This window comes from Nicotiana tabacum, chromosome 16 (genome assembly GCF_000715075.1).
Source record: "Nicotiana tabacum cultivar K326 chromosome 16, ASM71507v2, whole genome shotgun sequence".
Taxonomy (NCBI): Eukaryota; Viridiplantae; Streptophyta; class Magnoliopsida; order Solanales; family Solanaceae; genus Nicotiana; species Nicotiana tabacum.
The window spans coordinates 38647637-38791815 of NC_134095.1; the positions used below are offsets into that span (position 1 = coordinate 38647637).

General features: G+C 41.7%; 1 pseudogene; it reads left to right on the forward strand.

Moving 5' to 3' along the window:
* The first annotated feature begins 6059 nt into the window (after positions 1-6059).
* On the forward strand, positions 6060-109100 carry LOC107765792 (7-deoxyloganetin glucosyltransferase-like; annotated as a pseudogene).
* Positions 109101-144179: the final 35079 nt, after the last annotated feature.

Consider the following 144179-nt stretch of genomic DNA (forward strand, 5'->3'; position numbering starts at 1 on the left):
GGGATGATTTGTGACTTAGGAGCGTGATCGGGAGTGGTTTTGGAGGTTCGGTGTAGAAATTAGCTTGTTTTGGCGAAGTTAGTATTTCGGCAATTTCCGGTTGGTAGGTGAGGTTTCGATCCGAGGGTCGGAATGGAATTCCAAGAGTTGCAGTATCTTCGTTAGGTGATTTGGGATGTGTGTGAAAAGTTTCAGGTCATTCGGAGGCGATTTGGTTGGGTTTTTGATCGAAAGCGTATTTCGGAAGTTTTTAGAAAACTTAGGCTTGAATTCGATGAGAATTGATGGTTTTGGTGTTGTTTGAGTTGTTTTGATAATTGGAACAAGTTTAAATGAGGTTTTAGGACGTGTTGGTGCTCTTGGTTGAGGTCTCGGGGGCCTCGAATGAGTTTCGGGTGGTCAATCAGACCATTTTCTAATTTGAAAAGTTGCAGATTTTGGGAGTTTAGGTGTTGCAGAAAATAACCCTTCGCGTTCGCGAGGGGTATGTCGCGTTCGCGTAGAAGGATTTGAGGAAGATCAGAATTAAGCCTTCGCGTTCGCGAGAGGCGCCTCGCATTCGCGAAAGGATGGGAAGCAGTGCATCGCGTTCTCGAGAAGGCACTCGCGATCATGTAGAGCAAATTGGGGTCCAAGGCATTTTGTTCATCGCGTTCGCGTAAGGTTGTCGCGTTCGCGAAGGTGTAGGAGGCAGAAGCATCACGTTCGTGATTGGTGTGACGCATTCGCGTATGGCAAAAATTGGTCAACGTAAGTTTGTGCTTCGCGAACACGAGACGTTGACCGCGTTCGCGAAGAAGGAATATCAGAACTAGGCAGAAAGCCTATAAGACATTTCCTCCGCGATTTTGAGCCATTTTCCACCATAGTTGATTATTTTGAGAGCTCTTTGAGGGAGATTGAAGAGGGATTTAAGGAGAATTGATTGGAGGTAAGTTTATGAACCAAAAACGTGATTCTATTGTGAAATTAACCTAGAAATTCATGAAATTTAAGCAAAAAAAGGAGAAGAACTAGGGCTTGGAAATTGGAAATTTTAAATTGGGATTTGATGGGCCATTTGAGCTCGGATTTTAGAGTTCTTGATATGTATAGACTCGGGGCGAGATAAGAAACCCATTGATGTGAAAATTTCTGAGTTTCGAGAAGTAGGCCCGGGGCTCGGGTTTTCCCAATTTCGGGATTTTTGATATTTTTCGATTGTTTTCGATTGGGTATTGTTCCCTTAGCCTATTGTGATGTATTCGTTGTGGTTTTGGTTAGATTCAACATGCGAGGAGGCCAATTTGAGAGGCAAGGGCATAGCGAGCTAGAGTTTTGGCCGGCTTGAGGTGAGTAATGATTGTAAATGATGCCCTGAGGGTTTGAAACCCCGGATTGCACATCGTAGTGCTATATTGAGGCAAGATATGCGCTGGATGATGAGCGTGGGGTCTTTTACTACTGGGGATTGTGACTTGGTCCGTCCCAATTGATGATTTTACCGCGTATTTGACTGAAATTCATTTGTTATCATCATGATTTGGGCTGATTGCCATATTTGGGCTTCGTGCCAACTATTTGAACTCTTCGGGGATTTTTATCACTGTTTCCTCACTGCTTGACTTATTATTTGAACTCAGTCCTGTTGATATCTACTATTTTACAAACTCAACCACTTTTACTCATATTTGAAACTTAACTGATATTTCTACATCATGTTTTGGGTTGAGAACTACTGTTTTACTAATGCCCAAGGGGCTTGTGATAGTTTTTGGATTGAGTGAGGCCGAGGGCCATATGTGAGGATATGCTGAGTGATATGAGGCTGAGGGCCTAAGATACTTTATATGCCACGAGGTGGCTTGAGTGATGTGAGGCCGAGTGCCGAGTGATGATGCCACGAGGTGGCTTGATATAGCGCTTGGGCCGTAAGGGGCCCCTCCAGAGTCTGCACACCCACAGTGAGAGGGGGTACCCATCATGATTTGGGAGTGAGCCCGAGGGGCTGATACTATACTGAGAGTGAGGCCGAGGGGCTGATACTGTTCTGAGTGATTGATATTGTGCCCGAGGGGCAGATTTCTACTTGTTATTTACCTGTTAAATTACCTGTTTTACTTATTTTTAAAAAGGAATATCATTTTATTTCTTCACTAATTTACTGCTTTAAGTGATTTTACTACTTGATATAGAATTGCTTTGTGCCTTTACGTGATTTCATACTTTCAGCCATTATTTATAATTATTACTCACTGAGTCGGAGTACTTACATTACTCCCTGCACCATGTGTGCTGATTCAGGCATCGCAAAGTCCGCTCCTGAGTGTTGATTCTCCCAGTTCAGGCAGTGATTCGGAGACTACGAGGTAGCTATTGGCGTTCGTAGCCCCGTGCCTCCCTTATCTTGTCATTTTCATGTTTGTAGAACTATTGTATCGGATTTAGTGTTCAGTAGATTTGTATCTGGATTTCTTAGTTGCTCATGACTTGTGACACCCCGGTTTGGCTGTGTCTGGATGGTTTCTACTGTTGTTATCGTTAATTCCACAATTTATGGATATTATATCATGCTTTAGAACTATTTATGATATTTAACTGTTTAAAGAGGTGTTCTGTTTGGTCTGGCTGGCCTTGTCTTTACGAGAGGCGCCATCACGATCGGGTTCGGGAATTGGGTCGTGACAGATTCTTACTTTGTTTTAGCTAAATTCCATGATTATGCCTTTAATTTCATCATCTAATTTGTGATTTGAGGTGGAAAATTGAGGGAAAAAAGGAAGAGTTCTTGAGTTAGATTATTGAGATTTTGAATAGGATTTTGTTATCGGATTTGGATAAATTTAGTATGGTTAGACTCGCGAGTGAATGGGCTTTCGGGTTTTGTAACCTTTATTGGATTTCGAGACGTGGGCCCGGAGGGGCGGTTTTGAGCCGATTTCGGATTTTTGGCTATAATTTAATTTTTTTCTTGTGGAGTTGATCACTTTAGCCTATATTAATTGTATTGCCCCGCTTGTGGCTAGATTCGGGATGTTTGGAGACCGATTTGAGAGTCAAAGTAGAATTTTACCCGGATTGAGGTAAGTAACACTTTCAAACTTGGTTCTGAGAGTTCGAAACCCCAAATTATGTGTTATGTGATTGGTAATGGAGTGAGGCACATGCCAAGTGACGGGCATGCAGGCGTGCACCGTGAAAATTGTGACCGGTTGATTCTATGGTATTGTACAGTGATTCTATCTTGTTGATATCTGTATTTTCATCATGTGATAAAGTAATTGAGTTGTCAATCATGCTAGATATCATGTTTGGGCTTTATGCCAGTATAATTGGGACCCATAGTAGTCGTTTTCTTGTTGTCACCTTAATGATTTCATTGATATTTCGTACTTAGTCACATTTATTCATTTCATATTATATCTCAGTCTCAGTTATTTTTGATTAATACATTATATCATTGTTTCGGACTAGTTTTATGACATTCTGAGCCTTTGAGTGAGATTGGAGAGATTGATTACTGAGTGAGGTTGAGAGCCTGATTATGAGTGACAGTTATGGGATTGGGCTGCACGCGCAGTGGTTATACTGATTTTATGATAGTGCTTGGGCTGTAGGAGCCCCTCTGGAGTCTGTACACATCCCCAGGTTGATATTATTAAGGGATGGATCTTCCCTAGACCTGGTCAGTGTCCGAACCACTTGATACTTGGAGATAAATCTTCTCCATGGGGTTGGATTAGCCTTCCTCAGCACTGGGTGACTGATGGTCAGTGATGTATGTATTCCGGAATTGATCTTCCATGGGTCGTATGTGACATATACAGTGCCGAGTGGTTGAGTAATTGAGAGTGTGAGCACATGAGGTTGTCAGCATGGTGCATTACATACAACATGTGCATTGGAATGTAGAGATACAAGAGTTATATTCTTCACATTGTTCAGATCTGATGTATTTCACTATTTTGAATTATCTATTTAACTTGAGAGCATGCCTACGCTTCTGCACTATTATTTCTATTTTAACTATACCGGTTGAGTTCGTCACTAACTTTCAGTCCAAAGGTTGGACCTATTACTTGTTGAGTTGGTTGTACTCACGTTACTATCTGCACCTCGTGAGTAGATCCAGGCGCTTCTGGTCACTACGGCTGCTGATTGAGGAGTTAGATCTCAAAGACTATCGAGGTAGCTGTATGGGGTTTGCAGGCCTTGACTCTCCTTCACTATCTCTATCTGTATTTCAGTTATATTCCCTAGACTCTATAGTAGACTGTTCTGGTATAAATGCTCATGTACTCTGTGACAACTAGGTTTTGGGATGGATTGTATCATATTTTGGATTATTTCTGTTTTCAAAAAGGCTTTTTCTTAAATATTAATTGCTTCCGTCTTTATGTTCAAAGTTTTTAATGTATTGAGATGTTGAGTTGTGGCTGGCCTAGTTCCACGATAGGCGCCATCATGACGGTTTATTTTGGGTCGTGACATTAGGCTCGACACTTACGGAGTATATTGGGTCGGTTATACTCATACTACACTGTGCACTTCTTGTGCAGATTTTGGTACTGGTCCCAACTACATTAAGTGCGCTAGCTAGGACTATCATTCGGAGACTTGATGTAGATCTGCTGACGTCCGCAGACCTTGAAGAGCCCTTCCTCTTTCCTTTATTACTGTTCATTTCATTCGAGATAATTATATTTATTTCAGACACAAATTGTAGAACTTCTAGTAGCTCGTGTACTTGTAACACCAGATGCAGGGCTGTATGAGATATTTCAGTCGTTATGGTTTTTCGCACTTTACTTCAGATTTCAGCTATTTCAGTTTCTTCATAATTTTTTTATTTGAGCTATAAAAAATGGATAAACTATTTTAACGTTAGCTTGTATGGCAAGTGAAATGTTAGGCGTCATCGTGGTCCCGAGGGTGAAATTTCCAGGTCGTGACATTAATATCCGCTGGAAATAAAAATATATATTAATAAGACAAATAATATTTGGATATTCCGATGACAGAATTATTATCTTATTTTGGATCTCATCAACTCTTTAAATTCTTTCATTTTTCAAAGAGTTAATATTTTTAGATAACAGAAACCAATGACATTTTCAAACTCGGTTCATCAACCTTTAATCTCTGCATGGTTCAAACTCTCTCAATAACAGAAAAAACATAAAAGGAATAGAAAGGAAATAACATGATTACAAGAAGGTATTGCTACCAATATTGACAATCTAAGTTCTTCAATATTGATTTTGTTCTTCAATCATTTTACAACACTCAGAAGTAGGGTGTGCATTCAAGAACTAGTTGCCATAGAAATAAATTATTTTAGGAAGACAGAATAGGAGCTATATACTTTTTACTGTTGTTATTAATAAGAAAATATGCCTTTTGAGGTAAAGGCAATAACGTTTAAATTCACATACAAAAAGTTCGTTACTATTTTAAAGGAACACAACCTTTAAGAGAAGATACTTTAATTAATTTTTTTGTTTGTTTGCTTAAAAGAAATCCAAAAGTAGAAGAAAATGCATAAAATTGGATGTGATTTAAAAGTGGGCAAAACTACGCCCCTATATCATGACACGTAACAACTGTTGTGATTTTACTTGGCTAATATGCGGCATTGAAATGTGTCGTGCCTGCTCTATAATATTCAAGAAATCTAGTCACTAATTTAGGCCATATGTTTGTCAATATGCTAGCGTATCTGAAAAATAGACGCATACCTAGCAGATTGAGCTTAGCTGCTATGTCTATCATTTTGGAAGGAATGGCCAAAATTTTGCAACACGGTAGACAATTTAATTCCTTCCAAGTAGTTTGCAACACGGGGTTGTACTTGTTGCATGCCGTTAGTAATATGTTATTATGATGTTGTGGCAAAATGTTATTGCATATGTGGACAATATCAAAAGTAAGGCCATTATGTAAAGTACCATAAGGCTATATGTAAATTAGGAAGGAGTATAAAGATGTTGCCTCTTTTTATATCGTCTATAAATATATGCATCCTCATCCACTTGCCAAAGTCATACCAATCTTTCGTATTTCTGTTTGAAAGAAAGATAACTCAATAAGGAAACTAAAGAATGTGTTCCATTAGTGCTAATGATTTAGACAAGCCTCATGCAGTTTGCATACCATATCCTGCCCAAACCCACATTAGCCCTATTTTAAAATTAGCCAAAATCCTCCACCACAAAGGCTTTCATATTACCTTTGCAAAAACTGAACACAATCATAGGCATCTTCTTAAGTCCAGAGGCCCCGATACGCTAAAGGGAAATGACTCCGAAATGGAGTTTTGATGGTTCCGCAAGCTCCGTCGGGTGATTTTGGACTTAGGCGCGTGTCCGAATAGTGATTTGGAGGTCTGTAGTGGAATTAGGCTTGAAATGACGGAAGTTGAAAATTTAAACATTTGACCAAGAGTGGACTTTGTGGATGTCGGGCTCGGATTGGGGTTTCGGGAGTTTAAGCAGGTCCGTGGTGTGGTTTGTGACATGTGTGCAAAATTTGAGGTCAATCGAACATGATTTGATAGGTTTCGGCATCGTTTGAAGCAGTTGGATTTCCTTAGTTTCAATAGGCTTGAATTGGGGTGCAATTCGGGTTTTTGATATTGTTTGATGTGATTTAAAGGCTAGACTAAGTCCATATCGTGTTTTAAGACTGGTTGGTATAATTGGTTGAGGTCCCTGGGGCCACAGGTGGAGTTTGGTTGGTTAACAGATCGAATTAGGAGTTTGAAAGACTGCTGAAGCTGGGAGTCTTCTAGTGCAATTGCACCTGCGAAGATTTGGTCGTAGGTGCGAGCTGAGGAGCGCAGATGTGGCTAGGAGTAGGGAAGATTGTGGTCGCAGGTGTGGAGGATTTTCCAGACCTGCGTGATCGTAGATGCGGTGTGATGGGCACAGAAGCGGAGTTGGCCAGTGGGGGAGTTTGCGCAGGTGCGATGGGAATTCCGCACCTGCGATTGCGCAGATGAGAGGGTAGGATCGCAGAAGCGGAGGCCCAGCTCCAGTGGTTCACCACAGAAGCGAGAGGATTTTCGCTTCAACGATGCAGATGCGGTTAAGTTTTTGCAGAAGAGAAAAGGTTGGATAGAACCTTAAATGCAAGGGTTTCCGATTTTTTCTTCATTTTGAATATTTCAAGCTCGGGATTGGGCGACTTTTGAGAGGATTGTGGAGGGGTTTCTTGAGGTAAGTCAATTGTGCTCATTTTTGTTTGATAATCTTGTTTCTCCATTGAATTTCCTACCTAGTTTGTATGTATTTAAGGTGGAATTTGGGAGTTTGAGGCTAGGGATTTGGAGAGCTTAATTTGGGATTTGGGTGACGATTTAGTGTCAGAATTTGGAAAATTTTCTATGGTTAGACTCGTGGATGAATGGGCTTTTGGATTTTGTGACTTTTATCGAATTCCGAGATGTAAAATGGGGGCGGCTTTGGAGTCGACTTTTGACTTTGATTAATAACTTAGTACTTTCTTTTGGAATTGATTCTTTTAGCTCGTGTTGATTGTACCGAATTGTCTGTGGCTAGATTCGGGGCATTGGAGGCTGATTTGTAAGGCAAGGGTATGTTGGAGTAGAGATTTGCACGAGTTGAGGTAAGTAACAATTCTAAATTTGGTTCTGAGGGCATGAAACCCCGTATTACGTATCATGTGATTGGTGTTGAGGTAACGCACATGCTAGGTGACGGGCATGTGGGCGTGCACAGTAGGAATTGTGACTTGGTCAATTCCATGGAATTGTATAGTTGAATACTCTATTGTTATTCGTATATTCTTCATGTGTTATAGAAATTGAACTGCAAATCATGTTTAGGAAATGTTTTGGTACTGTAGGGGCCCATAAAGGTCATGTCACATGTTGAATTATTTGATAAATTGTTGTTTTATATTCAATCGCTGTTTTACTTGCATATTATATTTCAGTTTCTATTGTTCTTTATTGATACATTATATCATCGATGTTTGGGCTTATTATCATGATTATTGAGAGCCCGAGAGGCTAGAGAGATTGATGACTGAGTGAGACCGAGGGCCTTATTGTGAGGATATTTATGAGAGTGGTGCGCACGCATCATGTTTTATCGATTTATACCATGATTGGCATGTTATAGCTACTTGGGCTGAAGGAGCCCCTCCAGAGTTTGTACACACCCCTAGTGAGCGCAGGTACCTACTGAGTACGAGTACCATGTGCCAAGCGACTGAGAAGAATGAGAGATTGTGAGGAATGAGTGACTGTGAGGTTTGTGTGCATGGGAGGACTGAGTCACTATTGCTTTGAGATTTTGCACTTGATTTCATTACTATTGTACTTCAGCTGTCATATATCACTATCATATAATTTCTGAAAAATATTATATCCTGTTTCAAGTGAACTTGACGTGAATTAACTCTTTTGGCCTTAATTGTCGAACTCGAAAGCATGCCTATTTTCCCATGTTGTAATTTCTGTAATTGAACTATATTCGTGAAGCTCGTCACTACTTTCAGTCTATTATTTTTTCTTGTTACATACTGAGTTGGTTGTACTCACGCTACACCCTGCACTTCGTGTGCAGATCCAGGTGTGTCTGGACACGGTGGGTTTCGAATTCTCTTTGTAGCTTGATCTTTTGGAGATTCCAAGGTAGCTGCCCGGCATTTGCAGACCTTGTCTCTCCTTTCCTATCTTTCAACCTTAAGTATTTAGTTTTAGTCTTTCATGGACAGTATTTGCAGACTTGTGTTGTATACACGCTCATGTACTTAGTGATACCCTGATGTTGGGAATTTCCGTATTGGGTCTTGACTTTCTATCCAGTCTTTGAGAGTTTTGATGATTTAAACCTGTGTTATTTTATTTTTCATTTAAAAGTGTTTGGAAAAGTTTTGAGGTGTCGGCTTGCCTAATACCACATTAGGCGCCATCACGACAAGCTAAGTTTTGGGTTGTGACATGTTGGTATCAGAGCCTAGATTACATAACCTTAGGAAACTTAACCTTAGATTTGGGTTGTGGCTGCCGAACCCTTAGGAAACTTCAAATTCTTGTATTCTTATCATGTAGATTTGTTGATTCCGGTAACTAAACTTCTGTATTCTACTCTCTTAGATGGTGAGGACACATTCTACCGGACAGGACGGACAACCACCAGTGCCACCATCTAGGGCCCTGAGAGGCCGAGGCCGTGGTAGGGGTAGAGGTGCAGCTCGTTCAACAGCTAGAGCAGCACCTGCAGATCCACTAGTCGCTCTAGCTCAGGAGCAGGTACCAAATACGGTGGAGCTAGTGGGACAAGATCAGGCACCAGCTGTGCCCATTGTGATTCCAGGCCGTCAGGAAGTTTTGGCTCAGATTTTGACGGTGTGCACCAGCCTTGCTCAAGCGGTCTCTGTTCCAGCCCTAGAAGCCACTTCTCAGGACGGGGGAGGTACTAAAACTCCCGCCGCCCGTACTCTAGAGCAGGTGATTGTCACAACCCAAAATCTAACTAGTCGTAATGACACCTAACCCAACCCGCTAGGTAAGCCAATTAACAACCAACCAAATCTATGAGATTTTTCGAGAAAGAAATGATAATAAAATTGCTTTTATACAAGAATTCCCGAGGACTAGTAGTACAAATCATGAGCTTCTAAGAATTAGAATTTACAAAGCTAGTGTAAAAATAAACAAATCATTTGTCTGAATTATACATAAATAGATTTTCATAAGTCTAGAGCTACCATGAACAAGAGCCAGCTATAACCGGAACGCATGTACAATTTCAATGCTAGCTCTCATCACACTATCACGACCCTAAACCCGAACCCGTTCGTGATGATGCCTCTCATGAAGACAACGCCAGCCAATTATTCCCAATTCGATGTTAAACAGTTAAACAACAAGAAAACAGTCTAAAATATGATTTAATAGTATTAAGTAGCAGATAATATCATAAATATACGGAAGGATAACCCAACATAGCCCGATACTGGGGTGTCACTAGTCATGAGCATCTATAAGTCATAATACAAGTCTGCTAAGTCTATAAGCTAGTACAAATGTCCGAAAAGAGATAGAAATGATAAAGGAGGAGAAACACGGGACTGCAGACGTCAAGCAGCTAGCTCGTGGACTCCGATATCAGCCGGGAACTCTCAACTCGCACTAGCAGGATTCGCAATGCCCGAATCTGCACACAGGGGTGCAGGGAGTAAAGTGAGTACTCCAACTCAGTGAGTAACAAATATAAATAAAGAATGAAAGCAAGAAATCACGTAAGGCACAAAGTATTCTATAATGAAGCAGTAAAACAATTAAAAACAGTAAACCAGTGAAAGATAGGTAAAATTCTTTAACTCAAACATAGTTTCATGAAAAGCCTTTTTTTCAATAATTAAGCAGGTAATTGACAGTCAATTATGAAAAGTAAACATATAAAGGTTCGCCCCTCAGGCACAGTATCAATAAATCCGCCGCTCGGGCAACATCCCAGAACGGTACCAGCCCCTCGGGCAATCACATAGAACAATACCAGCCCCTCGGGCTCAATGTCACATCACAATGGATACCCGCGCTCACGGGGGTATACAGACTCTTGGAGGGGCCCCTTACGGCCCAAGCGCAATATCAAGCCACCTCGTAGCATCATCACTAGGCCCTCATCCTCATATCAATCAAGCCACCTCGTGGCATACATATCTTAGGCCCCCGGCCTCATAATCAGTATCAAATATTTCCTCACAACATAGGCCCTCAGCCTTACTCAGTCAAAATCCTCACAAGCCACTCAGGCAATAGTAAATCATGATTCAAAGCCCAAAAATATCATTTAAAAGATCATGTAAGTGTTAAAATAGAGTAAACATGGCTGAGTACGAAAACAGTAAAATATAACATGACTGAGTTCAAGTATAAATCCCCGAATGGTTCAAATAGTTGGCACAAGACCCAAATATGACATTCAGTCCAAATCATGATGATAGCAAATAGATTTCAATCAAATACGCGGTAAAATAGTCATTTGGGATGGACTAAGTCACAATCCCCAATAGTGCACGACCCCATGCTCGTCATCAAGCGTGTGTGTCACCTCAATATAGCGTAACGATGTGCAAGTCCGGGGTTTCATACCCTCAGAACATCATTTACAATCATTACTCACCTCGAATCGGTCAAATCTCTAGCTCGCGATGCCTTTGCCCCTCGAATCGGCCTCCACTCGCGTCGAATATATCCAAAATCTGAACGAGGATGTCAAAATATGCTAAGGGAACGAAGCCCAAGCGAAAATAATCAAAATACGACACAAATCCCGAAATTACCAAAACCCGACCCCGGGTCCACATCTCGAAATTCGATAATTTTTACATCAATAGATTCCTTATCTCTCCACGAGTTCATACATATCAAAAGTTCTGAAATCCGATCTCAAATAGTCCTTCAAATCCTCAATCAAATGTCTAAATTTCCAAGCCCTAGTTCTTCAATTGTTGGCTTAATTTCCATGATTATTTAGCTGGAATTCACATTAGAATCGAGTTTTAAGTCCAAAATTTTTACCTCCAATTGTTCCCCCTTGAATCCCTCTTCAATCTCCTTCAAAAAGATCCAAAAACGACCAACTATGGAGGAAATAAACCCCACAGTCGCGCACAAGACGACCTTAAAAACTTTCTGCCCAGGCATTTAGTTCCTTCTTCGCAAACACGGTCAATGCCTCGCGTTCGCGAAACACAAACATGACTTTGACCAAAATCCTCTTACGCGAACGCGACAAGGCCATCGCGAATGTGATGGTTCCTAAGACTTACTCTTCGCGAACGCACTCCCTCTCTCGCGAACGCGATGAACAACTCGACCACAAACCCAGCTGATCCAATTCCTCTACGGGAACGTGCTACCCTTCTCGCGAACGCGATGCATCACTTCCCAGCCCTTCGTGAACATGAAACCTTTCTTGCGAACGCGAAGGCCAAAATCCAGCCTTGACCATCTAACCCTTCGTGATCACGGCTCCCCTTTTGCGAATGCGAAGGTCTCTATTGTCTGCAACACTGAACATCAGATTTCTGCAATTCCAAACTTCACGAAATGGTCCGATTGACCACTCGAGGCCCCTGGGACCTCAACCAAAGGCACCAACATATCCCAAAACCTTACTCAAACTTGTACCAATCTTCAAAACACCTTAAACAACATCAAATCAACCAAAACACCTCGGATTCAAGCCTAAGTTTCCAAAATCTTCCAAATTCTGCTTTTGATCAAAAACCCAACCAAACTACGTTCGAATGACCTGAAATTTTGCACACACATCCCAAATGACACAACAGAACTACTGCAACTCTCGGAATTCCATTCTGATCCCTATATCAAAATCTCGCCTACCAACCGAAAATCGCCAAAATATCAACTTCGCCAATTCAAGCCTAAATCTACTCTGAACCTATAAAACTCATTCTGATCCCGCTCCTAAGTCCCAAATCACCTCCCGAAGCTAACTGAACCATCATAACTCGCATCCGAGCCCTCTAACACATAAGTGAACGTCCGATTGACTTTTCCAACTTAAGCTTCCTTAAAAGAGACTAAGTGTCTCAAACCTTACCAAAATCATTTTGAATTCGATCCATCCAACCCGATACCACATAACACGGATACACAAAGCATAAAGAAGCAGAAATGGGGAAAACAAAGCGGTAACTCATGAGATGAATGGCCCAGTCGGCACACATACACAACAACGTCAGCATCCAAATCTATACACAAGGTGCAGAAGTGTAGTATGAGTACAACCGACCCCATGTACTCAATAAGTAATAAACCTAAACTTAGGTTGAAAGTAGTGATGAGTTGGAACATAGGTCGGTGTCCAACTCCAATATCCAACAATAGTTCATAACAACATAATGCAAGTAGTAAAAGAATTAACTCAGATATAAAATGTTCAGCTCGATCACAATTCCAGAAAATAGGCATGCTTTTCAAGTATAACAGTAAAAACCCAAATCTCTTACCAAAATTGCCAGAAATATGAGTAAGTTTGAAAACTGTGAATTTTTCCCAAAAAAAAAATTCAAAAATAAATAAGATATTTCAACTTCAGATAGCATGAGGAAAGTACCTCTCTATGCCTACATGTAAATATATAGGTGAAATTATGAGTGTCACCTAAACCGGATAGTAGAATGAAATGAATCTCTATGTATGTATCTCAAGTACGCATGTCAAATGCAATGCATCTCAATGATGAATTCATGTAGTCACACTCTCAGAGTACTCAATCTCACTGTCTCGCATTCTTTCTCACCATGCTCAATACCCAGCACACTCAGTCACTCAGCATTGTACACTACTTGCTGCGGCATGCAACCCGATTCACATATAGTCATAATGCCCGTTGTGGCGTTCAACTTGATTCACATATATATAGCCATAAGTCTCGTTGCGGTGTGCAACCCAATTAACATATATATAGCCATAAAGCTCGTTGCGACATGCAACCCAATCCATATATATTATTACGGCGTGCAACCCGATCCACATATATCGTTGCGGCGTGCAACCTGATCCCCCCTCCCCCTCCCCATCCCCACTCGCACTCGCACTCAATAGGTACCTACGCTCACGGGGTGTGTGTGCAGACTCCAGAGGGGCTCCTTCAGCCCAAGCACTATAATCCGCACTGATAACTCACATGCTGCATGAACAACTCACATGTTGTAGTGTCAATATCCTCACAATCAGACCCTCAACCTTACTCAGTCATCAATCTCTTCAGTCTCTCAACTCACAACACTCATGATGGGCAGTCCAAAATAATGATATGAGATGTGACAATAAACAATAACAGAGACTTAGATATGATATATAATGATGAATGCAACTGAGTACATAACTGAAATAAAGAAAATAACTCAACAACAAAGAACGACCACTATGGGTCCCACTAGTAACGGCGTATAGCCTAAACATGATTTCTAGCATCAATTACAGCGCAGGTGCTCTAACACATAGAGTACAGTAGAAATGTTCAGATAAGATAGCTGCATAGTTCCATGAGATCGACTAAATCACAATCTACACGGTGCACGCCCACACGCCCGTCACCTAGCATGCGCGTCACCTCAACACTAATCACATAACACGTAATTCAGGGGTTCATACCCTCAACACCAAGTTTAGAAGTGTTACTTACCTCGAACAAGCCAAATCCAATACCGAGCAAGACAAACGATGCTCCAAAATGCCATTCGTGCATACTGGCCACTGAACGGCTCGAAACCAATTCATATGGTGAAAATCGCCTCAAACATTGCCCACATCCGAGCTCCCCAACTCAAAATATGACCAAATGAACAAACCCTTGGTATTAAATATTTTTGCTCAGTTTTTCTTCCTTGTTTTATGTGCCAAACAATCTCAAAACTCATTCTCGATGCCTCAAATGGCTTCCTTGTGAAAGTTCAGTCAAGTTAGACTTTTGAATCACCCAATTTGACCTAAAAATGAAGGAGATATGATGTTTTAAAGTTTTAAATGAAGTCTAAAAATTTAAGGTATAAAAATTGATATTTTCGTAATTATTTTATATCAGAAAATCAGAAACGAAAGAATGTTCATTTTAGCATCCAAAAATCATTTGGAACCGCCCGGACACAAACCATATATGCGTTTCAATCATTGTGACGACTCGGCGGTCGTCTTAAGAATTTACGCCTCGATCCCCTCTTAACTACTTTCCCCGTGGTTATCTCTGCTATTTTTATTTGTTGGGATGCTCGGTTTTGAGTTTCGGAGGGTTTGGGGACACTTAGTCCCTAAATGAGAGCATAAGTATTGGAAAGTTGACCAAAGTCAGAACATTATGAAGACGGCCTCGGAATGGAATTTTGATGGCTTCGTTAACTCCATTGGGTGATTTCGGGCTTAGGGGCGTGATCAGATTGTGTTTTGGAGGTCCGTAGCTAATTTAGGCTTGAAATGCCGAAAGTCGAATTTTGAAGTTTCCTGTTCGATAGTGAGATTTTGATCCAAGGTTCTGAATAGAATTCTGGAAGTTGGAGTAGCTTTGTAGTGTTGAATGTGATGTGTGTGCAAAATTTCAGGTCATTCGGACGAGGCTTGATGGACTTTTTTATCTAAAGCGTATTTTTAGAAATTTGGAATTTTTAGCCTTGAATCCGTGATTGATTCGTCGTTTCGATGTTGTTTTAGGTGTTTTAAGGATTGGTATAAGTTTGGACAGTTGTATTAAACTTGTTGGTGCCTTTGGTTAAGGTCCCGGGGGCCTCAGGATGATTTCAGATGGTTGATGGAAGGATTTTGGAGTTTGGATTTGCAACTTCAGCTGCTAGTTTTCTGTCATAACTGCACCTACGAGTGTGGGACCATAGGTGCGGCGCTGCAGAAGCAAGATTGGCCCAGAGCTCCTGGATCCGCAGGTGCGGCTAGATTTTCGCAAATGCGGTACCGCATATGCGGTCAAGCGACCGCAGATGCAGACCCATCCCGTTAAGTGACTTTTCGCACCTGCGATGCATTCTTCTGCAGGTGCGGGATCGCAGGTGCGCTCCCTTGACCGCAAATGTGGTAATCGCTGGGCAGAAACATATAAATACTTGCCTTCGCGAAATTTAGTCATTTTTCATCTCTTTTCAAACGGGAAGAAGCTTGGGGAGCATTTTTCAAGAGGAATTTTCAGAGGAGTTCATTGGGGTAAGGTCTTTGGTCCCTAAGTCGTTATTGGAATAATTTTTATCAATTTAAGCATAAAAAATTAAGGAAAATCAGTGGTAAATTAGGGGTTAGGACTTGACTAATTAGAGACTTTTGAGTGATGATTTGAGGGACCCTTTGAGGTCCGATTTTGGTACTTTTGGTATGACTGAACTCGTGAGAATGTGGGAATTCTAGAAATGTAAAGTTTACCCGATTCCGAGATGTGGGCCCGAGGGGCGTTTTGATCATTTTACCTAATTTCGCGTATTAACTTAGAATTTCTTTGTAGAATCAGTTACTTGAAGTGTTATTTACATTATGAAATTGAATTGAATAGATTTGGGCCATTTGGAGTCGAATACTCGTGGCAAGAGCGTGGTTTCGGATTTGAGCTGGTTCGAGGTAAGTGGCTTGCCTAACCTTGTGTGGGGGACCTTCCCCTTAGGATTTGGTATATTGATAATTGAAATGCCCTGTACGTGAGGTGAGGAGTGCGTACTTGAGCTAATTATTGAAAATCCGATTTTTCTTTAAGTAATTTCAATTGTATTCCATTTTCCTGTTTCATTTTACTTGCAATTTAAACCTGCTGTTAGCTTAGAAAAAGCATGTCTAATTGACTTGAATGTTTATTTTCTTAAACTTCCTTAATTGAATTATGTGATGCATGTAAATTAGAATTACCTATTTTACTTGGTACGAAATTGAGCTTAATTGAGTATTCTTGTGTTGCTGCTATGTGTTTTACCTACGGGACGACATCCCGGGAGATTCCCTGTACGTATTTATGATTTGAACTGAGGTGCGGGATACCAAGAGATCCCTGGAACGTATATTGAGGATACCAAGAGATCCCTAGCATATATTGAGAATACCAAGAGATCCTCGGGATACCAAGAGATCCCTTGTATATATTGAGGATACCAAGAGATCCCAGACATATATATTGAGGATATTGAGAGATCCCCGGTTATCATCCTTGTTATGAGTGGTATTTCCTTGTGATTGTCTCTATCTCTGTTTCAGTTATTGTATTCCTTATTATCCTGTATTAAATTCTTACTGTAGATTCTCAATTGTACTGCCTATCTTATTCTGCCATCTCTATATTTATTTAATCTCAGTAGGGCCCTGACCTTCGTTGTCACTACCCGACCGAGATTAGACTTGGCACTTACTGAGTACCGCTGTGATGTACTCATTCCCTTTCTGCGCATGTTTTTCATGTGCAAATCTAGGTACTTCGACTCAGTCCTATAACTCTTGAGGCGAGGAAACTGCTCTAGAGACTTCGAGGTGCATCTGCCGCATCCGCCCTTTCCATTCTATCTTGTAGTGATAGCCCTTCTATCTTTTCCGTTGATGTAGACATTCTGGAGTTAGAGCATTTTTATTATATTCGTAGCTTGTGATTCATGGGATTTCGAGTTTTGGGAAAATGTATTAGTTTATGAAAGTTGGTACTGTGTATGCCGAGTGGCACTTTCAAATGCTGTTTTATTACACTATTTATGTTTTAAATTGTGTTTCCTTTTTTTCTGCAAATTTGGTTTATCTTCCGCATTTTAGGCTTACCTAGTCGTAGAGACTAGATGCCATCACGATGGTTCATGGAGGGCGAACCAGGGTTGTGACAATCATAAAATATGCTACGAACCTGCTCGCGCACTCAAAATACCGAAAAGATGTCATCTTGACCCTATATTGACCATAGTCAAACTCCAAATCCTTAACTAGTTTCTCAACCAATGATCCAAAACACACCCGAACCTCTCGAGACCCCATTCAATCATATCAACAAGTCTTAAATCACACGATACGAACTTATTCGAAGCTTCAAATCACATCAAACAACATAAAAATTACAAATCACACCTCAAATCAAAAATCATTGAACTTTGAACTTTTAACTTCCAAAACGCGCAGTAACATACCAAATCAACCCGGAATGAACCTAAATTTTGTACACAAGTCCCAATTGACATAAGGAAGCTATTCCAATTCCCAAAACCACAGTCCAAATCCGATATCCTCAAAGTCAACTCTCAATCAACTTATGAACTTTCTAAACCTTCAAATTTTCAACTTTCGCCAATTTATGCCGAAATCTTCTAGAAACATCCAAATGCAAATCCGGGTATACGTCCGAGTTTGAAATAACCATCCGGACCTAACAGAATCATCAAAACTCCATTCCGAGATCAAATTAACAAAAGTCAAACCTGGTCAACTCTTCTAACTTAAAGCTTCCTAGTTGAGAATCGTTCTTCTAAATCAATTTCGAATAACCTGAAAACCAAAACCGATGATTCACACAAGTTATAATACAATATACGGAGCTACTCATGCCCTCAAACTACCGAGTGAAGTGCTTGGACTTCAGACACCATGGGTACTACCAGCCCAGCCGGTTGTAGCTGCTCAGGCCCAAGTGAGTCCCGTTATGATTGATGATGAGCAGAGGAGGATAGAGAGATTTGGGAGGCTTCAGCTTCCATCATTTAGCGGCGCAGAGTCTGAAAATGCTCAGGGCTTTGGATAAGTGCCAGCGGATTCTTCGCAAGGCCGGTATTCTGGAGACCTGTGGGGTCTCCTTCACTACTTTTCACTTTACGAGATGAGTTTTTAGAGTTGGTTCGTCATGAAGTTTGGTTGGTTCCCACTTATAGGGAGAGGATTAGGAGGTTCATTGATGGCCTCACATATCAGCTGCGGTTGCTTATGACTCGGGAAAGGATATATGGTGCTATTTTTGACGATGTGGTTGATATTTCTCAGCAGATAAAAATGGTCCGTAGTCAGCATCATGAGAAGAGGGAGGCCAAGAGGCCTCGAGGTTCGGGTGGTTTCAGTGGTGTTCTTTATGGGGAAATCTTACCATAGTAGGGGTCGCCCTTATAGGCCTGCACAGATGGCTCGTCCAGTTCACCTTTGTGCATCATCAAGTTTTGGTTCATACAGTGCTCGCCATGGTCAACGATCTCTCAGTGCCCTTCCATATCAGAGTTCGTCCCATGCTCTATCGGTTCAGAGTTCATCTATGCCAGATCCTTCTAGCAGTTACCCAAGTGCTCAGGGGCCCCTTCGGTCCCCACCACCATCACCGGGTTGTTGCTTCGAGTGCGGGGAGTTTGGTCACATTTGGAGGCAGTGTCCTCGTAGCCTAGGAGGTCCAGTACAACAGAGGAGTTAGGATGCAACTTCCGCACAAGTTACTTCACCACCCGCCCAGCCAGCTCGGGGTAGGGCCCAGATAGCTAAGGGTCACCCTAGAGGGGAAGGCCGACCAGGTGGCGGTCAGGCCCGATTCCATGTTATCCCTGCCAAACCAGATGATGTTGTTTCAGATGCAGTGATCAGAGGTATTGTCTCAGTATGCCACATGGATGCTTCTGTATTATTTGACCCTGGTTCCACTTATTCGTATGTATCATCGTACTTTCCTCATTATCTGGATATGCCCCGTGGGTCTTTAGTTTCATCTGTTCATGTAGCTACGCTGGTGGGTGACACTATTGTTGTGGACCGTGTATATCAGTCATGTGTAGTGACTATTGGGGGATTGGAGACCAGGGTTGATCCCTTACTGCTCAGTATGGTTGATTTCGACGTGATCTTGGAGATGGATTGGTTTTCTCCATGTCATGCTGTTCTAGATTGTCACGCTAAGACCGTGATGTTGGCGATGCTGGGTTTACCATGGATCGAGTGCAGAAAAGATAGTTTCTTCTGTCAACTTCTTCCACTTCAATGCATTTTCTTTCATCTTTATATCTTTTTCTCCAATCATCAGCTCTTTAACAAGTTCTTCTGTCACTTCCCTCTCCACATTGCTATCAATTTCCATCCCTACACCCAAACGATTACAAACAAACCAACAGTTTGTTTGTTGATCCGCAAAGAAAGGCCAACACAACTTTGGCACACCAAATGATATACTTTCAAATGTCTAATTCCATTCAGAGTGTTAAAAATCCTCCAATTGACGGGTGACTTAAAACTTGTTGTTGAGGACACCAGCCACCTAATAAACCTCTTTCCTTAGTCTTCACGAGAAATTCATATGGCAAAATGACAGAATCACCCTTGACTATATCCAATCTAATAATCCACAAGAAATTCAATTTGGTATTAGCAAGTTCCCATGCAAATTCAACTAGCTGCTCGGGGGTCAATACAGTAATACTTCCAAAATTCACATATACAACTGAATTTGGTTTTTCAGTGTTGAGCTATTTGAGACAGTGAGTATCTTCTTTCCGTAGATTTGATCCAATTGATTTCAAATCTTCGTATTGAGTTAGATTATTCAAGAAAGAGTGAAAGGGTCCAATAGTATAAACCGTTGGGAACAGGGTTGAAATTGGCTTCAGAACATCAGCGCATCGAAAGTATTTAAACTGAGTGCTGAAGCTTTGGGAATTTTGTCCAAGATTTCTTCCATTATAAATTTGATTACCATATAGCTAGGTTCATTGACTGCGTATCCGATGAAGCTTGGCAGATTTTTAAGACAGATTCCTTCCATGCCTGATATCCAATCTATAATGGTGTCTAAATGGCCGTTCGTCAAATAACTATGATCTGAAATTAAACCAATAAAAAGAACTGTAACTAATTTCCAGATTGAAAAAAAAAAACTACAATTATCTTCCAGATATTTATAGCTGGACAGCTAAGGAATAAAGTTCCCTTTCAAAAAAAAAAAAAAAACTGGAAAAGACTATTAGACTAACGTAATTTAGTAAGTACAAAAAGTTCAAGTGCTGTGACTAATTGCCATTGAATTGTACTCCAATTAAGCTCGTATTTCCACAAATTATTGAAAATATGATACATAGCCCTCGTAAACAAAAGGAAGATATCCATATGGGTTCTCCAAATCCCTCGTAAACAAAAGGAAGATATCCATATGGGTTCTCCAAATCCCTCGTAAACAAAAGGAAGATATCCATATGGGTTCTCCAAATTGTTGAAGAAATTAGAACGGAAAAAAAATAAAAGAAACAGAAGTTGTACAAGGGATGATATGAAGTACTAATATTTCAGAGTAGTTAGCTTTTATGCACTGGTCAGTAGAAAAATATTCTATCCTATTAGATAAGGGTGTACATAGGTTGGGTTGATTCAGATTTTTTAATTACCAAACTAAACTAATAGTGTCAGAGTTTTAAATCTATTAACCAACCAAACCAACAAAGTCGGACTTTTCATTCTCAGATTTTTCAATTTTTTCGGATTTTCGGGTTTGACTCGAATTATAGGTTTGGTGCAATTTATTAATTTTCTTTGTACGGGGTACTATCACATATCTAAAAGAAAATTACATGTAAATATCCATAAAAAATTGAAACCAGGTAAAGCATTCTAATTTTGCTTAAGAACTACAAATTTTGCTTAAGGGATCTTCCAGATTTCATAAGAACTACAGAAGCAGATGACTGCATGATTAAGTTTGTCCTACAATAAACAGAGAGATCAAAAAATGCTTCAGCTATTATTATCAATACATTTGAGCCTTAATAGAAGGAAGTTTTTGAATCACTTCAAACACTTCTTCCTCCAGTAGATGCCACTTGACCATTGCATGCGTTTGCTTGTGAAACGTGTTGACGACAAGAATTTGGAGGACTTGGGGTGTGTTTGGTACAAAGGAAAATGTTTTTCATAAAAAATGTTTTCCTGAAAAATGAGTGGTTTTATCACTTATTTTTCTTGTATGGTTGGTGAGTGAAAAACTTTATCCGAAAAATATTTTCTAATATTTGAATAGAGAGTACAATTTTTTTTTTAGGAAAATAAATTTTTATTCTGTTCTCCTCATCCCCTTCTCTAAAATCTTCATGTTTCTGTGCTCTCCTCCCCTCCCCACCCCCCCTCCCCCAAATACCAAATATTTTCAAGATTTTATTTTCTTCAAGAATTGTGATGACCTGATAGGTCATCTAGAGTCTTAAACCTAGACTTGGGAGTAGCTTCTTTGAGCCTTCCTCGATTTGCAAGAATAGTCCAGGTATTTTTCCAGAAGGTTTTTATGTTAAAAATTGATAAAATATGAAATTTTGCCTTAAATCTAAGTTAACTTCGGTCAACGTTTTGAGCAAACGGACCCGGATCCGTATTTTGACAGTCCCGATGGGTCGGTATCGTGATTTGAGACTTGAGCGTATGCCCGGAATCGAATTCGGAGGTCCTTAGCTCGAGTTATCGCTTTTTGTCAAAATTTGAAAGTTTAAAGGTTTAATGACTTTAAAGGTTTGACTAATATTTGACGATATTGATATCGGGTTCGTATTTTGGTTCCGGAACCCGGTATAGACCCATTACTATATTTATGACTTGTCTATCAAAATTGATGATCAACTGAGCAAGTTTGACGTGATTCGGATGTCTGGTTGTTAAAATAGCATTTGATGTTTTTGGACTTATGTGCATGTTTGGTTTTGAGCCCCCAGGGCTCGAGTGAGTTTCAGATAGGCTACGAAGTGAGTTTGGACTTAGAAAAAATGCTGGTGTGCTTCAGTTCTAGTGCAGGTCTCTGACCTCGTAATTGCGAGATTAGTGTTCACAATTGCGAGGAACTCAGGTTCCTGTCTTGGTCGCAATTGCGAAGATGGCTGGCTCAGCAAGGGATCGCAATTGCGATCAAAATGTCGAATTTGCGGATGGACCAGAGTTCGCATTTGCGAACATTTCATCACAAATTCGATGGCAGCAGAGATGCGAAGGCTTCACAATTGCGATGTATTTTTTGCATTTGCGGGGTTCGCAATTCGCAATTGCGACATCTGGAACTGGTCAAAAGCAGAGTTAGACAGGATTTCTCTTATTCTTTCAAATTTTCAAACCTAGAGAACCCTAGAGGTGATTCTCCCAAGAGCCTTCTTCCCTAATTCATTGGTAAATGATTCTAATGTATTTTCTTTCAATCTTCCATAACATTTCACAAGATTTCAACCTAAAATCTAGGATTTTCATGGTAGAAATTGGAGGTTTGGGTAGAATTAGGAACTTTTGTAAAATTAAAATTTAGACCTCAAATTAAGGTCGAACTTCAAAACAAATTGCATAACCGGGCTCGGGGGTGAATGGGCAATCGGGTTTTGGTCCGAATTTTGGGTTTGGACCAAGCGGGCCCGGGAGCTGACTTTTGTTGACTTTTTCAATAATGACCTAAATTGAACTTCTTTCATTCGTGGATAGTTTCTAAGGCTTATTTTGAATTGTTTGATTGGTAATTTGCTATATTTTGTTGTTTCCAAGGCTTTTTTGAAAGACAAAGCCGTGGTTGAGCTTTGAGTTGATCTTTGGAGTGAGGTAAGTGTCGTGGTTAACCTTGACTTGAGGGATTAGGACTTGTTTGCCTATTTGCTACTTGTTTAAATATTGGGTACAACGTATTTGTGAGGTGAGGAGTACTTATGCCTTGATGTTGGGCTAAAGCATGCGGTTAGGGCTTGGTCCTTGTAGTTTATTGCTTTCTTTGATCATGTATCCATGTTTAGACTAGTTAATTATTAAATTGATCGTTCTTTCCGTGTTTTATGGTCTATCTGTGATAATTGAGTATTTTTTCCGAAGTTGAGGTTGGTATTGTGGAACCATTATTGACGTAAGGCTTATTCTTGTTTGTTCTATCTCCCTATTGTTATATGTCATTGTTATATCGTAAGAGAGAGTGTTAATGCACGAAGGGTGATGCCATGCCATATTTGAGTGTTAATACACGAAGGGTGATGTCGTGCCATATTTGAGTGTTAATGCAAGAAGAGTGATGTCGTGCCGTATTTGAGAGTTAATGCACGAAGGGTTATTTCGTGTCGTATCTAGTGATTCATGATGAAATTTAGAGTAAAAGCACGAAGGGTGATGTCATGCCGTTATTACTGTTTCATAGTGAGGTTGAGAGTAAATGCACGAAGGGTGATGCCGTGCAGCTTTATTCATTATGTATATTCGTTTTACTGGTTAAGGGCTTATTGACTGTTTCTTATTATCATTCCCTATTATAGTTATCGTATCTTGTACCCCTTTCGCATGCCCCCTCCCCAATAGTACATGTTTACCCTTTATCTGTTGTTATGTTGTATGTGTATTGTTATCTGCACAGGTTTATTTACATGGGTGTCCTGTCATAGCCTCGTCAGTACCTCATCGAGGTTAGGCTGGACACTTACGGAGTACATTGGGTCGGTTGAAGTCATACTACACTCTGCACTTCTTATACAGATTTTAGTACTGGTCCAAGCTGTTCGTAAGATGATTCAGCTCATATTAGCTTTTTGAGAGTCGAGGTAGATCTGCTAGCGTCCGCAGACCTTGAAGTCCCCTTCCACTTTCCTCCTACTTATTGTTCTTTTCATTCGAGACAGCTGTACTTATTTCAGACTCTATTTGTAAAAATCTAGAAGCTCGTGAACTCGTGACACCATATTTGGGTTGTACTTAGATATTATCGGTTTTTATGTTATTCCGCATTTCGTATTGGTTTCATTTTAGTTTAATTGGTTTTACTTATTTTAATTGTTTAAAATTAGCTTAAAGATTCTCTAACATCTGCTTGCCTAGCAAGTGCAATGTTAGGTGACATCACAGTCCCGAAGGTGGAAATTTCGGATCGTGACAAGTTGGTATCAGAGCACTAGGTTGCCTAGGTCTCACAAGTGACGAGCAGATGGCGAGAACACGTACTACATCTTCAGCTGGACAGCAGTCGGAGCCCCCAGTGGTAGAACTTGCTAGGCACAAAGGACGAGGACGAGGCCGAGGTCGCGCCAAAGGCCGAGGTTGAGGCAGAGTTCAGCCTAGAGCTTGAGCAGCACCACCAGCACTCGAGCCTCAAGTGGATTTTGATGAGGAGGTTCCAGCTCAGACTATACCTGTTGGACCAGCTCAGGTCCCGGAGGGGTTCATTGCTACCCTAGTGTTTCAGGACGCTCTAGTCTGTTTGGTGAGACTTATGGAAATTTTGGCCCATATCGGTACCTTCCCGGTGGCACAAGCCATCTCTCAGGCTGGGGGAGGAGCACAGACTTCCGCTACTCACACTCCGCAGCAGATGGCTCCCCAGTATCAGACTCTAGTAACCCTACTAGTTGGGGTAGTTCAACTGGTTATTGCGGCATAGGCCGGTGACAGGCCCGCCATGTCTTCTGAGGGCTTATTGAGATTGGACAAGTTCACCAAGCTCTTCCCAATTCACTTCCGTGGTGCACCTTCTGAGGACCCACAAGATTATCTTGACCGCTGCCATGAGGTACTGCGTAACATGGGGATAGTTGAGACCAATGGGGTCGATTTTGCTGTGTTTCAGATGACAAGTTCTGCCAAGAGATGGTGGAAGGATTTTGTATCGGCCAGACCAGCTGGATCGCCTGCTCTTACTTGGGACTAGTTCTTTCAGCTATTCTTAGAGAAGTTCCTGCCTATCACACTGAGAGAGAATTACCGCAAGCAGTTCGAGCGTCTCCAGTAGGACACTATGATTGTGACTAAGTATGAGACCCGTTTTATGGATCTAGCCCTTCATGCTCTTCTTTTGCTTCCTACTGTGAGGGAGAGGATGACGAGGTTTATTGATGGACTCGCTCACTCTACCAGGATTCAGATGGCCAAGGAGACCGGGGGTGAGCTTTCTTTTCAAGCAGTTGCTAACGTCGCCAAGTGGATCGATGTGGTTCTTGCACAGGAGAGAGGGCAAGGTTCTGATAAGAGGCCACATCATTTCAGTGGGTTCAGTGGTGCCTCGTATGGAGGCAGGGTTACTTTTGGTAGAGGCCATCCTCCCAAGCTATTTCATTCAGCGCTTGCGGCATTCCACAATGCTCCAGGTGCTCGCGACCCTCATATGTCTCATTCCGACCAATAAGCCTATAGTGTACCATCAACTCCTATTAGTGCACCTCCGCTCCAGAGTTTTTAGAGTGGTTACTCAGGTCAACATGGTTAGTTTCAGGGTCAGCAGTCACAACAGTCGAGGTCCAGTTATACTTGTAGTGATTTGAGGCACATTGCTAGATTTTGCCCTCGGGCACCGAGCAGCTCACAACATTAGGGTTCTTGTGTCATGGTCCCCGCACCGGGTGCTTCACTGCTCGCTCAGCTAGCTAGAGGTAGGAGTGAGGCAGCTAGAGGTGAGGTCAGGCCATTAGAGGTGGAGGTCAGACTACTAAAGATAGAGGCCAACCAGCTAGGGCCCGTCCTAGAGATGTAGTTCAGAGTAGTGGGGCCCAGCCCCGATGTTATGCTTTCCCAGTCAGGCCTGAGGCTGAGTCATCTGACGTTGTTATCACAGGTATTGTTCTAGTTTTCCATAGAGATGCTTCAGTTCTATTTGATCTGGGCTCTACTTATTCCTACGCATCATCCTATTTTGCTACATATCTGGTTGTGCTCGTGATTCTTTGAGTGCTCATGTGTTTGTGTTCACACCTATGGGAGATTCTATTATTGTAGATCATGTATATCATTCGTGTGTGGTTACTATCGGGAGCCTTGAGACTAGAGTAGATCTTCTACTTCTTGATATGGTAGATTTTGATGTTATCTAGAGTATGGATTGGCTGTCACCTTATCATGCTATATTGGATTGTCACACCAAGATGGTAACCTTAGCCTTGTCGGGGTTGCCTCGATTAGAGTGAAGAGGGACCCTTGGCCATTCTACAAGCAGGGTTATCTCTTGTATGAAGGCTCAGCATATGGTTGAGAAGGGGTGTCTAGCTTATTTGGCCTATGTCCGCTATTCTAGTGCGGAAGTTCCTTCCATGGATTCAGTACCAGTTGTTCGTGAGTTTCCAGAGGTGTTTCCTGTAGATCTGCCGGGGATGCCACCCAATAGAGATATTAACTTCTCCATTGATTTGGCTTCGGGCACTCAGCCCATTTATATTCGGCCATACCGTATGGCCCCGCCAAAGTTGAAAGATTTGAAGGAGCAGCTGCAAGATTTACTTGATAAGGGCTTCATAAGACCTAGTGTCTCGCCCTGGGGTGCGCCTGTGTTGTTTGTGAAGAAGAATGATGGATTGATGAGGATATGCATAGATTACCGGCAGTTGAATAAAGTCACCATCAAGAACAAGTATCGATTGCCGAAGATTAATGATTTATTTGATCAGCTTCAGGGTGCCAAGGTGTTTTCAAAGATTGACCTGAGGTCTGGCTACCATCAGTTGAGGATTAGGGCATCCAATGTCCCTAAGACGGCTTTTCGGGCTTGGTATGGCATTATGAGTTTCTAATGATGTCATTTGGGCTGACAAATGCCCCAACGGCATTTATGGATTTGATTAACCGGGTGTTCAAGCCCTATTTGGATTCCTTTATGATTGTGTTTATTGATGATATCTTGATCTTCTCCCTTAGCCAAGGGGAGCATGAGCAACATCTTCGGATTGTACTTCAGACTCTGAGAATAGCCAATTATATGCCAAGTTTTTAAAGTGCGAGTTTTGGTTGGACTCGGTCGCTTTGTTGGGGCACGTAGTATCGGTAGAGGGCATTTAGGTGGATTCTAAGAATATTGAGGTAGTTTAGAACTGGCCTAGACCCACCTCAGCTACGAAAATCTGGAGTTTCTTGGGTTTGGCAGGATATTACCATCAATTTGTGGAGGGGTTTTCATCTATAGTAGCCCCATTGACCAGGTTGACCTATAAGGGTTCCCTGTTCAAATGGTCAGACGAGTGTGAGGCGAGCTTTTAGAAGCTCAAGATTGCTTTGACTACGGCACCGGTATTAGTGTTGCCTACAGGTTCAGGATCTTACACGATGTATTATGATGCATCTGGTATTGGGATTGGTGCAGTATTGATGCAGAATGGCAGGATGACTGCATATGCATCGCGAAAGTTGAAGGTTCATGAGAAGAATTACCCTATTCATGACTTAGAGTTGGCAGCCATTGTTCATGCGCTAGAGATTTGGAGGCACTACCTTTACAATGTGTCATGTGAGGTATTCACGGATCATCGGAGCTTGCAGTATTTATTCAAACGGAAGGATCTTAATTTGAGGCAGAGGAGGTGGTTGGAGCTGTTGAAAGACTATGATATCACCATCTTATATCATCCCAGAAAGGCCAATATGGTGGGCGATGCCTTGAGTAGAAAGGCAGTGAGTATGGGAGGCCTTGCATACATTCTAGTCGGTGAGAGACCGCTTGCATTAGATGTTCAGGCTTTGGCCAATCAGTTCGTAAAGTTGGATGTTTTAGAGCCCAGTCGTATTCTAGCTTGTATAGTCGCACGGTCTTCCTTGTTTGAGGGCATCAGGGAGCGGCAGAATGATGACCCTCATTTGCTTGTCCTTAGGGACACAGTGCATCACGGTGGTGCCAAGGAGGTTACTGTTGGAGATGACAGAGTTTTGAGGATGCAGGGTTGTATTTGTGTGCCTAATGTAGATGGACTTCGTGAGTTGATTCTTGAGGAGGTCCACAGTTCTAGGTATTCTATTTATCCGAGTGCTGCCAAGATATATCAGGACTTGCGACAACATTATTGGTAGAGGAAGATGAAGTAGGATAAAGTTACATATGTAGCTCGGTGTCTAAATTGTCAGCGCGTAAAGTTTGAGCATCAGAGACCTGATGGTTTGCTTCAGAAGTTAGAGATTCCTGAGTGGAAGTGGGAGCGTATCACTATGGATTTTGTTGTTGGACTCCCGTGGACTCAAAAGAAGTTTGACGTAGTTTGGGTCATTGTGGACAGGCTGACCAAGTCAGCGCATTTCATTCATGTGGCAGTTAGCTATTATTCAGAGCGGTTAGCTGAGATTTACATCTGCGAGATCGTTCGTCTTCACGGTGTACCCTAATCAGCTCCGACCCTACACCACTACAGAGTGGCAAGAGCGGTCGATGCAGCTTTTACCCGAGAAGGTCGGGATCGAATCCATAGGGAGCTAGATGAATTTGGAGTTGGATTCCTATCTAAGCTAGTAGTGCGTGGTGCTTTTAATTGCACTTCCAATCATGCTTATTGGTTTGCTACTTCTAATTTTATACTAATGATGTGCGAAATTAAGCTAAGTGTATATGTTTGTAGGGTTTTCTAAATGGGTAAAAAGGCACTAGGGAAGTGACTTTACCCTAGGTGACTACTTGACGGGTTCTAAAGCCTAAGGCAAAGTTGTTATGTTTGGGATTGCGATATAGTCAATGCACGAAACTACTCATAGACCTCTCGGTAGCTTGAGTGACTTTGCTCTAATTGGCTTTCTCAAGACCAATTGAGTGTCAAAATTGTGCAAGCAATATAGGCTCAAGTCGGGTATTACTATCTCTAAGTTTAACCATTTAATTGGGGCTATCAATATCTTGAATATGCCCCAATTCCTTGTTGACCAAATTTTTCTAGACTCAAGCTCTCTTTCTCAAGAAGAGCCCAAGTCAAAAAGGCACAAATTAGTGTTTGCAACCACTAGTTCAATATGGAAAACACAAATCAGGTCAAATATCAACCACTCATAAACATCTAAGCCCTAAAAGAGACCCATCAAATACCCACACTAGGGTTGAGCCACAACCCTAGCTAATAGGTCTAGCTACTCATAATAATGGAAGAAATCGGATATTGAGATGAAGAATAACCCATTTTACAAGCTAAGATTTGAAGATTCAATGTTAAGCTAGCTACAAAGTTACTCAAAATAGACTAAAAATGTCGTTAGCGTGCTTTGCTAAGACCAGATGACCTAAAAAATATGAAAAAGAAGTATTTATACAAGGCCAAATTTTCTAGACAAAAATGCCGCTGATGGAGGTATCGTGAACCGCAGTAAATGAACCGCTGCAGCTGTCAGGCTACCGCGGACCGCGGTCTTCAGCTTTTGGTAAAACTTCAGGCTCTCTAAACTCTTCCACCGCGGACCGTAGTAAACTGACCGCTGTCGTAGTGGAGGCACCGCAGTAGCATAAAATCGCGGACCGCGGTAGCTTGAATTCCCAAAATGCCAACTCTCTGAATCCTTGCCACCGCGGACCGCAATAAAAGGACCGCGGTCGCGGTGAGTATTGTGCGGCCGCGGTGGATTTTATGCTGCAGCACTGCTTTGATGTGGTTTTGAACTTGTGCAGGTTTCACTCAACTCATCAAGTATCAATTGGGACTAACAATTACCCTCAACTCAAATGCATTATCAACAATAGTGCGACACAAAAACATCAAGGGTTGACTCAACTCATCAAGGAAACTCTTTTTGTTACATTGGTCGCTGTAGAACCCAAACTCATACTCCTCAACCCTCCATAAGCAAACCTCACTTTTAGATTGTAGCACTCAGAATGAGGATTGTGGGAAACACACTCATCTCTCTCAAAGGAAAGTCACAAGTCTAGCTCTAAGTACCATAAGCTTGCCCCTTATGTGAGTCACCTCTAATGTAAGCTCACTCAACTCAAGATCATATAGGGCTTTTGTGGGAATGTAATGAAGGTTTTTGGTTCAGGATAGGATATATTGGTCTAAGAAAGTTTCATCATCCATTAAGCACTTCATTTGCTTCATTTTGGCACACATTTTCTTGACTCTTTGAGTCATTTACTTCTTCTTTAGGGGCTAGAGAGACACACTGTCACTCTTTCTTGTTCATTTCAATTCATTTTCTCCTTTCTAATCTTTCCATTCCTTTCATCTTTTACTTTCGTTGAATCCCTTCATTTTTTTCTACTTTGTTCATTTTCTTTTTGAACCTTTGGATTTTCTTTATTTTTCATTTGCCTTTCCTTTTCTTCATTTTGTACCTTTTATCACTTTTGCATTCCTCGTCTCTCCCTCCAAACTTATGCTTTTGCCTTGTGCTAAGGAAAGATAGGGTGCCAAGAGAGGATCATTTTAGAACTGATAAAGGTTTGTATCATGGTTATTGAAAGAATAAGGGCTAAGGCTCAATGAGGCTGACTAACGATAGGCTATGGATGTTTTCAAGTTTCAAGTGGGATCAAAGAGAGCCTATAATCACTTCTCAAGCTGAGCTACACTTAGGATTTCGCCTAGACAAACATTCAGGGCAAGTTCTAGACTCATTGGCACGGGACTTGGACTTGCAAGTCAATACCTCACCACACAAGCTATAGGATTGCTAAAGAAACAGAGTCGGGGGCCCATAACAACCTTAGCTAGGATTTTAGCAACACATACATGGTTTCGAGAAACCACTCGATGATTGTTTAGCCAACACAAGAGTCTCAAGGTCACAACTATCACCATCCTATACACAACAATTTGTTTTTAACCATAAGGTCAAAGGTAAATATGTTAGGCCCAAGTGAAGCTTTGCATAAGGCACCATTGTTTACTAATTACTATTTACACCAAAACAAAAACAAAAACAGACTCAAACCCTTAAGAAGGTTGTCATGCCATCCATCATCCGGGATGAGCCACCCGATTCACACAAACTTTACCTTTGGAAAGAACCGTGACATTAATAAAACCAAAGGCTTATTGATCACGCAAAATTGTAAAATAAGAAGCTACGAACCGAAAAAGCTATTAAATGAAATAAGAAGCTAATACTATTAAGGAAAGTGCAAAAGAAGCTAAGAAGTAAAATATGGAAAGTAAATTGAATATGTACAAAGGGGGGGAGGGGGGTTTAGATGAATATCCATAAGAAGGGATGAATATATACATGAGAGTAACTTTATATACAAACCAAGATTGCAAAATACGAAGAGTGAAATAAATTGGTAAAATTATATACATACCAAAAGTGAAAAAGCATAACAAAAAAAATAAAATAGTATCATAATTACAGTCCAATATCATCCAAATAGGGCTACCCCCTCTAATGAAAGCTAGCTAGCCAAAAATAAGCTCAAAACGAAGATAGAGAGTAAAGAAAACTCCCTATGGATCCTCCGTCTGCATGGGGTCCTGTGGTAGCATGGGCTCCTGCAATTGAGTGGGGTCCTGCAACTGCTCGGGAACCTGTGGCTAGATCCCTATAACCTATGCCTGCTCTGGGACCTGAGGCTAGCTAGAGGAACCTCCCTGCAGGTCCTCCAACTCAATCATTGCATCATCTGCCTGGGGGATCACTCTCCTCCTCTTTGGGGCCCTCTCCAACTCCGGCTCCTGCTCCGGCTCAGTCTGAGCTGCTCGAGGCTGGTCATGCAACAATAGCTCCAATGGTAGATGATCAACAACCTTCATCTTCTCCACTTCTCCCCTCAACTCCTTCACAGACTCATTTGAGGCCTGAGTATGCTTCAGCTTCTTTGTCTGCTTGGTCAGCTCATTCAGTGACTTTCCATGAGCATCTATAGCATCCATAATCAACTTATGGTTCTCCAGGAGCTTCTTCTGGTTGTCCAGAAGATCCTTGAGGGTCTCCTCCACTGACGCTGGAACTTGTGGCTGTGGGGGTACGAACTGGGTTGCCACCGAGCTAGAAAGTACAGACAACTTAGAAGTTGATAGAGCATTAATTGTTGATACTGCAGAGTATTCGGTTCAAACCTTGGGTCAATGTGTAGGCTGGGGATGATGAAATATCTGGAGTGGAGGTAGATGGTCCAGAGGCAATATCTGGTGTGGCTGTGGGAGGCTGAGAAGAAAGGACTACTACTACTGGCTCTTCAGACTGACTAGTAGAAGTACTGGCTTTGCCTTTAGGTTCTTTGCCTTTGGGGTTGTCATCGGCCTTGAGGTTGTATCACGAAAAAGACATCTTGGGCTTTACCTTCACGTCAAAGTTCCTTTTCTCCACCTCCTGGTCTTCCAAATACATTGTAAGGAAGTGCGGAAAGGGGTATGATCTGTCACCCCCATTGACCATCCTAGTGATCACCCTAAACATAACATTCCCGACATTGATCAGGTACCCCGCCATAATAGATGCCACCAATATCACACGGGAGACCGGCATAGAGTTTTCATGGATAGTAGGGTCCAACCTGCTGCATACAAAGGTCTCCCACCCATTCGCCACAAAATTCAGAGTTTTCCTCAAGATTGCAACTCTTGATGTCAACCATGTTGAGTTGGTGCCCGGAAGAGCCAAATATGATGTTAGCCATGGACGGGCTGCATCATCAAGTGCTAATTTCTCCAAGTACAATGATTCATCTTCCTCAGGAAAGCCCAGGTACTCATTGATTGTCTTTCCATCGAATTTCACCTTTAAGTTCCGCACTTTAGTCACTTTGGTATTCTTCTTGATGTGGGAAGCATTGGCGTAAAACTCTAACACCCCGCTAGTGAAGTAATCCACCCCACTTGTTCATTGAATTGCTATTTCACATTGGGGTTATGCGGCAAGAGATCCCTTACTATGAACTGGCACTCAGGAATAAGCGACCTTAGAGGCCACCACTCCCAGAACTTGTGATAAGCCAGCTCACTGACGAGCCACTTTTGCCACACCTCGGGGTTTCTAGTTCTTTCCACACCCCCAGTTTGAGGCACACCCCCTCCCTCTTCATCAGGTACCCCAGCATTTACATCTTGCCCAGGTGACGGAGGTGTAGGTGAGGATGAAGCTGCACTATCACTGCTCTCAGATGAGCCCTCAGACGACTCATAAGAAATCTGAACTAAAGAGCAGTAGGAGAGACTGAAGGTGTGGGTAAATCTCTCAAGCGAAACCTCTCTGGGAAATTAGGCACATACTCCGGCACTGAATTAGACTCAGATGCCTCCTAGGAGAGTAAGTACTCACTTCCCTTAGAATGGGAAGCAACTCTATCTGCAACTTTGATTTTCTTTCTGGTTTCCCCAATTGCTTTCCGAACCTGTGGGGTCAATTTTACCATTCCTCGTCCCCTACTCCGGGAGGACTCCCCTCTTCCTTTCTTTTTGTCACCACCTCCTCTTTGTTTAACCATTGTTTGCAAGAAGAATTCAGTTAATGTTTGTTAGTATCAATACCAGAAGAAGTAGTGAAGATTATGATTGGAAACAGTTGACAGTGTAAAATAGAACTGCAGACTGCGGTCCGCGAAAAATGCATTGCGACCGCGAAGGCTGCACCGCGGACCAAAAAAAATCAACTGCGGAATGCGGAGAGGTGGGATTCAGACTACCCAGTCTCTGATTAAATGGCACCGCGGACCATGAAAAATGGAGCGCTGCTGCGGTAATCAAAACTTGAACATCTTTCAAAAGATAGATGACCACGAGCCGCGGAAAAACAACTGCAGATCGTGATGGTCAAATCTGGGCTCAACACCTAGGGTTTCTAATTTTTCATGCAATTTGGCGTTAATCAACATATCATCAATCCCACTAGGTAGTTAATAACAATTTCTAATTAAAACCTAATCTAATTAACACTTATGGAACCCTAAATTAAAATTGAAAGAAAGAGGAGGAAGAAGAAGTAATAACTATCAATGTAAAAGAAAAATAAGAACAAAATTAAAGACTAAAGATAGGTTTGAATTACCAGGGGTGAGATGCAATAGAGATGATGCTCAGTTCTTGTGTTGTGCAATTTGGTGCGTGAGTGAACAGTAGTGTATAGTGGTTGAGAATGCAAAGGGCGAAAAGTATAAAAGGGGTACTGAGGTCCTATTTATAGAAAAAGACCTAGGACCCACACTACTTACCCACCGCGGACCGCGGTTATGAAACTCAAAAGGGCATTGGCATGGACTTCACCGCGGACCACAAAGAATGCACCGCAGCCGCGGTAAGACACTGTGGATCACGAAAACTGCATTGCAGCCGTGGTTGAAACTTCAAAGAACTATCACTTTGGCACATTTAGCACCGCTGACTACAAACAATTTTTGCCCCGCCGAAAAGGCCACCGCGAACCGCAAAAAATGGAGCGCGGTCGCGGTCCAAAGTTCAGAGAGTGACACATTTTTGCCAGCTTAGTCCTGTACTGCATCAAATATTCCTATACACATATCACAACTAGTTAGTCCAAAAACAAATCCTATACTAAGAGAAAAATCAAAGAAAAGCAAGAAGAAAAACGCATGGGTTGCCTCCCAAGAAGCAGCTGATTTAACGTCGTGGCACGACGCAAGTTACCATCAATCACTTGAGATGGATCATCACCCCCACGTGGCTGTCATCAAATTTACCAAGATAGTGCTTGACTCTGTGCCCATTAACTCTAAAGATCTCACCATTTTTTGTTTTTCAAATCAAGAGCACCAAATGGAGTCACAAGCACCACCTCAAAAGTTCCACTCCATTTTGATTTAAGCTTTCCCGGAAACAGTCGTAACCGAGAATTGAACCAGAGAACCAAATCACCTACTTTGAACTCCTTGCCACGAGCATATTTGTCATGTAAGTACTTCATCTTATCCTTATACAAGGACGAGCTGGAATAGGAATGGAACCAGAACTCATCAAGCTCATTAAGTTGCTCCACCCGAAGATTTGCTGGCACATCCCATTCAAGATTTAACTTCCTCAAAGCCCATATGGCCTTGTGCTCTAACTCGATCGGTAGATGGAAAGCTTTCCCAAATACCAACCCATATGGAGACATACCAATCAGAGTCTTGTAAGCAGTCCTATAAGCCCAAAGAGCATCATCCATTTTCTTTGACCAATCGGTCCTATTTGCATTGATCGTGTTTGATAATATGCTCTTGATCTCCCTGTTGGAAACCTCAACTTGCCCACTATCTTGAGGATGGTAAGGGGTAGAAACCTTGTGATTGACACCATACTTTGCAAGCAAAGTGTCAAATGCCTTATTGCAAAAATAAGACCCTCCATCATTAATGATTGCTCTAGGAGTGCCAAACCGAGTAAAGATACTCTTCTTGAGAAAGGCCACAACACTCCGGGCCTCGTTGTTGGGTAAATCCACGGCCTCAACCCACTTTGAAACATAATCAACGGCCACAAGAATGTACGTGTTGCCACATGAACTTACAAAAGGTCCCATGAAGTCGATGACCTACACATCAAATATGTCAACCTCAAGAATAATGTTGAGAGGCATTTCATCCTTCTTTGAAATTCTTCCAGCTCTCTGGCACTCATCACATCTCTTCACAAGATTACCCCGCATCCTTGTACAATGTTGGCCAATAGAATCCACAACTAAGAACCTTTGAAGCTGTCCTCGCCCCACCATGATGACCACCGTAGAGAGAGGAATGACAAGCCTCTAAAATACTCAATTGCTCCTCCTCCGGGACACATCGTCAGATCACACCGTCGGTGTAGATTTTGAACAAGTAAGGCTCATCCCAATAGTTGTACAAACTATACCGTTTGAGCTTCTTCCTTTGGTTAGAAGGGAGCTCATACTATTCACAGACACAAAGAGGAGTTGCTCATCGGGAAATGAATCATTAATCTCGAGGCCATCACGGGGCCTTCCCTTTTCCTCCAAGCGGGACAAGTGGTCCGCCACTTGGTTTTCACACCCTTTCCGATCCACAATCTCCAAATCAAACTCTTGAAGCAATAAGACCCACCTCATCAACCGAGCTTTGGAATCCTTTTTCGCCATCAAGTAGTGGAGTGCGGCATTGTCGGTATGAACTATCACCTTAGCACCTATGAGATAAGGCCTAAACGTCTCTATTGCAAACATAATAGCCAACAACTCTTTTTCCGTCACCGTGTAGTTCACTTGAGCATCATTCATTATTTTTCTTGCATAATACACCGGGTGAAACATCTTGTTTACTCTTTGACCCAAGACCACTCCAACCGCAATGTCACTTGCATCACACATGAGCTCGAAAGGTAAGCTCTAATTGGGTGCAGTAATAATGGGAGTGGTTGTCAATTTGAACTTGAGGAGATCAAAAGCTTTCATACATTCCTCATTGAACATGAAAGTGGCATGGGATTGGTCTTATGGCCGAGGACAATGCCTTCCTCGACCATAAAGTGGCATCTTCTCAGTTAAGCACAAGATTGGTCTCTTCACACCTGGCTAACACCTTGTCAAGATTTTTCAAATATTCATCAAACGAGTCACCCACAACACTGAAGTCGTCCATGAACACCTCCAAAATTTCCTCTACCATGTCGGTAAATATGGCCATCATACATCGCTAGAATGTAGCCGGTGCATTACACAAACCAAATGGCATCCTAGAAAAGACAAAGGTGCCATACGGACAAGTGAAGGTTGTTTTCTCCTGATCTTTAGGAGCAATCAAAATCTGGTTGTACCCGGAGTACCCATCCAAGAAACAGTAAAAAGTCTGCCCAGCAAGTCTGTCTAGTATCTGGTCAAGAAAAGGCAATGGAAAGTGGTCCTTGCGGGTCACTTTATTCAGCTTGCGGTAGTCCATGCACACCCTCCATCCGGTGACAGTCCTAGTGGGAATCAACTCATTTTGCACATTGGTAACCACGGTCATACCACCCTTCTTCAGCACACATTGCACCGGCGAAGTCCAAGTATTGTCCGAGATGGGGTACACAACCCCTGCATCCAACCACTTGATCACCTCCTTTTTGACAACCTCTTGCATAACTTCATTCAACCTCCTTTGATGTTCTATGGAGGGGTTGGCATCCTCTTCAAGTATAATCTTGTGCATACAAAAGGTGGGGCTTATTCCCAGATATCAGCTAGAGTCCATCCGATTTCCTTCTTTTGTTTTTGGAGCACCACCAATGTGGCATCTACCTGCATGTTAGTAATACAAAAGGAAAGAATAATTGGCAAAGTTGAACTAGGGCCTAAGAATTCATAACTGAGGTGTGGAGGCAACAACTTCAACTCCAACACGGGAGGTTCCTCAATTGAGGGCTTTGTGGTGGAGTCTTTCTATTCTCAAGATCCAAAGAGAGTTTTCGAGGCTCATAAGAGTAAGAGCTCATTCCATGTAAAGCATTGACACACTCCACCCGGACTTCATCCTCATTGACATCAAGATTCAATAACACTACTTCTAGAGGGTCCTCCATATTGATCATTGAACTAGTATCATCAACTATCACTGCCGTAACAATATCCACAAAAGAGCACACTTCAATATTGTTGGATGCTTCATTGACTTGCACACATGAAAGACCACTTTTTCATCACCCACCCGGAAGGTGAGTTCCCCTGCTTCCACATCAACTAAGGCCTTCCCAGTTGCAAGTAAAGTTCTTCCCAATATGATCGGAACCTCATAATCAACCTCGCAGTCCAGAGATCACAAAGTCAGCAGGAAAAATGAACTTGTCCACCCGAACAAGAACATCATCAATAATACCAAGAGGCCTCTTCATTGTTCTATCCGCCATTTGTAACCTCATTGAAGTAGGTCGTGGTTGATTATTACCCAAAGTTTTGAAAATGGAGTAAGGCATCAAATTGATGCTCGCTCCCAAGTCACACAATGCATTTGCAAAATCTGCACTCCCAATGGTGCATGGAATAGTGAAAGCGTCGGGATCTTCAAGCTTTGGAACCATCAAGTACACAATTGCACTTACTTGGTAAGTCATTTTGATGGTCTCACAATCCATGGATCTCTTTTTAGTCATCAAGTCTTTCATGAACTTGGCATAACCCGGCATTTGTTCAAGAGCTTCCACTAATGGAACATTGATTGACAAGCTTTTCATCATCTCTATGAACTTCTTAAATTGGTTCTCATTTTTTTGCTTCGCAAGCCTTTAAGGGTAAGTTGGAGGAGGCCTTGGCAAGGGAGCCTTAGAGGGGGCACTACCATTTCCAGTATGTCTATTACGTGTTCCCTAGATGGGTTCACATCATCTTGGGTCTCCATCTCATCATCATGAACATCAATCCTCACTTCCGCATTCACATTCTCTTTTCTCACTTTCTCATCAACTAAAGGAACATCATCATCATCTTGTACTTGAATCTCATCACTCACAATTTCCTTTTGCTTGGAGGTATTCACATCACCACCTCGACCACTTCTAGTAATCACCGCCATTGATTGCCCGATGTTGTTCCCACCCTTCGGGTTTACTACCGTATCACTAGGTAGAGCCCCCTTAGGACGAGTATTCAAAGACTGTGAAATCTGGCCAAGTTGAACCTCCAAATTCCGGAATGAAGTATTGTGGGATGCCACCTGGGCATCAGAGTCGGCGTTCTTCTTCATCATATGTTAAAACATCATCTCGATCCTTCACATATCATTGTTTGACGAGCTAGGACCTTGGGACAGAAATGGAGGTGGGTTATTTGGTTGTTGATACATCGGAGGCCTTTGAAAGCCTTGCCCCTGATTCCCTTGATTGCCATTGTTCCAACCCCCTTGGTTGTTGTTTCCTCCCCAATTGTTGTTGTTGCCACACCAGTTGCCCTGATTGTTCTGGTTGCCCCAATTTTGATTGTTGTTCCCCCGGTTGCTATTGCCTTGTTGGTTTTGATTCCCCCAATTTCCTTAGGATCTCCATTGTTGTTATTGGTTAGGAGCATTGCCCCTTTGTCCTTGGTAATTGTTCACATACTGCACTTCTTCATTCTACTCATCATAACCCTCATCTTGATTGAAACCACCACTACCTTGGTCATATTGATCCAGACTACTTTGACCTTGTTCACCTCTTTATCGCCTCTTGTTGACCAACATGTTGACACCTTCCATAGCATTAACTTGTCTAGGGGCTTGAACTTGTTGTAACTGAGCTTTAGCCAACTGGTTCATTGTTGCAGTCAACTCTGCTATTGCTTGCCCATGGTCATGGAGCTCTTTGTGTAAGTGAAGGACAGTGGGGTCACCCCGTGGCACATTAGCTCGACTCTACCAAGCTGAAGAAGTATCAGTCATCTCATCAAGAATATCACAAGCCTCAGCATAAGGTAGCTTCATGAAATTACCCTCTGCTAACTGGTTCACCACACACTAATTGGTCGTGTTTATACCCCGGTAAAATATCCGTTGAATCATTGCCTCAGTCATATCATTGTTGGGGCATCACTTGGCCATAGTTCTATATCGATCCCAGATTTCGTGAAGGGGCTCATTTGGTTCCTGTTTGAATGCTAAGACTTCGTCCCTCAATGTCACCATATGTCCCGATGAGAAAAACCTGGCTATGAACTTATCGGCACTCTCATCCCATGTAGTGATAGAATGGTTGGGAAGCTTCTTGAGCTAGTCCAAAGCTTTACCTCTAAGTGAGAAAGGAAATAATCTCAACCACAACTCATCCTCTGACACATTTGTTTGCTTGCTTCCCCAACACGTATCCACAAAACCCTTGAGATGTTTATATGCATTCTGATGGGAAGCTCCTGTGAAATACCCTCGATGCTCCAACAAAAGTCAGCATCACATTTGTAATTTGGAAATTGCGTGCCCGGATCCGGGGTTGGACAATTGCAGTAGCATATCCTTTGTTTGGAAGCACTCGAGGAGCGACTCTTGGAGGAGGCGGGGGATGGTCTGGAACATTATCATTGGCTTGGCAGCCTCTCATTTGAGCTTGAGGCACTATAGGTACCTCATCATCAATATTGTCATCAACCTCCTCCCCCGAAATAGCATTTTCAAGATTATCAACTCTGAACCGCCTCTATCTTCTTTGGATCAACCTGAATACCCTCGCTGGACACCACGTGCCCCAAGAAAGCCATTGAACTGAGCCAAAACTCACACTTGGAGAACTTTGCATAAAGGTTTTCCTCCCTCAATCTCTGCAATACAACTCTCAAATGCTCTGCGTGCTCCTCCTTACTACGCGAATACACAAGAATATCATCAATGAAAACTATGACAAACGAGTCGAGATACGGCCGGAACACGCTGTTCATCAAATGCATGAATGTTGTTGGGGCATTGGTCCACCCAAAAGACATCACAAGGAACTCATAATGACCACAATGGGTCCTGAAAGCTGTCTTAAGAATATTTGAGTCCCTGATCTTTAACTGGTGATACCCTGAACGAAGATCAATCTTGGAGAACACTCTCGCTCCCTGAAGTTGGTCAAATAAATCATTAATGCGAGGCAAATGATACTTGTTATTAATTGTAACCTTGTTCAACTACCTGTAATCAATGCACATCCTCATCGTGCCATCCCTTTTTCTTCACAAATAGCACAGGAGCACCCCACAGTGAAACAGTAGGCCGAATAAAGCCCTTATCAAGGAATTTCTGAAGCTGCTCTTTCAACTCCTTCAACTCCGCTAGTGCCATATCGTACAGTGGAATAGAAATAGGCTGAGTGCCCGGCACCAAATCAATACCAAAGTCAATATCCCTGTTCGGTGGCATGCCTGGCAGGTCTGCAGGAAACACATCAAGAAAATCCCTCACAACAAGAACAAAATCAATTCTGGGAGTCTCTGCATTGACATCCCTCACAAATTCTAAGTATGACAGACAAACCTTCCCAACCATCCGCTGGGCCTTCAAAAATTAAATCACCCTAGTGAGAACAAAATCAGTCGAACCTGGCCACTCAATCCGTAGCACACCAGGCATAGCCAATGTCATTGTCATAGCATGATAGTCCAATATAGCACGACACAGAGATAACCAATCCATGCCCAATATTACATCAAAGTCCACCATACTAAGCAGCAATAGATCCACTTGGGTCTCCAGACCCCAATAGTCACCACACACGACTGGTATACACGGTCCACAACTATAGTATCGCCCACTGGAGTAGATACACAAACAAATGAAACAAGACACTCACGGGGCGTATCCAAATAACAAGCAAAGTATGAGGACATATATGAAAAAGTGGAACCAGGATCAAATAATACAGAGGCATGTCTATGGCAGACTGAGACAATACCTGTAATCACAGCATCTGAAGCAACAACATCTGGTCTGGCGAGGAGTGCATAGAAATGGGCCTGACCACCGCTTGATCGACCTCCCCCTCTGGGGAGTGACCCCTAGTTGACTGATCTCCACCCCTGGCTACCTGAGGGGGTGGTGAAGTAACTAGGGCTGAAGTCGAGGGCTGACCCCTTTGTTGAGACGGACCCTCAAGAAGATGAGGACACTGCTTTATTATATGCCCAAACTCTCCACACTCGTAACAACTCCCTAGTGCAGGAAACGGGGACTGAAGGGAACCCATGGCACCGGAATGACCAGTAGAAGGACTTGGCATGGAAGAACCCTGGACCGATGGAGCACGAGATGAACTCTGGGCTAGTAGGGCACTGAGTGATGAATGGCCCTGATGTGAGCTGTGAGACCCATGACCCGATGACGCCCCACGATGAACATAGCGAGCTAACTGAGCATGCCTGAATGGATAGCCTCTGCCGTGTTGAAGCTGACCTCTCGAAGGAGCACCACCAAAACTACCAGATCCACGAGGCATCTTGGCCTCTCTCTCATCTCGCTCCTAGCGACAAACTGACTCAATCTCATGAGCGATATCAACGACCTCCTCAAAAGTAGAACTTGACACCCTCTCCCTGGTTATGAGAATCCGAAGCTGATATGTGAGGCCATCAATGAACCTCTGAATCCTCTCTCTATTCGTAGGAACCAACCAAACAACATGACGAGCTAACTCCGTGAACCTCATCTCATACTGCATCACAATCATATCCCCCTGATATAACTGCTCGAACTACCTGTGCAGCTCCTCTCTGCGAGACTGTGGCACATACTTTTCCAAGAAGAGAACGGAGAACTGCTGTCAGGTATGGGGCGCTGCATCAATAGGCCTACGCCTCTCATAAGCCTCCTACCAAGTAAAGGCAGCTCCCGAAAACTGAAAGGTAGTAAATGCGACCCCACTGGTCTTCAGAATACCCGCTGTGCGAAGAATGCTCTAACACTTGTCCAAGAAACCCTGGGCATCCTCGCCCTTTGTACCACTAAAAGTCGGAGGCTGAAGTCTACCAAACCTCTCCAATCGATGTTGCTCATCGTCAGGCATAACTGGTACCACATACTCTTGAGCTGGTGCAACCAGCTGGGCTGGAGGTGCCTCCAGATTTCTGAAGTCCCTACACAACTTGCTCAGGTGTGCGAGTAACGGGAGTCTGAGTGCCTCCCCCGGCCTGAGAAGTAGCTGCGGTCGTAGTAACTAAGACTACCTTAGCCAAACCAGTGCACACTGATAGAATCTAAGCTAGAGCCTCTTGAAGGCCTGGAATCACAATAGGCACAGCCGGTGCCTGGGCTGGTGCTGCTGGAGCGTCCACAACTAGGACCTGATCCTGAACTGGGCGGCTGGTGGATCTGTAGGTGCTGCCCTAGCTGTTGTGCGGGGTACACTCTTGCCCCTACCATGGACTCGACCGCGAACTCAGCCTCTAGTGGCCCCAACTGGTGGTACTAGTGGTCGTCCGTTCTGACCGGTAGCACATGTCCTCATCATCTGTGAGAGAATAGAATAACAGAAGTTTAGTACTAGATAAACATATTCGCACGACAGGAATTTCATGAATGTGAAGTTTTTCTTAAAGGTTTTGCAGCCTCCCGAGGATAAGTACAGACGTCTCCATATCGATCCGCGACACTCTACTAAACTGGCTCATGACTCGCGAGACCTATGTAACATAGGCTCTGATACCAACGTGTCACGACCCCAAATACTCTGGTCATGATGGCACCTATCACATTACAAGGCAAGCCAACCAAATATTTACCATAACGAAACCTTTTATAAAAATTATTTTCTAGCATCGAATAAGTATCATATGAAATAGATGAATAAAATAGAATATGCGGAAAACCTGTACAAAATGCCAACACAGCCCAACAATTCGGTGTCACTAGTAAAGAGCCACTAAATACAACTCGAACTGACTGAATAATACATTATAAGTCTGAAATAACAGAATACTAAGATAGGAAGGAGGAAAGTAGGGCTGCGAACGCCGTGCAGCTACCTTGTAGTCTCCGATAAAGCTCTGAGAGTGTTGGAATCCCTCACTCTGATGTTTGGGCACTTGGATCTGCACACAAGGTGCAGGGAGTAACGTGAGTATGCCAACTCAGTATGTAACTAAAGTAAATAAGGTCTGAGTGCAGTGACGAGCAGTTGAAAATCATATAAGAGTGTTCAAGAGAATATCAAGTCAAACTCATCAATTTAATAGCTAGTTATTTCGTAAAAACTTCAGTTTCGATTGAAATACTTTGAAATCATTTATTCAACATATTTCCACAGAGGCTCAGTATAAAAGAAGAGTGAAAACAGCAAAATGTCATAAACGGACCCCTTGGGCAAGGTATCACTCACAATATAGCCTCTCAGGAAAGCCTCTAAGTCACTCGTGACTCAGCTCTCGTCACATATTACTCACACTCAGCACTCCGGCTCAATAATATCTCATAATAATAGTAATCATAATAACCACTGCAGCGTGTAGCCCGATCCATAGTTTATAGTCGACTACGCTCACTAGGGTGTACAGACTCCGGAAAGGCTCCTACAGCCCAACGTCATATTGCTGCGGCGCGCAGCCCGATCCAATATATATCACTACAACGTGCAGCCCGATCCATATGTATATCGTTGCTGCAGGCAGCCTGATCCATAATTCATAATATCGCTGCGACGTGCAGCCCGATCCATAATAGATATATAATCCTCATCATCTGGTCCTAAAACTCTCTCAGTCATTAACCTCACGGCCACTCGGGCATATCAGTAAAAATTAGGGAACTCAGCCCAAACAGTTTCCATATTTTAAGAAACAGTGTGATGAAACCGGTTTTAAACAAATAACAGGCAAAACATGACTAAGGATATGCTTTCAAATCAAACAGAGTTAGGAAAGTAGTAAAAATACACATAAGGGTCTAAACAAGTCGGCAAAAGACCCCAAACACGGCGTACAACCCAACATATAGTATCAATCTCTAAAATACGGGATGTCATAAGATTTCAAATCAAATAAGCGGCTTAATAGTTATTACTGGACGGACAAAGTCACAATTCCTACTGGTGCACGCCCACACGCTCGTCACCTAGCATGTGCGTCACCTCATTTATCAAAACAATGCGAAATACCGGGGTTTCATACCCTCAAGTCCAAATTTACAATGGTTATTTACCTCCAACCGGATGAAATACTACTCCGCGACGCCCTTGCCTCTCGACTCGGCCTCAACTCGCATTGAATCTACCCAAAATCAGAATCATAATATTAGAATATGCTAAGGGAACGAAGCCCATGTGATCACATTACAACACAAATCCAGAAATTGGCCAAACCTGACCCCTGGGTCCACGTCTCGGAATTAGATAAAAATTACATCAATAAACTCCTTATCCTCCCACGAGTTCATACATACCAAGAGTACCAAAATCAGACCACAAATGACCCTTCAAATCCCTAGATTAAGGTCTCCAATTTCCAAGCCCTAAACCCCCAATTATAGCTACTAATTTTCATAGATTTCAAGCTTAATTAGTCAAAACCCATCATAGAAACAAGTTTAGGATCCAAAAATCTTACCTCCACGAAACCCTGTTGAAATCTCTCTTCAAATTGCTCCCCCAATCTCAAACCCGCATGAAAATAGTGAAAAATCGTGAAGGGTCAAATTTATATGTTCTGCCCCAGCTAAACCGCTTCTGCGGTACAAAATCTCGCACCTGCAATCCCAGGTGTGCATCTATGGAATTCACTTAACCCCTCACAACCGCACCTGCGATCAAGATTCCGCACCCACGCTATCGCAGGTGCGCTCAAACATCCACATCTGCAGTTCCAGCTCCTCTTGCCCATTTCCTTATCTGCGACCCTCATTGTGCTTCTGCGGGCCCGCACTTGCGGTCCCCAAGCCGCAGGTGCGGTTATGACCAAAACTTCAGAAATTTCTAACTCTAAACTTCCTATCCTTCAGCTTCAATTGCAAATTTCCAGCTTCAGCTGCAACCACCCGAAATCACCCCGAAACCTCAACCCAAAGTATTAACAAGCCATATACCACCATCCAAACTTATACCAATCTTCGAAACACCTAAAATAACATCGAAACAACAGTTCAACCACGGATTCAAGCATAAGAACTCCAAAAACTATCGAAGTCCGCTTTCGATCAAAAGGTCTATCAAACCTCGTTCGAATGACCTGAAATTTTGCACACACATCACAAATGACTCAACAGACCTACTCTAACTTCCGAAATTCCATTCCGACCCCTATATCAAAATCCCCGCTATCAACCAGAAAATGCCAAAAATCCATTTTCGCCAATTGAAGCCTAAATCTATTCCGGACCTCCAAAACACATTCCGATCACGCTCCTAAGTCCTTAATCACCTCCCGAAGCTATTCAAATCATAAAAACCAAATTCCGAGATCGAGACTTTTTTCAAATAAAAGGCCAACTTAAAAGACTAAGTGTGTCAAACCTCACCAAAATCATTTCGAACTCGAACTAACCAACTTGATACCATACAATACGACTGAACAAGACATAAAGAAGCAGAAATAGGAAAAACAGAGGGGTAACTCATGAAACGACCGGCCGGGTCATTACACGTGTATATCATGCACTTGGTGTTTTTTAATCTCTCCTGAGAATTGAACTATAATACTTCATAAAAAACAAGGAATCTACATAAATAGCCGGCCATATTCACTATTTTCTTTTAGCCATATATATAGATTATATTAATTATACACGATTATACACATATAATACGTGAACTATGCATATATTATATCTCCACCAACTATTTTTAGTTTAAATGATTGGGTGAGCGGCTATTTGAATTAATTCATCTATTTAATATTACACTTTATTGACACTAAATCATACTATTGGGTGTAGGTGCACATCTCATTTCAGACACACCTAGCAGCCTAGTTGAACGTGGAAAATTGGAGCAGGCAAAACAATCTCTAGCAAAAGTTCGTGGAACCAATAACAACATTGAAATCGAAGCTGAGCTAGCTGATCTTATTAAATCTAGTGAAATTGCAAGAGCTTCAAAGGAAGAGCCTTTTGTAACAATCTTTAAGAGACAACATCGGCCTCATTTGATCATTTCCATTGTCATACCATTTTTCCAGCAAATGACTGGGATTAATATCATTGCATTCTATGCCGCTGTCATTGGTCGTCTATTGAGGCAGGGCTTTACCTTCTAGTTGTACTATACCAGCCATCTATTTCGTATTTTCGTATTTTCGTATTTAGTATCCTATATTTCATATTTCATATCTCTTATATATTGTTGTTATTTTTATTACGCATTTTTATGGTACTAATATATCATCTCCTATTGTTTTTTGAGCCGAGGGTCTCCTGGAAACAGTCTCCCTACCCTTCGGGGTAGGGATAAGGTCTGCGTACATATTACCCTCCCCAGACCCCACTTGTGGGATTATACTGGATTGTTGTTGTTGTTGTTGTTCTATGCCGCTGTCCTTTTTCGGTCAGTTGGTTTTGGGAATAACTCGGCTCTACTTGATGCTGTTATACTTGGATTAGTCAATCTTGGTTCAATCCTTGTGTCTACTGGTATTGTTGATCGGTTTGGTCGGAGATTTCTCTTCATAATGGGTGGAGTACAAATGGTCTTTTGCCAGGTGTGTGCTTAACCAATAGCCAACCGAGACAACTCGTTATGCACCCAAATATCCAAGATAAAACTCAAGGAATAATTAGTTTAAGAGTTAAATATGTTTTGTGCGTAGATAGTGTATAAGTTGTATTAATCATCAGGTTAAATTGGCTTACAACAATATGTAACTTTTCATAACAAGCCAGATAAGGTAACAAGAAAAATAGAGTAATAACTTGTTATAACCAGTTAAATTGTAATAATAGCGTAAAATTTCTTAGTATTATCAGTGTATATAAGTTAAATTCTTAGAGAGTCTTAACTTCTTTAAGCTGATGATGTATTGTTTTGTTGCACTATCAAGTTAAGTTGACATGTAATGACATATAAATGCGAGCTTTTAACAAATTCGATGTAGTAACCGATCAAGAAAATAGAGTAAATATTAAATTATACTTGTAATAGAAAAATATTTATACTGTCCGTGTGTAAAACTTAGATGATCCTTATGTTAATTACATGATTGGCTTAATGTTAGTGAATGTAGCTATAGCTTCTACACTCGCAGCTTCAATAGGTGAAAATGGAAGCAAGCACATTACCAAGCAATATGCTGACTTAGTACTTACCCTGATGTGCATCTATGCTGCTGGTTTTGGTTGGTCATGGGGTGTCCTCTAAGTTGGCTCGTTCCAAGCGAAATATTTTCGATGAATATTCGATCAACGGGGCAGAGCATAAGTGTGGCCGCGAACTTTGCCACTACATTTGTTCTGTCTCAGACATTTTTGACAATGCTTTGTCACTTCAAGTATGGGGCTTTCTTGTTCTTTTCCGGTTGGATTGCTGTTATGATGGTTAGTATTCTGTATTCAAAACCGGAAAATCAGAAGATGTTAGTTAAAGATAACAAAAAACAGAAAATTCCGAGCCCACAAGTGTCTTGTGTGTTCTTAAGGAATTCAATCCCCTCACAATTGTCCAAGGTTTCGGATTAATTCCTTCCAGGATAGAACAGAATAACTATTTTGTGATAGCGGCACTTCAAATCATAGAACTTCATCGAACTCAAATGGCAGAGCAAATCACACAAAAAATGCTTACATTTTTGTTTTGAATACAATGCAGAATGCAGAAGATAGAGGGGATAGATTTTCAAATTTCTTTGGTGGAAAATGAGGCTAAGGCTCTCTATTTATATCCAACAAAGTTTAGTCCCAACTGGTGTAAAGGTGCCTGTTTGTTGATAAGGTGTCTATTTCGCAGAAATTATTTAAATTTCTGTTAAGTGGAACGTTTGGTCGCGAACTCGATTGTTGGAAAATATTTCTTTCAAATTCATATTTCTCTCGCGAAAAAATATTAGAAAAGAAAATATTAAATGATGGAAAAGGAAAATAAATTTGGTCCAAAAAATTATCAATCAATCATATCAATTGACCGAATTCGAAGCGGAAGCGGAAGCAGAAGCCGAAATCGAAGCCGAAGTCGAGCCGAGCGAGCGACGACGACGACGACGACGACGGTGCGAGGCTTACTCTCTTCTCAACTCTTTAAGAGCTAGAAGAAGTGTTTCCATATATAAGCACAAGAATTTTCCTCTTCCTATCCAATGAGGGGCAAATTTTCTTTGTAAAATGAATTAATTCAAAATTTCATTTCCCTCCATTTCTTTTCCCACCATTTTCCGTTCACACCTCTTTTGTTTTTATTAACAAAACCCAACAATCCCCCACATGAATGGAGAATGACTATCTAAAATAAATATGCATGAAAAACTGAGTGATTCGCAAGTAAGGATTAAACGTATATGGATAAGTAGGTTTCCCTTTGAACTTTCGGTAGTGAACATATGTCGGATATACTCGATCAGACGGTAGATTTGATATCTTTGAACCGTCGAACTTTGATGTATACCTAGAAAGTCATACGTCACACAATCAACCCTTAACCATTTTTGGTTCTCATTGTTGTATTCGTTTCAATCATGAACACCGCCTGGTTTCATAAGTGCGTAGAGAACTGTCCATGGTCTTATGATGTTTGGCTAAAAATTCATATTTTTGCTTGTAATTTACCTTGCATTATACCTCAATTTTGTTAATTTGTATGTGACTATTTGTGACTCAAGCTTAATAATAGTATTTATATGTGTAGGGGTCAATTGGAAGTGATTTGGAAAGTTTTCGTGCAAAGTGAAGTAAAACAAGGAAGAATATGGAAAAAATATAAGTTTGGTGCCCATGTCCCGGATAGCGAAGCGAGGCTCGCTTAAAGAGATCGAGACTGGAGCATAAGAGACTGGAAAAGTCCCGGACAGCAAAGCGAGGGTCACTTCGCGAGACCGGGACCGAAGTAGAAAATTTCAGCTTCTCCCATCCGAATTAGGAGAAGCTCAATTCACCCCAACAAACCCTAGCCGCTTTAAATACATCAAGAAAACATGCTTTTAGGGGGGAGACACTACTTTGAAAGGAGAGAACACTTTAGGAACATTATTTGGAGGTAAGAACATCACGTAGAATAATTTTTGGAAGAGAAAATCATCGAGTTCTTCTTCCTTAATCTTTTTTTTTGTAATTTATTTATGCAAAATACTTGGAAAATTGTTACGACGAACATGAGTGGCTAAGAACTCTAGTTTATAGGGTGTAGGTTAACATGATTATTAACGTTTATTAATCACATCTTCGTTAATTCGGATTATTATCTTGTGATTATTTCTTTAATTCTAGTTTTAACTTGTGAATTTTTGTAGCTACCAGTTCACCCTAGTATCTATGCTATATTTGGGAAAGCCATGTTTAGATTAGAGTAGAATTAGAGAGAGATTATTTCTGAACCCGTGGCTCGGGGGAAGACTTCGTGGTTAGGATAGGAATATACCTAATATCTTGCTTAGTCAAATACCGTATTATATTCGTTCATAATAGACTCAATACTATAGGAATATATGATTGATATATTGTGGACATGCGAGTAGTATTGTCGGAATATGCTATTCATATAAATGATTCAGTTAACTAGCAACCATAGATAATCTGGATTAACAAGTGCGATTATTGAACTTAATAGGATTGATAAACCAACCACAACCCTGGAATCTTCATCTCTTCTGAATTACAATCCTATCATACACATTTGCATTCTTGATAAATTAGTTGTTACTTGTTTTATTTCCGCAATAGTAGATTAATAGAAAAACATCACTCTTGATTATCTTGGACAATTGGCTGATTTTAGTTTGCTTAGTACAATTGATCTAAGTCTCTATGAGTTCGATATCTGACTTTTGAGTCATTTTATTACTTGTCGGCCACATATACTTACGTGTACTTGGGAAACCAATAAGTTTTTGGCACCGTTGTCGGGGACTTAGTTATTGATTGTTTATTTAAGTTAAGCTTTTATTTGTTATTTGTTCGAGTTTTAATATTTAGTTTGCTTTATTTGTGATAAAGCAGGCTCTTCTATTGAATGCAGAGGAGTAGAAGCGCAAACAATCTCCTTCCTCTTGATCCTGAAATCGAATGAACACTTCACAGAGTGAGGAGGGAAGTCGATATTGGAACTAGAATTGAAAGAGAGTTGGACATCATAGTTCAACCACATCCAATAGAGATGGGAGGTAATGAAGAGCGTCCGGTGATAGAAACTGCAAGGCCCAATCTTGCTAATATGACTCGGGCTATTATGAAGCCTAACATCATGGGTCACATTGAACTCAAACAGTATATGGTACAGCTGATTTAGTCCACAGGGCAGTATGTGGGTCTGTCTCATGAAGATCCACTATCACGACCCAAACTCCCAACCCGGTCGTGATGGCGCCTCTCATGAGGATAAGGCCAGCCAATCAACAAAACAGTACATCTCTTTATAATTACTTAGCAGGAATAAGTCTACATCATGGGCAATATAATCTTAAATGCGAAATAAACGTGATAGAACAAGGAAAACTCTCCCAACTCAGCCCGAAATCGGGGTGTCACAAGTCATGAGCTACTACAGAGTTTACTAATATTTTACAAAGTCTGGAATTATCATAAATAACAAAGATAAGGGAGAAAACGGGGCTGCGGACGTCAACAGCTACCTCGTTACTCCAAGTCACCGCCTGGTCCGGAAAGAATCAGCGCTCAGGAGCGAACTCAGCTCTGCCTGTATCTGCACACATGGTGCAGGGAGTAATGTGAGTACTCCGACCCAGTGAGTAATAAAAATAAATAACGACTGAAAACATGAAATCTCATAACGGCACAATATAGCGTTATCCCAAGCAGTAAAATCAGTTATAAAGTAAAATAGTGAGTATCAGACAATTCTTCTTTTAAAACAGTAAAGACAAATAATTTCAACAGTAAGATAAATCAAAAGCTTGCCCCTCGGGCTCAATATGTAAATCTCAGTATAGTATCAGCCGATCGGGCTCACTCCCAACTCACCAGCACACAACATGAGCCCCTCGGGCTCACTCCCAACTCACCACACACAAGCAACGGCCTCTCGGGCCCACTCCCAACTCACCTGGGTACCCTGCGCTCACTGGGGGTGTGTACAGACTCCGGAGGGGCTCCTACAGCCCAAGCGCAATATCAATAGGCCTGAAAGCCTTCACACATCACACACGAGGCCTGAAAGCCTCCTCATATAACACTCGAGGCCTGAAAGCCTCCTCACATCACTCAACATATCCTCACGTATGGCCCTCGACCTCAATCAGTCCAGAAAATAATCATAAGCCTCTTGGGCATCAGTAAAACAATAGTGCTCAGCTCAACAACATTATAAATATCATTAAATCTCGAGTTGAGTATAAATGTAGCTGAGTTCACAAAATAATATAATTCAATTGGACTGAGTTCAAATAATATTTCAATTCGTGAGGAAAATAGTGATGTAAATTCACAAAAGATTTCAGATAATTGGCACGAAGCCCAAATATGGCAATAAGCCCAATCATAGTGAAAAACAATAAATCTTTATCAATTACGCGGTAAAAACATCAACTGGGATGGACCAAGTCACAATCCCCAATAGTAAATGACCCCGCGCTCGTCATACAACGCGTGTATCATCTCAACATAGCAGTATGTTGTGCAATCCGGGGTTTCAAACCCTCAGTGCATTATTTAAAATCATTACTCACCTCAAGATGGTCCAATGTCTACTCCGCTATGCCCTTGCATCTCGAATTTACCCCTTCGTGCGTCAAATCTGGTCAAAACCACAACGAATACATTACAATAGGCTAAGGGAATATAACCCAATCGAAAAGACTCAAAAAATATCGAAATTCACGAAAATCGCAAAACCCGAGCCCCGGGCCCACTTCTCGAAAAATTACGAAAGTCACATCACCGGATTCCTCGTCTCGCCACGAGTCCGTACATATAAAATTTACCAAAATCGGAGTTCAAATGACCCCTCAAATCTTCAAATCTTATTTTCAAATCCCTAGGCCTAAATCTTCAATTTACTCCTCAAAAACATGTAATCTAGTCGGATTATTCGATGATAATTCAATATTATGGAGTAGAAATAATCACAAGTGACTTACCTCAAGATTTCCCAAGATTTCTTGCTAAAAATAGCCCAAAATCCGAGCTTGGAAGTCAAACAAATGACCAAACTCGGACTGCTGGACATTAAATCTGTCCAGAAATTTACGGTACTGTTCACGCGGGGGAACTATTCATACGCGTGAGGTCACTGTTCGCTGTTCACCGGCGCGGTTACTGTTCACGCGCGGGTACTGTTCACTGCTGCAGAAAATACAGTAGCTTTTAAGAAATTTGCAGCACAACCATTTTTCACTAAAATGGCTCTAACTCCATCATACGAACTCGGAATTAGACGATTCTTGTTCCTATGAGTCAAAAATAATAATACGAACACAACCCTTCAATCGAAACTCAATTCGGAGCTCGTTTGCCTAGTTCAATACCCATTTCGCTCGTTAAACAATTAACTCACATTTTACGTCAAAAACCCAAATGCGACTTGATGAAATTAAACCAAAATTTCCAGATCAGTCCTATAATTCATGATTTAAATTCTGGAAGTCTGAAAATCAAATTTGGATCTCTAGAACTAAAATTAAACCTTTAGATCATTACATTTATGCTCAAAACGGCAAAAATCTTCCAAAAATGACCCGTTGGGCAACCGAAACACTCCCGAGGCCCCCGGGACCCCGACCAATAATACCAACCAGTCCCAAAATACATTACAGACTTGCTCGAGGCCTCAAATCACATCAAACAACGCTAAAATCATGAATCAACCTCCAATCCAAGTTTTATGAACTTTAGAATTTCCAACTTCTATTTCCGATGCCGAAACCTATCAAATCACGTCCGATTGACTTCAAATTTTGCACACAAGTCCAAAATGACATAACGAAGCTGCAGAAATTCTCGGAATTCCATTCCAACTGTCAGATCAAAATTTCACCTATCAATCGGAAATCGCCAAAATACTAACTTCGCCAAAATGAGCTAATTTCTTCACCGGACCTCCAAAATTAATTCTGATTGCGCTCCTAGGCCTTAAATCATCCCCCGAAACTAACCGAATCATCAAAATTCAATTCTGAGCCCTCTAACTCACAAGTCAACGTCTGGTTGACTTTTTCAAACTAATTCTTCCTTAAAGAGACTAATTAAACCATTTCATACCAAACTCGATCCGAATTGACTCAAATTCACCAAGTACACATATTGAAACATGAATAAGCATTTAACGGGGAATACGAGACGAAAATACAGGAAACAAAGGTTCGGGTCGTTACGTTCTCCCCAACTAAAACAAACGCTCGTCCTCGAGCGAGTTAAGAAACATACCTGGAGTTTCAAATAGGTGTGGGTACCTGCTCCGCATCTCCTGCTCGATCTCCCAAGTAGCCTCCTCCACGGGCCGACCTCTCCACTGTACTTTCACTGATGTTATATCTTTTGATCTCAATTTTTGAACCTGTCGACTCAAAATAGCCACTGGCTCCACATTATAAGTCAAATTTTCATCTAACTGTACTGTACTGAAATCTAAAATATGAGATGGGTCCCCAATGTACTTTCGGAGCATGGACACATGGAATACCGGATGAACACCTGACAATCTAGGCGGCAAAGCAAGCTCGTAAGCCACCTCTCCAATCCTCTTAAGTACCTCAAATGGTCCAATAAACCGCAGACTCAACTTCCCTTTCTTCTCGAACCTCATAACACCCTTCATCGGCGAAACCTTCAGCAAAACCTTCTCGCCCTCCGTAAATGACACATCTCGGACCTTCCGGTCCGCATAACTCTTCTGACGCGACTGAGCTGTGCGAAGTCTTTCCTGAATAACCTTCACCTTTTCTAAGGCATCCTGGACCAAATCTGTCCCCAACAACCTAGCCTCACCGGGCTCAAACCAACCCACTGGGGTTCTACACCGCCTCCCATATAAGGCTTCATACGGTGCCATCTGAATACTGGACTAATAGCTGTTGTTGTAGGCAAACTCTGAAAGTGGTAAAAATTCAACCCAAGAACCTCCTAAATCAATCACGCAGGCACGCATCATATCCTCCAATATCTGAATAGTACGCTAGGACTGTCCGTCCGTCTGAGGATGAAATGCTGAACTCAATTCCACCTGAGTGCCCAACTCGTGCTGAAAAGTCCTCCAAAACTGAGAAGTGAACTGAGTACCTCTATCCGAAATAATAGTAACTGGAACACCATGCAACCGCACAATCTCCTGAATAAAGATCTTAGCCAGCCGCTCCGCAGAATATGTGGTACACACCGGAATGAAATGTGCTGACTTGGTCAGCCTATCCACAACGACCCAAATCGAATCAAAATTCTTCAAAGTCCGAGGAAGGCCACTCACAAAATCCATAGTAACTCGCTCCCATTTCCACTCAGGAATAATCATCTGCTGAAGCAAACCGCCCGGTCTCTAATGCTCATATTTCACCTGCTGAAAGTTGAGACACCGAGCCACATATCCCACAATGTCTTTCCTCATTCTCCTCCACCAGTAATGCTATCTCAAGTCCTGATACATCTTCTCAGCACCCGGATGGATGGAATACCGCGAACTGTGGGCCTCCTCAAGAATCAAATTTCTAAGCCCATCAACATCGGGCACACAAATACGGCCCTGCATCCTCAATACGCCATCATCACCTATAGTCACATCTTTGGCATTATCATGCTGAACTCTGTCCTTAAGGACAAACAAATGCGGATCATCATATTGGTGCTCTCTGATGCGATCATATAAGGAAGATCGAGAAACCACACTAGCCAATACCCGGCTAGGCTCAGAAATATCTAACCGCACCAACTGATTGGCCAAGGTCTGAACATCAACTGCAAGAGGCCTCTCCCCAACTGGGATGTAAGCCAAACTCCCCATACTGACTGCCTTTCGGCTCAACGCATCGGCCACTAGATTGGCCTTTCCCGGATGATATAGAATGGTAATATCATAGTCTTTAAGTAACTCAAGCCATCTCCGCTGCCTCAAATTAAGATCTTTTTGTTTAAATAAATGCTGAAGACTGCGATGATCAGTGAATACCTCACAAGATACGCCATATAAATAGTGCCTCCAAATTTTCAAGGCATGAACTATAGCAGCCAACTCCAAATCATGAACAGGGTAGTTCTTCTCATGGGGCTTCAACTGACGAGAAGCATAAGCAATAACTCTACCCTCCTGCATTAGCACACAACCAATCCCAACTGTAGAAGCATCACAATATACCGTGTATGAACCTGTAGCTGATGGTAACACAAACACTGGAGTTGTGGTCAGAAGTGCCTTGAGCTTCTGAAAGCTCTCCTCACACTCGCCGGACCATACAAATGGGGAACCTTTATGAGTCAACTTGGTCAAAGGCGATGCAATAGAAGAAAACCCCTGAACAAATCGGCGATAATAGCCTGCTAGCCTAAGAAAACTCCGAATCTCTGTGACTGAGGACGGTCTAGACCAACTCTGCACTGCTTCTATCTTCCTTAGATCAACCTGTATACCCTCGCTGGACACTATGTGTCCCAAAAATGCCACAGAACTTAGCCAAAATTCACATTTGGAGAATTTTGCATAAACCTTCTCCTCTCCCAATCTCTGCAACACTACACGCAAATGCTGGGCATGCTCCTCCTGGCTACGCGAGTACACCAGGATATCATCAATGAATACAATAACGAATGCATCCAGATAAGGCTGACATACACTGTTCATCAAATGCATGAATGCTGTTGGGGCATTGGTCAGCCCGAAAGACATAACCAAAAATTCATAGTGACCATATCTAGTCCTGAAGGCAGTCTTGGGAATATCCGACTCCCTGATTTTCAACTGGTGATAGCCCGAACGGAGATCAATCTTAGAAAATACCCTCGCTCCCTAAAGCTGATCAAATAAGTCATCAATGCGAGGCAAATGATACTTGTTCTTCACTGTTACTTTATTCAACTGCCTATAATCAATGCACATTCTCATTGTGCCATCTTTCTTCTTCACAAATAAAACAGGTGCACCCCACGGGGACACGCTAGGCCAAATGAACCCCTTATCTAGGAGTTCCTGAAGTTGCTCCTTCAATTCTTTCAGCTCTGCTGGTGCCATACGATATGGCGGAATAGAAATGGGCTGAGTGCCCGGCACTAAGTCAATGCCAAAATCAATATCCCGTCCGGCGGCATGCCCGGTAGGTCTGCAGAAAATACATCAGGAAAGTCCCTCACAACTGGGACAAAATCAATACTAGGAGTCTCAGCTCCAACATCCCGCATAAAAGTCAGATATGATAGATAACCCTTCCCAACCATACGCTGGGCTTTCAAGAAAGAAATTACTCTGCTAGAGACATAATCAGTCATGCCACGCTACTCGATCCTCGGAACACCCGGAATAGCCAAAGTAACTGTCTTAGCATGACAGTCTAGAATAACATGACACAGAAATAACCAATCCATGCCCAATATAACATCAAAGTCCACCATGCTCAATAGCAATAGATCAACTCGGGTCTCCAGACCCTCAATAATCACAACACATGACCGATACACATGGTCCACAACAACAGTATCGCCCACTGGGGTAGATACATGAATAGGTAAAGAAGGAAACTCTCGGGGCATACCCAAATAATGAGCAAAATATGAGGACACATAAGAATAGGTGGAACCAGGATCGAATAATACAGAGGCATCTCTGTGGCAGACTGGACAATTCCTGTAATGACAGCTTTTGAAGCATCAAACTCATAGCGATTACATCTCTTCCTTCGTCCGGGGAATTACAAGCCATCAAGGCACATCTAATACTGAGCGCTCGTTGGCGCATACGAACACGTGGATGGAATTGTAAGAGTTACTTTTTTTTTCCAGCTGAATCAAGGACGCACGATAAGAATTCAAGAATATGAAATTTTCCTAAAGGTACTGCAGCCTCTTGAGGATAAATACAGACGTCTCCGTACCGATCCGCGAGACTCTACTAAACCAGCACATGACTCGCGAGACCTAGTAACCTAGGCTCTGATACCAACTTGTCACGACCCAAAATCCCAACCCGGTCGTGATGGCGCCTCTCGTGAGGACAAGGCCAGCCAATCAACAAAACATTACATCTCTTTATAATTACTTAGCAGGAATAAGTCTAAATCATGGGCAATATAATCTTAAATGCGAAATAAACGTGATAGAACAAGAAAAACCCTCCCAACTCAGCCCGAAATCGAGGTGTTACAAGTCATGAGCTACTACAGAGTTTACTAATATTTTACAAAGTCTGGAATTATCATAAATAACAAAGATAAGGGAGAAAACGGGGTTGCGGACGTCAACAGCTACCTCGTTACTCCAAGTCACCGCCTGGTCTGGAAAGAATCAGCGCTCAGGATGGAACTCAGCTCTGCCTGTATCTGCACACATGGTGCAGGGAGTAATGTGAGTACTCCGACCCAGTGAGTAATAAAAATAAATAACGACTGAAAACATGAAATCTTATAACGGCACAATATAGCGCTATCCCAAGCAGTAAAATCAGTTATACATTAAAATAGTGAGTATTAGATAATTCTTCTTTTAAAACAGTAAAGACAAATAATTTTCACAGTAAGGATAAATCAAAAGCTTGCCCCTTGGGCTCAATATGTAAATCTCAGTATAGTATCAGCCCCTCGGGCTCACTCCCAACTCACCAGCACACAACATCAGCCCCTCGGGCTCACTCCCAACTCACCACACACAAGCAACGGCCTCTCGGGCCCACTCCCAACTTACCTGGGTACCCTGCGCTCACTGGGGGTGTGTACAGACTCCGGAGGGGCTCCTACAACCCAAGCGCAATATCAATAGGCCTGAAAGCCTTCACACATCACACACGAGGCCTGAAAGCCTCCTCATATAACACTCAAGGCCTGAAAGCCTCCTCACATCACTCAACATATCCTCACGTATGGCCCTCGGCCTCAATCAGTCCAGAAAATAATCATAAGCCTCTTGGGCATCAGTAAAACAATAATGCCCAGCTCAACAGCATTATAAATATCATTACTTCTCGAGTTGAGTATAAATGTAGCTGAGTTCACAAAATAATATAATTCAATTGGACTGAGTTCAAATAATATTTCAATTAGTGAGGAAAATAGTGATGTAAATTCATAAAAGATTTCAGATAATTGGCACGAAGCCCAAATATGGCAATAAGCCCGATCATAGTGAAAAACAATAAATCTTTATCAATTACGCGGTAAAAATATCAACTGGGATGGACCAAGTCACAATCCCCAATAGTAAATGACCCCGCGCTCGTCATACAACGCGTGTCTCATCTCAACATAGCAGTATGTTGTTCAATCCGGGGTTTCAAACCCTCAGTGCATCATTTAAAATCATTACTCACCTCAAGACGGTCCAATGTCTACTACGCTATGTCCATGCCTCTCGAATTTATCTCTTCACATGTCGAATCTGGTCAAAACCACAAAGAATACATTACAATAGGCTAAGGGAATATAACCCAATCGAAAAGACTCGAAAAATATCGAAATTCACGAAATTCGCAAAACCCAAGCCCCGAGCCCACTTCTTGAAAAATTACGAAAGTCATATCACCGGATTCCTCGTCTCGCCATGAGTCCGTACATATAAAATTTACCAAAATCGAAGTTCAAATGACCCCCCAAATCCTCAAATCTTATTTTCAAATCCCTAGGCCTAAATCTTCAATTTACTCCTCAAAACATGTAATCTAGTCGGATTATTCGATGATAATTCAATATTATGGAGTAGAAATAATCACAAGTGACTTACCTCAAGATTTCCCAAGATTTCTTGCTAAAAATCGCCCAAAATCCGAGCATGGAAGTCAAAACAAATGACCAAACTCGGACTGCTGGACATTAAATTTGTCCAGAAATTTACGGTACTATTCACGTGGGGGCACTGATCATGCGCGTGAGGTCACTGTTCGCTGTTCACCCGCGCAGTTACTGTTCACGCGCGGGTATTGTTCACTACTGCAGAAAATACAGCAGCTTTTAAGAAATTTGCAGCACAACTATTTTTCACTAACATGGCTCTAACTCCATCATACGAACTTGGAATTAGACGATTCTTGTTCCTATGAGTCACAAATAATAATACGAACACAACCCTTCAATTGAAACTCAATTCGGAGCTCGTTTACCCAGTTCAATACCCATTTCGCTCGTTAAACAATTAACTCACATTTTACGTCAAAAACCCAATCGCGACTTGATGAAATAAAACCAAAATTTCCAGATCAGTCCTATAATTCATGATTTAAATTCGGGAAGTCTGGAAATCAAATTTGGATCTCTAGAACTAAAAATGAACCTTTAGATCATTACATTTATGTTCAAAACGACAAAAATCTTCCAAAAATGACCCGTTGGGCATCCGAAACACACCCGAGGCCCCCGGGACCCCAACCAATAATACCAACCAGTCCCAAAATACATTACGGGCTTGCTCGAGGCCTCAAATCACATCAAACAACACTAAAATCATGAATCAACCTCTAATCCAAGTTTTATGAACTTTAGAATTTCCAACTTCTATTTCTGATGCCGAAACCTATCAAATCACGTCCGATTGACTTCAAATTTTGCACAAAATTCCAAAATTACATAACGAAGGTACATAAATTCTCGAAATTCTATTCCGACCGTCGGATCAAAATTTCACCTATCAACCGGAAATCGCCAAAAAACTAACTTCGCCAAAATGAGCTAATTTCTTCACCGTACCTCCAAAATTAATTCCGATTGCGCTATTAGGTCTTAAATCATCCCCCGAAACTAACCGAATCATCGGAATTCAATTCCGAGCCCTCTAACTCACAAGTCAACGTCTGATTGATTTTTCCAAACTAATTCTTCCTTAAAGAGACTAATTGTCCCATTTCATACCAAACTCGATCTGAATTGACTCAAAAATTCACCAAGTACACATATTGAAACATGAATAAGCTTTTAACGGGGAATACGGGACGAAAATACAGGAAACGATGGTTCGGGTCGTTACATCCACAGAGGCACATTCAGAACTTCCTAGAAATTACGGATACTTACAATTATCCGAATGTTTCTAAGGATTATGTTAGGCTGACGTTATTCCCTTTTCATTGTTGGGGAAAGCTAAGGAATGGTTGCAAAAGGAGTCTGCAAACTCAATCAACACTTGAGATAATCTAGCAAGGAAATTCTTAATCAAGTTTTTCCCACTATGAAGACAAAGTTGCTAAGGAGCCAGATTCTTGGGTTTCAACAACGAGATGCAGAGACTCTTTGTCAATCTTGGGGAAGATACAAGAAGCTACTCAGAGATTTCCTACATCATTATCAGACTGATACGGTGTTGGGCCACACTTTCGTTGATGGGTTGGATGAGGGTTCGAAGATGAATCTTCACTCAGTATGTGGGGGTAGTTGAATGGAAATACCATATAGTGAGATCCAGATCCTGCTAAACAATTTCACTGCTAATGATAATAATTGGCAAGGAGATGGGGAACCACGAAGAGCACTTAAACAAAAGGCAGCAGGTGTGTTCGAGCTTGATGATTTCTCAGCCATGAGGGCGAATATAATGAGATTAGCAAATCAGATGAATAAAATGAAAATAGACCAAGCATAACAGATGCAGCCAACAGATGTCTACTCGCTGCGAGTTATGTGGTGAAGGTCACACAAGTGACATATGCCCCATGAATCCTAAATCCATCTAAAATGTGACAACAAGCTAGAGGCCCGATGAATCAAAATGCTCAATATGGTAACACATATTACCCGAACTGGAGGAATCACTTTAACTTATCTTGGGGTGGAAATCGGAATAACAAGCTTTAAGCGAATTACAATCATCAACCTCAACCTCCACAGCAAGCAGAGGAGAGTTTGACAGACATGATGAAAAAACTATTGATGGACAATTAGAAAGTTATGGATGACAATCAATAATTGCGCATGGAGTTCAGAAATCTAGAGAAGCAGTTTGGGCAAATGGTTAACAATCAGAATATTGGACCTGCTGGAGCTCTCCCGAGTGATACTGAGCCTAATCCTAAGGCTCAAGTCAATGCGGTTACCTTGAGAAATGGAATAGTATTAGAAGAAGTTCCAAAGAAAAAGAAATATACAAGTAGTCCTGAAGGAGAATTAGTTCCTAAGCCAATTGAGGGGAATGAGAAAGAGAACAAAGGATTAGAGCTAGTAATTGTGACAAGGTCGCCACCTCCGTTTCCACAAAGACTGCAAAAGCAAAAAGATGACGCTAAGTACAAGAAATTCTTAGATATTTTGAGCCAAGTACGTGTGAATGTCACGACCCAAACTGGAGGGCCATGACTAGCACCCGACCATACTTGTCGAGCACCAACGTACATTTTATCTAACCCTTTTTTATATCTTTTAGGGTTGGCGAGATTGTCACGACCCAAACTGAAGGGCCATGACTAGCACCCGACCACACTTGCCGAGCACCAACGTACATTTCATCTAACCTTCATTATTATCTTTTAGGGCTGACGAGACCAATATAAATGGTAGACCTAGATCATGGACAACCAGCAATAAAATATGACGACATGAACATATATAGCAGGGGATGACCAGACAATCAAGAAACTACATATAAGGTATGAGCTACCACGCTACTATAAAAGACTATACAACAAAAACTAGCCGACAAGGCATACCAAACTATACATGAGCCGACACCTGTCTATGAGCCTCTAAAAGAACATAAGTGTTGCAACATAACCGGAACAGGGCCCCGACATACCCATAATGTCTATAACAAAAATTGCATACCAAGACCAAGGCAAGTCCGGAGAAGGGATCTCGCCAATCACCGCTGAACTGGACAGTCTACTGTGGGTGGGGAGCTGCACCTGCCTGTCTATTAGGACCCGCAGCACGACATGCAGCGTCCACAAATAAAAGGACGTCAGTACGAATAAAGTACTGAGTATGTAAGGCAAGGAACCATAAATACGATCAGTAATGTAAGCAAGGATAAAGAATATACAACCTGTAACATCTTAGTACCTCTGAGGGCTACTTACATGAAATGCATGATACATATGTATAAATACATAAACCTTTAAAGCATTCGCCTCTATGGGCATCATCATCATCATATCGTACCCGGCCATAATAGGCTCGGTAGAATCGTACCCGGCCACGTGGAGCTCGGTAAAACCCAACTGATCAGTGGTTGCACAATAGGTGCCGTACCCGGCCAACTATAGCGTGGCTCGGTAGAGTAAAATAGATACATATATATAATGCATGCTCGACTCATGGAATCACATTCTAAACCTTTCGGAGTGATGTAAGGTCGGTATCCTCTGTACACGTTATTAGGACTAACTCTTCACTATGAACCTTATAAGAATCAGGAAGTACCAACAACATTGATAACATAAGACTAAGAGAAGCAACATTAACATCAATCGTTCCATAAGAGGGAAAACAATGTAAGTACTGCTAGCTTCTAAGAGTAGAGTATCTTGGAAGCTCGTTCATTACATTATGTACAATCGGAGTCGTGCAAAAGAAGGAAAGGGATAGCCTCACATACCTTGTATATACTGCCCCAATCTCAAGCTATGCACTTGTCAAAACTCCTTAGTCTACAATAAGAGAAATGATACTATCGTTATCATTTAAGCGTCATAACTATTATGTATCGACCACAACCTATTTTACGATGAAACGGATAGCACCTCCCCTATATATATGACCTCACACCATTCAAAATAGTCACCAAAAAACCCAAACAACATCAATAATAAACATATTGAGCCTACCAAAATAGTCCACACACAGCCTAATCACTCCATACATACGACGACCACCGTAGTCGTGTCAAACAATCTGGAAATGATACGAATAACTATCAGCCCATAACCCTACATATATATGGTGTTTCCCCACACCCTTCCTCCTCCAAAACTCCACAAGATAGTAGAAAAATACGCAGCCCAACAACAACGCAAAACAGTCCACAAAACAATAACATTACTACCAAACCTTTCGATATATATCTCACAAGTTCTAGCTTCAATGGCTTAGCCGCAACTTGGATAATCTTAAATACATATAGAGTAAGAGGTTCCTTAAATTTATACAGAAAGAACAACTCCAATTTGACCTTAAATTTCCATGAAATGTCCCTCCAATGCTGCCACAACAACAAAAAAACGAAACTAGCGATCAATTAGTGTTTTTCGGCACTAGAATCACTTTAGAAGGCTTGAAATCACCTAGGATTGATATTAAGAACATTAGGGAGTATTTACAGAACATAAACCCTTTAAAACAACCTCCCACACGAGCTGGAACGACACAAAAATGAGCAACAACAAGAAGAACAAGAGACTTACTAGCGCCACGGAATTCCCGACACTTGATTTGTGTTGTTTGCCCTTTTTTGGGTCTTGAATCTTGAGAGAACCTTGAGAGGATGTTCCTAGGGTTCTAAGGTCTGAAAATAGTGAAAAGAAATGACTTAAAACGGGTTGGAGGCATCCTATATAGGTCCAAATATCTTAAACCGACTTAGTGGGCCCCATAGAGAGGTGCTTGGCGCAGTCTCGCGAAAACGCGAATATCTCTCTACTCCAAGATCGTATCGATGAACGGTTTAATGAGTTGGAAACTAGACTCATATATATTTAATTTTGTTGGTAGATCACCCCGTAATTCCTTGTAAATTATGATAAAAGATTAGAAACATTTGACCTAATGTTTAAGTAAAATTATGAACCTAAGTTGCGACAACTTTTGTCGACTTTTGTTTCATAACTCGTTTGACTTCAAGACTTATGATACGGATATTATATGATTAAAATACCTTAATAAATGACCTCTTGAGTGTATTAAGAACCGCTAGATTACCTGAAAATACGAGTTACAACATCCTTGATTCGTTTAACTTCTAATACTGGTTAATCACCCTTATACACTCTTGTATCACTTAAGACCAATAGGATTGACTTCTTATCATCTCAAAGATAATTCCTTTTTGGATTTATGTTAACTAATATATGGCATGAACTAACACATGTGGATATGGGTTGTAACACCCTCCCCCCCTTAGGAACATTCGTCCTCGAATGTAAGGGTTTATGGGGAGTTTAAATCATCGTGGATTCCAATGGAAATTTCCGATCAATTTTTCCCTATAAAATGGTCACTAGCAAAACTTGCAAGTAATTAAGCCCAACATATGGTTTCACAAGTCTACACAAAGTATTATGCGTATTTACATTATCTACATATCACCATTTTGTATTAAGGAGGAGTATTCTCAAATTATTGCTTACCTCATAGAGCCGTTTCTTCTTCCAATGTATCCTGTCTTCCACCAGCATCCTTGTTATCTTCATTCTGGAATAAGTAAGGGTATTTTGACTTCATCTCCTCTTCTGCTTCCCATGTCATTTCTTCCATATTTTTGTTCCTCCACAATACTTTGACGGAAGCTACATCTTTTGTTCTCAGCTTGCGGACTTGCCGATCTAATATCGCCACTGGAACTTCTTCATATGATAGGTCCTCTGTAACTTGTACATCTTTGATAGGGACGACTCGAGAAGGGTCTCCAATACATTTACTCAACATAGATACATGGAATACCGGGTGGACAAATTCCAATTCGGATGGCAATTCTAACTCATAAGCAACCTGTCCAATCCGTCGAAGAATTTTATACGGCCCGATATACCTTGGACTCAGCTTACCTTTCTTCCCAAAATGCATAATACCCTTCATTGGTGAGATCCTCAGGAAAACCCAATCACCAACCTCAAACTCTATATCACGACGTCGGACATCAGAATAAGATTTTTGCCTGCTTTGTGCCGTCCTCAATCGCTCCTGTATCACTTTCACCTTCTCAATAGCTTGGTGAATCAATTCTGGCCCATATAATTCTGTAACACCGACTTCGAACCATCCAACAGGTGATCTACATCTCCTTCCGTATAGTGCCTCGTATGGTGCCATTTTAATACTGGAATGGTAGCTATTGTTATAGGCGAATTCTATGAGTGGAAGATGATCATCCCAATTACCCTTAAAATCTATAACACATGCTCGTAGCATATCTTCCAGTGTCTGAATGGTATGTTCAGCCTGTCCGTCAGTCTGCGGATGAAATGCAGTGCTGAGATTTACTTGTGTGCCTAAACCCTTCTGAAAAGACCTCCAAAAGTTAGCTGAAAATTGAGCTCATCGGTCTGATTTAATAGATACCGGCACACCATGAAGCCTAACAATCTCCTTGATATACAACTTCGCATAATCTTCAGTCGTGTAAGTTGTCTTAACTGGCAGAAAATGGGCACATTTTGTAAGTCGATCAATTATCACCCAGATGGATTCAAACTTATGATAAGAGCGAGGTAATCCAATAATGAAGTCCATATTAATCACCTCCCACTTCCAGGTCGGAATCTCTATATTTTGAAGCAATCCACCGGGTTTCTGATGTTCTATCTTTACTTGTTGACAATTAGGACACTGGGCTACAAATTCTGCAATAGACTTCTTCATATTATCCCACCAATACTGCTCCTTGACATTATGATACATCTTTGTCGAGCCGGGATGGATGGAATATTGGGATTGATGAATCTCATTCATAATCTTCTCTCGCAACCCTGCCACATTAGGCACACATAATCGGCCCTGGTATCTCAGTGCCCCATCTCTTCCGATCTCAAAAGCCATACTTTTACACTACTGAATGCTCTCTCTTAATCGTACTAAGATAGGATCTTCATATTGTCGTGCTTTTACCTCGGCTACCAAAGATGATTCTGATGTATTCTGTACAATAACACCTCCGTCATCAGAGTCTAACAATCTGATTCTCATATTGGCTAGCTGATGAAGCTCTTTAGTCAACCCTCATCTACCTACCTCAATATGTACTAAGCTTCCCATTGATTTACGGCTGAGAGCGTCTGCCACAACATTGGCTTTACCGGGATGATACAATATCTCGACATCGTAGTCTTTCAATAATTCAAGCCACCTACGCTGCCTCAAATTCAACTCTTTCTGCTTGAAGATGTATTGTAAACTCTTGTAATCTGTGTAGATGTCAACATGGACGCCGTATAAGTAGTGCCGCCATATCTTCAAAGCATATATTACTACAGCCAATTCCAAATCATGGGTTGGATAATTATTTTCATGCTTCTTCAATTGTCTTGATGCATAAGCAATCACCTTCCCACGCTGCATCAATACGCACCCCAAACCTATACCTGAGGCATCACAATATACCACATAACCTTCTGTTCCTTTGGGAAGAGTGAGCACTGGTGCGGATGTCAATCGGTTATTCAGCTCCTGACAACTACGTTCACAAGTGTCAGACCACTGGAACTTTGTAGCTTTCTGTGTTAACTTAGTCATTGGTGATGATATAGAGGAAAACCCTTCCACAAACCGCCTATAATATCCTGCTAGCCCTAGGAAGCTGCGGACTTCTGATGGTGTTGTAGGTCTCGGCCAATTCTTTACTGCATCGATCTTCTGAGTGTCGAAACTAATACCCTCATCAGATATCACATGGCGAAGGAACGCTACTGAGTTCGGCCAAAATTCACATTTGGAGAGCTTAGCATATAACTTACGATCCTGAAGCGTCTGTAATACTATCCTCAAGTGGCCCGCATGTTCTGCCTCCGAACGAGAATATACTAGAATGTCATCAATGAATACAATCATGAACACATCAAGATATGGCCTAAATATAGTATTCATGAGATCCACAAAAGCTGCTGGGGCATTTGTTAGCCCGAACGACATCACCAAGAACTCAAAGTGCCCGTATCTTGTCCGGAAGGCCGTCTTTGGAATATCCTTCTCCTTAACCCTCACCTGATGATACCCTGAACGTAAATCAATCTTGCAGAAATACTTGGCACCCTAGAGTTGGTCAAATAGGTCATCAATTCTTGGAAGTGGATACTTGTTCTTTATAGTAGACTTATTCAACTGTCGATAGTCGATACACATCCGTAATGACCCGTCTTTCTTCCGCACGAATAGGACTGGTGCACCCCAAGGTGAAGTTCTAGGTCTAATAAAGCCCTTATCCAGCAAGTCCTTCAACTGCACCTTCAACTCTCGCAACTCTGTCGGGGCCATTATGTATGGAGGGATAGAAATCAGTTAAGTGTCAGGCAACACATCAATGCTAAACTCAATCTCCCTTTCAGGAGGAAGGCCTGGGAGTTCATCTGGGAATTCGTTGACCACAGGGATTGATTGTAAAGTAGGCAGTTTCGCCTCCGCATCCCTAACGCAAACGAAATTATAAATGTAACCTTTTGAGATCATTTTCCTTACCTTAAGATAGGAAATAAACCTATCTTTTGGTGTAGCAATATTCCCTTTCCATTCAATGATGGGTTTACCAGGAAATTGAAACCTAACCATCTTCGTACGGCAGTCAACATTTGCATAGCATGAGGCCAACCAGTCCATTCCCATTATCACATCAAAATCAACCATTTCTAACTCAAATAAATTTGCCGAGGTTTGATGACTACAAATCATCACAATGCAACCTCTATATACCCTTCTAGCAATCACAGAATCTCCTATCGGAGTAGATACCGCAAGGGGTTTACTTATCAATTCAGGTTCAATGCCAAACTTATTAGCCACAAAGGGTGTAACATATGATAATGTAGATCCCGGATCAATCAGCGCATATACATCATAAGAAAACACAGATAATATACCTGTAACAATATCTGGAGACGACTCGAGATCCTGTCGAGCTACTAGAGCATAGGTTTGATTTTGACCACCCCTCAAACTCGGCACTGCACCTCTACCTCTACCACGACCTGTCGACTGCTGAAAACCCTGTGCTAGAGGTCGAACTGATGAGGAAGAAGCAGACACAAATCCAGTCGGCTGAGCCATACCATCACCGCCCCTGTTAGGACAATCCCGCATCATATGGCCAGGCTGTCCGCAAGAATAACATGTATCAGAACCTCGACGGCACAGTCCAAAGTGGGCCTTGCCGCACTGATCACAACGTGGTGTTGTGGGTCTCGTCTGACTAGTATCCCTGTGATGTTGCGAGCCTGATGACTGCGAACTCTGACCTGGACCAGAATGGGTAAATCGATCATATTGAGGCCTCTAAAACTGTGGGGGAGCACTAGCTACAGGTGGCGCCGAACTCCTTGAAGACTGGGGCCTGACGCCGCCTCTGAAGTCATAAGAATACCTTGCAAATCTCGCCATCTTATGATGGCCCCTATCCTGCTCCCTATCTGCACTATGCTGGCGCTTACGATCCTCTAGGGTCTGGGCATAAGCCTGAATACGGGAAATATCCATGCCCTCAACCAAGGAGACTGTCGTGCACTCATTTATCGGATGTGGTCCCAATCCGTTCACGAACAAATGCACCCTATCACTCATCTCGGCCACCATATGGGGAGCATACCTTGCTAAAGAATCGAATTACATACTGTACTCTCGCACACTCATATTACCTTGTCTAAGGTTCAAGAACTTATCAGCTCTAGCTCGTCGTATCTCAACTGGCAAGTAGTGACGAAGAATGGCCTCAGAAAATTCCTTCCACACAGCTGGAGGAGCGTTCGAACCCCTGGATCTCTCCCAACTATCATACTAGAGAACCGCTAAATCTCGTAGTCGATAAGAAGCCAACTCTACTGCCTCTATATCACTAACATGCATAACCCGAAGTAAACGATGAACCTGGTCAATAAAAGTCTACGAGTCCTCCTTGGGGTCTGATCCGGTAAACACTGGAGGGTCTAAATTAATAAAATCACGAACTCTCGTACTAACTGGTTTCTCAACAGCACCTGTATTCTGCCTCTGAGCCTGAGCAGCTACCAAACTAGTCAATAACTACAAAGCACTCCGCATATCCTGGTCTATAGTGCCAGACGAAGGAACTGGAGGTGCTGGGTGCCTCCTAATATCCTCTGGAGGAGACGGGGTAGATGAGGTATGAGACGACATCTCACTCTGAGCCTCACTTTGGCCTGCTCTGGCTTGGGGAACCTGACTGGTACCCTCTCCCGCAGCTGTATCAAGCCGTCTACTAATTGTTTTCTTCCTAGTCGAAGGCATCGCTGAAAGAAAACAAGGTGAATATTAGAGACAAACACTTATGACTCAACTCTACGCACGATCTAGATTCAGGAGGAAGGTAACAACCCTACATGTCATGTAGCCTCCTGATTATAAATGTGGCGCGCTACACATCCATAATCAAGACTCTACTAGACACGGCTCATAGACAATCCCTAGGATAGACTTGCTCTGATACCAAGTTTGTCACGACCCAAACTGGAGGGCCATGACTAGCACCCGACCATACTTGCCGAGCACCAACGTACATTTTATCTAACCCTTTTTTTATTATCTTTTAGGGTTGACGAGATCAATATAAATGGTAGACCCGGATCATGGACAACCAGTAATAAAATATGCTGGCATGAACATACATAGCAGGGGATGACCAGACAATCAAGAAACTCCATATAAGGTACGAGCTACAACGCTACCATGAAAGACTATACAACAAAAACTAGCCGACAAGGCATACCAAACTATATATGAGTCGACACTTGTCTATGAGACTCTAAATGAACATAAGTGCTGCAACATAGCCAGAACAGGGTTCCGACATACCCCTAATGTCTATAACAAAAATGCATAACAAGACCACGGCAAGTCTGGAGAAGGGATCTCGCCAATCACTGCTGAACTGGACAACCTACTGTGGTGGGGGAGCTGCACCTGCCTGTCTATTAGGGCCTGCAGCACGACATGCAACGTCCACAAACAAAAGGACGTTAGTACGAATAAAGTACTGAGTATGTAAGGTAGGGAACCATAAATATGAACAGTAATGTAAGTAGGTATGGAGAATATACAACCTGGAACATTTGAGTACCTCTGAGGGCTACTGACATGAAATGCATGATACATATGTATGTATACATAAACTTTTAAAACATATGCCTCTGTGGGCATCATCATTATCATATCGTACCCAGCCATAATAGGCTTGGTAAAAACGTACCCGGCCGTCATAAGGCTCGGTAGAATCATACCCGGCCACGTGGAGCTCGGTAAAACCCAACTGATTAGTGGTTGCACAATATGTGTCGTACCCGGCCGATTATAGCGCGACTCGGTAGAGTAAAATAGATACATATATATAATGCATGCTCGACTCATGGAATCACATTCTAAACCTTTCGGAGTGACGTAAGGTCGGTATCCTCTGTACACGTTATTAGGACCAACTCTTCATTACGAACCTTATAAGAATCAGGAAGTACCAACAACATTGATAACATAAGAATAAGAGAAGCAACATTAACATCAATCATTCCATAAGAGGGAAAGCAATGTAAGTACTGCTAGCTTCTAAGAGTAGAGTATCTTTGGAAGCTCGTTCATTACATTATGTACAATCGGAGTCGTGCAAAAGAAGAAAAGGGATAGCCTCACATACCTTGTATATACTGCCCCAATCACAAGCTATGCAATTGTCACAACTCCTTAGTCTACAATAAGAGAAACGATACTATCGTTATTATTTAAGCGCCATAACTATTATGTATCGACCACAACCTATTTTACGTTTAAACGGACAGCACCTCCCCTATATATATGACTTCCCACCATTCCAAACAATCACTAAACAGCCCAAAAAACATCAATAATAAGCATATTGATCCTCCCAAAATAGTCCACGCACAACCTAATTACATCATACATACGACGACCACCGTAGTCATGTCAAACGACCCGGAAAGGTTACGAATCACTATCAGCCCACAACCCTACATATATATGGTGTTCCTACACACCCTTCCACCTCCAAAATTCCACAAAATAGTAGTAAAACACGCAGCCCAATAGCAACACAAAATAGTCCACAAAACAGTCCGCTACAAGTGAATAACTCGAAGTCACGACTTCCGATCACCGTCCCGTGAGTTCTTACATGTATAGAACGAATTACCTTGAATTCACAGCAGAGAAAAATGTATGAAAGATGGCAGTAACTTACCTTACTTGTTGGATAACTCAGCCTTTCCCTTGGTTCTTCAAACTCTAGGTTCTACCTTCAAATAGAACTTGAAAGAGAGGGAAAATCGATTAGGGTTTGTGTGGGATTTTTGGGGAGGAGTTGCAGGGGTTAACTTTGGATTTGAGGGTCTGAAATATGGATGAAATAACTGAGTTCATAACCCCTTAAAATTCCTCTCTTGGCCGACTTAGGTCTTTTAATTTTGTCCTATCATTTTGGCAAGTAGGTGATGCACTTACTTGTCATCTACCAATCTGCACAGGCTTGCGAAAATATGAATATCTCTATACTCCGAGATCGTATTGACAAATGGTTTAATGCGTTGGAAACTAGAATAGTAGATCTTTAATTTGGTGGGTAGATAACCCCGTAATTCCTTGTAAATTAGGAGAAAAGCTTAGAAACATTTAACCTAATGTTTAAGTAAAATTATGAACCTAAGTTGCGACAACGTTTGTCGACTTTTGTTTCATAACTCGTTTGACTTCAAGACTTATGATACGGATATTATATAATTCAAACACTTTAATACATGACCTTGAGTGTATTAAGAACCTCTAGGTTTACCTGAAAATACGAGTTACAATATCCTTGATTCGTTTAACTTCTAATACTTGTTAATCACCCTTATAAACCCTTGTATCACTTAAGACCAATAGGATTAACTTCTTATCATCTCAAAGGTAATTCCTTCTTGAATTTATGTTAACTAATATATGGAATGAACTAACGCGTGTGGATATGGGTTGTAACAGTGAATTTGCCTTCTGTGGAAATTTTGCAGGAAGTGCCTAAGTATGCAAGGTATCTCAGAGATATTACGGCAAACAAGCAAAGACATACAGAGTTTGCAACAGTTGCACTTACAGAAGAGTGCAGTGCTAGAGTTTAGAGTAAAATTCCTCCTAAGTTGAAGGATCCTGGGTGTTTCACAATTCCTCTGTCTCTTAGAAAACAAGAAGTTGGTATAGCCCTTTGCGATTTATGGGCTAGTATAAATTTGATGTCATTATGAGGACTTGTACATGATTTCTATGGTAAAACTGAAGGGGATAGAGCAGAGTCCTTATGTGAATTGTAGTGATTCGGATAAGACAACTGAGTTAGAGGAGGTGGTGTTGCAAGCTGAGTGTGTAAGGATGATTGAGAAGAGACCCAGAGATGAAAGAGGAGACCTTCTGAGAGCGTGTAAAAGGCTAGACTTCATGGGAGAAAGAAAAAGATAAAAGTGCCCAGCCTGAGCAGAGTAGCAGAGTTGTACCACGACGTTAAATTGGGCACTTGTTGGGAGGCAGCCTAGCTTTACTATTTTCTTTTATTTTCATTTTTATTATATTTTTTTGTAGTGTTTTTTTATTTTGTAGGATTTTGAGCATAGGAAGAAAGACATTAGAAGAGTGCAAAAGAAAGCGAGATGGTGAGGACTAAGTGTCGGGAGCCCACACAAAGAACCATACCTGGGGAAGTTTGAGTACTCGTTAGCCGCTATTACTTCGGTCTTTGCCCTTTCAGGGAGTTTCCTGTTCACCCTCATTATTGTTTTGCTTTATTTGTATATTGGGGACAGTGCACTCCTTTAAGTGAGGGGTGGGAGAATTACTTTAGATCATTAGTAGTTTTATATTAGTATGTTAATTCCTTCTTCTTTTTTAAGTTTCATATTTATTTTTTATAGTTGTGTAGTATTTTAGTAGCTCCTAAGAAAAAAGAAAAAGGGGTAGAAAAATTGGAGTTTTCCGACGATAGATCTCCTAGGCAGTTTCCTTGAGGGATTTAAGTCTAAAGAAAAAGGGAAAAAGTATTTTCTTTGAAGGTAGTGAGTAATTCCCCCTTGATTTTTTTGTGTCGTTGTTCTTTTCCAAGGGTTTTGTTTGAACCAGGTGTAGTTAGTTTTTTTTGGAGTAGGAGCCATTGTGCTATGAATTGAATTGAAGAAATATCTCTTGACTTTGTTATGCCTTGAGAATAGTGAGTACTTTGGTTGTGATGCTTAGGCTCAGTTTTTGACTCTTGTATAAGTACCTTAAATTATATGATCTTAACTTTGCTTAACTGCTTTGACTAGAGTGTCTTGATGAGTCCAATCTTGAGTGAGTCTTGTGCCATGTGTGTGTGAGGTTTGTGTGTTATTCTGTGCATTACATTTTATGTCTAGAACTTGCCCCGTGTATTTGCAAAGCGAAATAGTAGTTTTGTTTAGTCTTGGAAGTGATATAAGCATTTCTTTGTTGAGCCAGATATATATAGTTTACCCGCCTAATTGTTATGTAATGTAGTCAACCCTTTGAGTCTGTAATCATGTTTCTTTGGCAACCACATTACAAGCCTTACCCATTTGTTTGGATTAACTATCTATTTTAATCTTTTCACCTCTCATGAGCACTTGAATTGTTATGAACTTTGTAAAAGTTAAAGTGTGGGGTGGTTGGTTTGGTATTTGAGTGGAACTAATGAAATAAGGAGAAATGTACATTGTTTTGAAAATGTAAGAGCCATTTGAATTGAAAAAGAAAGAAAAATAGTTGTATTTTTGTGAACAATATTCCTTGATAGTGGTGACTCTTGATATAATTGTACTTAAAGACGTATGAAGTTAATATACATTCATGTGAAGGTGTAGTTATGGTTTGACATAGGTATGGGGTTTCAATGTTGTAGTGTATATATTAAAGTGCTTAGGGAGGTGTAGTCACTATTATATCCAAATGTATCTTACCCGTCCCGCAGCCTACATTACAACCAACTAAAGTCCTACTTGATCCTAGACTAAATGAGCTCGATTAGTAAAGTAGTACACTACGTGCAACCCTATGGTGCATCTATTGTGGGATATGAATGCTATTTCTGAGAGTGAGTGAATTCTTTCTATCTTGGATTCCTAATTGTGCTTAAAATTTACTTTGTGAGGAACTACTCTATTTTGTTGTGTGAGGGCACTTGATTCATGAAGGAAAGGTAATGTCATTAACCTATATGTTAGAGTAAGTGGGTGTGTTTTGAATAATGTGGGGTACTTATGAGTCAAATCTTGAGGTGAAGATGTTACACTCTTGTGCTTAGTATGTTTTAAATATTCTTGTTGTGATGAGTTATAAGAATTGTTTAATAAGGTCATGTCTATATAGAGTGTAGTGTGGTTGCTCGAGGACGAACAAGAGCTTAAGGGTGGGGTGGTGATGTTTGGCTAAAAATCTCTATTTTTGCATGTAATTTACCTTGCATTATACCTCTATTTTGTTAGTTTGTGTGTGAATATTTGTGACTCGAGCTTAATAATGTTATTTATATTTGTAAGAGTCAATTGGAAGTGATTTGGAAAGTTTTCATGCAAAGTGAAGTAAAACAAGGAAGAATATGGAGAAAGTATAAGTTTGGTGCCCAGGTCCCAGACAGCGAAGTGAGGGTCAATTCGCGAGATCGGGATCTAAGTAGAAGATACCAAAAAAGTCCCGGACAACGAAATGAGTGTCACTTCGTGAGACCGGGACCAAAGTAGAAAATTTTAGCTTCTCCCATCCGATTTAGGAGAAGCTTAATTCGGCCCAACAAACCCTAGCCACTATAAATACAACAAACAAACGTGCTTTTAGGAGGGAGACACTACTTTTGAAGGAGAGAATACTTTGGGAACATTATTTGAAGGCAAGAACATCACGTGAAATAAATTTTAGTGGAGAAAATCATTGAGTTCTTCATTCCTTCATCTTTTCTTTATAATTTGTTTATGAAAAATACTTGGAAGATTATTACTACGAACATGAGTGGCTAAGCACTTTAGTTTCTAGGGTTGTGGTTGACATGATTATTAATGTTTATTAATCACATCTTCGTTAATTTGGATTATCATCTTGTGGTTGTTTCTTTAATTCTACTGTTAACTTGTGAACTGTTGTAGCTACCAATTTACCCTACTATATATGCTATGCTTGGGAAAGCCGTACTTAGATTAGAGTAGAATTAGAGAGAGCTTGTTTCTGAATCCGTGGCTCGGGAAAAGATTTCACAGTTAGGAATGATAGACCTACCAGTCTTGCTTAGTTAAATATCATATTATATTCATTCATGATAGACTCAATACCATAGGAATATAGGATTGATATATTGTTGATATGTGAGTAGTATTGTGGGAACATGCTATTCACATAAATGATCTGGTTAACTAGCAACCATAGATAATCTGGATTAACGAGTGTGATTATTGAACTTAATAGGATTGATAAACCAACCACAAACCTGGAATCTTCATCTCCTCTGAATTACAATCTCATCATACACATTTGCATTCTTTATAAATTAGTGGTTACTTATTTAATTTCCACAATAGTAGATTAATAGAAAAAATCACTCTTGATTATCTTGGACAATTAGCAGATTTTAGTTTGCTTAGTTAATAATTGATCTAAGTCTCTGTGGGTTCGGCGTCTAACTTTCAAGTCACTTTATTACTTGACGGCCACGTATGCTTGTGTGTCCTTGGGGAACCAACACCTAACAACATTCTCCTTGAAGCGGCTTACACTTCACACTTACATCGGTGATTCATTAATATATTATCCCGTAGATACACTATTTGATATACCCCGTATCAAACTTAGAAACCATTAAAAAGCGTTAATGTTTTATCCTTGGCACTGAACATTGTCTTCATCAAGAGAATGGACCAAAATTTTATTTGACAATGTTGAACCGACACTAATGACTTTGTTTGATCTTCTTGAACCTAGATCTTGAGATCTCCAGTATTTTTGTAGAGTTACCATCACAGTGACTTGTCCTCGGCCATAGTGCCATTCCCTTTGATGACTTCTCAACCGCCTTTCTTGGTAGGCCTTTCATAAGCGGATCCGATGCATTATCTTTTGACTTTACATAGTTAATTGTGATAATTTCAGTAGAGAGTAGTTGTCTAACAGTATTATTCCTTGGTCGTACGTGACGAGATTTCCCGTTATACATAACCCTCCCAGCCCTTCCTATTGTCGCTTGATTGTCGCAATGTATGCATATAGGTGCCAAAGGTTTGGGCCAAAATAGAATATCTTCTAAGAAATTCTGGAGCCATTCAGCTTCTTCACCCGCCTTGTCTAAAGCTATAAACTCAGACTTCATTGTAGAGCAGGCGATGCATGTCTGTTTGGATGACTTCCAAGATACTACTCCTCCACCAATGATAAAAACGTATCCAATTGTGGATTTTGATTCCGTTGATCCGGTGATCCAATTTGCATCACTATATCCCTCAATAACTGCGAGATAATTATTGTAATGCAATGCATACTCTTGGGTATAATTCAAATATCCCAAAACTCGTTTCATTGCTATCCAATGAGCTTGGTCGGGATTACTTATGTATCGACTAAGCTTACTTATCGCACAAGCTATATCAGGTTGTGTACAATTCATAATTTACATCAAACTTCCCAACACTCGAGAATATTCTAATTGAGACTTGCTTTGACCTTTATTCTTTACAAAAGTATGGTTTAAATCAATTGACGTTTTTGCAACTTTAAAGTCCAAATATTTGAACTTTTCAAGTACCATTTTAATATAATGAGAATGAGACAAAGCTAGACCTTAACAAGCCTGAAGTATCTTAATTCCCAAAATTAAATCACGAACTCCTAAGTCTTTCATATCAAACTTATTAATAAGCATGCACTTAGTAGCATTTATGTTAGCAATGTCGTTACTCATTGTCAATATATCATCCACATATAAACAATCAATGACTATTTGATTTGGAATATTCTTAATGTAAACACATTTGTCATACTCATTGATCTTGAAACCATTTGACAACATTGTGTGGTAAGATTTCGTATGCGATTGTTTTGGTGCTTATTTTAGTCCGTAAAGTGACTTAACAAGTCGACACACCTTCTTTTTTTTCCGGGAACTACAAACCCTTCAGGTTATTCTATATAAACTTCTTCCTCCATATCTCTATTTACGAAAGTTGTCTTTATATCCCTCTGATGGATTTGAAGGCCATACATGACGGCCAACGCTATTATCATCCAAATAGATGTAACCCTTGTTACCAGCGAGTATGTGTCAAATTATTCAATACCTTCTCATTGTCTAAACCCTTTAACAACTAATCTTGCGTTATATTTGTCAATAGTACCATCAGCTTTCATTGTCCTTTTTAAAATCCACTTAGAACTCAAAGGTTTATTTTCCGGAGGAAGATCAACCAATTCCCAAGTATGATTACTTAATTCTATCTCATTATGGACTACCTCTTTCCAATATTGTGCTTCAGAGGAAGAAATGCTTCTTTGAACATTTGAGGTGCATTTTCGATTAAGAATGCCAGAAAATCTGGTCCAAAGGAAGTAGTTGTCCTTTGATATTTACTACGTCTTGGATTTTCCTCATCAAAAGTACTTTCCATTGTTTCTTCCCGAGGTCACTTAGATTTTTCACTAGATGACTCACATTTCATTTTATACGGATAAATATTCTCAAAGAATTTAGCATTATCTGATTCAATTGCTGTATTAATATGAATGTCGAGATTTTCTGATTTATGAATCAGAAAATTATATGCCTTACTTTTTGGTCCAATCTTTACCGTTTTGGGTTTAGGGACTTGCACTTTAGCCAAACACCCCCACACATTAAAATATTTTATGTTGGGTTTCCTTCCTTTCCATTTTTAATATGGAATGGATTGCATTTTGCTATGGGAACTCTAATGAGTATTCGGTTAGCTGTAGGAATAGCTTCCCCCCCAGTTCTAAGGTAAATCAGAACTTATTAACAAGGCATTCATCATCTCTTTTAACATTCTATTCTTTCTTTCCACAATTCCATTAGATTGCGATGAGTAAGGGGCAATTGTTTGGTGAATAATGCCATATTCCAAACATATTTCTTCAAAAGGAGATTCATATTCACCACCCCTACCTGTGATGACCCAAAAGGTCATCACTTGTTTTAGAAATAAATTCTATGTTCCGAGGCCTTGAAAACCTCTTTCTACCTTACCTCAATTTGCGTGCGCAGTCCGGTCGCATAGCCGAAAAGCCATTATGTGAAAATCTGTGAAAAATAATAAATTTTGCCTTTAAAATAAATTTAAGTTGACTTCGGTCAACATTTTGGGTAAACAGACCAGGACCCATGATATGACGGTCACGGAGGGTCCGTATGAAAATATGGGACTTGGGCGTATGCCCAGAATCGAATTCCGAGGTCCCAAGCTCGAGAAATGAATTTCAAAAGAAAATTGTTTTCTGGAATATATATAATTTTTGGAAATAAAATGTGTTTGGAATTTTATGGTATCGGGCCCATATTTTAGTTTCGGGGCCTGGTACAGGTATTATATGTGATTTAAGTCGAGCCTGTAGAATTTGATAAGAAACGGAGGTCATATGACGTGATTCAGAACCTTAGTTGTAAAATTTGAAACTTTGAAACTTCTTGAGATTTTCTTTGATTTTGATACTATATTCATAGTTGTTGATGTTATTTTGGTGTTTTGACTTCACGACCAAGTCCGTATGATATTTTTGGGTTAGTATGCATGTTTGGTTTGGAGCACCGAGGGCTCGGGTGAGTTTTGGATAGGCCACAGAATGAAATTTGGACTTAGGAAGTTGCAGGTTTTAGCTGGTATGTTGCAGGTCTGCAGACTTCGCAAATGCGAAGCCTGACTCGCAAATGCGAGAAAGCATCGCAAATGCGATAATCGACCTGGGCTGCCTTGGTCACAAATGCGACTGTTCTATCGCAAATGCGATATCGCATTTGCGAACGGTCCCTCGCAAATGCGAAGGTGACCGGATTATATTGGGTCGCAAATGTGACATTATCTTCTCAATTGCGAAGAGGTCAGTTTTCTGGGGGGTTGCAATTGCGAACCCTGGTCGAAATTGCGACATCTGCAACCTACAAATTCATAACTTAGCCGAAAATCTTTCAATTTTCAAACCCTTTCAAAACCAAAACACCTTTGGGCGATTTTTCAAAGACAAGTACTCTTCCAAATCGATTGTATGTCATTTCTAACTCGTTTTCTTCAATCTTTAACATCTTTTCTTATGATTTCAACTCAAATCAAAGGTTTTCATGGGGGAAAATTGGGTGTTTTGGGTAGAACCTAGATTTTTCAAATTTTGGGGATTTGGACCTCGATTTGAGGTCTGATTTCAAAAAAATATATATATTTGGGTTCTTGGGCGAATGGGTAATCAGGTTTTGGTTCGAACCTCGGGTTTTGACCATGTGGGCCCGGGGCCGATATTTGACTTTTCGGGAAAAACTTTAGAAAGCCTATTTTCATGCATTGGAATTGATTCATTTAGCATTTATTGATATAGTTAAGTAACTTATGGCTAGATACGAGCGAATTGGTGGTGGAATCAAGAGGTAAATCGATAGTTGAGACTTGAATTATGTTCGTGGCATCGAGGTAAGTGTTTGGTCTAACCTTAGCTTGAGGGATTATGAGTTGTATCCTATTTTCTATGTGTTATTGTTTGAGTACGACGTATACGCATGGTGACAAGTATCTATACATTGGCGTCAAGCATGCCCGTGAGTCTTATTCTATGATTAATGTGACTCCGTTTGTATTTTTCATTCCTTATGTGATGATTCTATTGTTGAGCAAAGCTTGTGGAAGTAATTGTGGTATTTGAATATTGAAGAGCGTTGGCTCAAATTGTATAATGAATTGTGAAAGTATAATTGACAATTGAACCTTATAGAGCATTGGCTCAATTTGTAAAGTAAGTTGGAAGTAAATGTCAAAAGAGAAGAGGATTATATTATATTGTCTCCCTTGTCGGGATGTTGTTGATTTTAATGCTATCTCCTTTACCGGGATGTTAATGCCTTTGGTATTATTCCCTTGCCGGGATTTGATTGTTGAACTATTGTTCCCTTGCTGGGATTTTATTGTGAATTTATTTATTTCCTTGCCCTTATTGTTTGAGTTTGTTGTTTGGGTGAGGAAGAGTATTAAATCACGAAAGGTGATGCCGTGCATTGTTTTGGTGAGAGAGTGTTAAAGCACGAAGGGTGATGCCGTGTATGATTTCATGAGGAAGAGTGTAAAAGCACGAAGTGTGATGCCGTGCAGATTATATTGATTTTTATGGTGAGGACGAGAGTAAAAGCACGAAGGGTGATGCCGTGCACTTGTTTGATTTCTAATTCTTGTTGATAATTGAGTTATGGTGTTGCTTTTAATTACCTGTTGTCCTTCTATTATCATTTGATGTTTTTCCCCGCAGCATGTTTCTCCCTCCCATTCTTAACTATACATTCCTACTTCTATTTTCCGTTATATATGATTTAACTATACAGGTTTATTTGGTAGTCTGGTCCTAGCCTCGTCACTACTTTGCCGAGGTTAGGCTAGGCACTTACCAGCATATGGGGTCGGTTGTGCTGATACTACACTCTACACTGTGTGCATATCCCGGTACTGCACCATAGAGACCATAGCTTTGGGTTGCTACCTTCAGTCCATTTGGAGATCCAAAGTAGTCCTGCAGGCATCCGCAGGCCCTGGCGTCTCCCTCTATCCTTTCATCCTGTTTCATTTATGTATTTAAGAAACAGTGTTGCATTTATTTTTCGGACCTTGTTTGTAGTTTCCTAGACCGTCTGTGAAGTTGTGACACCAGTTCTGGGTAGTCTTTGTTTAAAAAATTATATTGGAAGTATTTAAAAAGTTTTATTAGTTTCTTCCGCTTGTTTAAATTCCGTTGTTTCTAAACTATTGGTTCGTAACTGTTAAAGGATTAAAATTGGGAAAAAGGTAAATTGTTGGCTTGCCTAGCTTTCACTAGTAGGCGCCATGACTACTCCTGAGGGTGGGAAATCCGGGTCATGACAAGTTGGTATCAGAGCTCTAGGTTACATAGGTCTTACAATTCACAGACAACCTTAGTAGAGTCTGAGGTATCGGTACAGAGATGTCTGTATTTTTCCCCTGAGGCTACAGAGTTAGGAAAAACTTCACATCTATTCTTTCCTGTCGTGCGGTTTGGTTTCTCAATGCTAATTAAATTTCTACTCTGTTCTTTCGTAGATGGCGAGAACACGTGCTTCCTCATCCACCGATCAGCAGCCCGAGCCCCCAGCAGCAGCTCCCACGAGGGGCAGAGGCGAGGGAGAGTCCGTGCTAGAGGCCGAGGTAGGGGCAGAGCTCAGCCCAGAGCAGCAGCACCAGTGGTGGAGCCTCAGGTTTAGTTTGATGATGAGGTTCCGGCCCATGCAGTTCCGGTGGGCCCAACTCAGGTCCCACAGGGGTTCATTGCTACCCAGTACTCCAGGATGATCTGGTCCATCTAGTGGGCCTTATGGAAAGTGTCACCCGGGCAGGCTTGCTTCTTCTAGCACCAGCCGTCTCTCAGGCTGGAGGAGGAGCCTAGACTCCTGCTATTCGCATTCCGGAGCAGATGGCTCCCCAGTTTCAGACTCTAGCAGCTCAGCTAGTTGGAGCAGTTCAGACGGGATGGAGCAGCTATCTCTGTCGATGCCTTGTGGAGATTGGATAGGTTCACCAAGCTCTTCACCACCACTTTCAGCGGTCCATCTTCTAAGGTCCCTAGGATTATTTAGACAACTGTCATGAGGTTCTTAGGAACATGGGGATAGTGGAAACCAATGGGGTCAACTTTGCTACTTTTCGCTTATTTGGATCCTCCAAGACTTGGTGGAGGGATTATTGTTTGGCTAGACCAGTTGGGTCACCAGCTTTGACTTGGGATCAGTTTTCTCTGCTATTTCTGGAGAAGTTTCTTCCTGTCACTTAGAGAGAGATCTATCGGAGGCAGTTTGAGTGTCTCCAGCAAGGTTCTATGACTGTTACTTAGTATGAGACCAGATTTATTAATTTGGCCCGTCATGCTCTACTTATACTCCCCACTGAGAGAGAGAGAGAGGGAGAGGAGATTCATTGAGGGGCTCATTTAGCCTATTCGACTTCAGATGGCTAATTAGATGGGGCGTGAGATTTCTTTTCAGGAGGCGGCCAATGTGTCCAAGAGAGTTGAGATGGTTCTATCGTAGGGAGGTGGTCAGGGGTCTGACAAGAGGCCTCGTCATTCAAGCAGATTCAGTGGTACCTCGTTTGGAGGCAGGGATTCGTATGGTAGAGGCCATCCTCCTAGGCCTTTTTAGTCAGCACTTTAGGTTTCTCACGGTGCTTCAGGTGGTCGTGGTTCTCATATGTAGTATTCTGATCCACAGTCCAACAATGCACCACCAGCTTCTATTAGTGCACCGCAGCTCCAGAGTTTTTGAGGTGGTCATTTGGGTCGTCAGGGTCAGTAGTCTCAGCAGCTGAGGGCTTTTTATAATTGTGGTGATATGGGTCACGTTGCTAGATTTTTCCCTCGAGCCTCGAGTAGCTCTCAGCATCAAGGTTCTCGTGCCATGGTTCAGGCACCGAGTGTTCCACAGCCCTCTCAGCTAGCTACAAGTGGAGGTAGAGGTGCTACAGATAGAGGTAGAGGTGGAGGTAGAGGTGCTAGAGGTGCTAGAGGTGGAGGTAGATGTGTTAGAGGTGGAGTTTAGGCCGCTAGAGGTGGAGGCTAGCCAATATTAAGCCATCCCAGAGATGTAGTTCAGAGTGGTGGGGCCTAGCCCCGATGCTATGCTCTTCCAGCTAGGCATGAGACTGAGGCTTCCGATGCAATTATCACATGTACTGTTCTGGTTTGTAGTAAAGATGCTTCAATTCTATTTGATCCAGGATCTACGTACTCCTATGTGTTATCTTATTTTGCACCATATCTGGTCATGCCTAGTAATTCTTTGAGTGCTCCTATATATGTGTCTACAGTAGTGGGTGATTTTATTGTGGTAGATCATGTCCATTTTTTGTGTATAGTTGTGATTGAGGGTCTTGAGACTCGTGTAGATTTGTTACTTCTGGACATGGTTGAATTTTATGTCATATTGGTAATGGACTGGTTATTACCTTACCACGCTATCTTGGACTGTCATGCCAAAACTGTAACCTTAGCCTTGCCGGGTTTACCTCGTTTAGAGTGGAGAGGGACTCCCGGTCATTCTACCCATATTGTTATCTCATATATGAAGGCTCGGCGTATGGTCGAGAAGGGTTGTTTGACCTATTTGGCATATGTTCGTGATTCTAGTGCCGAGGTTCTTTCTATTGACTCTATGCTTGTTGTTCGTGAGTTTGTTGAGGTATTTCCTTCAGACCTACAAGGTACACCACCCGACAGGGATATTGACTTCTGCATTGATTTGGTTTCGTGCACTCAGCCCATTTCTATTTCACCGTATCCTATGGCTCCGCCTGAGTTGAAAGAGTTGAAGGAGCTGTTGCAAGACTTGCTTGAAAAAGGTTTCATTAAACCTAGTGTCTCACCTTGGGGTGCGCCGGTGGTGTTCGTTAAGAAGAAGGACGGATCGATGAGAATGTGTATAGATTATCGACAGTTGAACAAGGTTATAATCAAGAATAAGTATCCATTGCCTAGGATTGATGATTTATTTGATCAGCTTCAGGGTGCCAAGGTATTTTTGAAGATTGACTTGAGATCTGGCTACCATCAGTTGAGGATTAGGGCATCTGATGTCCCTAAGACAGCTTTCCACACTCGGTACGGGCATTATGAGTTCTTGGTGATGTCATTCGGGTTGACAAATGCCCCAGCACCTTGTATGGATTTGATGAATCGAGTCTTTAGGCCTTACTTGTACTCATTCGTGATAGTCTTCATTTATGGTATCTTGATCTATTCCCGTAGCTGGGAGGAGCATGAGCAGCATCTGAGAGTGGTCCTCCAGACTTTGAGAGATAGTCAGTTGTATGCTAAGTTTTCGAAGTGCAAGTTTTGGTTGGGGTCAATTACTTTCTTGGGTCATGTTGTATTAGTAGAGGGTATCCAGGTTGATTCGAAGAAGAAAGAGGCAGTCAAGAATTGGCCTAGACCAGCATCAGCTACAGAGATCCGGAGTTTCTTGGGTTTGGTAGGCTATTATCGTCGGTTTGTGAAGGGGTTTTCGTCTATTGCAGCCCCGATAACCAAGTTGACCCAGAATGGTGCCCAGTTCAGGTGGTCGGACGACTATGACACTAGTGTTGGCTTTGCCCACAGGTTCAGGGCCATATACAGTTTATTGTGATTTATCTCATATTGGACTTGGTGAGGTGTTGATGCAAGATGTCAAAGTTATTGCATATGCTTCGTGTCAATTGAAAATTCATGAGAAGAACTATCTGGTTCATGATTCGGAGTTAGCAGCCATTGTTCACGTGTTGAAGATTTGGAGGCATTATCTATATGGCATGTCATGTGAGGTGTTCACGGATCACAAGAGTCTGCAGTCACGACCCAAACTGGAGGGCCATGACTAGCACCCGACCATACTTGCCGAGCACCAACATACATTTCATCTAACCTTCTTTATTATCTTTTAGGGCTGACGAGATCAATATAAATGGTAGACCTGGATCATGGACAACCAGCAATAAGATATGACAGCATGAGCATACATAGCAGGGGATGACCAGACAATCAAGAAACTACATATAAGTTATGAGCTACCACGCTACCATGAAAGACTATACAACAAAAACTAGTCGACAAGGCATACCAAACTATACATGAGTTGACACCTGTCTATGAGCCTCTAAAGGAACATAAGTGCTGCAACATAGCCGGAACAGGGCCCCGACATACCCATAATGTCTATAACAAAAATGCATACCAAGACCAAGGCAAGTCCGGAGAAGGGATCTCGCCAATCACCGCTGAACTGGACAACCTACTGTGGTAGGGGAGCTGCACCTGCCTGTCTATCAGGACCTGCAGCACGACATGCAGCGTCCACTAACAAAAGGACGTCAGTACGAATAAAGTACTGAGTATGTAAGGGAGGGAACCATAAATACGAACAGTAATGTAAGCAAGGATAGAGAATATACAACCTGTAACATCTTATTACCTCTGAGGGATACTGACATGAAATGCATGATACATATGTATAAATACATAAACCTTTAAAACATTCGCCTCTGTGGGCACCATCATCATCATATCGTACCCGTCCATAATAGGCTCGGTAAAAAATGTACCCGACTATCATAAGGCTCGGTAGAATCGTACCCGGCCATGTGGAGCTCGGTAAAACCCAACTGATCGGTGGTTGCACAATAGGTGCCGTACCCAGCCAACTATAGTGTGGCTCGGTAGAGTAAAATAGATACATATATATAATGCATGCTCGACTCATGGAATCACATTCTAAACCTTTCGGAGTGACGTAAGGTCGGTATCCTCTGTACACGTTATTAGGACTAACTCTTCACTATGAACCTTATAAGAATCAGGAAGTACCAACAACATTGATAACATAAGAATAAGAGAAGCAACATTAACATCAATCGTTCCATAAGAGGGAAAGCAATGGAAGTACTGCTAGCTTCTAAGAGTAGAGTATCTTTGGAAGCTCGTTCATTACATTATGTACAATCGGAGTCGTGCAAAAGAAGAAAAAGGATAGCCTCACATACCTTGTATATACTGCCCCAATCACAAGCTATGCAATTTTCACAACTCCTTAGTCTACAATAAGAGAAACGATACTATCGTTATCATTTAAGCGTCATAACTATTATATATCGACCACAACCTATTTTACGTTGAAACGGACAGCACCTCCCCTATATATATGACTTCACACCATTCAAAACAATCACCAAACATCCCAAACAACATCAATAATAAACATATTGAGCCTCCCAAAATAGTCCACGCACAGCCTAATCACTCCATACATACGACGACCACCGTAGTCGTGTCAAACGACCCGGAAATGTTACAAATAACTATCATCCCACATCGCTACATATATATGATATTTCTCCACACCCTTCCTCCTCCAAAACTCCACAAAACAGTTGTAAAATACGCAGCCCAACAGCAACGCAAAGCAGTCCACAAAACAATAACATTACTACCAAACCTTTCGATATATATTTCACAAGTTCTAGCTTCAATGGCTTAGCCGCAACTTGGATAATCTTAAATACATATAGAGTAAGAGGTTCCTTACCTTTATACAGAAAGAATAACTCCAATTTGACCTTACATTTCCATAAAATATCCCTCCAATGCTGCCACAACAACAAAAAAGCGAAACTAGCGATCAATTAGTGTTTTTCGGCACTAGAATCACTTTAGAAGGCTTGAAATCACCTAAGATTGATATTAAGAACATGAGTGAGTATTTATAGAACATAAACCCTTTAAAACAACGTCCCACAGGAGCTGGAACAACACAAAAATGAGCAACAACAAGAAGAACAAGAGACTTACTAGCGTCACGGAATTCCCGACACTTGATTTGTGTTGTTTGCCTTTTTTTGGGTCTTGAATCTTGAGAGAACCTTGAGAGGATATTCCTAGGGTTCTAAGGTCTGCAAAATAGTGAGAATAAATGACTTAAAATGGGTTGGAGGCATCCTATATAGGTCCAAATATCTTAAACCGCCTTAGTGGGCCCCATAGAGAGGTGCTTGGCGCAGTCTCACGAAAATACGAATATCTCTCTACTCCGAGATCGTATTGATGAACAGTTTAATGAGTTGAAAACTAGACTCATAGATATTTAAATTGGTTGGTATATCACCCCATAATTCCTTGTAAATTAGGAGAAAAGATTAGAAATATTTGACCTAATGTTTAAGTAAAATTATGAACCTAAGTTGCGACAACTTTTGTCGACTTTTCTTTCATAACTCGTTTGACTTCAAGACTTATGATACGGATATTATATGATTGAAATATCTTAATACATGACCTCTTGAGTGTATTAAGCACCGCTAGATTTACCTGAAAATACGAGTTACAACATCCTTGATTCATTTAACTTCTAATACTTGTTAATCACCCTTATATACTCTTGTATCACTTAAGACCAATAGTATTGACTTCTTATCATCTCAAAGATAATTCCTTCTTGGATTTATGTTAACTAATATATGGCATGAACTAACCCATGTGGATATGGGTTGTAACATCTGCAGTACTTGTTCAAGCAGAAGGAGCTAAATTTGAGGCAGAGAAGGTGGTTGGAGCTATTAAAGGACTATGATATCACCATCTTATATCATCTGGGAAGGCCAATGTGGTGGCCGATGCTTTGAGTAGGAAGTCAGCTAGTATGGGCAGTATTGCATATATTCTGTTAAGTTAGAGACCGCTTGCTTTGGATGTTCAGGCTTTGTCCAATCAGTTGATGAGGTTGAATATTTTTGAGCCCAGCCGTGTGTTAGCTTGCACAGTCGCTCGTTCTTTGTTATTTGAGCGTATCCGAGATCGGCCGTATGATGATCTTCATTTGTGTGTTCTTAGAGACATGATGCAGCACGGAGGTGCGAAGCAGGTTACCTTGGGAGATGATGGAGTTTTGAGGCAACAGGGTCGAGTTTGTCTGCCTAATGTGGACGGGCTCCAAGAGTTTATTTTAGGGGAGGCCCACAGTTCCCGGTACTCTATTCATCCGGGTCCCACTAAGATGTATCAAGATTTGCGGCAACATTATTGATGGAGGAGAATGAAGAAGGATATTGTTGCATATGTGGCTCGGTGTTTGAATTGTCAGTAGGTAAAGTACGAGCATCAAAGACCTGGTGGTCTGTTCCAGAAGATTGAGATTCCTGAGTGGAAGTGAGAACGTATCACTATGGACTTCGTTGTTGGACTCCTACGGACTTAGAGGAAGTTTGATGCAGTGTGGGAGTTGGGCACACAAGTTGAGTTGAGCACATCATTTGATCCTCAGATGGATAGGCAGTCCGAGCGGACTATTCAGATTTTGGAGGATATGCTCCGAACTTGGGTCATTGACTTTGGAGGCTCGTGGGATCCGTTTTTTCCTTTAGCAGAGTTTGCCTATAACAACAGCTACCAGTCGAGTATCCAGATGACTCCTTATAAGGCTTTATATGGTAGGCAGTGTTGATCGTTGGTTGGATGGTTTGAGCTGGGAGAGGCTCGGTTGTTGGGTACGGATCTAGTACAGGATGCCTTGGACAAGGTAAGGATTATTCAGGATAGGCTTTGTACAGCTCAGTCCAGGCAAAAGAGTTATGCCGACCGTAAGGTTCGTGATTTGGCATTCATGATCGGGGAGCGGGTGTTGCTTCAGGTGTCGCCTATGAAGGGCGTGATGAGATTTGGGAAAAGGGGCAAGCTTAGCCCTCGATTCATTGGCCCGTTTGAGATTCTTGATCGAGTGGGAGAGGTGGCTTACAGACTTGTATTGCCTCCGAGCTTATCAGCCGTGCATCCAGTGTTTCATGTGTCCATGCTTAGGAAGTATCACGGCGATCCATCCCACGTGTTAGATTTCAGCACTGTCTAGCTGGACAAGGACTTGTCCTATGAGGAGGAGCCGATAGCTATGCTATACCAGTAGGTTTGTCAGTTGAGATCGAAGAGTTTTCCTTCAGTTCGTGTTTAGTGGAGAGGTCAGCCTGCTGAGGCATCGACCTGGGAGTCCGAGTCCGATATGCAGAGCCGTTATCCCCATCTTTTCCCCGATTCAGGCACTTCCTTCTTATGTCTGTTCGAGGATGAACGATTGTTTTAGAGGTGGAGGATGTGATGACCCTTTGGGTCATCACTTGTTTTAGAAATAAATCTTTGTTATAAGGAATTTAAAACCTCTTTTGCCTCACCTCGATTTGTGTGCGCAGTCCGGGCACGTAGCTGGAAAGTCATTATGTGAAAATCTGTGAAAATGTTAAATTTTGCTTTTAAAATGAATTTAAGTTGACTTCGATCAACATTTTGGGTAAACGGACCCGTACCCATGATTTGACAGTCCCAGACGAAATCGAATTCCAAGGTCCCCAAGCCCGAGAAATGAATTTTTAAAGAAAATTATTTTTTGGAATATATATAAGTTTTTAGAAATGAAATGTGTTTGGAATTTTATGGTATCGGGCCCGTATTTTGGTTCCGGAACCCGGTATAGGTCTTATATGTGATTTAAGTCGAGCCTGTAAAATTTGGTAAGAAACGGAGGTCATATGACGTGATTCGGAACCTTAGCTGTAAAATTTGAAACTCTGAAAGTTCTTGAGATTCGGAACCTTAGCTGTAAAATTTGAAACTCTGAAAGTTCTTGAGATTTTCTTTGATTTTGATGTTAAATTCATAGTTGTTGATGTTATTTTGTTGATTTGATTGGACGAGCAAGATCGTATGATTTCTTTGGGTTAGTGTGCATGTTTGGTTTGGAGCCCCGAGGGCTCGAGTGAGTTTTGGATAGGCCACAGAGTGAAATTTGGACTTAGGAAGTTGCAAGTTTTAGTTGGTATGCTGCAGGTCTGCAGGCTTCGCAAATGCGAAGCCTGGCTCGCAAATGCGAGAAAGCATCGCAAATGCGAATTGACCTGTGCTGCCTTGGTCGCAAATGCGACTGTTCCATCGCCAATGCAATATCGTATTTGTGAAAGGTCCCTCGCAAATGCGAAGGTGACCGAAAATTAATCTGGGTCGCAAATGCGACATTATCTTCGCAATTGCGAAGAGGTCAGTTTTCTGGGGGGTTCGCAATTGCGACATCTGCAAACTGCAAATTCATAACTTAGCAGAAAATCTTTCATTATTCAAACCCTTTCAAAACCAAAACAACTTTGCGTGATTTTTCAAAGACAAGTACTCTTCCAAATCGATTGTAAGTCATTTCTAACTAGTTTTCTTCAATCTTTAACATCTTTTCTTATGATTTTAACTCAAATCAAAGGTTTTCATGAGGGAAAATTGGGTATTTTGGGTAGAACTTATGTTTTTCAAATTTTAGGTATTTGGACCTCGATTTGAGGTCTAATTTCAAAACAAATTATATAATTAAGTTTGTGGGTGAATGGGTGATCGGGTTTTGGTTCGAACCTCAGGTTTTGACCATGCGGGCCCGGGCTCGATTTTTGTCTTTTGGGAAAAATACTAGAAAACCTATTTTCATGCATTAGATATGGTTTGTTTAGCATTTATTAATGTTATTAAGTAAATTGTGGCTAGATACAAGCGAGTTGGTGGTGGAATCAAGAGGTAAAGCGGTAGTTGAGGCTTGATTGTGTTTGTGGCTTTGAGGTAAGTGTTTGGTCTAACCTTAGCTTGAGGGATTAGGAGTTGTGTCTTAATTGCTATGTGTTAAATGTCGAGTACGACGTATAGGTGTGGTGACGAGAATCTATACGTCGGTGTCAAGCATGGCCGTGAGTCTTATATTATGATTGATGTGACTCCGTTTTGTATTAATCATGCTTAATATGATGAGTTCCTATGTTGAACAAAGTTTATGGAATTATTCTTGGTAATTGAACATTGTGGAGCATTGGCTCGAGTTGAGAATTGAGTTGTGAAGAGTTTGTGTAAAAGAGAATAGGTTTATGATATTGTCTCCCTTGCCGGGATGTTATTGCTTTATGATATTGTCTCCCTTGCCGGGATGTTATTGCTTTTGATATTGTCTCCCTTGCCGGGATATTATTACTCATGATATTGTTTCCTTGTCGGGATATTATTGATATGCTATTGTTCCCTTACCGGGATCCTATTTTAATATTATTGACTCCCTTTCCCAAATTGCTTTGTGATTGTTACTTGGGTGAGGAAGAGTGTAAAGCACGAAGGGTGATGTTGTGCATGATTTTGAGAGTGTTAATGCACGAAGCGTGATACCGTGCCGCACGATGTAAAATGTTGTGGCATAATATGAATGATAATGCACGAAGGATAATTCCATGCCATGATTATGTGAGGTAAAAGCACGAATGGTGATGTCGTGCCGATTATATTGATTATTATGGTGAGGACGAGAGTAAAAGCACGAAGGGTGATGTCGTGCACTTGTCTTTGATTTTCCTGATTCTTGCTGATAATTGAACTATGGTGTTCTTTACATTTATCTATTGGTTTTCTATTGTTACTTGATATTCCCTGCAACATGTTTCCCCTTCCTATCTGTGACTGCAAATTTCTGCCTTTACTTTTCTGCTGTATATGATTTAACTGCACAGATTTATTTAGTTGTCTTGTCCTAGCCTCCTCACTACTTTGCCGAGGTTAGGCTACACACTTACCACCATATGGGGTCGGTTGTGCTGATACTACACTCTACACTGTGTGCAGATCCCGATGCTGCAGCTTTTGGACCACAGTGAGGTTGCTGCCTTCAGTCCATCAGGCAACCCGAGGTAGTCCTGCAGGCGTCTGCAGGCCTTGGTGTCTCCTTCTATCTTTCCATACTGTTTCTTTTATGTATTTCAGAAACAACTTTGTATTTATCTTTTGGACCTCTATTTGTAGTATTCCTAGACAGTCTGTGAGATTGTTACACTACTTCTGGATAGCTTATGTTTATGGATTGGTATCGGTATTATTATTAAATTGTTACATTTCATTTTTCGCTTTATTATTTCCGTTGTATATATAACGTTAATTCACAACCGTTAAAGGATTAAAAATGGAAAAGGTAAAATATTTGGAATGATTGTCTTGTCTAGCTTTCACTAGTAGGCGCCATCACGACTCCCGGGGTGGGAAATTCGGATCGTAACAATAACATTCAAGCAAAGGAGGACCAGCAAATGACAGAAGAGGAAATGGACCAGTTGGATTGCAGCACTCGTAAACCAAAGTTTACACAACCAATAACCAACCAGTCCTCAGTTAAACAAGTAAGTTTTAGTGATAAGTTCTTTCCACAACCATCCCCTATGCTTATTGATTTTAACACGGAACTCCTTAACAAACTTTCATAAGAGGATGAAACAGAAAACCAAACAAACCACCCCATTTTATTCCTATAATGCAAAGTGATAAATCACAACTCTACGTAGAACCAAGCCCTTATTATAAAATTACTTGGCAAAAAACTCTATACCATCTTCTAAAACACAAAATAGGACAACTTTGGAAACTAAATGAACCTCTTATCCCCATTGATTTAGGTTATGACTAGTACTTATTAAAAATAGCAAACCCTATTAACTACAACAACATCCTTCACGATGGACCATAGTTTATTGGATCCCAATACCTTACTTTTCGACAATGAGAACTAAAGTTTAATCCGGCTACTGCTAATCTTAGCGTATCTACTATATGGATTCGTTTACAAGAATTACCCACTGAATATTATGACTTAGAAATTCTCAAAAAAATAGTAGCTCACATTGGAACTCTGTTAAAAATAGACACATGTACAGTTCACACCACTAGGGGTCGTTATGCATGTCTTTGCATCCTAGCACCACTAGATATGCGCCATTACCAAAAAATGTGTTATTAGGATTACACCTTCAGCAAATTTACTATGAAGATGCTTCTTCCATTTGCACTGCTTGTGGATGCTTAGGGCATACTAATTGCCATTGTCCCAATATCACAACTACCACAACAACTACTAATCAAAATACATTACCAAATTCTTCTAACCCTATAACACCACCACCTACAAATAATGAATGGAAAAGAGTTTCCTATACCAAACCTTCACGTAATCCTTCTAATAATAATTACAGCTCCCAAAATAAAATCACTTTTCCAAAACAAACCACTAAACCTAGCCCACCAAATACCATTTTCCTATCCTATAGATTTGCTTATACCACTCCCACTGAAAAACCCTGAACTCTATAAACAACCTACCACTATAGATAACCCCCCTTCAGTTAAAATGTCATTACCTGATACAACCCCTGCCATACCACCCACCGAAATCAAACATCCCAATCATCACCCTCACATGCACACATCGCCTGTTATTCCTAATGATCCTACCCCACCATCAAATACCTCTCTAAATACTACCCTTTTCTATTCGCATGCATTACTACCTGATAACCAACCCACTCACCCTCTAATATGCCGTCAAAAACAAAAAAATAATGCTCTCCTTAACAACTCTCCAAAACACAGAAATAAATTAACAAAGAAGGCCTTCACAATTGATCCTCCAATTACACTGCCTATTTCACTTACCAATTACACTCATTCATCATCATCAAACCCTATAGAACCTACACTACCCCCACCCTACACTCACAGCATATTCAAAGCCGATGCATGCAACAACTACACACTGCACCGCCACATGCCATCCTTACCAATACTACACCACATCCTAACATGTAAACCACCATTTCCAATGACACCTTTCTTCCTTTTCTAAACATAAACAACACTACTCACACTTCAATTATACCAAACACTGAAAAACATCATGAACCTATAATACCTTCCCCTATGCCTACTTCTTCAACTCCTCCCATACCATACACTTTCAATGGTACAGACAATAATTACACCCCTTCTCCACTGCCACAAGCAACTACTACCACTTCTAATCCGAATCACTACGTGCCACTCTTCATTCAATTGATGAATCCTCAAACCTACACCTTCCACTCCATCAACCCCATGTTAACCCTACAACCCTCATAGTCGGCATTTCAAACAATTACACTCACAGTGCTCCGGTCCTTTCAACCATTACACCACCACTGAACCCACCACCTCTTCAACCAACAATCAGTGATTACCCACAACATACATTTACTCAACCCTCCTCCTCAAATATCACTACATCAACTACTAATATTAACTCTACAATACACACTACACTTTCACATGTTGATCTTCCTACAAACACCAATGTATCCTCGTCAACACCCACATCCTCATCGCTGCTCACACAGGCATCAACGACACTACCACAACCATATGCACAATACACCCTACCACCTCCACTTCTTCTTCCATCACTTGTACCACTACCACTAGTTCCCATGTTTCACCCACCAAATAACTTTCAACAATCCTACAAATACCTTCCTGCTCAACAAAGATTCATCCCTCAACCACACATCACTCTCCCTCCACCCCTGCCAGATATCCCCTTAATGCAACAACAAGCAACGATCCTCTTGGACAACATAGAAGCACTTACCAATATCATTCATCAAGGCATCTTAATGCCATGAACTATGAAGATGCCATGCAAATACTATAACAATAGGAGATCACTACTCAGGAGTTCCAAACACAACTCCTCAACATTTATCAATAGAATGCTCATCTCCAACAACACTACTACTGTTGGACTACACACAAACCTAATAACTGCTTGCCATGGTTTGTGCCTCACCAAAACCAAGTGGAAGAACCACTACATCAACGTCCTCCACACCAGGAGCAAGTACCAGTGATGTACCCACCAACACCACCAGCATCACCACAATTAGAGGAATATCATCATCAACAAGCTCAAGAAGAAGAGGCAGATACTCCGCAGACGTTAATGGAATTATTGACACTAAACGAATCCCTCACGATCTCCATGCCAGAAAATCTAGAAAGAAATTTTTTTTATCTACATTCCACCACGTTTGGAAAAGACATCATTGAATATCCGCCTTGACACTTACTCCTTGGAGGACAAATATATGGTCCTCATGATACCCACCCTGAGAGACACGATGCTGCCCTAGGATCTGCATCAACCTCCACATCTTCTCATGCACCTAGAGCTCTCATTACCACAGGAGGGAACACAACACAACGACCATCTTATGAAGATCATGCTATGGAACTGTAGGGAAGCAAATGGCTTGGAATTCCGTAGGAACCTACGATTTCTACTATAATGGAATAACCCATCTATATTGTGCCTCATAGAGATGAAGATGCAAGACCATACATCACTACTTCAACAATTTGATTTTACTGATCTTATACAAGTTGTTGCACATGGACACTCAGGAGGAATAGTTATTCTCTGGCGAGCACATGAGCTAACTGTGGATCCGGTGGCCGTTACAAGTCCTAAAACCTCTCTTTAATAATGGCCCTCCTTTGGCGTTATTACCAAAATGCTAACGCTCTTTGGTAAACTACTCTATATTATAAATACTAATCTCATCTCAATCAACCTCACCCTCATTTCCCTCTGTGATGATCCGACATGTTGTCTTAAGAATTTATGCCCTGATCTCCTATTAACTACTTTTTCCGTATTTGTTTCTACTATTGTGAGTTGCCGGTGGGAAATAATTGGAGTTTCGGAGAGTTTTGGGACACTTAGTCCCTAAATGAGAGCTTAAATTTTGGAAATTTTACCATAGCCAGAACAGTGTGAAGACGGCCTCGGAATGGAATTTCGATGATTTTGTTAGCTCCATTGGGTGATTTCAGGTGTAGGAGCGTGATCGAATTGTGTTTTGGAGGTCCGTAGCTAATTTAGGCTTGAAATGCCGAAAGTCGAATTTTTGAAGTTTCTGGTTCAATAGTGAGATTTTGATCCGAGGGTCGGAATGGAGTTCTGGAAGTTGGAGTAGCTCAGTAGTGTTGAATGTGATGTGTGTGAAAAATTTCAGGTCATTCGGACGAAGTTTGATAGATGTTATTGATCGATAGTGTAATTTGTGAGTTTTTGAAGTTCTTAGGCTTGAATCTGAGGTTAAATTGGTGTTTTGATATCGTTTTGAGAGTTCCGGAGGTTGGAACAAGTTTGAATGATGTTTTAGGATTGGTTGGTATTTTTGGTTGAAGTCCCGGGGGCCTCGGGTGAGTTTCGGGTGCTTGACGGATGTTGAATTTGGACTTAGGGAGATTTTGCATTGCTGAACCTGTCATAACCGCACCTGCGTGTGTGAGACCGCAGGTGCAGCGCCGCAGAAGCGACTAGTGGACCGCAGAAGCGGAAATTTAGTCCAGCTCCAGGAGCTGCAGGTGGGAGAAGGGTAATGCACCTATGACACCGCAGGTGTGGAAGGTCTGTCGCGGAAGCGAGACCGTAGATCCCACCGCATAAGCGGATTAGCTGGGCAGAAACATATAAATTCTTGCCTTCGCGAATTTGAGCTATTTTCACCTCTTTTCAAACGGGAAGAAGCCTTGGGGAGCATTTTTCAAGAGAGATTTTCGGAGAAATTCATTAGGGTAAGGTCTTTGGTCCCTAAACTCATTATTGGGGTGATTTTTATCATTATAAACATGAAAATTTAAGGAAAATCAGTGGTAATTTAGGGGTTAGGTCTTGACTAATTAGAGACTTTTGAGTGATGATTTGAGGGACCATTTGAGGTTCGATTTTGGTACTTTTGGTATGACTGAACTCGTGAGAGTGTGAGGATTCTGGAAATATAAATTTTACCCAATTCCGAGACGTGGGCTCGAGGGGCATTTTGGTCATTTTACCTAATTTCGCGCATTAGCTTAGAAATTCTTTGGGCCATTTGGAGTCGAGTTCTCGTGGCAAAAACATAGTTTCGGGTTGATTTTGAACTGGTTCGAGGTAATTGGCTTGCCTAACCTTGTGTGGGGGACTTTCCCCTTAGGATTGTTATTGTGATAACTAAAATGCCTTGTACGTAAGGTCACGAGTGGGTTCTTTTTCTAATTGTTGAAACTCCGATTTTTATTAAGTAACTTTAATTGTGTTTTTTCCCTTTCTATTTATTCTACTTGCACTTTTAAACCTGCTGTTAGTTTAGAGAAGCATGTCTAATTGACTTAATTGCTTTATTTGCATTAACTACCTTATTTGTATTACGTGAAGCATGCTAGTTAGAGTTGCTTGTGTTACCTTGTTATGAAGTTGAGTTTATTTGAGTATTCCTTGTGCCATTGTTGTGTGTTTACTTCGGGACTACGGGACGGCATCCCGGGAGATCCCTTGTACGTATTTACGATTTGAGCTGAAGTGCAGGATACCGAGAGATCCCCAGCACGTATATTGAGGATATCGAGAGATCCTCAGGATACCAAGAGTTCCCTAGCATACATTGAGGATACTAAGAGATCCTCGGGATGCCAAGAGTTCCCTATCATACATTGAGGATACCAAGAGATCCTCGGGATACCAAGAGACCCTAGCATACATTGAGGATACTAAGAGATCCTCGGGATACCAAGAGATCCCTAGCATACATTGAGGATACCAAGAGATCCCTGGCCTATATCGAGGGTACTAAGGGATCCTCAGGATACTGAGAGATCCCCGATTATTATCTTTGTGAAGAGTGGTATTTCCTTGTAATTGTTTTGTCTCTGTTTCAGTTGTTGTTATCCTTATTATCTTGTATTAATTCTTATTGTTAGTTTTAACAGAACTGCTTATCTTATTCTTTTATACCTGATATTTCATTTAATCTCAGTAGGGCCCTGACCTTCCTCGTCACTACCCGACCGAGGTTAGACTTGGCACTTACTGAGTACCGTTGTGGTGTACTCATTCCCTTTCTGCGCATGTTTTTCATGTGCAGATCCAGGTACTTCGACTCAGTCCTATCACCCTTGAGGCGAGGCGACTGCTCCAGAGACTTCGAGGTATATCTATCGCATCCGCAGACTGAGGAGTCCCTTTCCATTCTATCTTGTAGTGATAGCCCTTCTATTTTTTCTGTTGATGTAGACATCCCGGAGTTAGAGTATTTTTATTATATTCGTATCTTGTGAATCATGGGTTTCCGGGTTTTGGAAAAATATATTAGTTTATGAGAGTTGATATTGTTTATGCCGAGTGGCACTTTCAAATGCTGTTTTATTACACTATTTCTGTTTTAAATTGTTTTCTTTTCTTCCACTAATTGATTTATTTTTCCGCATTAATAGGCTTACCTAGTCGTAGGATGAGGTCCCGTCACGATGGTTCACGGAGGGCGAACCGGGGTCGTGAAAAGTTGGTATCAGAGCTCTAGGTTCATAGGAGTCATGAATCCCAAGCCGGTAGAGGCCGAGGACGAAGACGTCTGTACTTATCTACGGGAGGCTATGTAACCATTAGGAAAATTCCACTTCATTTGATTTCCCTGTCGCTCGAGATTTTTGACATAACAATCCTAAATCTCTGTCTTCCATTCTCTCACAGATGGTGAGGACACGTGCTACCAGAGATGATCAGACACTTGTGCCCCCTACGAGAGCCGTCAAAGGTCGGGGACGGGGTAGAGGCCGAGAACGCGCCCGTGGTGCAGCCAGAACACCTGCGCGAGCTGCCACCGAGGAGCCAACAGTAGTTCCAGCCAGAGCCCAGGCACCGGATACGCCTACTGCTACTACTACTCCAGCACTCAGGTGACTTTAGCACAGTTCTTGAGCATGTTTGGTATATTAGTTCAGGTGGGGTTGATTCAGGTTGTACCAACTACTTCACAGATCGGGGAAGGGACCCAGACTTCCGCAACCCCCACTCCAGAGCAACGAGTTCTCATTGGTCGGGTTTCAGGTGTCATAGTGACACAGCCTGTGGTCCCAGTTCAGTGGGTGGTGAGGACCTCTCGCCGAGTAGAGGGCAGGTGAGTCCAGGAGAGAGAGGACAGACGAGGTCTAGAGAGAGAGTATAGGGAAGTGAGGAGACCTCGTAGACTGAAGAGACCTACTGGCCCTTATTTTGGAGGAAGAGTACGGCATGGTAGAGGTTTTGTGGGTCAGCCAGCTCAGTTTGCATCTCAGATTTCACATAGTATTTCAGGTGTTCAGGGGTCTTGAAGTACCTGTACCGCACAATTTCCCACTGCCATGTCCCCTCAGAGCTTGTTTTGAGTGTGGTAACATACGCCATGTGGTGAGGGATTGCCCTAGACTTAGGAGGAGTGCACCTCCAAAGACTTCTCAGCCATAGCGCGCTCCGCAAAGTTCTCAGGCTATAGTTACAGCTCTAGTTTCTACCCCCACCTGCTCAGCCAGCTAGAGGTAGAGGTCGGGGAGGTAGAGGTCGCCCTAGAGGGGGAGGCCAGGCCTGATACTATGCCCTTTTTGCCCGTACCGAGGCTGTTGCCTCTGATTTTGTCATCACGGGTATTATACTGGTTTGTCACGGAGATGCATCGGTTCTATTTCATCCAGGCTCCACTTACTCTTATGTGTCTTCTTATTTTGCTCTGCATTTGGTTGTACCTCGGGATTTGTTGAGTTCCTATATTTATGTTTCTACTCCTGTGGGAGATTCTCTTGTTGTGGACCGCATTTATCGGTCGTGTTTTGTTGCTCTTAGTGGTTGACTAGAGCCGATTTATTGTTGCTCAACATGGTAGATTTTGATATTATCTTGGGCATGGACTAGTTATCGCCCCATTATGCTATTCTTGATTGTCACGCCAAAACCGTGACGCTGGCTATGCCAGGTATACCACGTGTTGAGTGGAGGGGTACTTTAGATCACACTCCCAGTAGAATTATTTCTTTCCTTAAGGCTTAGCGAATGGTTGCGAAGGGGTGCGACGCATATTTAACTTATGTGAGAGATGCCAGTATTGATACCCCTTCAGTTGATTCAGTCCTAGTAGTATGGGATTTTCCCTGATGTGTTTCCAGTTGATCTTCCAGGCATGCCGCCTGATAAAGACATTGATTTTGGCATTGATCTGTTGCCGGGCACTCAGTCCATTTCTATTCCTCTGTATCGTATGGCCCCACCTGAGTTGAAGGATCAGTTACATGAATTGCTTGATAAGGGTTTTATTAGGCCCAATGTATCACCTTGCGGTGCTCCTCTCTTGTTTTTGAAGAAAAAGGATGGTTCTATGCGTATGTGTATTGATTATCGCCAAGTGAACAAAGTTACAATGAAAAACCGTTACCCTTTGCCTCGTATTGATGATCTGTTTGACCAGCTTCAGGGCGCACAAGTGTTTTCTAAGATTGACTTGCGCTTAGGTTACCATCAGTTGAAGATTCGGGAGCCAGATATCCCGAAGACTGCTTTCAAGACTCGTTATGGACATTACGAGTTTCTTGTTATGTCATTTGGGTTGACCAATGCCCCAGCAGCCTTTATGCATTTGATGCACAGTGTGTTCCAACCGTATCTTGACTCGTTCTTCATTGTCTTTATTGATGGTATTCTAGTGTATCCCTGGAGTTGGGAAGATCATGAGCATCACTTGAGGACAGTGCTTTAGACCTTGAGAGAAAAGATGTTATATGCTAATTTCTCAAAACGTGAGTTTTGGTTGGATTCTGTGGCATTCTTAGGCCACATGGTGTCGAGTGAGGGTATTCAGGTAGATCCGAAGAAAGTAGAGGCCGTGCAGAGTTGGCCCAGACCATCATCAGCTACAGAAATCCGTAGTTTTCTTGGCTTGGCGGGTTATTACCGTCATTTTGTTGAGGGGTTTTCATCGATTGTAGCCCCTATGACCAGACTGACCCATAAGGATGCTCCGTTCCAGTGGACGGAAGAGTGTGAGGCGAGCTTTCAGAAGCTCAAGATAGCTTTGACTACGGCCCCAGTTTTGATATTGCCTACAGGTTCGGGGTTTTATACTGTCTATTGTGATTCCTCGAGGATTGGCCTTGGAGCGGTATTGATGCAGGACGGTAGGGTGATTGCCTATAGGTCCAGATCGTTTAAGGTGCATGCGAAGAATTATCCTGTCCACGACCTTGAGTTTGCCGCCATGGTTCATGCCTTGAACATATGGGGGTCATTATTTGTACGGTGTTCCTTGTGAGATTTATACCGATTATCGGATCTTGCAACACCTATTCAAGCAAAATTATCTAAACTTGCACTAGGGGAGGTGGTTAGAGTTGCTGAAGGATTATGATATCACTATTCTGTATCACCCGGGGAAGGCCAATATGGTGGCCGATGCCTTGAGTCACCGGGCAGAGAGTTTGGGGAGTTTGGCTTATTTACCCACATCGGAGAGGCCTATGGCGATGGATGTTCAGGCCTTAGCCAGTCAGTTTGTGAGATTGGATCTTTTGGAGCCCAATTGGGTTCTAGCTTGTGTGGTTTCTCGGTCTTTCTTAGTTGATCGTATCAAGGAGCGTTAGTATGATGTCCCTCATTTGCTTGTCCTCAAGGACAAGATTCAGCATGGTGATACCAGAGATGTGACTATTGGTGATGACGGGGTATTGAGGATGTAGGGTCAGATTTGTGTACCCAATGTTGATGGGCTTCAGGAGTTGATTCTGGAGGAGGCCCATAGTTCGCGGTATTCCATTCATCCGAGTGCCGCGAAGATGTATCCGGATTTGAGGCAACACTATTGGTGGAGGCGAATAAAGAAAGATATAGTTGGGTTTGTAGCTCGGTGTCTCAACTGTCAGCAGATGAAGTATGAGCACCAGAAACTTAGTGGGTTGCTTCAGTAGATAGAGATTCCGGAGTGGAAGTGGGAGCAGATCACCATGGACTTCATAGTTGGGCTCCCGTGGACTTTGAGAAAGTTCGATGCTATTTGGGTGATTGTGCATCGGCTGACCAAGTCCGCTCACTTCATCCCTGTGTGTACTACCTATTTTTCGGAGTGTCTAGCAGAGATTTATATCCGGGAGATTGTTCGTTTGCATGGTATTCCAGTTTCCATCACTTCAGATAGAGGTACTCAGTTCACATCACGGTTCTAGAGGGCCGTTCAGCATGAGTTGGTTACTCGGGTGGAGTTGAGCACAACATTTCACCCTCAGACGGACGGACACTCCGAGTGCACTATTCAGACTCTTGAGGATATGCTCCGTGCGTGTGTGATTGAGTTTGGAGGGTCTTGGGATCAGTTCTTGCCATTGGCAGAGTTTGCCTACAATAACAGCTATCAGTCCAGCATTCAGATAGCACCATATGAGGCTTTATATTGTATGCGGTGTAGATCCCCGGTGGGTTGGTTTGAGCTGGGTGAGGCTAGATTGTTGGGAACAGACTTGGTTCAGGATGCTATAGAAAAGGTTAACGTGATTCAGGATAGACTCCATACAACCCAGTCCAAACAAAAGAGCTACGCGGGCCGGAAGGTTCGTGATGTTTCCTATATAGTTGGAGAGCGGGTTCTGCTTCGAGTTTCACCTATGAAGGGCGTTATGAGATCTGGGAAGAAGGGGAAGTTGAGTCCGAGGTTTATTGGTCCTTTTGGGATATTGAGGCGTGTTGGGGAGGTTTCTTATGAGCTTGCCTTACCTCCCAGCTTGGCAGGAATTCATCTGGTATTTCATATTTCGATGCTCCGGAGGTATCATGGTGATCCGTCGCACGTGTTAGATTTCAATTCAGTCCAGTTGGACAAGGATCTATCTTATGTTGAGGAGCCAGTGGCAATATTGGATAGGCAAGTTAGAAAGCTGAGGTCAAAGAACATTGCATCAATAAAGGTTCAGTGGCGGGATCAGCCGGTCGAGGAGGCGACAAGGTCGTCTTAAGTACGCCCCGATCCCCTATTAATTTATTTTTCCCGTGTTTGTTTCTGCTGTTGTGAGTTGCCGGGGGGAAATAATTGGAGTTTCGGAGAGTTTTGGGACACTTAGTCCCTAAATGAGGGCTTAAGTTTTGGAAATTTGACCGTAGTCGGAACAATGTGAAGACGGCCTCGGAATGGAATTCTGATGGTTCTGTTACTTCTGTTGGGTGATTTTAGGTTTAGGAGCATGATCAGATTGTGTTTTGGAGGTCCGTAGCTAATTTAGGCTTGAAATGCCGAAAGTTGAATTTTTGAAGTTTTCGGTTCGATAGTGAGATTTTGATCTGAGGGTCAGAATAGAATTCTGGAAGTTGGAGTAGCTCCTTAGTGTTAAATGTGACATGTGTGCAAAATTTTAGGTCATTCGGACGAGGTTTGATAGACTTTTTGATCGAAAGCGTAATTTGTGAGTTCCGGAGGTTCGAACAAGCTTGAATGATGTTTTAGGATTGGTTGGCATTTTTGGTTGAGGTCTTGGGGGGCCTCGGGTGAGTTTCAGGTGCTTGATGGAAGTTGAATTTTGACTTAGGGAGATTTTGCATTGCTGAACCTGTCATAACCGCACCTGTGTGTATGGGACCGTAGGTGCGGCGCCGCAGAAGCGGCTAGTGGACTGTAGAAGCGGAAATTTGGTCCAGCTCCAGGAGCCGCAGGTGCAAAAAGGGTAATGCACCTGTGAGAACGCAGGTGCGGAAGGTCTGTCGCAGAAGCGGAAATCCTCCTTTAAGTGAAATGTCGCAGATGTGACCATGTCCTCGCAGAAGCGGGACCGCAGATGAGGTCCCAGAGTCGCAGAAGCAGATTAGTTGGGCAGAAACATATAAATTCTTTCCTTCGTGAATTTGAGCTATTTTGACCTCTTTTCAAACGGGAAGAAGCCTTGGGGAGCTTTTTTTAAGAGAGATTTTCGGAGGAATTCATTAGAGTAAGGTCTTTGATCCCTAAACTCGTTATTGGGGTGATTTTTATCATTATAAACATGAAAATTTAAGGAAAATCAGTGGTAATTTGGGGGTTAGAGTTTGACTAATTAGAGACCTTTGAGTGATGATTTGAGGGAGCATTTGAGGTTCGATTTTGGTACTTTTGGTATGACTGAACTCGTGATAGTGTAAGAATTCTGGAAATGTAAATTTTACCCGATTTCGAGATGTGGGCCCAACGGGCATTTTGGTCATTTTACCTAATTTCGCGCATTAACTTTGAATTTCTTTGTAGAATCAGATACTTGAAGTTTTATTTACATTATGCAATTGAATTGAATAGATTTGGGCCATTTGGAGTCGAGTACACGTGGAAAAGACGTGATTTCGGGTTGATTTTTAGCTGGTTCGAGGTAAGTGGCTTGTCTAACCTTGTGCGGAGGACTTTACCCTTAGGATTGGTATTGTGATAATTGAAATGCTTTGTACGTGAGGTGACGAGTGTGTACTTGTGCTAATTGTTGAAACTCCGATTTTCATTATGTAACTTTAATTATGTTTTTCCCTTTCTATTTATTCTACTTGTACTTTTAAACCTACTGTTAGCTTAGAGAAGCATGTCTAATTGACTTAATTGCTTTATTTGCTTTAACTGCCTTATTTGTATTACATGAAGCATGCTAGGTTAGAGTTGCCTGTGTTACCTTGTTATGAAGTTGTATTTATTTGAGGATTCCTTGTGCCATTGTTGTGTGTTTACATTGGGACTACGGGACGACATCCCGGGAAATCCCTTGTACGCATTTACGATTTGAGCTGAAGTGCGGGATACCGAGAGATTCTCAGCACGTATATTGAGGATACCGAGGGATCCTCGGGATACCAAGAGATCCCTAGCATACATTGAGGATACCAAGAGATCCCTAGCATATATTGAGGACACCGAGAGATCCTCGGGATACCAAGAGATCCCTATCATACATTGAGGATACCAAGAGATCCTCGGGATACCAAGCTCCCTAGCATACATTGAGGATACTAAGAGATTCTCAGGATACCAAGAGATCCCTAGTATACATTGAGGATACCAAAGATCCTCGGGATACCAAGAGATCCCTGGCCTATATCGAGAGTATTAAGGGATCCTCAGGATATTGAGAGATCCTTGGTTATTATCTTTGTGAAGAGTGGTATTTCCTTGTGATTGTTTTGTCTCTATTTCAGTTGTTGTTATCCTTATTATCCTGTATTAATTCTTATTATCAGTTTCAACTGAACTGCATATCTTATTCTGCTATACCTGATATTTCATTTAATCGCAGTAGGGCCCTGACTTTCCTCGTCACTACCCGACCGAGGTTAGGCTTGGCACTTACTGAGTACCGTTGTGGTGTACTCATGCCCTTTCTGCGCATGTTTTTCATGTGCAGATCCAGATATTTCTTCTCAGTCCTATCACCCTTGAGGCGAGGCGACTGCTCCAGAAAATTCGAGGTATATCTGCCGCGTCCGCAGACCGAGGAATCCCTTTCTATTCTATCTTATAATGATAGCCCTTCTATCTTTTCTGTTGATGTAGACATCCTGGAGTTAGAGCATTTTTATTATATTCGTAGCTTGTGATTCATGGGTTTCCTGGTTTTGGGAAAAATTTATTAGTTTATAAGAGTTGATATTGTGTATGTCGAGTGGCACTTTCAAATGCTGTTTTATTACACTATTTCTGTTTTAAATTATTTTCTTTTCTTTCACAAATTGGTTTATTTTTCCGCATTAATAGGCTTACTTAGTCCTAGGGACGAGGTGCCGTCACGATGGTTCACGGAGGGCGAACCAAGGTCGTGACACCCTCACCCTAAAATAAACTCTTCTTCCTACATTTTGGAAAAGCATGGTAAAAACTTACCCTTACTTCAAACAAGGACTAGGATGGAATATCGCCACTAGTAACCAAATTCAACTATGGTCTGACTATTGGTTACCTACGCACCAAACTTTTTCGCCATCTTATACATGATTCACTTAATCACAATGGGGAAAACCTTCCACTAAGCTCAATTATTCCATATTGCTAGTGGAATCTCCAAATATTATCCTTTGAACTACCACACCATCTACTCTCACTCATTCATCATATTTCACTGAACCTAACAGCCACAGATACTGACCAATACTTTTGGCACCCCTCATCCACTGAGAATTTCTCCACTTCCACTACTTATGCCTTCATAACTCCTACCCCACCTAAGGAACATCCTCAAAACCTTATAACTTGGATATGGAAAATACATACTACCAACAAAATTAAACATTTTCTATGGCTCATGCTATAACACAAATTACCAACCCTTACATTTTTATTTAATCGAACTCTTGCTAATGATCTCACCTGTCCAGTATGTCGACAAGAGCCTGAAGATATTCTTCATATATTTTTCAACTGCACCATAGTATACAACATATGGCATTATCTAAATCTCCCTCTCCCCCCACAAATCACTCTCAATTGTATCAAACATATCTGCCTTCCAACCACCACTCCTACTAATACAATTCCATCCTATATTCTAGTTCTCATTACTTTTTGGCATATTTGGACCAATCGTAATAATAACATCTTCAATCACTCAACTGCCAACGTTAGTTCCCTTAATGTATACAACCAGGCAACCCAATATTACTACCTAACTACTTCAGTGAATCCAAAACAAAAGGTAAATACTATTATTCCAATAAAATGGCAACCCTCACCCCAAGGCTTCTATAAGTTAAATATTATGGGGCTTTTGATAAACATAACCACGTGGGGGAGGGGGGTTGATGGAGTCTTTCGTAATGCCTCTAGTGCTTGGGTGTATGGTTTCACTAAACCACTGAATCACACAGATATTCTTTAAGCTGAACTGCTTGCCTTATACCATGGGCTACAACTAGCACATGATCGCAAATTACGACCCTTACAAGTGGAGGTCGAACACTCACATATCATTTTTAAATGTAGGTCGATGCTTCAGGATCTCCAGGTGATCCAGCTCCAACACATATTTAGGGAAGGCAATACTGTGGCAGATGCACTAGCCAAGCATGGAAAGACACTCAAGAATTTCCAAACTACTAATGTTCTCCTTTTTGACAATCTACCTTCTTTTGCTTTAATGTTGTTAGCTAATGATGTATCAGGAACTATAACTCTACGTTTAGCCCCAACCCTTGTAATGCAGTAGTTATGTTTTTAATATAAAAGCCTTATTAGCAACAAAAAAAAGCTAAGTGCTATATCTAACATTTTTTAAGGAATGGGCATAATTTTTCAACACGAGGTTGTACTTGTTGCCGTTAGTAAATGTTATTATGATGTTGTGGCAAAATGTTATTGCAGGTGTGGACAATATAAAAAATAAGGACATTACGTCATAGTAATAAAATTATAAGATTTAATGTAAATGAAAACGGAGAAAGTATATATAATGTTGCCTCTTTCTGTGTTGGCTATATATAGAAAGAGACAGGTGAATCCTGGATTTAAACTCTATGAGTTCAATATCTGAGTTTTTTAGTATTGAATCCATTATATTTTTAAAGTTATGGGTTCATAGCTATTATTTTTTGCAATATTAATGAATTTCTATACATAAATTATGCTCCGCATCAAAAGTACTTTATCTGAACCCGGCACCATAAGGCTAGATATGCCCAATATATATATATATATATATATATATGCATCTTCATCCTCTTGCCAAAGTCATAGCAATCTTTCGTATTTCTGTTTGAAGGGAACGTAACCCAATAAGGAAACTAAAACATGTGTTCCATTATATTGGTGCTGAATATTTAAACAATCCTATGCAGTTTGCATAGCATACCTTGCCCAAGGCCACATTAGCCCTATGTTAAAGTTAGCCAAAATCCTGCATCACAAAGGCTTCATATTACCTTTGTCAACACTGAACACAACCATAGACGTCTTCATAAGTCTGGTGGCCCTTATTCCCTCAAGGGCTTGCCATCCTTTCGTTTCGAGACCATCCCCAACGGCCTGCCACCATCTGATGCTGATTCAACCCAAGATATTGCTTCCCTATCTAAATCCCTTACCTCTACTGGTTTAGTTCCTTTCAAAGAGTTACTTGTCAAGCTTAAAAATACTTCTTCGTCCAATATTGATACCCCTCACGTGTATCATTTCTGATGGTGTTATGAGCTTCACTCTATCTGCTGATCAAGATTTGGGCATCCCTCAAGTTTTCTTTTGGACTCCACTTAAGGGTATATATGCCTTAATTTCCCCTTTTTTGAAATGTTCATCTTCAAATTTATTTTTTTATTCGAAGTATCCTTTTGGTTAAAGTTTCTTCTTTTTCTTGAGGAGTTGTAGATGAAAGTTACTTGACAAATGGATACTTGGAGATGACTTTGGATTGGATACCAGGCATGAATGACATACGTTTGAGGGATCTTCCAGATTTCATAAGAACTACAGAAGCAGATGACTGCATGATTAAGTTTATCCTGCAAGAAACAGAGAGATCGAAAAATGCTTCAGCTATTATTATCAATACATTTGAGCCATTAGAGAAGGAAGTTCTTGAATCACTTCAAATACTTCTTACTCCGGTGTATGTGATTGGACTATTGCATTTTCTTGTGAAACATGTTGACGACAAGAATTTGGAGGGCTTAGGATCAAATCTTTGGAAAGAAGATGAAAAGTGTATTGAATGGTTAGATTCCAAGAAACCAAATTCTGTTATTTATGTTAATTTTGGAAACATCGCCGTAATGACTTCGAACCAACTTATCGAATTTGCTTGGGGACTTGCCAATAGCCGGCTGGAATTTTTGTGGATTATGAGGCTTGATATTATATTAGGAGAACAAGCAATTTTTCCCCCCGAATTCGTGAAAGAAACTAAAGACGAAGGGATGCTAGCAAGTTGGTGCCCATAAGAACAAGTTCTTAGCCACCATGCAATCGGAGGGTTCTTAACTCATAGTGGATAGAATTCGACCATTGAAAGTATTAGCAACGGAGTGCCAATAATTTGCTGGCCGTTCTTTGCGGAGCAGCCGACTTACTGTTCATTTTGCTGCACCAAATTGGGCATTAGAATGGAGATTGACAATAATGTGAAGAGGGAAGAAGTTGAAAGGCTTGTAAGATAGTTGTTGACATGGGAGAAAGGCAAGGAGATGAAGAAAAATGCATTGGAATGGAAGAAATTGGCGACTAAGGCTGCCTAGGTCCATTTCGCATTTGCGAGGCTTTGTCGCATTTGCGAGCCATGCGAAGCCTGCATGCCTAACCATACCAGCTGAAAAACCTGCAATTTCCTAAGTTGAATTCCACTCCGTGGCCTATCCAAAACTTACCCGAGCCCTCGCGGCTCCAAACCAAACATGTACACCAACCTAAAAATATCATACGGGCTTGCTCGTGCATTCAAATCACCAAAATAACATCAACAACTATGAATTTAGCATCAAAATCATGAAATTACTTAAGAACATCAAATTTTCAAATTTTTCTCAAATAAGGTCTGATTCACGTCATTTCAAGTTCGTTTCTTACCAAATTCCACAGACTCAACTTAAATCACATATAAGACCTGTACCGGGCTCCAAAACCAGAATACGGGCCTGATACCATCAAATTTCAAACACATTTCATTTCCAAAACTCATAAATAATTCCAGAAAATAAATTTCTTTAAAAATTTATTTCTCGGGCCTGGGACATCGGAATTCGATTCTAGGCATATGCCCAAGTCCCTTATTTTCCTGCGGACCCCTCCGGGACCGTCAAATCAGGGTCCAGGTTGGGTTTACCTAAAATATTGACCGAAGTCAACTTAAATTCATTTTAAAGGCAAAATTCATCATTTTTCACAGATTTTCACATAATGGCTTTCTGGCTACGCGCCCGGACAGCGCATGCAAATTGAGGTGACACAGAAAGAGGTTTTTAAGGCCTCGGAACGCAGAATTGGTCATCACATTCTCTACCTCTAAAACAATTGTTGGTCCTCGAACGGACATAAGAAGGAAGTACCTAAGTCGGGGAAAAGATGGGGATGACGGCTCCGCATATTGGACTCGGACTCCTAGGTCGATGCCTCAGTAGGCTGACCTCTCCACTAAACACGAAAAGGAGGAAAACTCTTCGATCTCAACTGACGAACCTGCCAGTCTAGATTAGCTACCGGCTCCTCCTCATAGGATAAGTCCTTGTCCAACTGGACAATGCTGAAATCTAACACGTGGGATGGATCGCCGTGATACTTCCGAAGCATGGACACATGAAACATTAGATGTATGACTGATAAGCTTGGTGGCAATGAAAGTCTGTAAGCCACCTCGCCCACTCAATCAAGAATCTCAAACGGGCCAATGAACCTAAGGCTAAGCTTTTCCTTCTCTCCAAATCTCATCACGCCCTTCATAGGCGACACTCGAAGCAATACTCGCTCACCGACCATGAAAGCCCAATCACGAACCTTATGGTCGGCATAACTCTTTTGCCTGGACTGAGCTGTACGAAGCCTATCCTGAATGATCCTAACCTTGTCCAGGCATCCTGCACTAGATCCGTACCCAATAACCAAGCCTCTCCCGGCTCAAACTATCCAACCGGCGACTGACACCACCTACCATACAAAGCCTTAAAATGAGCCATCTGGATACTCGACTGGTAGCTGTTGTTGTAGGCAAACTCTCGCTAAAGGCAAAAACTGATCCCACGAGCCTCCAAATTCAATGACACAAGCTCGGAGCATATCCTCCAAAATCTAAATAGTCCGCTCGGACTGACCATCCATCTGAGGATGAAATGATGTGATTAACTCAACCCGTGTGCCCAACTCTCGCTGAACTACTCTCCAGAAATGCGAGGTAAACTACGTACCTTGGTCCGAAATGATAGACACGGGCACACCATGAAGACAGAAAATCTCCAGGATATAGATCTTAGCTAACCTCTCAGAAGAATAGGAGACTGCCACCGGAATGAAATGTGCTGACTTGGTCAGCCTATCAACAATAACCCACACTGCGTCGAACCTCCTCTGAGTCCATGGGAGTCCAACAATGAAGTCCATAGTAATACGGTCCCATTTCCACTCAGGAATCTCAATCTTCTGGAACAAACCACCAGGCCTCTGATGCTCATATTTAACCTGCTGACAATTCAAACACCGAGCCACATATGCAACAATGTCCTTCTTCATTCTCCTCCACCAATATTGCTGCCGCAAATCCTGATACATCTTAGTGGCGCCTGGATGAATAGAGTACCAGGAACTATGGGCCTCCTCTAAAATCAACTCCTGGAGCCCATCCATATTTGGCACACAAACTCGACCCTGCAGCCTCAAAACTCCATCATCTCCAAATGCAACCTGCTTGGCACCTCCGTGCTGCACCGTGTCCCTAAGGACACACACAAATGAGGATCATCAAACTGCCAATCTTAGACACGCTCCAATAATGAAGAACGAGCGACTGTGCAAGCTAACACCCTACTGGGCTCAGAAACATCCAACCTCACGAACTGATTGGCTAAAGCCTGAACATCCAAAGCAAGCAGTCTCTCACCGACCGGAATATAAGCAAGACCGCTCATACTGGCTGACTTCCTACTCAAAGCATCGGCCACCACATTGGTCTTTCCCGGATGATATAAGACTGTGATATCATAGTCTTTCAACAGCTCCAACTACCTTCTCTGCCTCAAAATTAGCTCCTTTTGTTTGAACAAGTACTGCAGACTCTTGTGATCCGTGAACACCTCACATGTCGCGCGATACAAATAATGCCTCCAAATCTTCAATGCGTGAACAATGGCTGCTAACTCCAAATCATTGACTGGATAGTTCTTCTCATGAATCTTCAACTGATGTGAAGCATAGGCAATGACCTTGCCATCCTGCATCAACACTACACCAAGTCCAATACGAGATGCATCATAATAAATTGTGTAAGGCCCTGAACCTGTGGGCAAAACCAACACCGGTGTCGTAGTCAAAGCTGTCTTGAGCTTCTGAAAGCTTGCCTCACACTCATCTGACCATCTGAACTGGGCACCCTTCTGGGTCAACCTGGTCATCGGGCTGCAATAGACGAAAACCCATCCACAAACAGACGATAGTAGCCTGCCAAACCCAAGAAGCTCTGGATCTCTGTAGCTGATGCTAGTCTAGGCCAGTTCTTGACTGCCTCAATATTCTTCGGATCGACCTGAATACCCCCTGCTCATACAACATGACCCAGGAATGTAACTGAACTCAACCAGAACTCACACTTCGAAAACTTAACATACAACTGACTATCTCTCAAAGTCTGAAGAACCACTCTAAGATGCTGCTCATGCTCTTCCCGGCTGCGGGAATAGATCAAAATATCATCAATGAAGACTATCACGAACGAATCCAAGTGAGGTCTGAACACTCGGTTCATCAAATCCATAAAAGTTGCTGGGGCATTTGTCAACCCGAATGATGTTACCAAGAACTCATAATGCCCGTACCGAGTGTGAAAGGTTGTCTTAGGGACATCGGATGCCCTAACCCTCAACTGATGGTAGCCAAATCTCAAATGAGTCTTCAAAAATACCTTGGCACCCTAAAGTTGATCAAACAAATCATCAATCATCGGCTTGTTCAACTACCGGTAATCAATACACATTCACATCGATCTGTTTTCTTCTTAACAAACAATACCGGCGTACCCCAAGGCGAAACACTAGATCTAATGAAACCTTTTTCAAGCAAGTCTTGCAACTGCTCCTTCAACTCTTTCAACTCAGGCGGGGCCATACGATACAGCGGGATAGAAATGGGCTGAGTGCTCAGAGCCAAATCAATGCAGAAGTCAATATCCCTGTCGGGTGGCATACCTGGCAGGTCTAACAGAAATACCTCAGGAAACTCATGAACAACAGGCACAGAATCAATAGAAGGAACTTCGGCACTAGAATCACGAACATATGTCAAATAGGCCAAACACCCCTTCTCGACCATACACCGAGCCTTCATATATGAGATAACACTACGGGTAGAATGACCAGGAGTCCCTCTCCACTCTAAACGAGGTAAACCCAGCAAGGCTAATGTCACATTCTTGGCATGACAGTCCAAGATAGCATGGTAAGGTGATAACAAGTCCATCCCCAATATGACATCAAAATCAACCATGTCCAGAAGTAACAAATCTACATGAGTCTCAAGACCCCCAATCACAAATATACACATATGATGGACTCGATCTACTACAATAGAATCACCCATCGGTGTAGACACATATACAGGAGCACTCAAAGAATCAGTAGGCATGGACAGATATGCTGCAAAATAAGATGACACATAGGAGTATGTAGATCCTTGATCAAATAAAACTGAAGCATCTCTGCTACAAACCAGAACAGTACTTGTACCTCCACCTCTAATACCTCTACCTCCACCTCTAGCACCTCTACCTCCACCTCTAATACCTCTACCTCCACCTCTAGCTGGCTGAGCGGGCTGAACGAGTCCCTCAATGAACCTTCTCTCTCTCTCTCTTTCTTTCTCTTAGTGGAAAGTATGATAAGAGAATGACGGGCCAAGTCAATGAATCTGATCCCATACTGAGTAACAGTCATAGAACTCTACTGGAGATGCTCAAACTGCCTCCGGTAGATCTCTCTCTGAGTGACAGGAAGAAACTTCTCCAGAAATAGCTGAGAAAAGTAATCCCAAGTTAAAGCTGATGACCCAACTGGTCTAGTCAAACAATAATCTCTACAACAAGTATTGGCGGATCCAAACAAGCGAAAAGTAGCAAAGTCGACTCCATTGGTCTCCATTATTCCCATGTTCCTGAGAACCTCGTGACAGCTGTCTAAATAATCCTAGGGATCCTCAGAAGATGCACCGCTGAAAGTGGTAGTGAAGAGCTTGATAAAATTTATCCAACCTCCATAAAGCCTCCGAAGACATAACTGATCTGTCACCGGTCTGTGCTGCTGCTCGGTTGAAGAACGGTACGTGACCTCACCATTAACAAAAGGACAAGAGTAGTGGTTTCAATTTAGCATTGAGAGAACAAAATCGCATGATAGAGAGGAATAGAAGTGAAACTTTTCCTAACTTTGTAGTCTCTGGGGGATAAATACAGACGTCTCTGTACCGATCCCTCAGACTCTACTAAACTTGTTTGTAAATTGTGAGACCCATGTAACCTAGAGCTCTGATACCAACTTGTCACGACCTGGATTTTCTGCCCCCGGGAGTTGTGATGGCACCTACTAGTAAAAGCTAGGCAAGCCAACCATTTGTACAAATTACTTCTTTTCCATTTTTAATCATTTAACAAATATGAAACAACAGTTTATAAACAACGAAATTTAAGCAAGCGGAGGAAAGGCAAAACATTTGAATAAATATCCAATACAACATCTTAAGCAAAATCTACCCAGAACTGATGTCACGCTTAACAAACAGTCTAGAATTACTACAAACAAGGTCTGAAAAATAAATAATACACTATTTCTGAAATATGTAAATGAAACAGGATGAAGGGATAGAGGGAGGCACCGGGGCTTGCAGACGCCTGCAGGACTACCTCGGAATCTCCGACTGGACTGAAGGCAGCCACCCAAGCTAAGGTTCGAATGCTTGCTGCTTCGGGAATCTGCACACAGTGCAGAGTGTAGTATCGGCACAACCGACCCCATGTGCTGGTAAGTTGTCACGACCCAAACCTATGGGCCGCAACGGGCACCCAGTACCTTACTCAACCGAGTACCTACATAACGTATTTTTCGTATCATACAATCATAGGTAAATGAGCCAGAGAGGTTGTCATGAGATAGGTACAGTAAAACATGGAGAAATACTCGACATTGGACAATCCAACATGTAATCCAAACTTATACATATGACGTACGAGCCTATAAGGCCAAAATAACCACTAATATACTGAACATAGGCTGACAAGGCCATAAAATCCTTTACGTACATGACATCTGTATACAAGCCTCTAAGGAAACATAATTGTCATAAAGGTCGGGATAGAGCCCCGCCATACCAAATAATACACATCTAAATCATACTGACCAAACAAGCAACTTCGGAGCAAATGGAGTGCACCAACATCTTCCGTTGAGCTGATCACCTACTTAGAGGACTCTCGACCTATCTATCGAGATCTGCGGGCATGAAATGCAGCGTCCCCAAGCAAAAGGGAAGTCAGTACGAATAATGTACCGAGTATGTAAGGCATATAAATAAGTACATAACAGACATGGAAGGAATATAGAGTAAATGACTAAACCTGTAAGTCTTGATAACTCCGTAAATCATGAAATAATTATAGTGTCATGCATATGCATATGAATGTCATGTCATGCATAGGTACATGTTTCATAACATCATTAGGCCTCTGAGGGCATCCCATCATAGCATTTCGGCCACCGTGGGCAAATCATCAACGTATACCAGCTGATCAGGTGGTGGTGCGTATATAAACCTTTTCCCATATCCCATATATGTATAATAAACATATATACGCGTATATAACGCCATCTAGTCATAGGTCAATGTACATAAATGCAATGAATAAAAAGTACGTTACTAAAATCTTTCGAAATGTCATAAGACCATTATATTTTTGAGTAATATCATGAAATAAACTTTACCAACTTATGTATTTTTTAGACCCATGAACAGATGATAGAACACATGGGAGAATAAGAATATACACATCTCTATCATTTCTACGAATTGAGTAATTTATGGAAGTTGTGCATTTGCTCGTTTCGCTAGTGTCGTATAGATCATGCCAAAATAAAGAAGGGATAGCCTTAACATACCTCTGGAGTAGGGAAAAATCCGTTTAACATTCTTGGAAAAGATTGCACCGCACTTCTTTAGAACCGCAGAATTTTTACGTTGCTATGGTAACATCAAGAGTATTTATCGGATTGTTGTTTCAGCACTATCCGTACAGTGCAACATCAAGTTTCAAAAATAGAATGCTATACATACAACTATAGCATGGAAACAATGTAAGAGGATTTTCTGAATCTAGAATTGTGAGAAAGACAAAACTAGCATCTAATATGAAAGGAGAAATTTTCCATTTTCTTGAAAATACTTACACGACACACATAAAAATGGTGGTCTTATATAGGAACTTGAATTGTAGTAATTTGTTTTAATCTTTCGTTGGTAAATAGCAAATCTCTCATTAGATCCTTGTATTTAATAAATAGGAATGAATGGTTTTGTACTTACCACATTACTTACAATCCTTATAATCTCCAAATAATATTTTTCTTGGGCTGATGTCAATTACCTTACGACAAATTCAACGTAAAATACTAGAGGGTGCAACACTATCATAACATATTACTATAGAGCATAACATCATCGTAATATAATACTGTGGGACGTAATATTGACGTAATATTGCGGGGCGTAACATTGCACCACTACCTGATCAGTTGGTATACGTTGATGATTTGCCCACAGTGGTCGAGATGATATGATGGGATGCCCTCAGAGGCCTGATAATATTATGAAACATGTACCTATGCATGACATGACATTCATACGCATATGCATACACTATAATTATTTCATGATTTACGGAGTTATCAAGACTTACAGGTTTAGTCATTTACTCTATATTCCTTCCATGTCTGTTATGTACTTATTTATGTGCCTTACATACTCGATACATTATTCGTACCGACGTCCCTTTTTCCTGGGGATGCTGCGTTTCATGCCCGCAGATCTCGATAGACAGGTTGAGAGTCCTCTAAGTAGGCGATCGGGTCAACGAAAAATGTTGGTGCACTCCATTTGCTCCGGAGTTGCTTGTTTGGTCAGTATGATTTAGACGTGTATTATTTTTTGATGGGGCTCTGTCCCGACCTTTATGAAAATTATGTTTCCTTAGAGGCTTGTAGACAGATGTTATGTACGTAAAAGATTGTATAGCCTTGTCGGCCTATGTTCACTATACGAGTGGATATTTGGTTTTATAGGCCCGTATGTGTTATATATAAGTTGGTATCTTACGTTTTATTCTACTTATATCACGGCAGCCTTCTAGCTCAGTTATCTACGAGAGTATGACACGCTATGTTGGTACTCGGTTGAGTAAGGTACCGGGTATCCATCGCGGCCCATCGGTTTGGGTCGTGACAAGGCCTTATAGGCATGTACGTCATATGTATAAGTTTGGATTACATGTTGGATCGTCCAATATCAAGTATTTCTCCATGTTTTATTGTACCTATCTCATGACAGCCTCTCTGGCTCATTTACTTATGATAGTATGATACGAAAGATACGTTACGTAGGTACTCAGTTGAGTAAGGTATTGGGTGCCCGTTGCAGTATAGGTTTGGGTCGTGACATAAGTGCCTAGCCTAACCCCGACGAAGTAGTGACGAGGCTAGGACCAGACTACTAAATAAACCTGTACAGTTGTATCATATAAGACAGAAAATAAAACAAAAATATACAATTAATGATGGGAGGGGGACATGTTGTGGGGGAATATCATTTACCAACAGTAACTTAGGAGAAAAGCATAAAGAACAATTTAAAACTTTCGGCAGAAAGAATAAGGATACCGTAACCAATTAATAACCACTTTTATCATTTATTATTGCGGCGTGCAACCCGATCCAAATCGTAAAAATAATGTTGCAGCGTGCAACCCGATCATATCATTTATCATTGTTACGGCATGCATCCCGATCCAATCATAATATGGTTGCGGCGTGCAACCCAATCCAAATATAATATTGTTACGGCGTGCAACCCGATCCCAATATACAATTCAACACCAAATCACAAAGGAGCCCCGACAAGAGAACAATAAGGCAACAACAATATCCCGGCAAGGGAATCAATAACATCATAATAAGATCAAGTAACAACAGAAAATCAGTAAATAAACGTAAAGGACAACATAACTCAATTATCAGCAAGATTCAGGAAAATCAGGGACAAGTGCACGACATGATCCTCCATGCTTTAACACTCTCTTATCAAAACAATAATCACAAGAAATAAGGGCACGGAAATAAATAAAATCACAATAAAATCCCGGCAAGGAAACAATATCAGAACATCAACATCCCGGCAAGGGAGATAGCATTCAAAAGCAACAACGTCCCGACACGGGATACAATATAATAATCCTCTTCTCTTTTCCTCTTCACATTTACTTCACAACTCACTTCACAACTTGAGCCAATGCTCTATAAGGTTCAATTGTCAACTTTACTTCCACAATTCATTTTACAACTTGAGCCAACACTCCTCAATATTCAAATACCAATATTATTTCCACAAGCCTTGCTCAACAATAGAAATCATCACAAAAGGGCATGCAATACAAACAGAGTCACATTAATCATAGTATAAGACTCACGGGCATGCTTGACACCAACGCATAGATACTTGTCACTATGCTTATACGTCATACTCAACAAATAACACATAGCAAATAGGACACGACTCATAATCCCTCAAGCTAAGGTTAGACCAAACACTTACCTCGATGCCACAAACACAATTCAAGTTTCAACTATCGCTTTACCTCTTGATTCCACCACCAGTTCACTCGTATCTAGTCACAAGTTACTTAATTACATCAATAAATGCTAAATGAATCAGTTCTAATGCATGAAAATAAGTTTTCTAAAGCTTTTCCCAAAAAGTCAAAAAATTGCCCCCAGGCCCACATGGTCAAACCCGAGATTCGAACCAAAACACAATTACCCATTCCCCCATGAACCCAAATATATAATTTGTTTTGAAATCGGACCTCAAATCAAGGTCCAAATCCCCAAAATTTAAAAAACCTAAGTTCTACCCAAAACACCCATTTTCCCCCATGAAAATCATTGATTTTGAGTTGAAATCATGTGAAAAGAAGTTAAAGATTAAAGAAAGCAAGTTAGAAATGGCTTACAATCGATTTGGAAGAGAAGTTGTCTTTGAAAAATCGCCCAAGTGTGTTTTGGTTTCAAAGAGTGTTAAAAATGGTTGAAATGCATCTAAGTTATGAATTTACAGGTTGTAGGTATAGCAATTGCGACCAGGGTTCGCAATTGTGAACCCCTCAGAAAACTGACCTGTTCGCATTTGCAAAGATAATGTCGCATTTACGACCAAGTCAAATTTCCGGTCAGCTTCGCATTTGAGAGGGACCTTTCACAAATGCGGTATCGCATTTGTGATAGAACAGTCGCATTTGCGACTAAGGCTACCCATGTCCATTTTTGCATTTGCGAGGCTTTGTCACATTTGCGAGCCAGGCTTCGCATTTCATGACCATACCAGCTGAAAAAAATGCAATTTACTAAGTTGAATTTCACTCCGTGGCCTATCAAAAACTCAACCGAGCCCTCGGGGCTCCAAACCAAACATGCACACCAACCTAAAAACATCACATGGGCTTGCTCGTGCATTGAAATCACCAAAATAATATCAACAATTATGAATTTAGCATCAGAATCATGAAATTACTTAAGAACATCAAATTTTCCAATTTTTCTCAAATAAGGTCCGATTCACGTCATTTCAAGTCCATTTCTTACCAAATAACACAGACTCAACTTAAATCACATATAAGACCTGTACCGTGCTCCAGAACTAGAATACGGGCCCGATACCATCAAATTTCAAACACATTTCATTTCCAAAACTCATAAATAATTCCAGAAAATAATTTTCTTTAAAAAATTATTTCTCGGGATGGGACCTCGGATGTCGATTCCGGGCATACGCCCAAGCCCCATATTTTCCTACGGACCCCTCCGGGACCGTCAAATCACGGGTCCTGGTCCGTTTACCCAAAATATTCACTGAAGTCAACTTAAATTCATTTTAAAGGCAAAATTCATCATTTTTCACAGATTTTCACATAATGGCTTTCCGACTATGCACCCGGACTGCACATGCAAATCTAGGCGAGATAGAAAGAGGTTTATAAGGCCTCAGTATGCAGAATTTATTTCTAAAACAAGTGATGACACGGTCATCACATTATCCACCTCTAAAACAACCGTTCATCCTCGAACAGACATAAGAAAGAAGTACCTAAGTCGGGAAAAAGATGGGGATAACGGCTCCACATATCGGACTCGGACTCCCAGGTCAATGCCTCAGCAGGCTGACCTCTCCACTAAATACGAACAGAAGGAAAACTCTTCGATATCAACTGACGAACCTCCCGGTCTAGAATAGCTACCGGCTCCTCCTCATAGGACAAGTTCTTGTCCAACTGGACAGTGCTGAAATCTAACACGTGGGATGGATCACCGTGATACTTCCGAAGCATGGACACATGAAATACTGGATGCACAGCGGATAAGCTCGGCGGCAATGCAAGTCTGTAAGCCACCTCTCCCACTCGATCAAAAATCTCAAACGGGCCAATGAACCTAGGGCTAAACTTGCCCTTCTCTCCAAATCTCATCACACCATTCATAGGCGACACTCAAAGCAATACTCGCTCATCGACCATGAAAGCCAAATCACGAACCTTACGGTCGGCATAACTCTTTTGCCTGGACTGAGCTATACGAAGCCTACCTTGAATGATCATGACCTTGTCCAAGGCATCCTGCACTAGATCCGTACCCAACAACCGAGCCTCTCCAGGCTCAAACCATCCAACCGGCGACCGACACTGCCTACCGTACAAAGCCTCATAAGGAGCCATGTGGATACTCTACTGGTAGTTGTTGTTGTAGGCAAACCCTGCTAAAGGCAAAAACTGATCCCACGAGCCTCCAAAGTCAATGACACAAGCTTAGAGCATATCCTCCAAAATTTGAATAGTCGCTAGGACTGCCCGTCCGTCTGAGGATGAAACGCTATGCTCAACTCAACCCGTGCGCCCAACTCTCGATGAACTGCTCTCCAGAAATGCGAGGTAAATTGCGTTCCTCGATCCGAAATGATACACACAGGCACACCATGAAGATGAACAATCTCCCGGATATAGATCTCAGCTAACCTCTCGGAAGAATAGGAGAACACCACCAGAATGAAATGCGCTGACTTGGTCAACCTATCAACAATAACACACACTGCATCGAACCTTTTGGGTCATCACAATTTTAGTTTGTTAGTTAACGATCAATTTAATTCTCTGTGGGTCTGACATCCGACTTCCGGCAGCTCACCGTGAAGTCTAGGGATTGAGGATCAAATCTGTACACCGGACTGGTAACCAGATGCACCTGCCGCAGATCCTGTATAATTAAGTATTGAAGTGTAGCATGAGTACATAAATAATATGTACCCAGTAAGTATCTAGTCTAATCTCGAAGAAGTGGTGACGAGGGGTCGACTCCGACACTTACTAGGGCCAACGATATAATAATATGAAGTTCTATTTAAGCATGATAAGTAGAGATAAAAATAACACTCAGAATAAGAAATAACTGAACAATGCTTCACTACATTTAAGAACTCAAATTACTTCCCTCATTTAAAACAAATGATCTCTCAAACAATGAAGCTATACAAATTATAAAAAGGGACTTTCAGTTCTATTATCAAACATAAAACTCCGCCGAGGACGTTCGGCCCAATCCAACATAAATGTAAATTGTGCACTGCCGAGGGTCGAACGGCGCAAACTATAGATGCATCTATTAACCTGCCTAGGTGATCGGTCCGCTCCCATGAGAGTAGTAGAAGGAATTAACCAGCTCGCGAATCATACTTGTGACACGGTCAAATATAAATTTATCAATAAATCATAACCCTTTTCTTGATTCTTTTCAAAATAAAGAAAATTCAACTTGAAGCTTTTAAATCCTTTAAAAATCCTCAACTTAGTTACATTTGATACAATTAACAAATATAATTAAATAACGGTGTCCACAAAGCATGTTATAAACCTAAAATTATCCGGGCAGAAACATGAATAGTAGCTACGTACGAACTCTTGTCACCTCGTGCGTATGTAGCCCCCCACAAATAACAACACATATTAATTAAGTTCACCTATGGGGTTAATTCCCTCTTACAAGGTTAGAAAAGAGACTTACCTCGTCTCAAAGCCTACTTCCCAATTCAAGAATGCTCTCAAACCTCCAAATTTGATGCCAAACGACTCGAAACAAGTCAAACATTATATAAATCAATCAATCTATGCTCAAAAGTTCATATCTCCACTATTAAAGTGATTACCCAACCCAAATTGTAAGATTCCTAAAATTCACCCCCTCGGTCCCACGTGCCTGGATTCCAAAAATTTTCGAAGAAAGTTATTACCCATACCCTAAGAAATATAAATATATGATTTTTACTAAGTTCCATAACAATTTTCGTGGTAAAATCCCATTTTTGATAAACCCTAGGTTTTTCATCTAAACCCATGATTTATACCAATTTTCATATTACAGTCTACCCACAATCTATGTATTAAACTCACATTAAGTAGGAATTACTTACCTCACAAAGCTAGGTTGAAATCCCTTCCTTAAAAACTCTCCAATCGCTCAAGTGTGGAAGAAAATATGATAAAAATGGCCTAAGTCCGTATTAAATGAACCCCCACTACCCAGCGACTTTCGCACCTATGGTGGATTGGCTGCATCTGCGGTCTCGCACCTACGGGAAGACCTTCGTAGGTGCGCCTTTTCCACTCCTGGCCGGGCTCCAAATCTTCCACAATGAGCCGCATCTACGAGCCCTTTCCGCTCCTACGACCACAGTGCTTGCACCTGCGGTTTCGCTGGTGTGTAAATTCCTCCGCACCTGCGGTCCCTGGGCTCCCTTCGCATTTCCAATTCTGCGGCTCATAGTTCACACCAGCGAGCTCGCACCTGCGACTGGCCAAGCGCATGTCCGGTTATGATAGAACTGGAGCTTCAGCAGCTGCTCCCATCTTCTAACTTAGTTCGAGCCTCGTCCGATCGGCACTCGGGGCCCCTTGGGCCCTGCTCGAACATACCCACTAGTTTGATATCATAAAACGTACTCGCTTGAACTCTCTGAACGCCCGAAACAACATTAAAACTAAAAATCGCACCATAAAACTAATTGATTCAAACTTATGAACTTCAAGTTCTTCTATTTACTTCCAATGCACCGAACTTAAACTACTCGGAATGACACCAAATTTTGCATGCAAGTCTTAAATGACATTATGGAGCTATTCCCAATCTCGGAATTTTGTTTGGATTGCGATATCACCAAAATCTGCTCCAAAACAAATTTAAAGAATTTCTAAAACCGTCAAGAACCAACTTTCACTATTAGATGCCAAAATGCTCCCAGGTCATCTAAAACCCTATCCGAACATACGCCCAAGACCGAAATCATAATACAAACCTATTGGAACTGTCAAATCCCGATTATGAGGTTGTTTACTCAAAATGTTGATCGAAGTCAAACTTGGCCTTTTAAGCCAACCTTAAGGAACCAAGTGTTCCGATTTCAACCCGAACTCTTTCAAATCCTGAACTAACCATCCCCACAAGTCATAAATTAGTAAAATCAAGTACGGGAAGTCTCATTTAGGGTAACGGGGTTCTAGAAAGCAAACCGACTGGTCGGGTCATTACATTCTCCACCTATTAAACAAACTTTTGTCCTCGAACGGGTCTAGATTCATACCTAAAGTGTTGAATAAGTGTGGATATCTGCTCCGCATATCCTCCTCAGACTCCCAGGTCGCCTCTTCGACTGGTTGACCCCTCCACTGAACCTTTACCGTGGAAATCCTCTTGGATCTCAACTAGCGATCTTGTCTAGCAACAATGGCAAATAGCTCCTCCTCATAACCCAAGCTCTCATCTAGCTGAATAGTGCTAAAGTCTAACACATGTGACAATTCGGCGTGATACCTCCGGAGCATAGACACATGAAAAACTGAATGAACCCCTGATAGACTGGGAGGTAAAGCAAGCTCATAAGCAACCTCCCAAGCCCGCCTCAACACCTCAAATAGGCCTATAAACCTTGGGCTTAGCTTTCCCTTCTTCCCGAATCTCATAATACCCTTCATCGGTGAGTCTTTCAAGAGAACCTTCTCGTCTACCATAAATGATTACGCATTTTCTAATCCGCATAACTCTTTTGCCTAGACTGTGCTATGCGAAGTTGCTCCTGAATCAATTTTGCATTTTCCAAGGCATCCTTTACCAAATCAATACCATATAACTTAGACTCGCCGGGCTCAAACCACCCGATGGGAGAATGACATCGCCGATCATATAAAGCCTCAAATGGGGCCATCTCAATGCTGGATTGATAACTGTTGTTGTAAGTAAACTTGGCCAAAGGCAAGAACTAATCCCACTATCCCCCAAAGTCAATCACAGATGCTCTGAGCATGTCCTCCAATATATGAATTGCCCGCTCTGACTGCATGTCAGTCTGTGGATGAAATGATGTGCTGAGCTCTTCACGGGTTCCCAACTCGCTCTGTACGGCTCTCTAGAAATGCAAAGTGAATTGAGGGCCTCTATCTGATATGATGGAAACAGGCACACCGTGCAACCGAACTATCTCCCATATATAAATCTGGGCCAACCTCCCTAAAGTTTAAGTAGTCACAACCGGAATGAAGTGTGCCGACTTGGTCAACCTATCTACAATGATCCCAACTGCATCAAACTTCCGCAAGGTATGCGGCAACCCAAATACAAAGTCCATAGTAATGCGCTCCCATTTCCACTCTGGTATAGTCATCTGCTGGAGTAGGTCACCTGGCCTCTGGTGCTTATACTTAACCTGATGGCAATTTAGGCACCTAGCTACATACTCAACTATGTCTTTCTTCATCCGCCATCACCAATAATGCTATCTCAGGTCACGATACATCTTTGTAGCACCTGGATGAATGGAATACCAAGAACTGTGTGCCTCTTCTAGAATATTTTCTCTCAAGACATCGACATTAGGAACACATAGACGACCCTGGAGTCGTAGAACACCATCTTCGCCAATAGAAACCTTCTTTGCACCACCCTGCAGTACCGTCTCTCTGAGAACTACCAAGTGCGGATCATCAAACTGTCGCGCATTGATCTGCTCCAATAGTGAAGACTAGGCAACAACACATGCATGAACTCGACTGGGCTCTGAAATATCCAACCTCACAAGTCTGTTAGCCAAGGACTGAATGTCCAAGGCTTGTGGGACTCTGCTGAAATGAATGCCAAGCTACCCATACTCTCTACCTTTCTGCTAAAGGCATCCTCGACTACATTCGCCTTGCTCGGATAATAAAGAATAGTTATGTCATAATCCTTCAGTAACTCAAGCCATCTGCTCTGCCTCAAATTGAGATCCCTTTGCTTGAACAAATGTTGTAAGCTGCGATGATCGGTTTAAACCTCACATGACACCCCATAAAGATAATGCCTCTAGATCTTAAGAGCATGAACAATCGCGACTAACTCTAGATCGTGCACAGGGTAATTCCTCTCATGAATCTTCAGCTGACGCAAAGCATATGCGATAACTCGCCCCTCCTGCATCAATACACAACCCAAGCCAACGCGTTAAGTGTCGCAATACACCGTATACATCCTCAAACCGGAAGGCAACACTAGAACTGATGTTGTAGTCAAAGTTGTCTTGAGCGTGTGAAAGCTCGCCTCGCAATCATCGGACCAATGGAAGGAGCTCCCTTTTGGGTCAATCTAGTCAGAAGTGCTGCAATGGATAAAAAACCTGCATAAACCGGCGATAAGAACCTGCTAACCCCAGGAAACTTCTGATCTCAGCCGCAGAAGTCGGACGAGGCCAACTCGAAACTGCCTCAATCTTCTTGGGTTCCACCTTAAATACCCTCGCCTGATACAACATGCCCCAAGAATGCCACAGACTCTAGCCAAACCTCACACTTGGAGAACTTAGCATACATCTTCTGTTCTCGCAATGTTCGAAGCACCACTCTCAAATGCTGCTCGTGCTCCCCCAGACTACATGAGTAGATCAAAATGTTATCAATGAAGACAATGACAAACAAAGAAATATAAAGCCTGAACACCATGTTTATCAAATCCATAAATGTCGTTGGGGCATTAGTCAAGCCGAAGGACATCACCAGAAACTCATAATGGCCTTATCTAGTACGGAAAATAGTTTTCAGAACATCCGAGTCCCGAATCTTTAATTGATGGTACCCTAATCTCAAGTCGATCTTAGAGAACACCCTAGCACCCAGCAACTAGTCAAAAAATCATCAATACGCGGCAACGAGTACTTATTCTTGATGATAACTTTGTTCAACCGGCGGTAATCAATGCACATCTGCATAGTCCCATCTTTTTTCTTTACAAATAACACTAGTGCACTCCAAGGCGATACACTTGGTCTGACAAACCCTTTTGCTAACAACTCCTCAAGCTACTCCTTCAACTCTTTCGGAGCCATACGGTACGGTGTGATAGATATAGGTTGGGTACCTGGAGCCAAATCAATATAGAAATTAATATCACGATCTGGTGGCATGCCTGGAAGGTCAGAAGGAAAGAGATAAGCCGGACAACCCTTCTCGACCATTTGTCGAGCCTTTAGAAAATAGATAACCCGACTAGATGTACTGATAGACAAACCCTTCCAATCCAATCTAGTAATCTCAGGCATCGCTAAGGTAACAGTCTTGGCATGGCAATCAATAATGGCGTGATATGGGGATAACTAGTCCTAGCCCAGGATGACCTCAAAGTCGGTCATATCTAGTAGCAGAAGGTCTGATCTAGTCTCGTAACCATAGAATGTGACCACACAGGACCATTAGGTCTGATCCATAACCATAGAATCGCCCACTGGAGTGGACACATAAATAAGAGTACCCAAGGACTCACGAGGAATATCGAAGAAATGAGCAAACGGAGATGGTACATATGAATAGGTAGACCCTAGATCAAATAATACCAAAGCATCCCTACACAGACAAAAATAATACCTGTGATCACGGCATTTGAGACTATTACATCTGGTTTGGCCGGAAAAGCATATAGTCTAGCTGGAGCACCGACTGGCGGGCCTCCACCTGGCTAAACAATAGCTGGCTAACCCCCCCCCCCCCCTTACTTGGCCTCCACCTCTAGGACGGCCAGTACCCGTATGTCCCCCACCTTTAGGCAATCGGACGGTTGGTACTACAATCTTGGGTTGCTGACCCTGCTATACTGCTTTGCCCCGAAGTTTGGGACAGGTTCTCTTTATGTGACTCAGATCTCTACACTCATAATAACCTCTGGGTACAATAGACTGCTGCCTCAAAGTCTGACCCTAATGGCCTAAACACCCACTAAAAGAACCTCAATTGCTGGTGGGCGGTATGAACTCTCTAGCATTTCACTAAAATAGGCACTGAAAGAACCTCGATGAGCTGGTGGGCGATAAGAACTCTCTGGCATAGTACTAAAATAGGGTCGCGTCGGAGCACCCCGAGGAGGTGGTGGTGCTGGATATATGGGCCTGCTAGGCTGATCCCTCCCAAACTAACCTTTGCCCCTAGACGGGGCACCTCTAAACTCTGCAGAGAATCGGGTCCTTTTGTCCTGCTGCATCTGCTCTCTACCCCTCTGGCGGTGGCCCAAGATCCTCCATGCAATCTCTACCACTAGCTGATAATCAGTACCCATCTCAACCTCCCGGGCCATACTAGCCTGAATAATGGAGTGCAACCCTGCAACAAATCTCTACACTCTCTCTGCGTTTGTAGGAAGTATCATGGCGAGACAACTCAGAGAATCTCACCTTTTAATCGACCACTAACATTTGACCTTGCTCGAGCTGCTCAAACTGACCTCGCAATTTTTCTCTCTGAGAGGGTGGAATATACCTATCCAAGAAAAACTGTGTAAACTGGTCCTAAGTCATGGAAGGAGAACCCGCTGGTCTGCCAAAAAGATAAGATTTCCACCGTCTACGCACCCTGCCCTCCAGCTGGAAAGTAGTGAAATCCACCCCACGAGACTCCAATATCCTCATGTTGTGCAGTTTGTCCCTGCACCGATCAATGAAGTCTTGGGATCCACATGTCGTTGGCCGCCAAAGATAGGAGGGTGTAGCCTAGTCCATCTATCTAATAGCTTCTACAGATCATCGTCCGCAGTTGGTCTAGGCTCAGGTGTAGCCACTGCAACTGGCTGGACTTCGCCCATGGGTAGTGTACCCGGAGTCTAATATACTGCAGCTGCATGCCTACGAGCCTAAGCAGTAGGGGTATGTGCTCCGCCTCCCACCTAGGATGTGGCTGCGTCTGTTGGAAATAAACCAGCCTGAGTCATGGTGTCCATGAACCACAGCATACGGCCCATGACCTCCTAAACACTCGTTGCTGACATGAAATTTACCGGGACTGGTTCTACGGTGGGCACCTCGCCCTGTTCCTCAATGATGTGATCCTTCACTAGGTCCGCTTATGGTGCTACTAGGGCAGGTCTGGGACGCCTTCGTACCCTACCTCGGGTTGGTGCCCTCCCCCAGCCTCTACCTTGTCCTTTAGAAATAAAGGGATCAGCTCCTCCCGGGTTTGGAACGTCCGCCGCACGCATCCTCACCATCTGTGAGAGAATGATAGAAAGGAACTTAGGATAACATCAACTGCACGATAGGAGATGAATAAAGAATAGTTTCCTAACACCCTATAGCCTCTCAAAGAAAAGTAGGACGTCTTCCCATGACTCTACTAGGTCAGCCCATAACTTCTGAGACCTAAATGAACATAGTACTCTGATACCATGTTGTCACGACCCAATTTTTATTACAAGCCATGATGATGTTCAACATCGTTGTTAGGCAAGCTAACACTGATCAAACTAGTGGTTTCCCGTTTAAATAAATTACTAAGTGGATATTACTTTCTCATTTATTAAAAAGATTTAGAAATTTGCGAATGTGACATAATTAAACGGAGGTAAACGAGTACAAATCGTAATCATCTAAACCAATCCAAAATCATAAGTCTATTAGTATGTGTGCCAAGATCTGGTGTTAGAGGTATGTGGCCAATCTAGTAGAATATACAAAAGAACACTAGCCTACTGTCTGAAAGGAAATAGACAGAAAAATAAAACATAAGGGAGACTCCAGCTGCTGCAGAACGTCTCGGAAGGCAGCTCACCGTGAATCCTCGAGATGGGGATCAAATCTGTGCACCAGACTGGTAACCAGATGCACCTACCTTAGATCCTGTACAATAAGTATAGAAGTGTAGCGTGAGTACATATGTCACGACCCTAGTTTGCCCTCCATGAACTGTCGTGACGGCACCTAGTCTCTACGACTAGGTAAGCCTAACAAATAGGGAACATAAACAAAACTTGCGGAAGAAATAATAAAAAGCCAAAATAACCGAATGAAAACAATAGTTAAAATGTCGCTCGACATTTACAACACAACATTCTTAGAATCAAGTACACTATCCCAAAACCGGGAAACTCACGGAACCACAAGCCTTTGGATATCTACAATATCTAACTCCAGAATATCTAACAAGGAAAAGAAATACAGAAGGGAAAATGTTTAAAAGCTAGAATAGAAAGGGACTCCTCGGTCTGCGGACGAGGTAGATGTACCTTGAAGTCTCTAGAGCAGTCGTCTCGCCTCACGGGTGGTAGGACTGAGTTGCAGTACCTAGATCTGCATATGAAAAACATGAACAGAAGGGGCATGAGTACACCACAGCGGTACTCAGTAAGTGCCAAACCTAATCTCGGTCGGGTAGTGACGAGGAAGGTCAGGGCCCCACTGAGGTTAAATAAAATATAAAGTTTGATAGTGTAGAACAGAACAGTATAAATAAATACAGCGGTAAAAGTAACACAAGACATAAAAGGGCAACAACAACATTATAGAGACAAGGCAAAACACGGAAAGAGATGCGAGTTAGCACCAAAATAACAACCGGGGATCTCCTAGGATACTGTCTTGTAGTCCTATATATACATATCCAATGGATCTCCCGGGATCCCGTTCCGTAGTCCAGCTCATAGTGCGCGGGGATCTACCGAACTCCCGTACTGTAGTCCAAAATGTAAATATCCAGTACTGGGGGAATCTACTGGGTGCATTCCCGTAGTTCCATATAACTGTGCATGGGGATCTACCGGAATCCCACATGCGTAGTCCCAAAATAAACAGACAAGGGAGAGCTACCGGAATCCTACATCTGTAGTCCCAAAATAAACAGACAAGGGGCGGCTACTGGAACCCCACATCCATAGTCGCAAAATAAATACACAGCAAAAATAGGAAAATATACAAAAATGGCAAAATTTCATATTAAGGCAACAAGTAATTCTAGTAGGGGTGGGCATCAGTCGGTTCGGTTCGGTTATGAATATTATCGATTTAGCATATCGGTTATTGGTTTACAAATTTAATAAACCAATAACCGAACTGATAAGATATCGGTTATCGGGTATCGGTTAATCGGTTATCGATCATTATCGGTTCGGTTATCGGTTTATCCAATAAGATAACTCAATCTAGAGTTAAGCAAAAAAGAAAAGACAATTCACCGGAGTTAAGAAAAAAAGAGAAGAATTCACATATAGCATACTAAAGACTTATTCTAGGAGTAACTAGTAAGGTCTATGAAGAACGAAGAAGAAGCAACTGAAGAGTGGGTTGAGAAAGAATAAGAAAGAATGAACTAAGCCCTAGCATTTGTATATACTTAAGGATAAAGTCATAATTTTATTAATTCTTATTGGGTTATCGGTTAAGCCATTAACAAAATTGGTAAAACGAAGCCTGAACCGATAACCCAATAATAAAAAAATTCTAAACCATTAACCAATAACCCGATACCGATAACCCAATAAAAAATTAACGGTTCGGGTTATCGGTTTTACCCAATATATGCCCAGCCCTAAATTCTAGCCTAGCATGCTGCACAGAATTCAGGTAAGGCAAGTTGAGCAAATAAAGTAATTAAGTCACTTAGACATGCTTTCCTAAGCTAACAACAGGATTAATAGTGCAAGTAATAAAAACAGGAAAGGAAACATACTAGTGATTACTTAATGAAAAAGGGATTTCCAATAATTAGCACAAGTACGCACTCGTCACCTCATGTACAAGGCATTTCAATTACCAAATATATCAATCCTAAGGGGAAGGTCCCCCACACAAGGTTAGACAAGCCACTTACCTCGAACCGACTCAAAATCAACCCGAAACCACGCTCTTGCAATGACTACTTGACTCCAAATGGCCCAAATCTATTCAATTCAATTGCATAATGTAAATAGCACTTCAAATAACTAATTCTACAAAGACATTCTAAGCTAATACGCGAAATTAGGTAAAATGACCAAAACGCCCCTTGGGTCCACGTCTCGAAATTGGGTAAAATTTATATTTTCAGAATCCTCATGCTCTCACGAGTTCATGCATACCAAAATTATCCAAATCCAAGGTCAAAGTCCCAATCAAAAGTCGAATTCTAGGTCTAAGAACTTTCTTCCAACTTTTCCCCAATTTTCATCTCCAATCCGAAATTAAATGATGAATTCATGTTTGGATTAAGGGGTTATAAGCAAAAAGGAGTTAAGAATCATTACCCAATCGATATCTCTAAAAATCCCTCAAAATCTCGCTCAAATCCGAGCTCCCAAGCTTAAGTTTTGATAAATATGGCTAAACCCTCGATTTTGAACTTAAACATTCTGCCCAGGCGCGTTCTTCTTCGCGAACGCGAGGACACGGTCGCGAACGCGATGCACTAAAGTTCCACTGTCCAGTCTCCCTCTTCGCGAATGTGATGCCTGATCTGCGAATGTGATGATCATTTCTCTTCTCCTACGCGAACGCGAGACTGCCTTCGCGAACATGTAGGCTTAAAGTCCCACAACCTCGCGAACACGTAAGCTCCTTCACAAACGCGAAGCGTTAATTCCTCACCAGCCCCAGCTCCTCTTCGCAAACGCGAGACCCCATTCGCGAACGCGAAGAAGGAAACCAGAACTGACTGCTGCAACATTCTACAATTCTCTAAGTCCAAAAATTGACCCGTTGAGCATCCAAAACACACCCGAGGCCCCCGGGACCTCAACCAAACATGCCAACCAATCCTAAAATATCATTCAAACTTGTTCCAACCTTCGAAACGGTCAAAACAACATCAAACACCTATTTTTCATTGGATTCAAGCCTAAGAATTCCAAAAACTATAAAAATACGCTTTCGATCAAAACGTCTATCAAACCTTGTCCGAATGACCTGAAATTTTGCACACACGTCACATTAAACACTACGGAGCTACTCCAACTTCCAAAATTCCATTCCGACCCTCGGATCAAAATCTCACTATCGAACCGGAAACTTCAAAAATTCCACTTTCGGCATTTTAAGCCTAAATTAGCTACGGACCTCCAAAACACAATCCGAACACGCCCCTAAGCCCAAAATCACCCAACGGAGCTAACGGAACCATCGGATTTCCATTCTGAGGCCGTCTTCACACTGTTCCGACTACGGTCAACTTTCCAACACTTAAACTCTCATTTAGGGACTAAGTGTTCCAAAACTCTCCGAAACTCAAAACCGAACATCCCAGCAAATCAAAATAGCATAAATAAATTCTGGGAAAGCAGTCAATCGGGGATTGGGGCGTTAATTCTCAAGACGACCGGCCGGGTCGTCACATCCTCCTACACTTAAACATTCATTCGTCCTCAAACGAGCATAGAGACATACCTAAAGTAGTGAAAAGATGAGGGTAATGGCTGCACATATCCTGCTCGGTCTCCTAGGTCGCCTCCTCGACCGGATGGCCCCGCCATTGAACCTTTACTAATGCAATGTTCTTTGACCTCAGCTTTCTAACCTGCCTCTCCAATATTGCCACTGGATCCTCAACATAAGATAGATCGTTGTCCAACTGGACTGAACTGAAATCCAACACGTGCGACGGATGACCGTGATACCTCCGGAGCATCGAAACATGAAAGACCGGATGAACTCCGGCCATGCTGGGAGGTAAGGCAAGCTCATAAGCACCCTCCCCAACACGCCTCAATATCTCAAAAGGGGCAATAAACCTCGGACTCAACTTCCCTTTCTTCCCAAATCTCACAACGCCCTTCATAGGCGAAACCCGAAGCAGAACCCGCTCTCCAACCATATCGGAAACATCACGAACCTTCCGGTCCGCGTAACTCTTCTATCTAGACTGGGCTGTGCAGGGTCTATCTTGAATCACCTTAACCTTCCCCAAAGCATTCTAAACTAAGTTTGTGCCCAATAATCTGGCCTCACCCGGCTCAAAACAACCCACCAGGGATCTACACCGTCTACCATATAAAGCTTCATACGGTGCCATCTGAATGCTGGACTAATAGCTGTTGTTGTAAGAAAACTCCGCCAATGGCAAGAACTGATCCCAAGACCCTCCAAACTCAATCACACATGCACGGAGCATATCCTCAAGAATCTGAATAGTGCGCTCGGACTATCCGTCCGTCATGCTGAACGGCCCTCCAGAACCGTGATGTGAACTGGGTACCTCTATTTGAAATGATGGATGCTGGAATACCATGTAGACGAACGATCTCCCGGATATAGTTCTCCGCCAACCCTCCGAGGAATAAGTAGTACACACAAGAATAAAGTGAGCGAACTTGGTCAGTCAATCCACAATCCCCCAAATAGCATCGATCTTTCTCAAAGTCTGAGGGAGCCCAACTACAAAGTCCATGGTGGTCCACTCCCACTTCCACTCCGGAATCTCTATCTACTGAAGTAACCCACTCGGTCTCTGGTGCTCATACTTCACCTGCTGATAGTTGAGGCACCAAGCTATAAATCGAACTATATCCTTCTTCATCTGCCTCCACCAGTAGTGCTGTCTTAAATCCTGATACATTTTTGCGGCACCCGGATGGATGGAATACCGCGAACTATGGGCCTCCTCTAGAATCAACTCTCGAAGCACATAAACATTGGGTACACAAACCCGACCCTGCATCCTCAATACCTCATCATCACCAATAGTCACATCCCTGGCATCACTGTGCTAAACCTTGTCCTTGAGGACAAGCAAATGAGGGTCATCATACTGCCACTCCCTGATACGATCAAATAAGGAAGACCGAGAAACCACACAACTAGAACTCGACTGGGCTCCGAAAGATCCAATCTCACAAACTGTCTAGCTAAGGCCTGAACATCCATCGCCATAGGCCTCTCAGATATTGGTAAATAAGCCAAACTCTCTGCCCGACGACTCAAGTCATCGGCCACCACATTGGCCTTGCCCGGGTGATACAAAATAGTGATATCATAGCCCTTCAGTAACTCTAATTACCTCCTCTAGCGCAAATTTAGATCATTTTGCTTGAACAGGTGTTGCAAACTCCGATGGTCAGTATAAATCTCACAGGGAACCCCGTATAAATAATGGTGCCAAATCTTCAGGGTGTGAACAATAGCAGCTAACTCAAGGTCGTGAACATGGTAGTTCTTGTCATATATCTTCAATTGTCTGGACCGTAGGCAATCACCCTACCGTCCTACATCAACACTGCTCCGAGGCCAATCCTCGAGGCATCACAATAGACCGTATCAGACCCGAACCTGTAGGAAATATCAAAACTGGGGTTGTAGTCAAAGCTGTCTTGAGCTTCTGAAAGCTCGCCTCACACTCCTCCGTCCACTGGAACATAGTGCCCTTCTAGGTCAACCTGGTCATAGGGGCAACAATCGATGAAAACACCTCCAAAACACGATGGTAGTAGCCCGCCAAGCCAAGAAAATTGCGGATCTCAGCAGCTGAGGATGGTCTGGGCCACCTCTACACGACCTCTATCTTCTTCGGATCCACCTGAATACCCTCACTCGATACCATTTGGCCTAAAAATGCCACTGAATACATTTCTAGATCTTAGCATATAACTTCTTCTCTCTCAGACTCAGGTGTTGCTTATGATCTTCCCAACTCCGGGAATATACCAGAATATCATCAATAAAGACAATGACGAACGAGTCAAGATACAGCCGAAACACACTATGCATCAAATGCATAAAGGTTGTTGGGGCATTGGTCAGCCCAAATGGCATAACAAGGAACTCGTAATGACCATACCGAGTCCTGAAAGCAGTCTTCGGGATATCTGGCTCCCGAATCGTCTACTGATGGTAACCTGAGCACAAATCAATCTTAGAAAACACCCGTGCACCCTGAAGCTGGTCAAACAGATCATCAATACAAGGCAAAGGATAACAGTTCTTCACTATAACCTTGTTTAACTAGCAATAATCAGTACACATACACATAGAACCATCATTTTTCTTCACAAATAAGACAGGAGCACCCCAAGGTGATACACCAGGCCAAATAAAACCCTTGTCAAGCAATTCCTGTAACTGATCCTTCAACTCAGGAGGAGCCATACGATACGGAGGAATAGAAATGGCTGAGTGCCCGACAACAGATCAATGTCAAAATCAATATTTCTATTAGGTGGCATGCTTGGAAGGTCAGTTGGAAACACATCGGGAAAATCTCGTACTACTGGAACTGAATCAACTAAAGGTGTCAATACTAACATCTCTCACATAAGCTAAATACGCGTCACATCCCTTCTCAACCATACGCCGAGCTTTAAGAAAAGAAATAACTCTAATGGGAGTGTGATCTAAAGTACCCCTCCACTCAACACACGGTACACCTGGCATAGCCAGCGTCACGACTTTGGCGTGACAATCAAGAATAGCATAATGGGGTGATAACCATCCCATGCCCAAGATAATGTCAAAATATACCATGTTGAGCAACAATAGGTTGCTCTGGTCTCAAAACCACTAAGAGCAACCAAACACGACCGATAAACGAGGTCCACAATAAGAGAATCTCCCACAGGAGTAGAAACTTAAATAGGGGAACTCAAAGAATCTCGAGATACACCCAAATGTGGAGCAAAATAAGAAGACACATAAGAATAAGTGGAGCCTGGATCGAATAGAACCGATGCATCTCTGTGACATTAACCTGTGATGACAGAATCAGAGGCAACAACCTCGGTACGGGCAGGAAGGGCATAGTATCGGGCCTAGCCTCCCCCTCTAGGGCGACCTCTACCTCCCCGACCTCCACCTCTAGCTGGCTGAGCAGGTGGGGTAGCAACTAGAGCTGTAACCATAGCCTGAGAACTCCACGGGGCACGCTGTGGCTGAGAAGTCTGTGAAGGTGCACCCCTCCCAAGTCTGGGGCAATCCCTCACCATATGGAGTGTGTCACCATACACAAAACAAGCTCTGGGAGGACGTGGTGGCTGTGACTGGCTCGGTCCAGGTCTGCTGGACTGACCTATGAAAGCAACCCGCGCAAGAGGCGCGCTAGATATCGGTGGTGCATAATAATACTCCTGAGGTCTAGGAGGAGCAGGAATACCACTGGCTACTGAAAGAGCTGAATGAATAGGGCGACTCATATAACCCCTACCATGACGACCGGCTGCTGGGGCACGGGCACTAGAGAAATGGCCCGACTTTTAAGACCTCTTGGCCTCCCTCTCCGTCTCTCCCTAGCATGCATACCCTCAATCCTCCTAGCAATGCTCACCACCTGCTGATAATAAATATCCATCTCCAACTCACGAGCCATGATAAACCAAATGCTGGGAATAAGGCCCTCAATAAACCAGCGAACCCTCTCATGAACAGTAGAAACCAAGGCTGGTGCATGCCTAGCCAAACTGGTGTAACTGACAGCAAACTCTGAGACAGTCATAGTACCCTGGCACAAATGCTCAAACTTTGCATGCCATGCGTCTCTAAGGCTTTGAGGAACATACTCTACAGGAATAGATCTGAAAACTGAGTCCAAGTCAGCGAAGCAGCCTCATTCGAACTTTCTATCTCATAGGTGCGCCACCACTCATAAGCGGCTCCTCAAAGCTGGAAGGTAGTGAAGGAAACCTCGCTCGATCCTGATATACCCATTGTATAGAGAATGTGGTAACTCTCATCTAGAAAACCCAGAGCATCCTCCGATGCTAGACTGCTAAATATAGGAGCCTTGTACCTCTTAAACCTCTCAAGCCTCAGCTACTCCTCCTCAGAAGTCGCTGCCCTGCCCTCGGGCTGAAATGGCACTACAGGTAGTACAGGAATAATCTCAGGGACCTGCTCAACATGAACTCGCTGCTCACGAGTGTGGGCGGCGGGAGTCTGTGCTCCTCCCTCAGCCTAAGATGTAGCTGCATCAAGGGGAAACAACCCTGCCTGATCCAGAGTGGTGTACATGCTCATGAACTGTGCCAGAGTTTCCTGAAGAGCTGGAGTAGTAGTGGCAGTAGGCATTTCAGGTGCCTGGACTCCGGCTGGAACTACTGGTGGTACCTCGGCGGTAGCTCACGCAGGTGCTCTGGCTGCACCACGTGCGCGTCCTTGGCCTCTACTCTGGCCCCGGCCCCAGCCTCTAACGGCTGCAGTAGGGGGCGCAGGTGCCTGATCATCTCGGGTATCACGTGTCCTCACCATCTATGAGAGAATAGAAGATAGAAGTTTAGAATTGTGATGTCAAAATATCGCACGACAAGGAAATCAAATAAAGCAGAATTTTCCTAACAGTTATATAGCCTCTCATAGATAAGTACATACTTCTCTGTACTGATCACCGAGACTCTAATAAACAGGCTTGTGATCCATGACTCCTATGAACCTAGAGCTCTTATACCAACTTGCCACGACCCCAGTTCGCCCTCCTTGAACTGTCGCGACGGCACTTAATCTCTACGACTAGGTAAGCCTAACAAATGCGGAACATAAACGAAACTTGCGGAAGATTAATCAAAAGCCAAAATAACCGAATAAAAGCAATAGTTAAAATGCCGCTCGACATATAAAAAACAACACTCTCAGAGTCAAGTACACTATCCCAAAACCCGAAAACTCACGGAACCACAAGCCGTTGGATATCTACTATGTCTAACCCCAGAATATCTAACAAGGTGAAAGAAATACAGAATGGCAAATGTTTAAAAGCTAGAATAGAAATGGACTCCTCAATCTGCGGACGTGGCAAATGTACCTCGAAGTCTCTAGAGCAGTCACCTCGCCTCACGGGTGGTAGGAGTACCTGGATCTACACATGAAAAACATGCGTAGAAGGGGAATGAGTACACCACAGTGGTACTCAGTAAGTGCCAAGCCTAACCTTGATCGGGTAGTAACGAGGAAGGTCAGGGCCCTACTGAGGTTAAATAAAATAAAAAGTTTGATAGTGTAGAAAAGAATAATATAAATAAATACAGCGGTAAAAGTAACACAGGATATAAAAGGGCAACAACAACTATTACAAAGACAAGGCAAAACACGGAAAGAGATGTGACTTAGCACCAAAATAACAACTGGGGATCTCCTATGATACATTTAAGAACCCAAATTACTTCCCTCATTTAAAACAAATGATCTCTCAAACAATGAAGTTATACAAATTATAAAAAGGGACTTTCAGTTTTATTATCAAACACAAAACTCCGCCGAGGACGTTCAGCCCGAACCATAGATGCATCTATTAACCTGATGAGGCGATCGGACCGCTCCTATGAGAGTAGTAGAATGATTACCCCGCTTGCGAATCATACTTGCGACACAATCAAATATAAATTTATCAATAAATCATAACCTTTTCTTGATTCTTTTCAAAATAAAGACAATTCAACTTGAAGCTTTTAATTCCTTAAAAATCCTCAACTTAGTTCCATTTGATACAATTAACAAATATAATTAAATAACGGTGTCCACAAAGCATGGTGTAAACTAAAAACTACCAGGACAGAAACAGGAATAGTAACTACGTACAGACTCTCATCACCTCGCGCATACGTAGCCCCCACAAATAACAACACACATTAATTAAGTTCACCTATGGGATAGATTTCCTCTTACAAGGTTAGAAAAGAGACTTACCTCATCTCAAAGCTTACTTCCCAATTCAAGAATGCGCTTAAGCCTCCAAATTTGATGCCAAACAACTCGGAACAAGTAAAACATTACATAAATCAATCAATCTATGCTCAAAAGTTCATATCTTCACTATTAAAGTGATTACCCAACCCAAATTACAAGATTCCTAAAATTCACCCCTCGGGCCCACGTGCCCGAATTCCAGAAATTTTCGAAGAAAGTTGTTACCCATACCCTAAGGAACATAAATATTTAATTTTTACTAAGTTCCATAACAATTTTCGTGGTAAAATCCTATTTTTGTTAAACCCTAGGTTGTTCATCTAAACCCATGATTTCTACCAATTTTCATATTAAATCTACTCACAATCTATGTATTAAACTCACATTAAGTAGGAATTACTTACCTCACAAAGGTAGGTCAAAATCCCTCCTTAAAAGCTCTCCAATCGTCCAAGTGTTGAAGAAAATGTGATGAAAGTGGCCTAAGTCCATATTAAATGAACCCCCATTGCCCTGCGACTTTCGCACCTGCGGTGCATTTGCTGCATCTGCGATCCCGCACCTGCGGCAAGACATTCTCATGTGTGCCTTTTCCTCACCTGGTCGAGTTCCACATCTGCGGACACAAGGAGCCGCATCTGTGAGCCCTTTCCGCTTCTACGACCACAGTGCTCGCACCTGCGGTCTTACAGGTGCTTAAATTCCTCCGCATCTATGGTGCCTATGCTCTCTTCGCATTTCCTCTTCTGCAGCTCATGGCTCGCACTTGCGGCTAGCCAACTGAAGTGTGGTTATGACAGGACTAGAGCTTCAGCAGTTTCTCCCAACTTCTAACTTAGTCCGAGCCTCGTCCAATCGATACTCGGGGCCTCGCCCGAACATACCTACTAGTTTGAAATCATAAAACGGAATCACTCAAACTCTCAGAATGCCCGAAACAACATTAAAACTAAGAATCGCACCCCAAAACTAATTGATTCAAACTTATGAACTTCAAGTTCTTCTATTTACTTCAAATGCGCCGAAACGTACTTAAACTACTCGGAACGACAACAAATTTTGCAGGCACGTCTTAAATGACATTACGAAACTATTCCCGGTCTCGAAATTCCATTTGGACCTCGATATCACCAAACCCCGCTCCAAACCAAATTTAAAGAACTTCTAAAACCTTCAAGAACCAACTTTCACTATTAGGCACCAAAATGCTCTCGGGTCATCCAAAACCCGATCCGAACATAAGCCCAAGTCCAAAATCATCATACAAACCTATTGGAACCATCAAATCTAGATTCTGAGGTCGTTTACTCAAAATATTAACCAAAGTCAAACATGGCCTTTTAAGCCAACCTTACGGAACCAAGTGTTCCGATTTCAACCCGAACTCTTCCAAATCCCGAACTAACCATCCCCGCAAGTCATAAATTAGTAAAAAAAGGTAAGGGAAGTCTCATTTAGAGGAACGGAGTTCTAGAAATCAAAACAATCGGTCGGGTCGTTAGAGTGAGGAGGGAAATTGAACCTAGAACTAGAATTGAAAGAGAGTTGGACATCGTAGTTCAACCAAAACCAATAGAGATGGTGGGAAATGAAGAGCGTCCGGTGATAGAGGCTGCAAGGCTTAATCTGGCTAATATGACTCAGATACTTGTGAAGCATGATATTACGGATCACTTTAAACTCAAACAGTACATGGTACAACTTATTCAATCCATAGGGCAATATGTGGATCTATCTAATGAAGACCTTTAAAGACACATTCAGAACTTCTTGGAAATTACACACTTACAATTATCTGAACGTTTCCAAGGACTATGTCAGGCTGACACTGTTTCCCTTTTCACTGATAAGGGAAGCTAAAAAATGGTTTCAAAAGGAGTCCGCGAACTCAATCAACAATTGGGATGATCTAGAAAGGAAATTCTTAATCAAGTTTTTTCCCATGAAGAAGACAAAGTCGCTAAGGAGCCAGATTCTTAGGTTTCAACAACGAGATGGTGATACTGTTCGACAAGCTTGGGAAAGATACAAGAAGCTACTCAGAGACTGCTGATAACAACACGATAGGGTATTTAAGAATTACTAAAGAAAAATAAGAAAATCAAGAAACATGAGGAAGCTAAAACAAAATAAAGAAACGAAAAAAGACGGAAAATTAAAGATAGATTGAATTCAAGAAAGGGTTTCTTGAATTCAAGAAGTCTATTCTTGAAATTGAATCCTAACAACAACAATTAGCTAACAAAGAACTAATCGCCTTTGGTAGAGAATTAAAAAACAAGAGATAGATTGTGAAACCCGACCCTTTTAGAATAACAAGAACAACAATAAGCCTTAACTTATCACCTTTCTTGAATACCTAGAAGTGATCTAATATTTCGAAAGAGTTTAATCTTACCACCTTAAGTTGAGTCTTAAAGGTTGAAGAATAAATCCAAGAGTAGTCACACACAAGAGTGCAATAAAAATCTCACAATTTTTGTTGATAATAATCTGAATAATTTGAGTCTAAAAATAAAGAAGATACCCCTTATATAGGTAGGAGGGGGTGACGAAATTAAGGCTAAAAACAAGAAAATAAAGTCCTAAAACAAGTCCAACTACCTTAGAAAAGAAAAATACTAGGAAGCAAAAACCAAGTCATTCTTGCAAAGTGATTCCAAAAATGTTAGGAAAAGGAAACATAACCTTAACTAACTAGGAAACCAATAAATATAGTCCTAAAATATATGGGAATAAGTCTCAAATCAATCTTGGATAGAATCTTGGAAATTTTGAAAGAAATTTGCAAGCAACTTGGCACCAACTTGCACTCAACATGTAGCACGCCTATTTTACCCTTCTTGGACATCAAGTTCGTCCTTTTTATGCTATTAAAAATGTGATTTTATGTAGGACTTCATGGGCTGCAAGTTTGGACACATTTTAGATGTCAAAATTGTCTAACAGTGGCCTGATTTGGACTTTCTTTAGAGAATGTTTCTTGGGATCTAATCCACCTCTTCTTGGACATGAACTTGGGCCATAAAATAATTATAACACCTAGATAACTCATATACTTTATCCTTGAGCTCTTCCTCTCAACTAACAACTTCTTTGATCGCTCCTGAAGTCCAATGACCTTGTTTTGCAGCTTTTTAGCTTGAGATCTTGTTAAAGGCCCTCTTTGACCTTCCGCACTGTCTGCTATCAAATCATAGATGAAGATTTGGAATCTCAAAGAGGGTCTTTAACAATATCTCAAGCTAAAAAGCTGCAAAACAAGGTCACTGGACTTTAGGAGTGATCAAAGAAGTTGTTAGTTGAGAGGAAGTGCGTAAGGATAAAGTATATGCGTTATCTAGGTGTTATAATTATTTTATGGCTCAAGTTCATGTCCAAGAAGAGGTAGATTATATCCCAAGAAACATTCTCTGAAGAAAGTCCAAATCAGGCCACTGTTGGACAATTTTGACATCTAAAATGTGTCCAAACTTGCAGCCCATGAAGTTCTACATAAAACCACATTTTTAATAGCATAAAAAGGACTTACTTGATGTCCAAGAAGGGTAAAATAGGCGTGCTACATGTTGAGTGCAAGTTGGTGCCAAGTTGCTTGCAAATTTCCTTCAAGATTTTCAAGATTTCCAAGATTCTATCCAAGATTGGTTTGAGACTTATTCCCATATATTTTAGGACTATATTTATTGCTTTCCTAGTTAGTTAAGGTTATGTTTCTTTTTCCTAAGATTTTTGGAATCACTTTCCAAGAATGACTTTGTTTTTGCTTCCTAGTATTTTTCTTTTCCTAAGGTAGTTGGACTTGTTTTAGGACTTTATTTCCTTGTTTTTTTAGCCTTAATTTTGTGACCCCCTCCTACATATAAGGGGTATCTTCTTTATTTTTAGACTCAGATTATTCAGGTTTTTATCAACAAAAATTGTGAGATTTTTCTTGCACTCTTGTGTGTGGCTACTCTTGGATTTATTCTTCAACCTGTAAGACTCAACTTAAGGTGGTAAGATTAAACTCTTTCGAAATCTTAGATCACTTCTAGGTATTCAAGAAAGGTGATAAGTTTAGGCTTATTGTTGTTCTTGTTATTCTAAAGGGTCGGGTTTCACAATCTATCTTTTGTTTTTTAATTTTCTACCAAAGGCGATTAGTTCTTTGTTAGCTAATTATTGTTGTTAGGATTCAATTTCAAGAATAGACTTCTTGAATTCAAGAAGGGGTTTCTTGAATTCAATCTATCTTTAATTTTCCATCTTTTTCGTTTCTTTATTTTCTTTTAGCTTCCGCACATTTCTTGATTTTCTTATTTTTCTTTAGTAATTCTTGAATCCCCTGTCGTATTGCTGTCAAGTGGTATCAGAGCATAGAGTAATCAAGATTTAAATCTTGATAATCGTGGGAGGTTCTTGAGCAACAAAAAAAAGCCCAAAAAAACGAAATTCAGCCCAAAAAGGTGTTATTGCTCATTATTATTTTTAGAATTCAAGTATTATTTGGTTTCCAAGTCAAGAAAGGAAACAAGAAGAGGGGGATCCTTGTTCTTGAAGATTAAGGAAACTTCTTTCCTTATTCTTGTGGGTTTTGGGTTTCCTAAAATTCTTTCCTTTTTTTTTCTACTAACCAATTCCTATTCTTCCTAGGTTTGGTCATTCACTTTTCTTTCTTTTTGTAACTCCATATTCTTATCACTAAGGGTTGTGACTAGGTCGGTTTATTAATAAATCTAAAGATTAACGACTAAGAGTTGCATTGAGTAGAAAAAGGCAAGAGAGGTGAGAATATTAGAAGGAAAAAGCAATATTTGAGAGAGACATAATTCTTCTAATCTTTGTTCAACATGTTTCAAACCGGTAGTTATTGTGAAAGGAGGTGAGCTATGACTCAACAACTTGACAAGTCGAACTTACAGTATACCGAACAGAAGGAAGATAATGGTAAAGTTATTTTTCAAACAAGAGTTAAAGTGATGTCTGCAATTTGTGCCCTTAGAATTGACAAAGAGTTTGACTATAACTCAATTAGCACTTATATGGTTGAGAAATTGAACTTGCCTTATGTTGAGCATGTTGAACCCTACATGTTTGGAGGAGTAAAGGTAGATAAAAGAGTGTTATTAGTATTCTCTATTGGAAGGTATGAGGATGCAATCTGGTGTGATGTGATTCCCATGAATAATTATCATGTCTTGTTGGGAAAGCCATGGTATGTTTACAGAAGAGCTTCATATAACATGGGAAAAAATAGATACTCTTTTGAGATTAACGGGAAGAAACTCATTCTTGGACCTTTGACTCCCTCACAAATTTTTGAAGATGAAAAGACCGTTAAAGAGAATATGGGAAAATATGAGAGAGAAAAGAATGAGAGGAGTAAGGGAGTGCATGTCGACATCCCAAGAGAGGAAAAAGGAGAGGTTGTGTTG